This window comes from Prionailurus viverrinus, chromosome X (assembly GCF_022837055.1).
Source record: "Prionailurus viverrinus isolate Anna chromosome X, UM_Priviv_1.0, whole genome shotgun sequence".
In the NCBI taxonomy this organism is placed as follows: Eukaryota; Metazoa; Chordata; class Mammalia; order Carnivora; family Felidae; genus Prionailurus; species Prionailurus viverrinus.
Genome location: NC_062579.1, coordinates 116,047,484 through 116,182,262, shown reverse-complemented (window position 1 = coordinate 116,182,262; position 134,779 = coordinate 116,047,484). Strand labels below are relative to the sequence as shown.

At 54.8% G+C, this 134,779-nt stretch overlaps 6 protein-coding genes, 4 long non-coding RNA genes and 1 pseudogene across 17 annotated transcripts; all 11 read right to left on the bottom strand.

Annotated features, from left to right (window-relative positions):
• Positions 1 to 15,398: 15,398 nt before the first annotated feature.
• On the bottom strand, positions 15,399 to 16,759 carry LOC125157913 (melanoma-associated antigen 9-like). Of its 6 annotated transcripts, XM_047845007.1 has the most exons (3): positions 16,306 to 16,759; positions 15,779 to 16,083; positions 15,399 to 15,661 (listed from the first exon to the last, which is right to left on the bottom strand). In XM_047845007.1, the coding sequence occupies exons 1-2, from the start codon at positions 16,624 to 16,626 to the stop codon at positions 15,892 to 15,894; spliced, it is 513 nt and encodes a 170-aa protein (XP_047700963.1). In that variant the 5' UTR covers positions 16,627 to 16,759; the 3' UTR covers positions 15,399 to 15,661; positions 15,779 to 15,891. The 6 variants fall into 6 exon arrangements, with proteins under 6 accessions (XP_047700963.1, XP_047700958.1, XP_047700960.1 ...); XM_047845002.1 differs by having other exon boundaries at positions 15,399 to 15,635; positions 15,779 to 16,759; XM_047845004.1 differs by having other exon boundaries at positions 15,399 to 15,632; positions 15,779 to 16,759.
• A 19,172-nt stretch (positions 16,760 to 35,931) lies between these two features.
• Positions 35,932 to 37,368, bottom strand: LOC125157885 (melanoma-associated antigen 9-like; the record flags this gene model as incomplete). The annotated part of the gene is made up of 2 exons (XM_047844968.1): positions 35,932 to 36,193; positions 36,311 to 37,368. A coding segment is annotated over one exon (945 nt), but the record flags the coding sequence as incomplete, so codon positions are not given.
• A 238-nt stretch (positions 37,369 to 37,606) lies between these two features.
• Positions 37,607 to 38,908, bottom strand: LOC125157459 (uncharacterized). The gene is made up of 3 exons (XR_007148976.1): positions 38,846 to 38,908; positions 37,896 to 37,998; positions 37,607 to 37,737 (listed from the first exon to the last, which is right to left on the bottom strand). It is a non-coding gene; the product is annotated as an uncharacterized LOC125157459 (long non-coding RNA).
• Positions 38,909 to 56,445: 17,537 nt separating this feature from the next.
• LOC125156865 (melanoma-associated antigen 9-like) lies at positions 56,446 to 57,883 on the bottom strand (the record flags this gene model as incomplete). The annotated part of the gene is made up of 2 exons (XM_047843066.1): positions 56,446 to 56,708; positions 56,826 to 57,883. A coding segment is annotated over one exon (945 nt), but the record flags the coding sequence as incomplete, so codon positions are not given.
• A 236-nt stretch (positions 57,884 to 58,119) lies between these two features.
• On the bottom strand, positions 58,120 to 59,419 carry LOC125157505 (uncharacterized). The gene is made up of 3 exons (XR_007148987.1): positions 59,361 to 59,419; positions 58,411 to 58,513; positions 58,120 to 58,252 (listed from the first exon to the last, which is right to left on the bottom strand). It is a non-coding gene; the product is annotated as an uncharacterized LOC125157505 (long non-coding RNA).
• A 17,545-nt stretch (positions 59,420 to 76,964) lies between these two features.
• Positions 76,965 to 78,325, bottom strand: LOC125157908 (melanoma-associated antigen 9-like). 3 transcript variants are annotated; one of them, XM_047844996.1, is made up of 3 exons: positions 77,872 to 78,325; positions 77,345 to 77,649; positions 76,965 to 77,201 (listed from the first exon to the last, which is right to left on the bottom strand). In XM_047844996.1, the coding sequence occupies exons 1-2, from the start codon at positions 78,190 to 78,192 to the stop codon at positions 77,458 to 77,460; spliced, it is 513 nt and encodes a 170-aa protein (XP_047700952.1). In that variant the 5' UTR covers positions 78,193 to 78,325; the 3' UTR covers positions 76,965 to 77,201; positions 77,345 to 77,457. The 3 variants fall into 3 exon arrangements, with proteins under 3 accessions (XP_047700952.1, XP_047700951.1, XP_047700950.1); XM_047844995.1 differs by having other exon boundaries at positions 76,965 to 77,227; positions 77,345 to 78,325; XM_047844994.1 differs by having other exon boundaries at positions 76,965 to 77,198; positions 77,345 to 78,325.
• Positions 78,326 to 95,621: 17,296 nt separating this feature from the next.
• Positions 95,622 to 96,338, bottom strand: LOC125157087 (melanoma-associated antigen 9-like; annotated as a pseudogene).
• Positions 96,339 to 97,488: 1,150 nt separating this feature from the next.
• Positions 97,489 to 98,925, bottom strand: LOC125157883 (melanoma-associated antigen 9-like; the record flags this gene model as incomplete). Its single annotated transcript, XM_047844965.1, has 2 exons — positions 97,489 to 97,750; positions 97,868 to 98,925. A coding segment is annotated over one exon (945 nt), but the record flags the coding sequence as incomplete, so codon positions are not given.
• Positions 98,926 to 99,161: 236 nt separating this feature from the next.
• On the bottom strand, positions 99,162 to 100,466 carry LOC125157462 (uncharacterized). The gene is made up of 3 exons (XR_007148978.1): positions 100,404 to 100,466; positions 99,453 to 99,555; positions 99,162 to 99,294 (listed from the first exon to the last, which is right to left on the bottom strand). It is a non-coding gene; the product is annotated as an uncharacterized LOC125157462 (long non-coding RNA).
• A 17,544-nt stretch (positions 100,467 to 118,010) lies between these two features.
• On the bottom strand, positions 118,011 to 119,448 carry LOC125157889 (melanoma-associated antigen 9-like; the record flags this gene model as incomplete). The annotated part of the gene is made up of 2 exons (XM_047844972.1): positions 118,011 to 118,273; positions 118,391 to 119,448. A coding segment is annotated over one exon (945 nt), but the record flags the coding sequence as incomplete, so codon positions are not given.
• A 236-nt stretch (positions 119,449 to 119,684) lies between these two features.
• On the bottom strand, positions 119,685 to 120,975 carry LOC125157499 (uncharacterized). The gene is made up of 3 exons (XR_007148985.1): positions 120,926 to 120,975; positions 119,976 to 120,078; positions 119,685 to 119,817 (listed from the first exon to the last, which is right to left on the bottom strand). It is a non-coding gene; the product is annotated as an uncharacterized LOC125157499 (long non-coding RNA).
• Between the last annotated feature and the right edge of the window lie 13,804 nt (positions 120,976 to 134,779).

Below are 134,779 nucleotides of genomic sequence, written 5' to 3'. Positions count from 1 at the left end.
GCTCAGATAGGACCGAACAAACAGTCTTGTTTTCTTACCATCTAGATCAAGTTGTCCCCAGAGTAGGGTCTTATTTGGTAGCCCCCCCCCCTTTTTTTTCCCTGCCCTCCCACTCTGTCTACTTTGGTCTCTTCCAACGGTTCCTGCTTGTTACTTGGTCCTGCTCAGATAGGGACCAACAAAGAGTCCTATTTTCTTTCCCCCAGGTCAAGTGGTCATCAGAGTAGGGAGTCGGTTGGTGCCCCCCCCCCCTTTTATTCCTATTGCCCACCCCACACTTCCTGCTTCGGTCTTTTCAACCTGTTCCTGCTGGTTAATTGGTCCTGCTCAGATAGGCCCCAACTACGAGTCCTATTTTTATTCCACTAGGTCAAGTTGACCTCAGAGTAGGATTTCAGGTGGTAGCCTCCCCTTTTATTCCTGCCTCCCCCTTCCTGCTTTGGTCTCTTCCAACTGTTCCTATAGGTTAGTTTGTCCTGCTTGTGTATGTCTCCACAAAGAATCCTATTTTCCTGCCCCTAGGACAAGTTGTCCTCACAGTTGTGTTTAATTTGGCACCCCCCTTTTGTACCTGCTGACCACGCCCCACACACACACACTTCCTGGTTTGGTCTCTTTCAACTGCTCCTGCTGATTAGTTGGTCTTGTTCAGTAAGGCCCAACAAAAAGTCCTGTTTTCTTGGCCCCAGGTCAAGTTGTCCTCAGAGTTGGGTTTAAGTTTGTAGCCCCCCTTTTAGTGCTCCCCCCCCCACTTCTCACTTTGGTCTCTTTCATCTCTTCCTGCTGGTTAGTTGGCCCTGCTCAGATAGGCTGCACCATGATTCCTGTTTTCTTTCCCCCCAGGTCAAGTTGTCTCCAGAGTAGGGTCTTAGTTGGTAGCCCCCTTTTATTCCCGATCCACCCAGTTCCTGCTTTGGTATCTTCCAAGTGTTCCTGCTGGTTAATTGTTCCTTCTCAAGTAGGCTGCAAGAAACAGTCCTAATTTCATGCCCCTAGGTCACATTGTTCTCAGCATCTGGTTTAATTTGGTAGTCCCCTTTATATTCCTGCCACTCCTCCAAACACACTTCCTGGTTTGGTCTCTTCCAACTGTTCCTGCTGGTTAGTTGGTCCAGCTCACATAGGCACGAACCAAGAGTCCTGTTTTCTTGCCCCCGAGGTCACGTTGTCCTCAGAGTAGGGTGTGTGTTGGTTGCCTCCCTTTTTTCCTGCCCCCCCCCCCCACTTCCAGCTTTGGTCCATTCCAACTGGTCTATTGGTTACTTGGTCCTGCTCACATGGGCCACAAAAGGGAGTCCTGTTTTCTTGCCCCCAGGCCAAGTCGTCCTCAGATTAGGGTCTCAGTTGGTAGCCCCCGTTTATACCTGCCCCGGCAAACTTCTCGCTTTGGTCTCTTCAAGTACTCCTGGTGGCTAGTTGGTCCTGGTCAGATAGGCCCCAACAAAGAGCCCTGTTTACTTGCCCCAGTTCAAGTTGTCCTCAGAGTAGGGTCTTCGTTGGTAGCCCCCCTTTTACTCATGCCTCCCACACTTCCTGCTTTGGTGCCTTCCAGCTCTTCCTGCTGATTAGGTAGTACCGCTCAGATAGGCCAGAAGGAAGAACCCTGGTTTCTTGCACCCCAGGTCACGTTGTCCATAGAGTAGGATCTCAGTTGGTGTCCACTTTTATTCCTGCCTCCCCATTTCCTGCTTTGATCTCATCCAACTGTTCCTGCTCGTTAGTTGGTCCGACTCAGATAGGCCCCAATAAGAGTCATGTTTTCTTGCCTCGTGTGTCAAGTTGTCCACAGGGTAGCATCTCAATTTGTAGCCCCCCATTTGTTCCTGCACCCCCCCCACCTTCCTGGTTTGGTCCTTCCAGATTTTACTGCTGGTTGGTTGGTTCTGCTCAGATAGGCCACAACAAAAAGTCCTACTTTCTTGCCACCAAGTCAACTTGTCCTCAGAGTAGGATTTCAGTTTGTAGTCCCCCTTTTATTCCCTCCCCACCCCACTTCCTGCTTTGGTCTCTTCCAACTGTTCCTGCTGGTTAGTTCGTCCTTATCAGATAGGTCCCAACAAAGAGCCCTGTTTTCTTGCCCCCTAGATCAAGTTGCCCTCAGAGTATGGTCTCAGATACTAGCCCCCCCTTTTATTCCTGCCCCCCACACTTCCTGCATTAGTCTCTTCCAACTGTTCCTGCTGGTTAGACATCAATCTCAGATAGGCCCCCCCAAAATGTCCTGTTTTATGGTCCCCAGAGTCAAGCTGTCCTCAGAGTACGGTCTCAGTTGGGAGCACCATTTTTATTGCTGCCCCCCCCGACACTTCCCGCTTTGGACTGTTCCAACCCTTCCTGCTGGTATAGTTGGTACTGCTCAGATAGGCCCCATCAAGGAAACATATTTTCTGCCTCCTATGTAAAGTTGTTTCCAGAGTAGGGTCTTAGTTGGTAGCACCCCTTTTATAGCTCCCCCCCCCCCAAGACCACTTCTCAATTTGGTCTCTTGCAACTGTTCCTTTATCCTGCTCAGTTAGGCCCCAACAAAGAGTCCTATTTTCATGCCCCTAGGTCAAGCTGTCCTCAAAGTAGGGTTTAATTGGTAGCCCCCTTTTTATTCCTGCCACCACCACCCCCAACACACAGTTCCTGCTTTGTTCTCTTCCAACTCTTACTACTGGTTAGTCGGTACTGCTCAGATAGGCCCCAAAATAATCGTGTTTCCTTGCCCCCAGGTCAAGTTGTTCTCAGAGTTGGGTATAAGGTGGTAGCCCCCGCTTTTATTCCTGTACCTCACACACTTCCCTTCTTGGCCTCTTCCAACTTCTCCTGTTAGTTAGTTGGTCCTGCTCAGATAGGCCCCAACAAAAAGTCCTGTTTTCTTACCCCCAGACTAACTTGCCCTCAGAGTACTGTCTCCATTGGTAGCCCCCTTTTTATTCCTGTCCCACAACGCTTCTTGCTCTGGTCTCTTCCAACTGTTCCTGCTGGTGAGTGCGTCTTCTCAGATAGCCCCGGAGAAAGAGTCCCGTTTCTTGCCCCCAAGGTCACGATGTCCTCAGAGTAGGGTCTGACTTGGTTGCCCCTGTTTTATGTCTGAACCCCCACACTTCTCGCTTTGGTCTCTTCCAACTCTTCCTGCTGATTAGTTGATCCTGCTCAGAGAGGCCCAGACCAAGTTTCCTGTTTTGTTGCCCCCCCCCGGGTCAAGTTGTCCTCAGAGTAGGGTCTCAGTTGGTTGCCACCATTTTATTTCTTCCCCCCCAATTCCAAGTTTGGCCTCTTCCAACTGTTCTTGTGGGTTAGTTGGTCCTGCTCAGATAGGTCCCCCAAGAGTCCTGATTTAGTGCCCCTAGGTCAAGTTGTCCTCAGAGTAGGATCTGAGTTGGTAGACCCCCTTTGATTCCTGCTCCCCCCCCACACACACACACTTCCCACATCGGTGTGCTCCAACTGTACCCGCTGGTTGGTTGGTCCTGCTCAGATAGGCCCCACCAAGAGTCCTGTTTTCTTGATCCCTAATTCCAATTGTCCCCAGGGTAGTGTCTCAGTTTGAAGCCCCCCTTTTATTCCCTCCCCCACCACTTCCCGCTTTGATCCCTACCAACTACTCCTGCTGCTTAGTTGGTACTTCTCAGATAGGCCCCAGTAAAGAGTCCTATTTTCCTGCTCCAGGTCACATTGTCCTCAGAGTAGGGTCTCGGTCCGTAGGCCCCTTTGAAGCCAACACCCCTCTTTGGTCTCTTCCAAATTCTCCTGCTGGTTAGTTGGTCCTGGTCAGATAGGCCCTAACAAAGAGTCCTGTTCTCTTGTTCCAGGTTGTCCTCAGAGTAGGGTGTAAATTGGTAGCCCCACTTTTATTGCTGTCCCCCCCACATGTCCCACTTTGGTCTGCTCCAACTGTTCCTGCTGGTTTGTCGGTCCTGCTTAGATAGTCCTCCACAAAGAGTCCTGTTCTTGCCCTCGAGGTCAAGTTTTCCCCAGAGTAGGGTCTCAGTTGGTAGCCTCCCGTTTCATTCCTTCCTCCCCACACATTCTGCTTGGGTCTCTAACAACTGTTCCTGCTGGTTAGCTGGTCCTGCTTAGATAGGCCCCGCAAAAGAGTCCTGTTTACTTGCCCCCAAGGTCATGTTGTCCTCAGAGTAGTGTGTCAGTTGGGAGCCCTCCTTTTATTAATGCCCCTCCCAACTGCCACTTCCCACTTTGGTCTGTTCCAAGTGTTCCTGGCGGTGAGTTGTTCCCTTTCAGATAGGTCCCAACAAAGAGTCCTATTTTCTTGTCCCCAGGTCAAGGTGTCCTTAGAGTTGGATTTAAGTTGGTAGCCCCCCTTTTATTCCTGCACCCCACACACTTCCCTCCTTGGTCTCTTCCAACCTCTTCTGTTGGTTAGTTTGTCCTACTCAGGTAGGGCCCAACAAAGTGTCCCATTTTGTTGCCCCCTAGAAAATGTTGTCCCCAGAGTAGGGTCTCATTTGTAGCGTCCTTTTCATTCCTGCCCCCCTCCAATTCCTATCTCTTCCAACTGTTCCTGCTGGTTAGTTGGTCTTGCTCAGATAGGCCCAAAGAATAAGTCATGTTTTCTTGCCCCCAGGTAAATTGTCCTCAGAGTTGGGTTTAAGTTCGTAGCCCACCTTGTTTCCTGCGCCCCACACGCTTCCCTCCTTGGTCTCGTCCAACCGCTCCTGTTGGGAAGTTTGTCCTGCTCATATAGGGCCCAACAAAGATTCCTATTTTCTCTCCCCTAGGTCATGTTGTCCCCAGAGTTGGTTCTCATTTGTAGCCTCCCTTTTTATTCCTGCTCCTCCCATTCCTGCTTTGTTCTCTTCCAACACTTCCTGCTGTTTAGTTGGTCCTGCTCAGATAGGCCCCAAGAATAAGTCATGTTTTCTTGCCCCAAAGTAAGTTGTCCTCAGAGTTGGGTTTAAGATGGTAGCACCCCTTTTATTCCTGCACCACACACAATTCCCTCCTTGGTTTCTTCCAAAATTCTCCTTGTGGTTACTTGGTCCTGCTCAGATATGCCCAAAGAAAGAGTCTTGTTTTCTTGCCCCCTAGGTCAGGTTGTCCCCAGAGTAGGGTCTTAGTTTGTCGCCCCCTCCCTTTATTCCGCCCCCCCACCCCCACACACTTCCTGCTTTGGTCTCTTCCAACTGTTCCGGGTGGATAGTTTGTCCTGCTTAGATAGGCCCCAACAAAAAGTGCTGTTTTCCTGCCCTCAAATCAAGTTGTCCTCAGAGTATGATTTCAGATGGTAGTCCCCCTTTTACTACTGCCACCCCCCGACACACACTTCCTGATTTGGTGTCTTTCAACTGTTCTACTCGTTAGATGTTCCTTCTCAGGCCCCAACAATACTCCTGTTTTCTTGCCCCGAGTTCAAGTTGTCCTCAGAGTTGAGTTTCAGTTTGTATCCCCCCCCCCCATTATTCCTGTTTCCCACATACTTCCCTCTTTGGTCTCTTTCAACTGTTCCTGCTGGTTAGTTGGTCTTGCTCAGAGAGGCCCCACCAAGATTCCTGTTTTGTTTTGTTTTGTTTTGTTTTGTTTTGTTTTGCTCCCTAGGTCAAGTTGTCCCCAGGGTAGGGTCTCAGATGGTAGCCTCCCCTTTTATTCCTGCCCGCCCACACTTTCTGGTTTGGTCTCTTCCAACTGTTCCTGCTGGTTACTTGTTCTACCTAGATAGGCCTCAACAAAAATCCTATGTTCCTGCGGCCTAGATCAAGTTGTCGCCAGAGGAGGGTCCTAGTTGGTAGCCTCCTCTTTGATTTCTGCCCCCCACCCACACACACACTTTCTGCTTGGGTCTCTTCCAAATGTTCCTGCTTGTTAGTTGGTCTTGCTCAGATAGGCCCCAACAAAAAATCCTGTTTTTTTGTGCCCAGGACAAGTTGTCCTCTGAGTTGGGGCTCAGTTGGTAGTACCCCTTTTATTCCTGTCCCCCACATACTTTCTGCTTTGGTCTCTTCCATCTGTTCCTGCTGGTTACTTGGTCCTGCTTATATAGCGCTCAACAAAGAGTCCTGTTCTCTTGCCTCCAGGTCAAGTTGTCCTCAGACTAGGGTTTCAGTTGGTACCCCCCTTTTATTCCTGCTTCTCCCCCCCCCACACACACACACACTTCCTGCTTCCGACTCTTCCTACTGTTCCTCCTGGTTAGTTGGTCCTGCTCAGATAGGCCCCAACAAAGAGTCATTTTCTTGCCACCAGGTCAAATTCTCCAGAGTCGGGTTTCAACTGTTAGCCCCACTTTTTTCCCTGACCCCAACGCTCTTCCAGGTTTGGTCTCTTCCAAGTGTTACGGCAAGTTAGTTGGTCCTGCTCACATAGGTCCCACCAAGAGTATTGTTTGTTTTATTGCTCCCTAGGTCAAGTTGTCCCCAGAGTAGGGTCTCAGTTGTTAGCCCCCTGTTATTCCTGCCCCCACCCAATTCCCACTTTGGTCTCTTCCAACAGTTCCTGCTGCTTAGTTGGTCCTGCTCAGATAGGCCCCAAATAGAGTCCTATTTTCTTGTCCCCTAAGTCAAGTTGTCCTCAGAGTAAGGTCTCAGATGATAGCCCCCCTTTTATTTCTGCCTCCTCCCACTTTCTGCTTTGGTCTCTTACAACTATTCCTGATGGTTAGTTGGTCCTACTCAGATGGGCCCCAAGAAAGAGTCCTCTTTTCTTGCCCCCGAGGCCCAGTTTCCCTCAGAGTAGGGTTTCCTTTGGGTGCCCCAGTTTTATTCCTGCTCCACCCGACACTTCCCTAGGTGGTCTCTTCAACTGCTCAGGCTGGTTAGTTGATCCTGCTAAGATAGGCCCCAGGAAAGAGCCCTGTTTTCTTGCCCCCTAGGTCACATTGTCTTCAGAGAAGCATATCAGTAGGTAGCCCCCTTTTTATTCCTACCCCCTCCGCACACTTTCTGCTTAGCTATCTAACACCTGTTCCTACTGGTGAGTTGGTCCTCCTCAGATAGTCCCTACAAAGTGTCCTATTTTCTTGCCCCCAAGTCAAGTTGTCCTCGGAGTAGGGTTTCAGTTGGTAGGCCCTCTTTTATTCCCTCTCCCACACTTCCCGCTTCCGTCCCTTCCAACTATTCCTGCTGCTTAGTTGGTCCTGCGCAGATACGCCCAACAAAGAGTCCTAATTACTTGCCCCCTAGGTCAAATTGTCCCCAGAGTAAGGTCTTAGTTGTTGGCGTCCCCTTTTATTCCTGCACCCCCTACTTCCTGCTTTGGTCTCTTCCAACAGTTCCTGCTGCTTACTTGGTCCTGCTCAGGTAGACCCCAATAAAGACTCCTATTTTCTTGCCCCCTGGTCAATTTGTCCTCAAAGTAGGGTTTCAGTTGGCAGCCCCACTTTTATTCCTGCTGCCTCACCCACACAATGCCTGCTTTGGTCCCCTCCAACTGTTCCCTCTAGGTAGTTGGTCCTACTCAGAACCCCCCCCCCCCCAAATTCCTGTTTCCTTGCCCCCAGGGCATGTTTTCCTCAGAGGTGTGTTTCCGTTGGTAGTCCCCCTTTTGTTCCTGCCCCCACACACTTCCCCCTTTGGTCTCTTCCAACTACTTTGGTAACTTGGTCCTGCTCAGATAGGCCCCAACAAAGAGTCCTGTTTTCTTGGCCCCAGGTTACATGGTCCTCAGAGTAGGGCCTTAGTTGGTAGCCCCACTTTAATGCTGCCACCCCGCTTCAAGCTCTTGTCTTCTGCAACTGTTCCTGCTGATTAGTTGGGCCTTGTTAGATAGGCTGCAGCAAAGAGTCCGGTTTCCTTGCCCCCTAGGCCAAGTTGTCCTCAGAGTAGGGTCTCAGTTTGTAAGCCCCCTTTTATTCCTACCCCCTCTGCACACATTCTGCTTAGCTGTCTAACAACTGTTCCTACTGGTGAGCTGGTCCTCCTCAGATAGTCCCAACAAAGAGTCCCATTTTCTTACCCCCATGTCAAGTTGTCTTCAGAGTAGCGTTTCAGTTTATAGCCCCCCTTTTATTCTCTCTCCCCCACTTCCTGCTTTGGTCTCTTCCACCTATTCCTGCTGCTTAGTTGGTCTTGCACAGATAGGGCTCAACAAAGAGTCCTCTTTACTTGCCCCCTAGGTCAAGTTGTCCCCAGAGTAAGGTCTTAGTTGTTAGCCCCCCACCCCCTTTATTCCTGGGCCAACAGTTCTTGCTGGTTAGTTGGTCCTACTCAGGTAGGCCGCAACAATCAGTCCTATTTTCATGTCCTTATGTCATGTTGTCCTCAAAGTAGGGTTTCTGTCGGTAGCCCCCTTTTTATTCCTGCCACCCCCTTACCCACACTTCCTCATGTCTTCTCTCGTAATGGTTCCTGCTGGTGAGTTGGTCCTGCTCGTGTAGGCCCGAAACAAGAGTCCTGTTTTCTTGCCCCCTAGGTCAATTTGTCCTCAGAGTAGGGTCTCAGTTGGTTGCCTCCCTTTTTCTCCCGCATCCCCACATCCTGCTTTGGTCTCTCACAACTGCTGCTATTGGTTCATTGGTCCTGCTAAGATAGGCCCCAACAAAGGGTCCTGTTTTCATGCCCCCAGATCAAGTTATCCTCAGAGCAGGGTCTCAGTTGGTAGGCCCTCTTTTATACCTGCCCTCCCCACTTCCTGGTCTCTTCCAACTGCTCCTGCCGGTTAGTTGTTCCTGGTCAGATAAGCCCCAACAAAGAGTTCTGTTTTCTTGCTCCAGGTCAAATGGTCCTCAGAGTAGGGTCTCAGTTGGTAGCCCCACTTTTATTGATGCCTCCCCTCACTTCCAGCTTTGATCTGCTCCAAAGGTTCCTGCTGGTCGGTTGGTCCTGTTCAGATAGACTCCAACAAAGAGTCTTGTTTTCTTGCCCCCATGTCAGTTTGTCCTCAGAGTAGGGTTTCAGCTGGTAGCCCCTTTTTATTCCTGCACCCCCTCACACACTTCCAGCTTTGGTCTCTTCCAACTGTTCCTGCTGGTTAGTTGGTCCTGCTCAGATAGGCCCAAAAAAGAGTCCTGGTTTTTTTTTCCCACTAGGTCAAGTTGATCTCACAGTAGGTCCTCAGTTGGTAGACCCCCTTTGATTGCCTCCACCAAACACCTGCCGCATTGGTCTGTTCCAACTGTATCTGCTGGTTAGTTGGTTCTTCTCAGACGGGCCGCAACAAAGAGTCCATTTCTCATGACCCCTAGATGAAGTTATCCTCAGAGTATGGTCTCTGTTGGTTGTACCCCTTCTATTCCTGCCACCCCCCTCTGCCTGCTTTGGTATGTTCCAAATGTATCTGCTGGTTAGTTGGTTGTCTTCAGATAGGCCCCAAGAAAATGTCCTATTTTCTTGCCCTCTAGGTCAAGTTTTCTGCAGAGTAGGGTCTCAGTTTGTAGCTTCCCCATTTATTCCGCCCCCCCCCCACCACTTCCTCCTTTGGTTTAATCCAATTTTTCCTGCTGGTTGGTTACTCCTGCTCAGATAGGCCCCCCAAAAGAGTCCTGTTTTCTTCTTGCCCCAGGTCAAGTTCTCCTCCGAGTAGGGTTTCAGTTTGTGGCCCCCCTATTGTTTTCTCCCCCCACGCTTCCCGCTTTGGTCTCTTCCAGCTGGTCCTGCTGGTTAGTTGGTCCTGCTCAGGTAGGTCCCAACTAAGAGCCCTGTTTCTTGCCCCCAATGTCAACTTGTCTGAAGAACAGGTTCTCAGTTGGCAGCCTCCCTTTTTTCCTGCCCCCCAATCCTGCTTTGGTCTCTTCCAGCTGTTCCTGTTAGTTAGTTGGTCCTACTCAGATAGGCCGGCACCAATAGTCCTGTTTTCTTGTCCCCTATGTCGAGTTGTCTTCAGAGTAGGGTCTCAGTCGGTGGCCCTCCTTTTATTCCTACCCTTCTGCACATGTTCTACTTGGCTGTCTAACGACTGTTCCTACCGGTGAGCTGGGCCTCCTCAGATAGTCCCAACAAAGAGTCCTGTTTTCTTGGCCCCAGATTACATGGCCCTCAGAGTAAGGCCTTAGTTGGTAGCCCCACCTTAACGCTGCCACCCTGCTTCAAGCTTCTGTCTTCTCCAACTGTTCCTGCTGATTAGTTGGGCCTTGTTAGATAGGCCGCAGCAAAGAGTCCTGTTTCCTTGCCCCCTAGGTCTAGTTGTCCTCAGAGTATGCTCTCAGTTGGTAGCCTCCCCTTTTATTCCTAACCCTTCTGCACACGTTCTGCTTGGCTGTCTAACAACTGTTCCTACTGGTGAGCTGGCCCTCCTCAGATAGTCCCAACAAAGAGTCCTGTTTTCTTGATCAAGATCGGTTCTTCCAGATCAAGATGTCCTCAGAGTAGCGTTTCAGTTTGTAGCCCCCCCTTTTATTCTCTCTCCCCCACTTCCCACTTTGATCTCTTCCAACTATTCCTGCTGGTTACTTGGTCTTGCTCAGATAGGGCCCAACAAAGAGTCCTCTTTACTTGCCCCCTAGGTCAAGTTGTCCCCAGAGTAAGGTCTTAGTTGTTAGCCCCCTTTTATTCCTGTACCCCCTACTTCCTGCTTTGGTCTCTTCCAACAGTTCCTGCTGCTTAGTTGGTCCTGCTCAGATAGGCCCCAAAGAAGAGTCCTGTTTTCTTACTCCCTAGGTCAAGTTGTCCTCAGAGTAGGGTCTCAGTTGGTAGCCCTGCTTTTATTCCCGCACCCCCCCCCCCACATTTCCTGCATTGTTCTCTTCCAAATGTTCCTACTGCTTAGGTGGTCCTGCTCACATAGGCCCCAACTTAGAGTCCTGATTTCTTGTCCCATAGGTCAAGTTGTCCTCAGAGTCGGGTCTCAGTTTTTAGCCCCCCTGTTATAACTGCCCCACCCCCACATCCCGCTTGCTCTCTTCCAACTGTTCCTGCTGGTTAGCTGGTCCTGCTTAGATAGGCCCCAGCCAAGAGTCCTGTTTTCTTGCCCCAGGACAAGTTGTCCTCAGAGTAAGTTCTCAGTTGGTAGTCCCCCTTTTATTCCTGCCCCTCCCTCACTTCTCGCTTTGGTCTCTTCCAACTGCTCCTGTTGGTTAGTTGTTCCTGGTCAGGTAGGCCCCCAACATAGAGTCCTGTTTTCTTGCCTCCTGAGTCAAGTTGTCCTCAGAGTCGGGTCTCAGTTGGTTGCTCCCCTTTTATTCCCACCCCCCACACACTTCCCTATTTGGTCTCTTCTAACTGTTCCTTCTAGTTAGTTGGTCCTGCTCACCTATGTCCCAACACAGAGTCCAGTTTTCTTGCCCCCTAGGTTAAGTTGCCCTCAGAGTAGGGTCTCAGTTGGTAGCCCCCCCCCCAACTTCTGCCCACCCCCCGCACTTCCTGCATTGGTCTCGTCCAATTGTTCCTGCTGATGAGTACATCCTGCTCAGATAGGCCCCAACACAGAGTCCTGGTTTTTTGCCCCCAAGTCAAGTTGTCCTCAGAGTAGAGTTGCAGGCAGTAGCCCTGCCTTTATTCCTGCACATCCCAACTTCCCGCTTATGTCTGCTCCAGATGTCCCTGCTGGTTCCTTGCTCTGCTTAGGCCCCAACGAAAAGTCCTATTTTCTTGCCGCCTAGATGAAGCTGTCCCCAAGGTAGGGTCTCAGTTGGTAGCCCCCCCTTTATACTCGCAGCCTCACCCCACACATTTTGCTTTGGTATTTTCCAAGTATTCCTGCTTGTTAGTTGGTTCTGCTCAGATAAGCCCCAACAAAAAGTCCTATATTCTTGCTCTCTGGTCAAGGAGTCCTCAGAGTAGGGTTTCAGGGGGTACCCGTCTTTTATTCCTGCCTCCTCACTTCCCACTTTGGTCTCTTCCAAATGTCCCTGCCGGTTAATTGTTCCTGCTCAGATAGGGCGAACAAAGAGTTATGTTTTCATGCCCCCTCGGTCAAGTTATCCTCAGAGTAGTGTCTGAGTTTGTACCCTCCTTTTATTCTTGTCCTCCCCCAATTCCCACTTTGATGTCTTCCAACAGTTCCTTCTGGTTAATTGGACCTGCTCTGATAGGCCCCGACAAAGACTGATTTTCTTCCCCCAGGTCAATTTGTCCTCAGAGTTGGTTTTCAGTTTGTAGCCCCACTTTCATTCCTGCCACCCCCCAACACACACACACACACACACACACACACACACACTTCCTGCTTTGGTCTCCTCCAAATGTTCCTGATGAGTTGGTTCTGCTCAGATAGGCACCACCAAGAGTCCTGTTTTCCTGCCCCCTATGTCTAATTGTCCTCAGAGTAGTGTCTCACTTGGTAGCACCCCTTTTATTCCTGCCCCTCCCCACTTCCCGCTTTGGTCTCTTGCAACTGTTCCCGCTGGTTAGTTGGTCCTACTCAGATAGGCCCCAGCAAAGAGTCCTGTTGACTTGCCCCCAGGTCAAGTTGTCCTCAGAGTAGGGTCTCAGTTGGTAGGCCCCCTTTATTGCTTCCACTTGCTGCTTTGGTCTCTTCCATCTGTTCCTTTTGGTTGGATGGTCCGGCTCAGATAGGCCCCAAGAAAGAGTCCTATTTTCATGCCCCAGGTCAAGGTGTCTTCAAAGTAGGGTTTCAGCTTTTAGTCCCCCTTTGTTCCCTTCCCCACTCTTCCCGCTGTGGTCTCCTCCAACTGTTCCTGCTTCTTAGTTGGTCCTGCTCAGATAGACACGCACCAGTAGTCCTGGTTTCTTGCCACCGGGTCAAATTATGTTCAGGATAGGGTCTCAGATGGTTGCCTTCCCTTTTATTCGTTTCCCCCACTTCCTGCATTGGTCTCTTCAAAATGTTAATGCTGGTTAGTTGCTCCGGCACAGATAGGCCCCAACAAAGAGTCCTTTTTTCTTGCCCCCACGTAAAGTTCTACTCAGAGAATGGTTTCAGGTGGTTGCCCCCTTTTATTCCTGCTGCCCCCCTCACAGTTTCTGCTTTGGTCTCTTCCTACTGGTCCTGCTGATTAGGTGTTCCTGCTCAGAGAGGCCCCAACAAAGAGTCCTGTTCTCTTGCCCTCAGTTCAAGTTGCCCTCAGAGTAGTTTCTCAGTTGGTAGCCCCCCGTTTATTCCTACCGCCAACAAAGTTCCGCCTCGGTCTCTTCCACGTGCTCCTGCCGGTTAGTTGGTCCTCTTCAAATAGGCCACAACAATGAGTCCTTTTATCTTTCCCCCAGGTCAAGTTGTCCTCAGAGTAGGGTTCCAGTTGGTAGCCCCCGTTTTATTCCAGCCACCCCTCCCCAGCACACACTCCCATCTTTGGTCTCCACCAAATATTCCTGCTGGTTAGTTGGCCCTGTGCATTTAAGCCCGAGAAAAGAGTCCTGTTTTCTTGTCCTCTAAATCAAGTGGTCCTCAGAGTAGGATCCCAGTTGGTAGCCCCTCCCCCCCACTTTCTGCTTTGGTCTTTTCCAACTGTTCCATCTGGTTAGTTGGTCCTGCTCAGATAAGCCCCAAAAGAAAGTCCTGTTTTCTTGCCCCCAAGTCACGTTGTTCTCAGAGTTCGTTTTCAGTTGTTAGCTCCCCTTTTATTCATGGTGGCCACACACTTCCCACTTTGGTCTCTTCCAACTGATCCCGCTGGTTAGTTGGTGCTGCTCACGTAATGCCCTGATAACGCGTCCTGATTTCTTGCCCCTAGGTCACGTTGTCATCAGAGTAGGTCTCAGTTGGTAGCCCACACGTTCCACACCCCCTCCTCAGGGGCACAGTTGTTCTCCAGGAGGACCACCCCCAAGACCAGCACCAGGAGGCTGGCCGTGGGCATGCCCTGCCTACTGCTTAGCATCCCATCACATATCAGGCCAAGGATGGTGACCAGGAAGAAGGAGTGGTCTCTGGCGTCCGCTTCCTTCACGTCAACACCAAAGACCAGCTGCAGATACTCGCAGGCTTGGTGGAAGATCACGGAGACGTGGTCCTGGTCATCTTGGCCGACCGCCACCAGCATCTCCGCCTGCGTGGTCGGTCGGCTGCCGAGTGGGATACTTGAGGAGCAGGAATGCCACCAGGTCAGCCAGCCTCATGCCGAATGCATCTGGGAGCGAGGGCTGGGCTCCTTCTGGGGCCCCTCTGGTGCTGGACCCCTCCTCATCGGGGCTGCTGGGGTCCTCATCGGACTGGCTCCACGGAGCACCTGCCATGTCAGCGGGGGAGGGGCAGGCATTCGGAAGGCTCAGACTGACTCTGTTGAGGGGCCCAGGCTCCCTCTGTCCTCCTTCTGCATCCTCGCCAAGAATGGCCACAGGGCCCAGGCCCTGCCCTCTGCCCACTTGAGGTGTCCCAGCCGCCTCCCCCCGCCCACACACACACACACACACACACACCCCGTGTCTGTGAGACTCCACTGTGGAAGTCTGGCCCGACTCATCCACCCAGATGCCCATCCTGCCCATGGCCCTTCACAGAAGGACGCGGGTGCCCGAACTCTGGCAGGTTCCTTCTCTGTGTCCTAGGGACCTGAGTCCTTCGGTCCTCCCCCCATGTCCCCTCTTGGACCCACCACCCGGCCTGTGCCCCTGCCCTTTCTTACCTGGGATCCTGTCCCTCACCCCAAGGTCCTCAGCTCCCTCAAACCACCGAGGTACGGTTGAGTGGACACAGCCTGCGGCCGCCCTCTCCAGAAACCCCGGCCTCAGCGGGGCCTGAGCGCCTCTACCCAGGGTGGGTGGGTGTAGTAGGCCCTACCGCTCTCCCTCAGGTCCAGACACCAGCTCCAGGATGAGCCTGGGCCCGTCCCTCTGGGTCCCCGAGTCTACCACCCTTAGCCCCGCTGGGAGAAGGGCTCCGCCTGACCACCCTGCCGGGGTCTCTCGGGCTGCCGGCTGGACTGACCTGGATTCCGGGATGGGGGGCCGGCCGTGCTCCCTCACATGTCGACGTGCACGCCTTGCTGCCCGGCCGGGCCCCTTCTCTCTGCCGGCCCGAACCAGGCATCCCAGACTGAGGCTCCCACCTCTGTCACCATCCTTTCCGGGATCCTCACCTTGACTCTGACCGGCTCGGGCCGTGCCCCCGCCCTCTGCACAGCTGAGTCTGTGCGCCTCAGACCCAGGCTCTCACTCCCCGCCTTCCTGGAGACAGAGGCAGGGAGCACACCGCAGCCACTGTCCCCTCCCCGCTACATTGTGATCAGCTGCCCAGAAGGCATCGCACTGAACAGAGATCCCAGGCCAGCCTGGCTCGGGCAGGGCATCTCCACTGCAGGGCTCCCCCCCTGGAGCCCCACCGCCTCAGCCTTCTTTCATTTCTTCTGTTCCTCTTAGGGGACCTTTCCCTGCCTTCCCATGGGGACCGCAGCTGCTAGATAGTCACCTATGGGTGGGACGTGTCCTGCCTCTCCTAGTGTCCTCACTGCCAACACAGGGCCCTTCCGAGCGTGAGCAGAGCTCAGCGAATGTCCGGCCACAAATGTCCCAGTGAGCTGGGGACCTCTGCTCAGATCGAGTGTCTCCTCCTTTCTTGGAGACCCAAGCAAAGGCAGGCACACATCTCTGTGTCCCTTGTCCAGAATGACAGATGACAAGGGACAAGAAGCAAGAACGAACATCTTTTATTTCTCCATGTCCTGAAACCATCCGTTTACTGCCAGGGTCTTCACGTTTGCAAGACATCCCTGTCTGTGCCCAGCCCAGGCACCGCGATTCCCTTCTGGATCCCGAACGAGGACGGAAGGGTTCCCAGCTCGTTGCACCAAACGGCACAACTCTGACTCTTGAACACCTGTGGCGTGGGTGCCGCTCCCACACTGAGCCCGAAGCTCACGAAACCTTCTATGACAAGGAACAACATCTGAAAACTTCCTCGAGGAAACAAAGATCGATTTCCGAGGCCACGTAGACAGAGAACAAGAACCCACCCAAACGTGCGCTTGGCCCCGCTTTCCCCCAAGCCGCCCTGGCCCTCCACTACTCACAACGCCCAGCGCCCGCTCTGCTCGCACTCACAGGGGAGAAGTGGCCTGGCTGCGTGTCCCGCAGGAGAAGCTGCTCGACCCCAGGTGGGAACGGGCCCGGCTGCCCCTCGGGCTCAGGCCCGCTCTTCCTCATGGCTCACAGCGTCTTCGGACAGACACGGAGACCCGGGCTGCCTGCTGTTGACCGCCAGGATGTGCTGCAGCACTTGCACGCCGCTGGTTTCTGCGTGGGCCCTGGGACCCCACAGGAACTCGTAGCGTGCGGGCTCGCTGCCGGGCACCTGCCGGTACTCCAGGTACCCTTCCTGCACCCAGACTTCGGTCAGCAGCTCCCTGGGCTCCCCATAGAATACGTGCTCCCTGCCGGCATACACCCCCATGACCCCCAGCGCTTCCCACACCGCCTCCTCAGGGGCACGGTCGTCCTCCAGGAGGATCACCCATAGGACCAGCACCAGGAGGCTGGTCTTGGGCATGCCGTCCCTACCACTCGGCGTCCCATCGCAGCTGAGGCCCAGGATGCTGACCAGGACGTAGGAGCGCTCGCGGGGGTCCACTTCCTTCACGTCGACTCCAAAGACCAGCTGCAGATACTCGCAGGCTCGGCGGAAGATCACGGGGAAGCGGTCCTGGTCATCTTGGCTAACCGCCGCCAGCATCTCCGCCCGTGTGGTCGGCTGCTTGGTGCGATACTTGAGGAGCAGAAGCAGCACCAGGCCGGCCACCTTCACGCAGAGCGCATCTGGGAGCGAGGCCTGGGCCCCTGCCGGGGCCCCCCAGGTGCTCGACCCCTCCTCATCGGGGCTGCTGGAGCCCTGGTGGGACTGGCTCCCCGAAGCGCCTGCCATGGCACTGGGGGAGGGGCAGGAGCTCCGAGGGCTCTGGGGAGGAATCGGGGACCCGGCAGCAGCAGACCCCTCCTCCAGGGGGACCAGAATGAGGACAGAGCAGGAGGAGGACAGGGAGGAAGGAGAGGAGGAGGAGGAGGAGGAGGGAGATGGGTATCCCCCCTCCTCCTCCTCCTCTGCTTTCTCCTCCTCCAACTCCTCCTCTTCCTCCGACTCCACCTCCTCCACCTCCAACTCCAACTCCTCCTCTTCCAACTCCTCTTCCTCCGACTCCACCTCCTCCACCTCAACCTCCACCTCCAAATCCACTTCTTCCACCTCCTCCTCCTCCGCCTTCTCCTCCTTCAACTCCACCTCCTCCACCTCGTCCTCCTCCTCCAAATCCACCTCGTCCTCCTCCTCCAAATCCACCTCCTCCACCTCCTCCACCTCCTCCTTCTTCAATTCCACCTCCTCCTTCTTCAACTCCACCTCCTCCACCTCCCTGTCCTCAGGCTCTGGCAGCGGTGCATCCCATGGCAGCGGGACCTCTCTTGGCTCCTCCTTCAGCTTGCAGAACACACTGCTCTCACCCAGGGGCATGATGGTCGCCAGACCCTGAAGACAGAAGAGGGGTGGCTCCTCAGGGGGAGGCCCAGCCCACCCAGACCCCGAGCTCCCAGGCCTGAGAGCGGGGCCGCGTGGGGGTTGGGGGCCGAGGGGTCCCCTCTGGGGTGGGATGGGCGAGCCCCCGGCCCCACGCGCGGGGCACGCACCTCGCCTGGACAACCGACTGGCACGCGGCCGCGCCTCCTCTGCTCTGTGACCTCAGGACTCCTGCCTCAGACCAAGGCCTCAACTGCAGAGCTCGCAGAGCCCCTGGAAGAGGGAGGGAGGGGGGGAGGGAGGGGGCGCCTCAGGGTCTCAGGGTGGGTGCAGACCGCGAGCATCGTCCCGGGCCCCCACCCCCCCACTGCGGCCAGGAGATTCTGGCCAGGACTCTGGGCGGCCCCGCCCCGGGAGCCCCCACCCCCCCACCCCCCATCCAGCCTGGGCCTGCCCCTTCTGGGCCTCCGCTGACAGCCAGAGCGGACCCGAGCGGCAGGGCAGGCCTGGGCCCTAGGCAGGTGTCCTGGGCTGCGAGGCAGCGCCTCCTCTCTCCCCTGCACCCCGGCCAGGGCCCGGGATCCTGCCTCGGCTGACCGGGGTCCAGCCCCGCACACCAAGGCCCTCCCCTCGCCCAGACCCACCGCGGGGGCGGCTTTCCGAGGGCGGCCCCGGGGCTGGGGTCCAAGGGGGCCTCCGGCCGTCCTCCCGCAGGGCTCTCCCGGGGAGCCCCGGGCCCGCTGCCTCCCACCACAACCCTCACGGCCCGGCGAGGTCCGGGCCAAGGCGGCTGGCGGCGCACGAGGCGACCAAGTCCGGGGAGGCCCGGGGCCGATGGCGGGGGGCTCACGTGGCTTCCTTGGGGGTCCCTCAGCCCTATCCTCTCGTCCCCATCCGGACTCCCTGGGCGGCCTGGGCCTCGGGCTCTGCCGCCTGACGCCGGCTCCTCGCGCGCAACCAGCTCTCAGTCGGGCTGGGACCCAGAGCCCGAGTCCGCCCACGCCTCACGCCCTGGTCACAGTCGTCGTGGTCGCGCCGCCCTGCGGCCTCCACCGCCGCCCCCACCGCCAGACTCATTCCCCTCTGGGTCCCGGCCCCCTCGCTCCTCCCTCTGGGCCTCACCTCGAAGCCCACGAGGCTCTGCGCCCTTCCCGCGCCTGACGGGATTCGAGGCGCGGCCGGAAGACGCCGACGCCGACGCGACGCCGACGCCGAGGCCCAGGCCCCCTCGCCCCGCCCCGCCCCGCCAGTCTCTTGAGACCCGGATGCGGAAGTCCAGACACCCCGCGGGGCCTCATTCCCACTAGGGGCTTCCCTCGGCTGCCGCTAGGGGTCGCCTTCCGGGCCGGGGCCTGCGTTCTGGGGGCCAGAGTCCCTCCCTCGGTGTTCCCTCCGAGGCCTCCTGCACCCCGGGGACGGCCTGTGTGCGTGGCCACTGACGATGGGAACTCGTGCCCCTCAGACCGCGGTCTGAAGGTCTCTGGGACGCACCGCCCAGGCTCAGTGACGGGGCGCCGGCCACCTCTGGCCGCCCGATGCAGGGGCTCCCCGGGCCTGCGGCACGGACTGACTTCGTAGCTCTGGGCTGGGGTGGACCTGGTCTCCTGACAGCACCTGGGCCCTCCTCCCCTCTGCCCACCGGAGCGGCTGCTCCCAACAGACAGCGGGTCCTCGGTTCTCCCCAGCTCACCCATCCGACCCCCACTCCCCCGTCCAGGTGATCCGAGACCCGGATGCCCAAGTCCAGCCTCGCCCAGTGTCCCCATCCCTCCCGGGGGCCTGCGCGGACTGACTCTCTTGTGGGGTCCAGGTTCCTTTGCCTGCAGGTCCCTCTGTTCCTCATTAGGAATCGCCCCGGGACACGGGCCCTGCCCTCTGCCCACCTGAGGTGTCCCAGCCACCCCCCGCCCCCTGCGCCTCCTCCGGTGTCTCTGAGACCCGGCTGCGGAAGTCTGGCCCGACTCTCCTCCGCGAGTCCCCATGCCTCCCAAGGGCCCTTCTCAGAAGGCCTGAAGTCTTGAACTTTGGGGCGTCCCCTCTGTCCTGGGGGCCCGAGTCCCTCAGTCCTCCGTCTGACCCCCACCTGGACACCGTGGCCCCGTCCTGTGTCCCTGCCGTTTCCTGACCTAGGATCCTGTCCCTCACCCCAAGGTCCTCAGCTTCCTCAGATCCCCGAGGCACAGTTGAGTGGACGGGGCCTGCGGCCACCCTCTACACGTACCCCGGCACCCGCGGCCCAGGCTGATCTCCTCTCCCCGGGGCGGGATGGGCCCTGCGGATCTCCATGAAGTCCCCACACCTGCTGCAGAAGAGCCTGGGCCCGTCCCCCCTATTATTCCTGCCGCCCCGCCACACACACTTCCGACTTTTCTCTCTTCCAACTGTTCCTGCTGGTTACTTGGTCCTGCTCAGATAGGCCTGAACAAAGCCTCCTGTTTTCTTGCTCCTAGAACAAGTTGTCCTCAGAGGAGTGTCTCAGTTGGTAGCCCCCCTTCTATTCCTCCCCCCTCTCTTCTTGCTTTGGTCTCTTCTAGCTGTTCTTGCTGGTTGGTTGGTTCTGCTCCGACAGGGCCCCAACAAAGTGTTCTATTTTCTTGACCCCATGTCATGTTGTCCTCAGAGTACTGTTGCAGTTGGTAGCCCCCCCCCCCGTTTATTCCTGCCACACCCCCACACACACATTTCTTGCTTTGGTCTCTTCCAACTGTAATCACTGGTTTGTTGGTCATGCTCAGATATGTCCCAGCAAAGAGTCCTGTTGCCTTGTCCCCAACACAAGTTGTCCTCAGAGTAGGGACTCAGTTGGCAGCCCCCCTATTACTCCTGCTCCCTCCCACTTACCGGTTTGGTCTCTTCCAACGATTCCTGATGTGTAGTTGGTCCTGCTCAACAAGCCCCAATAAAGAGTCCTGTTTTCTTGCCCCCTGGGTCAAGTAGTGTTCCGAGTAGGGTCTCAGTTACTAGCCCCCTTTCATTCCTGCTCACCACACTTCCTGCTTTGGTCTCTTCCAACTCTTCCTGCTGGTTAGATGGTCCTACTCAGATTGGCTCCAAATAAGAGTCTTAATTTACTTGCCCGCTTTGTCCAGTTGTTCTCAGAGTATGGTCTCAGCTGGTAGCCCCCCTTTTATTCCTGCCCCCCAATTCCTGCTTTGGCCCCTTCCAACTGTTCCCACTGGTTAGTTGGTCCTACTCAGATTGGCCCCCAAAGGGTCCTATTATCTTGCCGCCAGGTTAAGTTGTCCTCAGAATTGGGTCCCATTTGGCAGGCCCCCTCTTATCCCCCCGCCCCCATTTCCGTTTGGTTCTCTTCCAAAGGCTCCTGCTGGTTATTTGCTCCTGCTCAGATAGGACCGAACAAACAGTCTTGTTTTCTTACCATCTAGATCAAGTTGTCCCCAGAGTAGGGTCTTACTTGGTACCCCCCCCCCCTTTTTTTTCCCTGCCCTCCCACTCTGTCTACTTTGGTCTCTTCCAACGGTTCCTGCTTGTTACTTGCTCCTGCTCAGATAGGGACCAACAAAGAGTCCTATTTTCTTTCCCCCAGGTCAAGTGGTCATCAGAGTAGGGAGTCGGTTGGTGCCCCCCCCCTTTTATTCCTATTGCCCACCCCACACTTCCTGCTTCGGTCTTTTCAACCTGTTCCTGCTGGTTAATTGGTCCTGCTCAGATAGGCCCCAACTACGAGTCCTATTTTTATTCCACTAGGTCAAGTTGACCTCAGAGTAGGATTTCAGGTGGTAGCCTCCCCTTTTATTCCTGCCTCCCCCTTCCTGCTTTGGTCTCTTCCAACTGTTCCTATAGGTTAGTTTGTCCTGCTTGTGTATGTCTCCACAAAGAATCCTATTTTCCTGCCCCGAGGACAAGTTGTCCTCACAGTTGTGTTTAATTTGGCACCCCCCTTTTGTACCTGCTGACCACGCCCCACACACACACACTTCCTGGTTTGGTCTCTTTCAACTGCTCCTGCTGATTAGTTGGTCTTGTTCAGTAAGGCCCAACAAAAAGTCCTGTTTTCTTGGCCCCAGGTCAAGTTGTCCTCAGAGTTGGGTTTAAGTTTGTAGCCCCCCTTTTAGTGCTCCCCCCCCCTACACTTCTCACTTTGGTCTCTTTCATCTCTTCCTGCTGGTTAGTTGGCCCTGCTCAGATAGGCTGCACCATGATTCCTGTTTTCTTTCCCCCCAGGTCAAGTTGTCTCCAGAGTAGGGTCTTAGTTGGTAGCCCCCTTTTATTCCCGATCCACCCAGTTCCTGCTTTGGTATCTTCCAAGTGTTCCTGCTGGTTAATTGTTCCTTCTCAAGTAGGCTGCAAGAAACAGTCCTAATTTCATGCCCCTAGGTCACATTGTTCTCAGCATCTGGTTTAATTTGGTAGTCCCCTTTATATTCCTGCCACTCCTCCAAACACACTTCCTGGTTTGGTCTCTTCCAACTGTTCCTGCTGGTTAGTTGGTCCAGCTCACATAGGCACGAACCAAGAGTCCTGTTTTCTTGCCCCCGAGGTCACGTTGTCCTCAGAGTAGGGTGTGTGTTGGTTGCCTCCCTTTTTTCCTGCCCCCCCCCACTTCCAGCTTTGGTCCATTCCAACTGGTCTATTGGTTACTTGGTCCTGCTCACATGGGCCACAAAAGGGAGTCCTGTTTTCTTGCCCCCAGGCCAAGTCGTCCTCAGATTAGGGTCTCAGTTGGTAGCCCCCGTTTATACCTGCCCCGGCAAACTTCTCGCTTTGGTCTCTTCAAGTACTCCTGGTGGCTAGTTGGTCCTGGTCAGATAGGCCCCAACAAAGAGCCCTGTTTACTTGCCCCAGTTCAAGTTGTCCTCAGAGTAGGGTCTTCGTTGGTAGCCCCCCTTTTACTCATGCCTCCCACACTTCCTGCTTTGGTGTCTTCCAGCTCTTCCTGCTGATTAGGTAGTACCGCTCAGATAGGCCAGAAGGAAGAACCCTGGTTTCTTGCACCCCAGGTCACGTTGTCCATAGAGTAGGATCTCAGTTGGTGTCCACTTTTATTCCTGCCTCCCCATTTCCTGCTTTGATCTCATCCAACTGTTCCTGCTCGTTAGTTGGTCCGACTCAGATAGGCCCCAATAAGAGTCATGTTTTCTTGCCTCGTGTGTCAAGTTGTCCACAGGGTAGCATCTCAATTTGTAGCCCCCCATTTGTTCCTGCCCCCCCCCCACCTTCCTGGTTTGGTCCTTCCAGATTTTACTGCTGGTTGGTTGGTTCTGCTCAGATAGGCCACAACAAAAAGTCCTACTTTCTTGCCACCAAGTCAACTTGTCCTCAGAGTAGGATTTCAGTTTGTAGTCCCCCTTTTATTCCCTCCCCACCCCACTTCCTGCTTTGGTCTCTTCCAACTGTTCCTGCTGGTTAGTTCGTCCTTATCAGATAGGTCTCAACAAAGAGCCCTGTTTTCTTGCCCCCTAGATCAAGTTGCCCTCAGAGTATGGTCTCAGTTACTAGCCCCCCCTTTTATTCCTGCCCCCCACACTTCCTGCATTAGTCTCTTCCAACTGTTCCTGCTGGTTAGACATCAATCTCAGATAGGCCCCCCCAAAATGTCCTGTTTTATGGTCCCCAGAGTCAAGATGTCCTCAGAGTACGGTCTCAGTTGGGAGCACCATTTTTATTGCTGCCCCCCCGACTCTTCCCGCTTTGGACTGTTCCAACCCTTCCTGCTGGTATAGTTGGTACTGCTCAGATAGGCCCCATCAAGGAAACATATTTTCTGCCTCCTACGTAAAGTTGTTTCCAGAGTAGGGTCTTAGTTGGTAGCACCCCTTTTATAGCTCCCCCCCCCAAGACCACTTCTCAATTTGGTCTCTTGCAACTGTTCCTTTATCCTGCTCAGTTAGGCCCCAACAAAGAGTCCTATTTTCATGCCCCTAGGTCAAGCTGTCCTCAAAGTAGGGTTTAATTGGTAGCCCCCTTTTTATTCCTGCCACCACCACCCCCAACACACAGTTCCTGCTTTGTTCTCTTCCAACTCTTACTACTGGTTAGTCGGTACTGCTCAGATAGGCCCCAAAATAATCGTGTTTCCTTGCCCCCAGGTCAAGTTGTTCTCAGAGTTGGGTATAAGGTGGTAGCCCCCGCTTTTATTCCTGTACCTCACACACTTCCCTTCTTGGCCTCTTCCAACTTCTCCTGTTAGTTAGTTGGTCCTGCTCAGATAGGCCCCAACAAAAAGTCCTGTTTTCTTACCCCCAGACTAACTTGCCCTCAGAGTACTGTCTCCATTGGTAGCCCCCTTTTTATTCCTGTCCCACAATGCTTCTTGCTCTGGTCTCTTCCAACTGTTCCTGCTGGTGAGTGCGTCTTCTCAGATAGCCCCGGAGAAAGAGTCCTGTTTCTTGCCCCCAAGGTCACGATGTCCTCAGAGTAGGGTCTGACTTGGTTGCCCCTGTTTTATGTCTGAACCCCCACACTTCTCGCTTTGGTCTCTTCCAACTCTTCCTGCTGATTAGTTGATCCTGCTCAGAGAGGCCCAGACCAAGTTTCCTGTTTTGTTGCCCCCCCCCGGGTCAAGTTGTCCTCAGAGTAGGGTCTCAGTTGGTTGCCACCATTTTATTTCTTCCCCCCCAATTCCAAGTTTGGCCTCTTCCAACTGTTCTTGTGGGTTAGTTGGTCCTGCTCAGATAGGTCCCCCAAGAGTCCTGATTTAGTGCCCCTAGGTCAAGTTGTCCTCAGAGTAGGATCTGAGTTGGTAGACCCCCTTTGATTCCTGCTCCCCCCCCACACACACTTCCCACATCGGTGTGCTCCAACTGTACCCGCTGGTTGGTTGGTCCTGCTCAGATAGGCCCCACCAAGAGTCCTGTTTTCTTGATCCCTAATTCCAATTGTCCCCAGGGTAGTGTCTCAGTTTGAAGCCCCCCTTTTATTCCCTCCCCCACCACTTCCCGCTTTGATCCCTACCAACTACTCCTGCTGCTTAGTTGGTACTTCTCAGATAGGCCCCAGTAAAGAGTCCTATTTTCCTGCTCCAGGTCACATTGTCCTCAGAGTAGGGTCTCGGTCCGTAGGCCCCTTTGAAGCCAACACCCCTCTTTGGTCTCTTCCAAATTCTCCTGCTGGTTAGTTGGTCCTGGTCAGATAGGCCCTAACAAAGAGTCCTGTTCTCTTGTTCCAGGTTGTCCTCAGAGTAGGGTGTAAATTGGTAGCCCCACTTTTATTGCTGTCCCCCCCACATGTCCCACTTTGGTCTGCTCCAACTGTTCCTGCTGGTTTGTCGGTCCTGCTTAGATAGTCCTCCACAAAGAGTCCTGTTCTTGCCCTCGAGGTCAAGTTTTCCCCAGAGTAGGGTCTCAGTTGGTAGCCTCCCGTTTCATTCCTTCCTCCCCACACATTCTGCTTGGGTCTCTAACAACTGTTCCTGCTGGTTAGCTGGTCCTGCTTAGATAGGCCCCGCAAAAGAGTCCTGTTTACTTGCCCCCAAGGTCATGTTGTCCTCAGAGTAGTGTGTCAGTTGGGAGCCCTCCTTTTATTAATGCCCCTCCCAACTGCCACTTCCCACTTTGGTCTGTTCCAAGTGTTCCTGGCGGTGAGTTGTTCCCTTTCAGATAGGTCCCAACAAAGAGTCCTATTTTCTTGTCCCCAGGTCAAGGTGTCCTTAGAGTTGGATTTAAGTTGGTAGCCCCCCTTTTATTCCTGCACCCCACACACTTCCCTCCTTGGTCTCTTCCAACCTCTTCTGTTGGTTAGTTTGTCCTACTCAGGTAGGGCCCAACAAAGTGTCCCATTTTGTTGCCCCCTAGAAAATGTTGTCCCCAGAGTAGGGTCTCATTTGTAGCGTCCTTTTCATTCCTGCCCCCCTCCAATTCCTATCTCTTCCAACTGTTCCTGCTGGTTAGTTGGTCTTGCTCAGATAGGCCCAAAGAATAAGTCATGTTTTCTTGCCCCCAGGTAAATTGTCCTCAGAGTTGGGTTTAAGTTCGTAGCCCACCTTGTTTCCTGCGCCCCACACGCTTCCCTCCTTGGTCTCGTCCAACCGCTCCTGTTGGGAAGTTTGTCCTGCTCATATAGGGCCCAACAAAGATTCCTATTTTCTCTCCCCTAGGTCATGTTGTCCCCAGAGTTGGTTCTCATTTGTAGCCTCCCTTTTTATTCCTGCTCCTCCCATTCCTGCTTTGTTCTCTTCCAACACTTCCTGCTGTTTAGTTGGTCCTGCTCAGATAGGCCCCAAGAATAAGTCATGTTTTCTTGCCCCAAAGTAAGTTGTCCTCAGAGTTGGGTTTAAGATGGTAGCACCCCTTTTATTCCTGCACCACACACAATTCCCTCCTTGGTTTCTTCCAAAATTCTCCTTGTGGTTACTTGGTCCTGCTCAGATATGCCCAAAGAAAGAGTCTTGTTTTCTTGCCCCCTAGGTCAGGTTGTCCCCAGAGTAGGGTCTTAGTTTGTCGCCCCCTCCCTTTATTCCGCCCCCCCACCCCCACACACTTCCTGCTTTGGTCTCTTCCAACTGTTCCGGGTGGATAGTTTGTCCTGCTTAGATAGGCCCCAACAAAAAGTGCTGTTTTCCTGCCCTCAAATCAAGTTGTCCTCAGAGTATGATTTCAGATGGTAGTCCCCCTTTTACTACTGCCACCCCCCGACACACACTTCCTGATTTGGTGTCTTTCAACTGTTCTACTCGTTAGATGTTCCTTCTCAGGCCCCAACAATACTCCTGTTTTCTTGCCCCGAGTTCAAGTTGTCCTCAGAGTTGAGTTTCAGTTTGTATCCCCCCCTCCCCCATTATTCCTGTTTCCCACATACTTCCCTCTTTGGTCTCTTTCAACTGTTCCTGCTGGTTAGTTGGTCTTGCTCAGAGAGGCCCCACCAAGATTCCTGTTTTGTTTTGTTTTGTTTTGTTTTGCTCCCTAGGTCAAGTTGTCCCCAGGGTAGGGTCTCAGATGGTAGCCTCCCCTTTTATTCCTGCCCGCCCACACTTTCTGGTTTGGTCTCTTCCAACTGTTCCTGCTGGTTACTTGTTCTACCTAGATAGGCCTCAACAAAAATCCTATGTTCCTGCGGCCTAGATCAAGTTGTCGCCAGAGGAGGGTCCTAGTTGGTAGCCTCCTCTTTGATTTCTGCCCCCCACCCACACACACACTTTCTGCTTGGGTCTCTTCCAAATGTTCCTGCTTGTTAGTTGGTCTTGCTCAGATAGGCCCCAACAAAAAATCCTGTTTTTTTGCGCCCAGGACAAGTTGTCCTCTGAGTTGGGGCTCAGTTGGTAGTACCCCTTTTATTCCTGTCCCCCACATACTTTCTGCTTTGGTCTCTTCCATCTGTTCCTGCTGGTTACTTGGTCCTGCTTATATAGCGCTCAACAAAGAGTCCTGTTCTCTTGCCTCCAGGTCAAGTTGTCCTCAGACTAGGGTTTCAGTTGGTACCCCCTTTTATTCCTGCTTCTCCCCCCCCCCACCACACACACTTCCTGCTTCCGACTCTTCCTACTGTTCCTCCTGGTTAGTTGGTCCTGCTCAGATAGGCCCCAACAAAGAGTCATTTTCTTGCCACCAGGTCAAATTCTCCAGAGTCGGGTTTCAACTGTTAGCCCCACTTTTTTCCCTGACCCCAACGCTCTTCCAGGTTTGGTCTCTTCCAAGTGTTACGGCAAGTTAGTTGGTCCTGCTCACATAGGTCCCACCAAGAGTATTGTTTGTTTTATTGCTCCCTAGGTCAAGTTGTCCCCAGAGTAGGGTCTCAGTTGTTAGCCCCCCGTTATTCCTGCCCCCACCCAATTCCCACTTTGGTCTCTTCCAACAGTTCCTGCTGCTTAGTTGGTCCTGCTCAGATAGGCCCCAAATAGAGTCCTATTTTCTTGTCCCCTAAGTCAAGTTGTCCTCAGAGTAGGGTCTCAGATGATAGCCCCCCTTTTATTTCTGCCTCCTCCCACTTTCTGCTTTGGTCTCTTACAACTATTCCTGATGGTTAGTTGGTCCTACTCAGATGGGCCCCAAGAAAGAGTCCTCTTTTCTTGCCCCCGAGGCCCAGTTTCCCTCAGAGTAGGGTTTCCTTTGGGTGCCCCAGTTTTATTCCTGCTCCACCCGACACTTCCCTAGGTGGTCTCTTCAACTGCTCAGGCTGGTTAGTTGATCCTGCTAAGATAGGCCCCAGGAAAGAGCCCTGTTTTCTTGCCCCCTAGGTCACATTGTCTTCAGAGAAGCATATCAGTAGGTAGCCCCCTTTTTATTCCTACCCCCTTCGCACACTTTCTGCTTAGCTATCTAACACCTGTTCCTACTGGTGAGTTGGTCCTCCTCAGATAGTCCCTACAAAGTGTCCTATTTTCTTGCCCCCAAGTCAAGTTGTCCTCGGAGTAGGGTTTCAGTTGGTAGGCCCTCTTTTATTCCCTCTCCCACACTTCCTGCTTCCGTCCCTTCCAACTATTCCTGCTGCTTAGTTGGTCCTGCGCAGATACGCCCAACAAAGAGTCCTAATTACTTGCCCCCTAGGTCAAATTGTCCCCAGAGTAAGGTCTTAGTTGTTGGCGTCCCCTTTTATTCCTGCACCCCCTACTTCCTGCTTTGGTCTCTTCCAACAGTTCCTGCTGCTTACTTGGTCCTGCTCAGGTAGACCCCAATAAAGACTCCTATTTTCTTGCCCCCTGGTCAATTTGTCCTCAAAGTAGGGTTTCAGTTGGCAGCCCCACTTTTATTCCTGCTGCCTCACCCACACAATGCCTGCTTTGGTCCCCTCCAACTGTTCCCTCTAGGTAGTTGGTCCTACTCAGAACCCCCCCCCCCAAATTCCTGTTTCCTTGCCCCCAGGGCATGTTTTCCTCAGAGGTGTGTTTCCGTTGGTAGTCCCCCTTTTGTTCCTGCCCCCACACACTTCCCCCTTTGGTCTCTTCCAACTACTTTGGTAACTTGGTCCTGCTCAGATAGGCCCCAACAAAGAGTCCTGTTTTCTTGGCCCCAGGTTACATGGTCCTCAGAGTAGGGCCTTAGTTGGTAGCCCCACTTTAATGCTGCCACCCCGCTTCAAGCTCTTGTCTTCTGCAACTGTTCCTGCTGATTAGTTGGGCCTTGTTAGATAGGCTGCAGCAAAGAGTCCGGTTTCCTTGCCCCCTAGGCCAAGTTGTCCTCAGAGTAGGGTCTCAGTTTGTAAGCCCCCTTTTATTCCTACCCCCTCTGCACACTTTCTGCTTAGCTGTCTAACAACTGTTCCTACTGGTGAGCTGGTCCTCCTCAGATAGTCCCAACAAAGAGTCCCATTTTCTTACCCCCATGTCAAGTTGTCTTCAGAGTAGCGTTTCAGTTTATAGCCCCCCTTTTATTCTCTCTCCCCCACTTCCTGCTTTGGTCTCTTCCACCTATTCCTGCTGCTTAGTTGGTCTTGCACAGATAGGGCCCAACAAAGAGTCCTCTTTACTTGCCCCCTAGGTCAAGTTGTCCCCAGAGTAAGGTCTTAGTTGTTAGCCCCCCACCCCCTTTATTCCTGGGCCAACAGTTCTTGCTGGTTAGTTGGTCCTACTCAGGTAGGCCGCAACAATCAGTCCTATTTTCATGTCCTTATGTCATGTTGTCCTCAAAGTAGGGTTTCTGTCGGTAGCCCCCTTTTTATTCCTGCCACCCCCTTACCCACACTTCCTCATGTCTTCTCTCGTAATGGTTCCTGCTGGTGAGTTGGTCCTGCTCGTGTAGGCCCGAAACAAGAGTCCTGTTTTCTTGCCCCCTAGGTCAATTTGTCCTCAGAGTAGGGTCTCAGTTGGTTGCCTCCCTTTTTCTCCCGCATCCCCACATCCTGCTTTGGTCTCTCACAACTGCTGCTATTGGTTCATTGGTCCTGCTAAGATAGGCCCCAACAAAGGGTCCTGTTTTCATGCCCCCAGATCAAGTTATCCTCAGAGCAGGGTCTCAGTTGGTAGGCCCTCTTTTATACCTGCCCTCCCCACTTCCTGGTCTCTTCCAACTGCTCCTGCCGGTTAGTTGTTCCTGGTCAGATAAGCCCCAACAAAGAGTTCTGTTTTCTTGCTCCAGGTCAAATGGTCCTCAGAGTAGGGTCTCAGTTGGTAGCCCCACTTTTATTGATGCCTCCCCTCACTTCCAGCTTTGATCTGCTCCAAAGGTTCCTGCTGGTCAGTTGGTCCTGTTCAGATAGACTCCAACAAAGAGTCTTGTTTTCTTGCCCCCATGTCAGTTTGTCCTCAGAGTAGGGTTTCAGCTGGTAGCCCCTTTTTATTCCTGCACCCCCTCACACACTTCCAGCTTTGGTCTCTTCCAACTGTTCCTGCTGGTTAGTTGGTCCTGCTCAGATAGGCCCAAAAAAGAGTCCTGGTTTTTTTTTCCCACTAGGTCAAGTTGATCTCACAGTAGGTCCTCAGTTGGTAGACCCCCTTTGATTGCCTCCACCAAACACCTGCCGCATTGGTCTGTTCCAACTGTATCTGCTGGTTAGTTGGTTCTTCTCAGACGGGCCGCAACAAAGAGTCCATTTCTCATGACCCCTAGATGAAGTTATCCTCAGAGTATGGTCTCTGTTGGTTGTACCCCTTCTATTCCTGCCACCCCCCTCTGCCTGCTTTGGTATGTTCCAACTGTATCTGCTGGTTAGTTGGTTGTCTTCAGATAGGCCCCAAGAAAATGTCCTATTTTCTTGCCCTCTAGGTCAAGTTTTCTGCAGAGTAGGGTCTCAGTTTGTAGCTTCCCCATTTATTCCGCCCCCCCCCCCCACCACTTCCTCCTTTGGTTTAATCCAATTTTTCCTGCTGGTTGGTTACTCCTGCTCAGATAGGCCCCCCAAAAGAGTCCTGTTTTCTTCTTGCCCCAGGTCAAGTTCTCCTCCGAGTAGGGTTTCAGTTTGTGGCCCCCCTATTGTTTTCTCCCCCCCACGCTTCCCGCTTTGGTCTCTTCCAGCTGGTCCTGCTGGTTAGTTGGTCCTGCTCAGGTAGGTCCCAACTAAGAGCCCTGTTTCTTGCCCCCAATGTCAACTTGTCTGAAGAACAGGTTCTCAGTTGGCAGCCTCCCTTTTTTCCTGCCCCCCAATCCTGCTTTGGTCTCTTCCAGCTGTTCCTGTTAGTTAGTTGGTCCTACTCAGATAGGCCGGCACCAATAGTCCTGTTTTCTTGTCCCCTATGTCGAGTTGTCTTCAGAGTAGGGTCTCAGTCGGTGGCCCTCCTTTTATTCCTACCCTTCTGCACATGTTCTACTTGGCTGTCTAACGACTGTTCCTACCGGTGAGCTGGGCCTCCTCAGATAGTCCCAACAAAGAGTCCTGTTTTCTTGGCCCCAGATTACATGGTCCTCAGAGTAAGGCCTTAGTTGGTAGCCCCACCTTAACGCTGCCACCCTGCTTCAAGCTTCTGTCTTCTCCAACTGTTCCTGCTGATTAGTTGGGCCTTGTTAGATAGGCCACAGCAAAGAGTCCTGTTTCCTTGCCCCCTAGGTCTAGTTGTCCTCAGAGTATGGTCTCAGTTGGTAGCCTCCCCTTTTATTCCTAACCCTTCTGCACACGTTCTGCTTGGCTGTCTAACAACTGTTCCTACTGGTGAGCTGGCCCTCCTCAGATAGTCCCAACAAAGAGTCCTGTTTTCTTGATCAAGATCGGTTCTTCCAGATCAAGATGTCCTCAGAGTAGCGTTTCAGTTTGTAGCCCCCCCTTTTATTCTCTCTCCCCCACTTCCCACTTTGATCTCTTCCAACTATTCCTGCTGGTTACTTGGTCTTGCTCAGATAGGGCCCAACAAAGAGTCCTCTTTACTTGCCCCCTAGGTCAAGTTGTCCCCAGAGTAAGGTCTTAGTTGTTAGCCCCCTTTTATTCCTGTACCCCCTACTTCCTGCTTTGGTCTCTTCCAACAGTTCCTGCTGCTTAGTTGGTCCTGCTCAGATAGGCCCCAAAGAAGAGTCCTGTTTTCTTACTCCCTAGGTCAAGTTGTCCTCAGAGTAGGGTCTCAGTTGGTAGCCCTGCTTTTATTCCCGCACCCCCCCCCCCACATTTCCTGCATTGTTCTCTTCCAAATGTTCCTACTGCTTAGGTGGTCCTGCTCACATAGGCCCCAACTTAGAGTCCTGATTTCTTGTCCCATAGGTCAAGTTGTCCTCAGAGTCGGGTCTCAGTTTTTAGCCCCCCTGTTATAACTGCCCCACCCCCACATCCCGCTTGCTCTCTTCCAACTGTTCCTGCTGGTTAGCTGGTCCTGCTTAGATAGGCCCCAGCCAAGAGTCCTGTTTTCTTGCCCCAGGACAAGTTGTCCTCAGAGTAAGTTCTCAGTTGGTAGTCCCCCTTTTATTCCTGCCCCTCCCTCACTTCTCGCTTTGGTCTCTTCCAACTGCTCCTGTTGGTTAGTTGTTCCTGGTCAGGTAGGCCCCCAACATAGAGTCCTGTTTTCTTGCCTCCTGAGTCAAGTTGTCCTCAGAGTCGGGTCTCAGTTGGTTGCTCCCCTTTTATTCCCACCCCCCACACACTTCCCTATTTGGTCTCTTCTAACTGTTCCTTCTAGTTAGTTGGTCCTGCTCACCTATGTCCCAACACAGAGTCCAGTTTTCTTGCCCCCTAGGTTAAGTTGCCCTCAGAGTAGGGTCTCAGTTGGTAGCCGCCCCCCAACTTCTGCCCACCCCCCGCACTTCCTGCATTGGTCTCGTCCAATTGTTCCTGCTGATGAGTACATCCTGCTCAGATAGGCCCCAACACAGAGTCCTGGTTTTTTGCCCCCAAGTCAAGTTGTCCTCAGAGTAGAGTTGCAGGCAGTAGCCCTGCCTTTATTCCTGCACATCCCAACTTCCCGCTTATGTCTGCTCCAGATGTCCCTGCTGGTTCCTTGCTCTGCTTAGGCCCCAACGAAAAGTCCTATTTTCTTGCCGCCTAGATGAAGCTGTCCCCAAGGTAGGGTCTCAGTTGGTAGCCCCCCCTTTATACTCGCAGCCTCACCCCACACATTTTGCTTTGGTCTTTTCCAAGTATTCCTGCTTGTTAGTTGGTTCTGCTCAGATAGGCCCCAACAAAAAGTCCTATATTCTTGCTCTCTGGTCAAGGAGTCCTCAGAGTAGGGTTTCAGGGGGTACCCGTCTTTTATTCCTGCCTCCTCACTTCCCACTTTGGTCTCTTCCAAATGTCCCTGCCGGTTAATTGTTCCTGCTCAGATAGGGCGAACAAAGAGTTATGTTTTCATGCCCCCTCGGTCAAGTTATCCTCAGAGTAGTGTCTGAGTTTGTACCCTCCTTTTATTCTTGTCCTCCCCCAATTCCCACTTTGATGTCTTCCAACAGTTCCTTCTGGTTAATTGGACCTGCTCTGATAGGCCCCGACAAAGACTGATTTTCTTCCCCCAGGTCAATTTGTCCTCAGAGTTGGTTTTCAGTTTGTAGCCCCACTTTCATTCCTGCCACCCCCCAACACACACACACACACACACACACACACACACACACACTTCCTGCTTTGGTCTCCTCCAAATGTTCCTGATGAGTTGGTTCTGCTCAGATAGGCACCACCAAGAGTCCTGTTTTCCTGCCCCCTATGTCTAATTGTCCTCAGAGTAGTGTTTCACTTGGTAGCACCCCTTTTATTCCTGCCCCTCCCCACTTCCCGCTTTGGTCTCTTGCAACTGTTCCCGCTGGTTAGTTGGTCCTACTCAGATAGGCCCCAGCAAAGAGTCCTGTTGACTTGCCCCCAGGTCAAATTGTCCTGAGAGTAGGGTCTCAGTTGGTAGGCCCCCTTTATTGCTTCCACTTGCTGCTTTGGTCTCTTCCATCTGTTCCTTTTGGTTGGATGGTCCGGCTCAGATAGGCCCCAAGAAAGAGTCCTATTTTCATGCCCCAGGTCAAGGTGTCTTCAAAGTAGGGTTTCAGCTTTTAGTCCCCCTTTGTTCCCTTCCCCACTCTTCCCGCTGTGGTCTCCTCCAACTGTTCCTGCTTCTTAGTTGGTCCTGCTCAGATAGACACACACCAGTAGTCCTGGTTTCTTGCCACCGGGTCAAATTATGTTCAGGATAGGGTCTCAGATGGTTGCCTTCCCTTTTATTCGTTTCCCCCACTTCCTGCATTGGTCTCTTCAAAATGTTAATGCTGGTTAGTTGCTCCGGCACAGATAGGCCCCAACAAAGAGTCCTTTTTTCTTGCCCCCACGTAAAGTTCTACTCAGAGAATGGTTTCAGGTGGTTGCCCCCTTTTATTCCTGCTGCCCCCCTCACAGTTTCTGCTTTGGTCTCTTCCTACTGGTCCTGCTGATTAGGTGTTCCTGCTCAGAGAGGCCCCAACAAAGAGTCCTGTTCTCTTGCCCCCAGTTCAAGTTGCCCTCAGAGTAGTTTCTCAGTTGGCAGCCCCCCGTTTATTCCTACCGCCAACAAAGTTCCGCCTCGGTCACTTCCACGTGCTCCTGCCGGTTAGTTGGTCCTCTTCAAATAGGCCACAACAATGAGTCCTTTTATCTTTCCCCCAGGTCAAGTTGTCCTCAGAGTAGGGTTCCAGTTGGTAGCCCCCGTTTTATTCCAGCCACCCCTCCCCAGCACACACTCCCATCTTTGGTCTCCACCAAATATTCCTGCTGGTTAGTTGGCCCTGTGCATTTAGGCCCGAGAAAAGAGTCCTGTTTTCTTGTCCTCTAAATCAAGTGGTCCTCAGAGTAGGATCCCAGTTGGTAGCCCCTCCCCCCCACTTTCTGCTTTGGTCTTTTCCAACTGTTCCATCTGGTTAGTTGGTCCTGCTCAGATAAGCCCCAAAAGAAAGTCCTGTTTTCTTGCCCCCAAGTCACGTTGTTCTCAGAGTTGGTTTTCAGTTGTTAGCTCCCCTTTTATTCATGGTGGCCACACACTTCCCACTTTGGTCTCTTCCAACTGATCCCGCTGGTTAGTTGGTGCTGCTCACGTAATGCCCTGATGACACATCCTGATTTCTTGCCCCTAGGTCACATTGTCATCAGAGTAGGCCTCAGTTGGTAGCCCGCACGTTCCACACCCCCTCCTCAGGGGCACAGTTGTTCTCCAGGAGGACCACCCCCAAGACCAGCACCAGGAGGCTGGCCGTGGGCATGCCCTGCCTACTGCTTAGCATCCCATCACATATCAGGCCAAGGATGGTGACCAGGAAGAAGGAGTGGTCTCTGGCGTCCGCTTCCTTCACGTCAACACCAAAGACCAGCTGCAGATACTCGCAGGCTTGGTGGAAGATCACGGAGACGTGGTCCTGGTCATCTTGGCCGACCGCCACCAGCATCTCCGCCTGTGTGGTCGGTCGGCTGCTGAGTGGGATACTTGAGGAGCAGGAATGCCACCAGGTCAGCCAGCCTCATGCCGAATGCATCTGGGAGCGAGGGCTGGGCTCCTTCTGGGGCCCCTCTGGTGCTGGACCCCTCCTCATCGGGGCTGCTGGGGTCCTCATCGGACTGGCTCCACGGAGCACCTGCCATGTCAGCGGGGGAGGGGCAGGCATTCGGAAGGCTCAGACTGACTCTGTTGAGGGGCCCAGGCTCCCTCTGTCCTCCTTCTGCATCCTCGCCAAGAATGGCCACAGGGCCCAGGCCCTGCCCTCTGCCCACTTGAGGTGTCCCAGCCGCCTCCCCCCGCCCACACACACACACACACACACCCCGTGTCTGTGAGACTCCACTGTGGAAGTCTGGCCCGACTCATCCACCCAGATGCCCATCCTGCCCATGGCCCTTCACAGAAGGACGCGGGTGCCCGAACTCTGGCAGGTTCCTTCTCTGTGTCCTAGGGACCTGAGTCCTTCGGTCCTCCCCCCATGTCCCTTCTTGGACCCACCACCCGGCCTGTGCCCCTGCCCTTTCTTACCTGGGATCCTGTCCCTCACCCCAAGGTCCTCAGCTCCCTCAAACCCCCGAGGTACGGTTGAGTGGACACAGCCTGCGGCCGCCCTCTCCAGAAACCCCGGCCTCAGCGGGGCCTGAGCGCCTCTACCCAGGGTGGGTGGGTGTAGTAGGCCCTACCGCTCTCCCTCAGGTCCAGACACCAGCTCCAGGATGAGCCTGGGCCCGTCCCTCTGGGTCCCCGAGTCTACCACCCTTAGCCCCGCTGGGAGAAGGGCTCCGCCTGACCACCCTGCCGGGGTCTCTCGGGCTGCCGGCTGGACTGACCTGGATTCCGGGATGGGGGGCCGGCCGTGCTCCCTCACATGTCGACGTGCACGCCTTGCTGCCCGGCCGGGCCCCTTCTCTCTGCCGGCCCGAACCAGGCATCCCAGACTGAGGCTCCCACCTCTGTCACCATCCTTTCCGGGATCCTCACCTTGACTCTGACCGGCTCGGGCCGTGCCCCCGCCCTCTGCACAGCTGAGTCTGTGCGCCTCAGACCCAGGCTCTCACTCCCCGCCTTCCTGGAGACAGAGGCAGGGAGCACACCGCAGCCACTGTCCCCTCCCCGCTACATTGTGATCAGCTGCCCAGAAGGCATCGCACTGAACAGAGATCCCAGGCCAGCCTGGCTCGGGCAGGGCATCTCCACTGCAGGGCTCCCCCCCTGGAGCCCCACCGCCTGAGCCTTCTTTCATTTCTTCTGTTCCTCTTAGGGGACCTTTCCCTGCCTTCCCATGGGGACCGCAGCTGCTAGATAGTCACCTATGGGTGGGACGTGTCCTGCCTCTCCTAGTGTCCTCACTGCCAACACAGGGCCCTTCTGAGCGTGAGCAGAGCTCAGCGAATGTCCGGCCACAAATGTCCCAGTGAGCTGGGGACCTCTGCTCAGATCGAGTGTCTCCTCCTTTCTTGGAGACCCAAGCAAAGGCAGGCACACATCTCTATGTCCCTTGTCCAGAATGACAGATGACAAGGGACAAGAAGCAAGAACGAACATCTTTTATTTCTCCATGTCCTGAAACCATCCGTTTACTGCCAGGGTCTTCACGTTTGCAAGACATCCCTGTCTGTGCCCAGCCCAGGCACCGCGATTCCCTTCTGGATCCCGAACGAGGACGGAAGGGTTCCCAGCTCGTTGCACCAAACGGCACAACTCTGACTCTTGAACACCTGTGGCGTGGGTGCCGCTCCCACACTGAGCCCGAAGCTCACGAAACCTTCTATGACAAGGAACGACATCTGAAAACTTCCTCGAGGAAACAAAGATCGATTTCCGAGGCCACGTAGACAGAGAACAAGAACCCACCCAAACGTGCGCTTGGCCCCGCTTTCCCCCAAGCCGCCCTGGCCCTCCACTACTCACAACGCCCAGCGCCCGCTCTGCTCGCACTCGCAGGGGAGAAGTGGCCTGGCTGCGTGTCCCGCAGGAGAAGCTGCTCGACCCCAGGTGGGAACGGGCCCGGCTGCCCCTCGGGCTCAGGCCCGCTCTTCCTCATGGCTCACAGCGTCTTCGGACAGACACGGAGACCCGGGCTGCCTGCTGTTGACCGCCAGGATGTGCTGCAGCACTTGCACGCCGCTGGTTTCTGCGTGGGCCCTGGGACCCCACAGGAACTCGTAGCGTGCGGGCTCGCTGCCGGGCACCTGCCGGTACTCCAGGTACCCTTCCTGCACCCAGACTTCGGTCAGCAGCTCCCTGGGCTCCCCATAGAATACGTGCTCCCTGCCGGCATACACCCCCATGACCCCCAGCGCTTCCCACACCGCCTCCTCAGGGGCACGGTCGTCCTCCAGGAGGATCACCCATAGGACCAGCACCAGGAGGCTGGTCTTGGGCATGCCGTCCCTACCACTCGGCGTCCCATCGCAGCTGAGGCCCAGGATGCTGACCAGGACGTAGGAGCGCTCGCGGGGGTCCACTTCCTTCACGTCGACTCCAAAGACCAGCTGCAGATACTCGCAGGCTCGGCGGAAGATCACGGGGAAGCGGTCCTGGTCATCTTGGCTAACCGCCGCCAGCATCTCCGCCCGTGTGGTCGGCTGCTTGGTGCGATACTTGAGGAGCAGAAGCAGCACCAGGCCGGCCACCTTCACGCAGAGCGCATCTGGGAGCGAGGCCTGGGCCCCTGCCGGGGCCCCCCAGGTGCTCGACCCCTCCTCATCGGGGCTGCTGGAGCCCTGGTGGGACTGGCTCCCCGAAGCGCCTGCCATGGCACTGGGGGAGGGGCAGGAGCTCCGAGGGCTCTGGGGAGGAATCGGGGACCCGGCAGCAGCAGACCCCTCCTCCAGGGGGACCAGAATGAGGACAGAGCAGGAGGAGGACAAGGAGGAAGGAGAGGAGGAGGAGGAGGAGGAGGGAGATGGGTATCCCCCCTCCTCCTCCTCTGCTTTCTCCTCCTCCAACTCCTCCTCTTCCTCCGACTCCACCTCCTCCACCTCCAACTCCAACTCCACCTCCAACTCCAACTCCTCCTCTTCCAACTCCTCTTCCTCCGACTCCACCTCCTCCACCTCAACCTCCACCTCCTCCACCTCAACCTCCACCTCCAAATCCACTTCTTCCACCTCCTCCTCCTCCGCCTTCTCCTCCTTCAACTCCACCTCCTCCACCTCCTCCTCCTCCTCCTCCTTCTTCAACTCCACCTCCTCCTTCTTCAACTCCAACTCCTCCACCTCCCTGTCCTCAGGCTCTGGCAGCGGTGCATCCCATGGCAGCGGGACCTCTCTTGGCTCCTCCTTCAGCTTGCAGAACACACTGCTCTCACCCAGGGGCATGATGGTCGCCAGACCCTGAAGACAGAAGAGGGGTGGCTCCTCAGGGGGAGGCCCAGCCCACCCAGACCCCGAGCTCCCAGGCCTGAGAGCGGGGCCGCGTGGGGGTTGGGGGCCGAGGGGTCCCCTCTGGGGTGGGATGGGCGAGCCCCCGGCCCCACGCGCGGGGCACGCACCTCGCCTGGACAACCGACTGGCACGCGGCCGCGCCTCCTCTGCTCTGTGACCTCAGGACTCCTGCCTCAGACCAAGGCCTCAACTGCAGAGCTCGCAGAGCCCCTGGAAGAGGGAGGGAGGGGGGGAGGGAGGGGGCGCCTCAGGGTCTCAGGGTGGGTGCAGACCGCGAGCATCGTCCCGGGCCCCCACCCCCCACTGCGGCCAGGAGATTCTGGCCAGGACTCTGGGCGGCCCCGCCCCGGGAGCCCCCACCCCCCCACCCCCCATCCAGCCTGGGCCTGCCCCTTCTGGACCTCCGCTGACAGCCAGAGCGGACCCGAGCGGCAGGGCAGGCCTGGGCCCTACGCAGGTGTCCTGGGCTGCGAGGCAGCGCCTCCTCTCTCCCCTGCACCCCGGCCAGGGCCCGGGATCCTGCCTCGGCTGACCGGGGTCCAGCCCCGCACACCAAGGCCCTCCCCTCGCCCAGACCCACCGCGGGGGCGGCTTTCCGAGGGCGGCCCCGGGGCTGGGGTCCAAGGGGCCTCCGGCCGTCCTCCCGCAGGGCTCTCCCGGGGAGCCCCGGGCCCGCTGCCTCCCACCACAACCCTCACGGCCCGGCGAGGTCCGGGCCAAGGCGGCTGGCGGCGCACGAGGCGACCAAGTCCGGGGAGGCCCGGGGCCGATGGCGGGGGGCTCACGTGGCTTCCTTGGGGGTCCCTCAGCCCTATCCTCTCGTCCCCATCCGGACTCCCTGGGCGGCCTGGGCCTCGGGCTCTGCCGCCTGACGCCGGCTCCTCGCGCGCAACCAGCTCTCAGTCGGGCTGGGACCCAGAGCCCGAGTCCGCCCACGCCTCACGCCCTGGTCACAGTCGTCGTGGTCGCGCCGCCCTGCGGCCTCCACCGCCGCCCCCACCGCCGGACTCATTCCCCTCTGGGTCCCGGCCCCCTCGCTCCTCCCTCTGGGCCTCACCTCGAAGCCCACGAGGCTCTGCGCCCTTCCCGCGCCTGACTGGATTCGAGGCGCGGCCGGAAGACGCCGACGCCGACGCGACGCCGACGCCGAGGCCCAGGCCCCCTCGCCCCGCCCCGCCCCGCCAGTCTCTTGAGACCCGGATGCGGAAGTCCAGACACCCCGCGGGGCCTCATTCCCACTAGGGGCTTCCCTCGGCTGCCGCTAGGGGTCGCCTTCCGGGCCGGGGCCTGCGTTCTGGGGGCCAGAGTCCCTCCCTCGGTGTTCCCTCCGAGGCCTCCTGCACCCCGGGGACGGCCTGTGTGCGTGGCCGCTGACGATGGGAACTCGTGCCCCTCAGACCGCGGTCTGAAGGTCTCTGGGACGCACCGCCCAGGCTCAGTGACGGGGCGCCGGCCACCTCTGGCCGCCCGATGCAGGGGCTCCCCGGGCCTGCGGCACGGACTGACTTCGTAGCTCTGGGCTGGGGTGGACCTGGTCTCCTGACAGCACCTGGGCCCTCCTCCCCTCTGCCCACCGGAGCGGCTGCTCCCAACAGACAGCGGGTCCTCGGTTCTCCCCAGCTCACCCATCCGACCCCCACTCCCCCGTCCAGGTGATCCGAGACCCGGATGCCCAAGTCCAGCCTCGCCCAGTGTCCCCATCCCTCCCGGGGGCCTGCGCGGACTGACTCTCTTGTGGGGTCCAGGCTCCTTTGCCTGCAGGTCCCTCTGTTCCTCATTAGGAATCGCCCCGGGACACGGCCCCTGCCCTCTGCCCACCTGAGGTGTCCCAGCCACCCCCCGCCCCCTGCGCCTCCTCCGGTGTCTCTGAGACCCGGCTGCGGAAGTCTGGCCCGACTCTCCTCCGCGAGTCCCCATGCCTCCCAAGGGCCCTTCTCAGAAGGCCTGAAGTCTTGAACTTTGGGGCGTCCCCTCTGTCCTGGGGGCCCGAGTCCCTCAGTCCTCCCTCTGACCCCCACCTGGACACCGTGGCCCCGTCCTGTGTCCCTGCCGTTTCCTGACCTAGGATCCTGTCCCTCACCCCAAGGTCCTCAGCTTCCTCAGATCCCCGAGGCACAGTTGAGTGGACGGGGCCTGCGGCCACCCTCTACACGTACCCCGGCACCCGCGGCCCAGGCTGATCTCCTCTCCCCGGGGCGGGATGGGCCCTGCGGATCTCCATGAAGTCCCCACACCTGCTGCAGAAGAGCCTGGGCCCGTCCCCCCCTATTATTCCTGCCGCCCCGCCACACACACTTCCGACTTTTCTCTCTTCCAACTGTTCCTGCTGGTTACTTGGTCCTGCTCAGATAGGCCTGAACAAAGCCTCCTGTTTTCTTGCTCCTAGAACAAGTTGTCCTCAGAGGAGTGTCTCAGTTGGTAGCCCCCCTTCTATTCCTCCCCCCTCTCTTCTTGCTTTGGTCTCTTCTAGCTGTTCTTGCTGGTTGGTTGGTTCTGCTCCGACAGGGCCCCAACAAAGTGTTCTATTTTCTTGACCCCATGTCATGTTGTCCTCAGAGTACTGTTGCAGTTGGTAGCCCCCCCCCCCCCCGTTTATTCCTGCCACACCCCCACACACACATTTCTTGCTTTGGTCTCTTCCAACTGTAATCACTGGTTTGTTGGTCATGCTCAGATATGTCCCAGCAAAGAGTCCTGTTGCCTTGTCCCCAACACAAGTTGTCCTCAGAGTAGGGACTCAGTTGGCAGCCCCCCTATTACTCCTGCTCCCTCCCACTTACCGGTTTGGTCTCTTCCAACGATTCCTGATGTGTAGTTGGTCCTGCTCAACAAGCCCCAATAAAGAGTCCTGTTTTCTTGCCCCCTGGGTCAAGTAGTGTTCCGAGTAGGGTCTCAGTTACTAGCCCCCTTTCATTCCTGCTCACCACACTTCCTGCTTTGGTCTCTTCCAACTCTTCCTGCTGGTTAGATGGTCCTACTCAGATTGGCTCCAAATAAAAGTCTTAATTTACTTGCCCGCTTTGTCCAGTTGTTCTCAGAGTATGGTCTCAGCTGGTAGCCCCCCTTTTATTCCTGCCCCCCAATTCCTGCTTTGGCCCCTTCCAACTGTTCCCACTGGTTAGTTGGTCCTACTCAGATTGGCCCCCAAAGGGTCCTATTATCTTGCCGCCAGGTTAAGTTGTCCTCAGAATTGGGTCCCATTTGGCAGGCCCCCTCTTATCCCCCCGCCCCCATTTCCGTTTGGTTCTCTTCCAAAGGCTCCTGCTGGTTATTTGCTCCTGCTCAGATAGGACCGAACAAACAGTCTTGTTTTCTTACCATCTAGATCAAGTTGTCCCCAGAGTAGGGTCTTACTTGGTACCCCCCCCCCTTTTTTTTCCCTGCCCTCCCACTCTGTCTACTTTGGTCTCTTCCAACGGTTCCTGCTTGTTACTTGCTCCTGCTCAGATAGGGACCAACAAAGAGTCCTATTTTCTTTCCCCCAGGTCAAGTGGTCATCAGAGTAGGGAGTCGGTTGGTGCCCCCCCCCTTTTATTCCTATTGCCCACCCCACACTTCCTGCTTCGGTCTTTTCAACCTGTTCCTGCTGGTTAATTGGTCCTGCTCAGATAGGCCCCAACTACGAGTCCTATTTTTATTCCACTAGGTCAAGTTGACCTCAGAGTAGGATTTCAGGTGGTAGCCTCCCCTTTTATTCCTGCCTCCCCCTTCCTGCTTTGGTCTCTTCCAACTGTTCCTATAGGTTAGTTTGTCCTGCTTGTGTATGTCTCCACAAAGAATCCTATTTTCCTGCCCCTAGGACAAGTTGTCCTCACAGTTGTGTTTAATTTGGCACCCCCCTTTTGTACCTGCTGACCACGCCCCACACACACACACTTCCTGGTTTGGTCTCTTTCAACTGCTCCTGCTGATTAGTTGGTCTTGTTCAGTAAGGCCCAACAAAAAGTCCTGTTTTCTTGGCCCCAGGTCAAGTTGTCCTCAGAGTTGGGTTTAAGTTTGTAGCCCCCCTTTTAGTGCTCCCCCCCCCTACACTTCTCACTTTGGTCTCTTTCATCTCTTCCTGCTGGTTAGTTGGCCCTGCTCAGATAGGCTGCACCATGATTCCTGTTTTCTTTCCCCCCAGGTCAAGTTGTCTCCAGAGTAGGGTCTTAGTTGGTAGCCCCCTTTTATTCCCGATCCACCCAGTTCCTGCTTTGGTATCTTCCAAGTGTTCCTGCTGGTTAATTGTTCCTTCTCAAGTAGGCTGCAAGAAACAGTCCTAATTTCATGCCCCTAGGTCACATTGTTCTCAGCATCTGGTTTAATTTGGTAGTCCCCTTTATATTCCTGCCACTCCTCCAAACACACTTCCTGGTTTGGTCTCTTCCAACTGTTCCTGCTGGTTAGTTGGTCCAGCTCACATAGGCACGAACCAAGAGTCCTGTTTTCTTGCCCCCGAGGTCACGTTGTCCTCAGAGTAGGGTGTGTGTTGGTTGCCTCCCTTTTTTCCTGCCCCCCCCCCACTTCCAGCTTTGGTCCATTCCAACTGGTCTATTGGTTACTTGGTCCTGCTCACATGGGCCACAAAAGGGAGTCCTGTTTTCTTGCCCCCAGGCCAAGTCGTCCTCAGATTAGGGTCTCAGTTGGTAGCCCCCGTTTATACCTGCCCCGGCAAACTTCTCGCTTTGGTCTCTTCAAGTACTCCTGGTGGCTAGTTGGTCCTGGTCAGATAGGCCCCAACAAAGAGCCCTGTTTACTTGCCCCAGTTCAAGTTGTCCTCAGAGTAGGGTCTTCGTTGGTAGCCCCCCTTTTACTCATGCCTCCCACACTTCCTGCTTTGGTGTCTTCCAGCTCTTCCTGCTGATTAGGTAGTACCGCTCAGATAGGCCAGAAGGAAGAACCCTGGTTTCTTGCACCCCAGGTCACGTTGTCCATAGAGTAGGATCTCAGTTGGTGTCCACTTTTATTCCTGCCTCCCCATTTCCTGCTTTGATCTCATCCAACTGTTCCTGCTCGTTAGTTGGTCCGACTCAGATAGGCCCCAATAAGAGTCATGTTTTCTTGCCTCGTGTGTCAAGTTGTCCACAGGGTAGCATCTCAATTTGTAGCCCCCCATTTGTTCCTGCACCCCCCCCACCTTCCTGGTTTGGTCCTTCCAGATTTTACTGCTGGTTGGTTGGTTCTGCTCAGATAGGCCACAACAAAAAGTCCTACTTTCTTGCCACCAAGTCAACTTGTCCTCAGAGTAGGATTTCAGTTTGTAGTCCCCCTTTTATTCCCTCCCCACCCCACTTCCTGCTTTGGTCTCTTCCAACTGTTCCTGCTGGTTAGTTCGTCCTTATCAGATAGGTCCCAACAAAGAGCCCTGTTTTCTTGCCCCCTAGATCAAGTTGCCCTCAGAGTATGGTCTCAGATACTAGCCCCCCCTTTTATTCCTGCCCCCCACACTTCCTGCATTAGTCTCTTCCAACTTTTCCTGCTGGTTAGACATCAATCTCAGATAGGCCCCCCCAAAATGTCCTGTTTTATGGTCCCCAGAGTCAAGATGTCCTCAGAGTACGGTCTCAGTTGGGAGCACCATTTTTATTGCTGCCCCCCCGACACTTCCCGCTTTGGACTGTTCCAACCCTTCCTGCTGGTATAGTTGGTACTGCTCAGATAGGCCCCATCAAGGAAACATATTTTCTGCCTCCTATGTAAAGTTGTTTCCAGAGTAGGGTCTTAGTTGGTAGCACCCCTTTTATAGCTCCCCCCCCCCAAGACCACTTCTCAATTTGGTCTCTTGCAACTGTTCCTTTATCCTGCTCAGTTAGGCCCCAACAAAGAGTCCTATTTTCATGCCCCTAGGTCAAGCTGTCCTCAAAGTAGGGTTTAATTGGTAGCCCCCTTTTTATTCCTGCCACCACCACCCCCAACACACAGTTCCTGCTTTGTTCTCTTCCAACTCTTACTACTGGTTAGTCGGTACTGCTCAGATAGGCCCCAAAATAATCGTGTTTCCTTGCCCCCAGGTCAAGTTGTTCTCAGAGTTGGGTATAAGGTGGTAGCCCCCGCTTTTATTCCTGTACCTCACACACTTCCCTTCTTGGCCTCTTCCAACTTCTCCTGTTAGTTAGTTGGTCCTGCTCAGATAGGCCCCAACAAAAAGTCCTGTTTTCTTACCCCCAGACTAACTTGCCCTCAGAGTACTGTCTCCATTGGTAGCCCCCTTTTTATTCCTGTCCCACAACGCTTCTTGCTCTGGTCTCTTCCAACTGTTCCTGCTGGTGAGTGCGTCTTCTCAGATAGCCCCGGAGAAAGAGTCCCGTTTCTTGCCCCCAAGGTCACGATGTCCTCAGAGTAGGGTCTGACTTGGTTGCCCCTGTTTTATGTCTGAACCCCCACACTTCTCGCTTTGGTCTCTTCCAACTCTTCCTGCTGATTAGTTGATCCTGCTCAGAGAGGCCCAGACCAAGTTTCCTGTTTTGTTGCCCCCCCCGGGTCAAGTTGTCCTCAGAGTAGGGTCTCAGTTGGTTGCCACCATTTTATTTCTTCCCCCCCAATTCCAAGTTTGGCCTCTTCCAACTGTTCTTGTGGGTTAGTTGGTCCTGCTCAGATAGGTCCCCCAAGAGTCCTGATTTAGTGCCCCTAGGTCAAGTTGTCCTCAGAGTAGGATCTGAGTTGGTAGACCCCCTTTGATTCCTGCTCCCCCCCCCACACACACTTCCCACATCGGTGTGCTCCAACTGTACCCGCTGGTTGGTTGGTCCTGCTCAGATAGGCCCCACCAAGAGTCCTGTTTTCTTGATCCCTAATTCCAATTGTCCCCAGGGTAGTGTCTCAGTTTGAAGCCCCCCTTTTATTCCCTCCCCCACCACTTCCCGCTTTGATCCCTACCAACTACTCCTGCTGCTTAGTTGGTACTTCTCAGATAGGCCCCAGTAAAGAGTCCTATTTTCCTGCTCCAGGTCACATTGTCCTCAGAGTAGGGTCTCGGTCCGTAGGCCCCTTTGAAGCCAACACCCCTCTTTGGTCTCTTCCAAATTCTCCTGCTGGTTAGTTGGTCCTGGTCAGATAGGCCCTAACAAAGAGTCCTGTTCTCTTGTTCCAGGTTGTCCTCAGAGTAGGGTGTAAATTGGTAGCCCCACTTTTATTGCTGTCCCCCCCACATGTCCCACTTTGGTCTGCTCCAACTGTTCCTGCTGGTTTGTCGGTCCTGCTTAGATAGTCCTCCACAAAGAGTCCTGTTCTTGCCCTCGAGGTCAAGTTTTCCCCAGAGTAGGGTCTCAGTTGGTAGCCTCCCGTTTCATTCCTTCCTCCCCACACATTCTGCTTGGGTCTCTAACAACTGTTCCTGCTGGTTAGCTGGTCCTGCTTAGATAGGCCCCGCAAAAGAGTCCTGTTTACTTGCCCCCAAGGTCATGTTGTCCTCAGAGTAGTGTGTCAGTTGGGAGCCCTCCTTTTATTAATGCCCCTCCCAACTGCCACTTCCCACTTTGGTCTGTTCCAAGTGTTCCTGGCGGTGAGTTGTTCCCTTTCAGATAGGTCCCAACAAAGAGTCCTATTTTCTTGTCCCCAGGTCAAGGTGTCCTTAGAGTTGGATTTAAGTTGGTAGCCCCCCTTTTATTCCTGCACCCCACACACTTCCCTCCTTGGTCTCTTCCAACCTCTTCTGTTGGTTAGTTTGTCCTACTCAGGTAGGGCCCAACAAAGTGTCCCATTTTGTTGCCCCCTAGAAAATGTTGTCCCCAGAGTAGGGTCTCATTTGTAGCGTCCTTTTCATTCCTGCCCCCCTCCAATTCCTATCTCTTCCAACTGTTCCTGCTGGTTAGTTGGTCTTGCTCAGATAGGCCCAAAGAATAAGTCATGTTTTCTTGCCCCCAGGTAAATTGTCCTCAGAGTTGGGTTTAAGTTCGTAGCCCACCTTGTTTCCTGCGCCCCACACGCTTCCCTCCTTGGTCTCGTCCAACCGCTCCTGTTGGGAAGTTTGTCCTGCTCATATAGGGCCCAACAAAGATTCCTATTTTCTCTCCCCTAGGTCATGTTGTCCCCAGAGTTGGTTCTCATTTGTAGCCTCCCTTTTTATTCCTGCTCCTCCCATTCCTGCTTTGTTCTCTTCCAACACTTCCTGCTGTTTAGTTGGTCCTGCTCAGATAGGCCCCAAGAATAAGTCATGTTTTCTTGCCCCAAAGTAAGTTGTCCTCAGAGTTGGGTTTAAGATGGTAGCACCCCTTTTATTCCTGCACCACACACAATTCCCTCCTTGGTTTCTTCCAAAATTCTCCTTGTGGTTACTTGGTCCTGCTCAGATACGCCCAAAGAAAGAGTCTTGTTTTCTTGCCCCCTAGGTCAGGTTGTCCCCAGAGTAGGGTCTTAGTTTGTCGCCCCCTCCCTTTATTCCGCCCCCCCACCCCCACACACTTCCTGCTTTGGTCTCTTCCAACTGTTCCGGGTGGATAGTTTGTCCTGCTTAGATAGGCCCCAACAAAAAGTGCTGTTTTCCTGCCCTCAAATCAAGTTGTCCTCAGAGTATGATTTCAGATGGTAGTCCCCCTTTTACTACTGCCACCCCCCGACACACACTTCCTGATTTGGTGTCTTTCAACTGTTCTACTCGTTAGATGTTCCTTCTCAGGCCCCAACAATACTCCTGTTTTCTTGCCCCGAGTTCAAGTTGTCCTCAGAGTTGAGTTTCAGTTTGTATCCCCCCCCCCATTATTCCTGTTTCCCACATACTTCCCTCTTTGGTCTCTTTCAACTGTTCCTGCTGGTTAGTTGGTCTTGCTCAGAGAGGCCCCGCCAAGATTCCTGTTTTGTTTTGTTTTGTTTTGTTTTGTTTTGTTTTGCTCCCTAGGTCAAGTTGTCCCCAGGGTAGGGTCTCAGATGGTAGCCTCCCCTTTTATTCCTGCCCGCCCACACTTTCTGGTTTGGTCTCTTCCAACTGTTCCTGCTGGTTACTTGTTCTACCTAGATAGGCCTCAACAAAAATCCTATGTTCCTGCGGCCTAGATCAAGTTGTCGCCAGAGGAGGGTCCTAGTTGGTAGCCTCCTCTTTGATTTCTGCCCCCCACCCACACACACACTTTCTGCTTGGGTCTCTTCCAAATGTTCCTGCTTGTTAGTTGGTCTTGCTCAGATAGGCCCCAACAAAAAATCCTGTTTTTTTGCGCCCAGGACAAGTTGTCCTCTGAGTTGGGGCTCAGTTGGTAGTACCCCTTTTATTCCTGTCCCCCACATACTTTCTGCTTTGGTCTCTTCCATCTGTTCCTGCTGGTTACTTGGTCCTGCTTATATAGCGCTCAACAAAGAGTCCTGTTCTCTTGCCTCCAGGTCAAGTTGTCCTCAGACTAGGGTTTCAGTTGGTACCCCCTTTTATTCCTGCTTCTCCCCCCCCCCACACACACACTTCCTGCTTCCGACTCTTCCTACTGTTCCTCCTGGTTAGTTGGTCCTGCTCAGATAGGCCCCAACAAAGAGTCATTTTCTTGCCACCAGGTCAAATTCTCCAGAGTCGGGTTTCAACTGTTAGCCCCACTTTTTTCCCTGACCCCAACGCTCTTCCAGGTTTGGTCTCTTCCAAGTGTTATGGCAAGTTAGTTGGTCCTGCTCACATAGGTCCCACCAAGAGTATTGTTTGTTTTATTGCTCCCTAGGTCAAGTTGTCCCCAGAGTAGGGTCTCAGTTGTTAGCCCCCCGTTATTCCTGCCCCCACCCAATTCCCACTTTGGTCTCTTCCAACAGTTCCTGCTGCTTAGTTGGTCCTGCTCAGATAGGCCCCAAATAGAGTCCTATTTTCTTGTCCCCTAAGTCAAGTTGTCCTCAGAGTAGGGTCTCAGATGATAGCCCCCCTTTTATTTCTGCCTCCTCCCACTTTCTGCTTTGGTCTCTTACAACTATTCCTGATGGTTAGTTGGTCCTACTCAGATGGGCCCCAAGAAAGAGTCCTCTTTTCTTGCCCCCGAGGCCCAGTTTCCCTCAGAGTAGGGTTTCCTTTGGGTGCCCCAGTTTTATTCCTGCTCCACCCGACACTTCCCTAGGTGGTCTCTTCAACTGCTCAGGCTGGTTAGTTGATCCTGCTAAGATAGGCCCCAGGAAAGAGCCCTGTTTTCTTGCCCCCTAGGTCACATTGTCTTCAGAGAAGCATATCAGTAGGTAGCCCCCTTTTTATTCCTACCCCCTTCGCACACTTTCTGCTTAGCTATCTAACACCTGTTCCTACTGGTGAGTTGGTCCTCCTCAGATAGTCCCTACAAAGTGTCCTATTTTCTTGCCCCCAAGTCAAGTTGTCCTCGGAGTAGGGTTTCAGTTGGTAGGCCCTCTTTTATTCCCTCTCCCACACTTCCTGCTTCCGTCCCTTCCAACTATTCCTGCTGCTTAGTTGGTCCTGCGCAGATACGCCCAACAAAGAGTCCTAATTACTTGCCCCCTAGGTCAAATTGTCCCCAGAGTAAGGTCTTAGTTGTTGGCGTCCCCTTTTATTCCTGCACCCCCTACTTCCTGCTTTGGTCTCTTCCAACAGTTCCTGCTGCTTACTTGGTCCTGCTCAGGTAGACCCCAATAAAGACTCCTATTTTCTTGCCCCCTGGTCAATTTGTCCTCAAAGTAGGGTTTCAGTTGGCAGCCCCACTTTTATTCCTGCTGCCTCACCCACACAATGCCTGCTTTGGTCCCCTCCAACTGTTCCCTCTAGGTAGTTGGTCCTACTCAGAACCCCCCCCCCCAAATTCCTGTTTCCTTGCCCCCAGGGCATGTTTTCCTCAGAGGTGTGTTTCCGTTGGTAGTCCCCCTTTTGTTCCTGCCCCCACACACTTCCCCCTTTGGTCTCTTCCAACTACTTTGGTAACTTGGTCCTGCTCAGATAGGCCCCAACAAAGAGTCCTGTTTTCTTGGCCCCAGGTTACATGGTCCTCAGAGTAGGGCCTTAGTTGGTAGCCCCACTTTAATGCTGCCACCCCGCTTCAAGCTCTTGTCTTCTGCAACTGTTCCTGCTGATTAGTTGGGCCTTGTTAGATAGGCTGCAGCAAAGAGTCCGGTTTCCTTGCCCCCTAGGCCAAGTTGTCCTCAGAGTAGGGTCTCAGTTTGTAAGCCCCCTTTTATTCCTACCCCCTCTGCACACTTTCTGCTTAGCTGTCTAACAACTGTTCCTACTGGTGAGCTGGTCCTCCTCAGATAGTCCCAACAAAGAGTCCCATTTTCTTACCCCCATGTCAAGTTGTCTTCAGAGTAGCGTTTCAGTTTATAGCCCCCCTTTTATTCTCTCTCCCCCACTTCCTGCTTTGGTCTCTTCCACCTATTCCTGCTGCTTAGTTGGTCTTGCACAGATAGGGCCCAACAAAGAGTCCTCTTTACTTGCCCCCTAGGTCAAGTTGTCCCCAGAGTAAGGTCTTAGTTGTTAGCCCCCCACCCCCTTTATTCCTGGGCCAACAGTTCTTGCTGGTTAGTTGGTCCTACTCAGGTAGGCCGCAACAATCAGTCCTATTTTCATGTCCTTATGTCATGTTGTCCTCAAAGTAGGGTTTCTGTCGGTAGCCCCCTTTTTATTCCTGCCACCCCCTTACCCACACTTCCTCATGTCTTCTCTCGTAATGGTTCCTGCTGGTGAGTTGGTCCTGCTCGTGTAGGCCCGAAACAAGAGTCCTGTTTTCTTGCCCCCTAGGTCAATTTGTCCTCAGAGTAGGGTCTCAGTTGGTTGCCTCCCTTTTTCTCCCGCATCCCCACATCCTGCTTTGGTCTCTCACAACTGCTGCTATTGGTTCATTGGTCCTGCTAAGATAGGCCCCAACAAAGGGTCCTGTTTTCATGCCCCCAGATCAAGTTATCCTCAGAGCAGGGTCTCAGTTGGTAGGCCCTCTTTTATACCTGCCCTCCCCACTTCCTGGTCTCTTCCAACTGCTCCTGCCGGTTAGTTGTTCCTGGTCAGATAAGCCCCAACAAAGAGTTCTGTTTTCTTGCTCCAGGTCAAATGGTCCTCAGAGTAGGGTCTCAGTTGGTAGCCCCACTTTTATTGATGCCTCCCCTCACTTCCAGCTTTGATCTGCTCCAAAGGTTCCTGCTGGTCAGTTGGTCCTGTTCAGATAGACTCCAACAAAGAGTCTTGTTTTCTTGCCCCCATGTCAGTTTGTCCTCAGAGTAGGGTTTCAGCTGGTAGCCCCTTTTTATTCCTGCACCCCCTCACACACTTCCAGCTTTGGTCTCTTCCAACTGTTCCTGCTGGTTAGTTGGTCCTGCTCAGATAGGCCCAAAAAAGAGTCCTGGTTTTTTTTTCCCACTAGGTCAAGTTGATCTCACAGTAGGTCCTCAGTTGGTAGACCCCCTTTGATTGCCTCCACCAAACACCTGCCGCATTGGTCTGTTCCAACTGTATCTGCTGGTTAGTTGGTTCTTCTCAGACGGGCCGCAACAAAGAGTCCATTTCTCATGACCCCTAGATGAAGTTATCCTCAGAGTATGGTCTCTGTTGGTTGTACCCCTTCTATTCCTGCCACCCCCCTCTGCCTGCTTTGGTATGTTCCAACTGTATCTGCTGGTTAGTTGGTTGTCTTCAGATAGGCCCCAAGAAAATGTCCTATTTTCTTGCCCTCTAGGTCAAGTTTTCTGCAGAGTAGGGTCTCAGTTTGTAGCTTCCCCATTTATTCCGCCCCCCCCCCACCACCACTTCCTCCTTTGGTTTAATCCAATTTTTCCTGCTGGTTGGTTACTCCTGCTCAGATAGGCCCCCCAAAAGAGTCCTGTTTTCTTCTTGCCCCAGGTCAAGTTCTCCTCCGAGTAGGGTTTCAGTTTGTGGCCCCCCTATTGTTTTCTCCCCCCACGCTTCCCGCTTTGGTCTCTTCCAGCTGGTCCTGCTGGTTAGTTGGTCCTGCTCAGGTAGGTCCCAACTAAGAGCCCTGTTTCTTGCCCCCAATGCCAACTTGTCTGAAGAACAGGTTCTCAGTTGGCAGCCTCCCTTTTTTCCTGCCCCCCAATCCTGCTTTGGTCTCTTCCAGCTGTTCCTGTTAGTTAGTTGGTCCTACTCAGATAGGCCGGCACCAATAGTCCTGTTTTCTTGTCCCCTATGTCGAGTTGTCTTCAGAGTAGGGTCTCAGTCGGTGGCCCCCCTTTTATTCCTACCCTTCTGCACATGTTCTACTTGGCTGTCTAACGACTGTTCCTACCGGTGAGCTGGGCCTCCTCAGATAGTCCCAACAAAGAGTCCTGTTTTCTTGGCCCCAGATTACATGGTCCTCAGAGTAAGGCCTTAGTTGGTAGCCCCACCTTAACGCTGCCACCCTGCTTCAAGCTTCTGTCTTCTCCAACTGTTCCTGCTGATTAGTTGGGCCTTGTTAGATAGGCCGCAGCAAAGAGTCCTGTTTCCTTGCCCCCTAGGTCTAGTTGTCCTCAGAGTATGGTCTCAGTTGGTAGCCTCCCCTTTTATTCCTAACCCTTCTGCACACGTTCTGCTTGGCTGTCTAACAACTGTTCCTACTGGTGAGCTGGCCCTCCTCAGATAGTCCCAACAAAGAGTCCTGTTTTCTTGATCAAGATCGGTTCTTCCAGATCAAGATGTCCTCAGAGTAGCGTTTCAGTTTGTAGCCCCCCCTTTTATTCTCTCTCCCCCACTTCCCACTTTGATCTCTTCCAACTATTCCTGCTGGTTACTTGGTCTTGCTCAGATAGGGCCCAACAAAGAGTCCTCTTTACTTGCCCCCTAGGTCAAGTTGTCCCCAGAGTAAGGTCTTAGTTGTTAGCCCCCTTTTATTCCTGTACCCCCTACTTCCTGCTTTGGTCTCTTCCAACAGTTCCTGCTGCTTAGTTGGTCCTGCTCAGATAGGCCCCAAAGAAGAGTCCTGTTTTCTTACTCCCTAGGTCAAGTTGTCCTCAGAGTAGGGTCTCAGTTGGTAGCCCTGCTTTTATTCCCGCACCCCCCCCCACATTTCCTGCATTGTTCTCTTCCAAATGTTCCTACTGCTTAGGTGGTCCTGCTCACATAGGCCCCAACTTAGAGTCCTGATTTCTTGTCCCATAGGTCAAGTTGTCCTCAGAGTCGGGTCTCAGTTTTTAGCCCCCCTGTTATAACTGCCCCACCCCCACATCCCGCTTGCTCTCTTCCAACTGTTCCTGCTGGTTAGCTGGTCCTGCTTAGATAGGCCCCAGCCAAGAGTCCTGTTTTCTTGCCCCAGGACAAGTTGTCCTCAGAGTAAGTTCTCAGTTGGTAGTCCCCCTTTTATTCCTGCCCCTCCCTCACTTCTCGCTTTGGTCTCTTCCAACTGCTCCTGTTGGTTAGTTGTTCCTGGTCAGGTAGGCCCCCAACATAGAGTCCTGTTTTCTTGCCTCCTGAGTCAAGTTGTCCTCAGAGTCGGGTCTCAGTTGGTTGCTCCCCTTTTATTCCCACCCCACACACACTTCCCTATTTGGTCTCTTCTAACTGTTCCTTCTAGTTAGTTGGTCCTGCTCACCTATGTCCCAACACAGAGTCCAGTTTTCTTGCCCCCTAGGTTAAGTTGCCCTCAGAGTAGGGTCTCAGTTGGTAGCCCCCCCCCAACTTCTGCCCACCCCCCGCACTTCCTGCATTGGTCTCGTCCAATTGTTCCTGCTGATGAGTACATCCTGCTCAGATAGGCCCCAACACAGAGTCCTGGTTTTTTGCCCCCAAGTCAAGTTGTCCTCAGAGTAGAGTTGCAGGCAGTAGCCCTGCCTTTATTCCTGCACATCCCAACTTCCCGCTTATGTCTGCTCCAGATGTCCCTGCTGGTTCCTTGCTCTGCTTAGGCCCCAACGAAAAGTCCTATTTTCTTGCCGCCTAGATGAAGCTGTCCCCAAGGTAGGGTCTCAGTTGGTAGCCCCCCCTTTATACTCGCAGCCTCACCCCACACATTTTGCTTTGGTCTTTTCCAAGTATTCCTGCTTGTTAGTTGGTTCTGCTCAGATAAGCCCCAACAAAAAGTCCTATATTCTTGCTCTCTGGTCAAGGAGTCCTCAGAGTAGGGTTTCAGGGGGTACCCGTCTTTTATTCCTGCCTCCTCACTTCCCACTTTGGTCTCTTCCAAATGTCCCTGCCGGTTAATTGTTCCTGCTCAGATAGGGCGAACAAAGAGTTATGTTTTCATGCCCCCTCGGTCAAGTTATCCTCAGAGTAGTGTCTGAGTTTGTACCCTCCTTTTATTCTTGTCCTCCCCCAATTCCCACTTTGATGTCTTCCAACAGTTCCTTCTGGTTAATTGGACCTGCTCTGATAGGCCCCGACAAAGACTGATTTTCTTCCCCCAGGTCAATTTGTCCTCAGAGTTGGTTTTCAGTTTGTAGCCCCACTTTCATTCCTGCCACCCCCCAACACACACACACACACACACACACACACACACTTCCTGCTTTGGTCTCCTCCAAATGTTCCTGATGAGTTGGTTCTGCTCAGATAGGCACCACCAAGAGTCCTGTTTTCCTGCCCCCTATGTCTAATTGTCCTCAGAGTAGTGTTTCACTTGGTAGCACCCCTTTTATTCCTGCCCCTCCCCACTTCCCGCTTTGGTCTCTTGCAACTGTTCCCGCTGGTTAGTTGGTCCTACTCAGATAGGCCCCAGCAAAGAGTCCTGTTGACTTGCCCCCAGGTCAAATTGTCCTGAGAGTAGGGTCTCAGTTGGTAGGCCCCCTTTATTGCTTCCACTTGCTGCTTTGGTCTCTTCCATCTGTTCCTTTTGGTTGGATGGTCCGGCTCAGATAGGCCCCAAGAAAGAGTCCTATTTTCATGCCCCAGGTCAAGGTGTCTTCAAAGTAGGGTTTCAGCTTTTAGTCCCCCTTTGTTCCCTTCCCCACTCTTCCCGCTGTGGTCTCCTCCAACTGTTCCTGCTTCTTAGTTGGTCCTGCTCAGATAGACACACACCAGTAGTCCTGGTTTCTTGCCACCGGGTCAAATTATGTTCAGGATAGGGTCTCAGATGGTTGCCTTCCCTTTTATTCGTTTCCCCCACTTCCTGCATTGGTCTCTTCGAAATGTTAATGCTGGTTAGTTGCTCCGGCACAGATAGGCCCCAACAAAGAGTCCTTTTTTCTTGCCCCCAGGTAAAGTTCTACTCAGAGAATGGTTTCAGGTGGTTGCCCCCTTTTATTCCTGCTGCCCCCCTCACAGTTTCTGCTTTGGTCTCTTCCTACTGGTCCTGCTGATTAGGTGTTCCTGCTCAGAGAGGCCCCAACAAAGAGTCCTGTTCTCTTGCCCCCAGTTCAAGTTGCCCTCAGAGTAGTTTCTCAGTTGGCAGCCCCCCGTTTATTCCTACCGCCAACAAAGTTCCGCCTCGGTCTCTTCCACGTGCTCCTGCCGGTTAGTTGGTCCTCTTCAAATAGGCCACAACAATGAGTCCTTTTATCTTTCCCCCAGGTCAAGTTGTCCTCAGAGTAGGGTTCCAGTTGGTAGCCCCCGTTTTATTCCAGCCACCCCTCCCCAGCACACACTCCCATCTTTGGTCTCCACCAAATATTCCTGCTGGTTAGTTGGCCCTGTGCATTTAGGCCCGAGAAAAGAGTCCTGTTTTCTTGTCCTCTAAATCAAGTGGTCCTCAGAGTAGGATCCCAGTTGGTAGCCCCTCCCCCCCACTTTCTGCTTTGGTCTTTTCCAACTGTTCCATCTGGTTAGTTGGTCCTGCTCAGATAAGCCCCAAAAGAAAGTCCTGTTTTCTTGCCCCCAAGTCACGTTGTTCTCAGAGTTGGTTTTCAGTTGTTAGCTCCCCTTTTATTCATGGTGGCCACACACTTCCCACTTTGGTCTCTTCCAACTGATCCCGCTGGTTAGTTGGTGCTGCTCACGTAATGCCCTGATGACACATCCTGATTTCTTGCCCCTAGGTCACATTGTCATCAGAGTAGGCCTCAGTTGGTAGCCCGCACGTTCCACACCCCCTCCTCAGGGGCACAGTTGTTCTCCAGGAGGACCACCCCCAAGACCAGCACCAGGAGGCTGGCCGTGGGCATGCCCTGCCTACTGCTTAGCATCCCATCACATATCAGGCCAAGGATGGTGACCAGGAAGAAGGAGTGGTCTCTGGCGTCCGCTTCCTTCACGTCAACACCAAAGACCAGCTGCAGATACTCGCAGGCTTGGTGGAAGATCACGGAGACGTGGTCCTGGTCATCTTGGCCGACCGCCACCAGCATCTCCGCCTGTGTGGTCGGTCGGCTGCTGAGTGGGATACTTGAGGAGCAGGAATGCCACCAGGTCAGCCAGCCTCATGCCGAATGCATCTGGGAGCGAGGGCTGGGCTCCTTCTGGGGCCCCTCTGGTGCTGGACCCCTCCTCATCGGGGCTGCTGGGGTCCTCATCGGACTGGCTCCACGGAGCACCTGCCATGTCAGCGGGGGAGGGGCAGGCATTCGGAAGGCTCAGACTGACTCTGTTGAGGGGCCCAGGCTCCCTCTGTCCTCCTTCTGCATCCTCGCCAAGAATGGCCACAGGGCCCAGGCCCTGCCCTCTGCCCACTTGAGGTGTCCCAGCCGCCTCCCCCCGCCCACACACACACACACACACACCCCGTGTCTGTGAGACTCCACTGTGGAAGTCTGGCCCGACTCATCCACCCAGATGCCCATCCTGCCCATGGCCCTTCACAGAAGGACGCGGGTGCCCGAACTCTGGCAGGTTCCTTCTCTGTGTCCTAGGGACCTGAGTCCTTCGGTCCTCCCCCCATGTCCCTTCTTGGACCCACCACCCGGCCTGTGCCCCTGCCCTTTCTTACCTGGGATCCTGTCCCTCACCCCAAGGTCCTCAGCTCCCTCAAACCACCGAGGTACGGTTGAGTGGACACAGCCTGCGGCCGCCCTCTCCAGAAACCCCGGCCTCAGCGGGGCCTGAGCGCCTCTACCCAGGGTGGGTGGGTGTAGTAGGCCCTACCGCTCTCCCTCAGGTCCAGACACCAGCTCCAGGATGAGCCTGGGCCCGTCCCTCTGGGTCCCCGAGTCTACCACCCTTAGCCCCGCTGGGAGAAGGGCTCCGCCTGACCACCCTGCCGGGGTCTCTCGGGCTGCCGGCTGGACTGACCTGGATTCCGGGATGGGGGGCCGGCCGTGCTCCCTCACATGTCGACGTGCACGCCTTGCTGCCCGGCCGGGCCCCTTCTCTCTGCCGGCCCGAACCAGGCATCCCAGACTGAGGCTCCCACCTCTGTCACCATCCTTTCCGGGATCCTCACCTTGACTCTGACCGGCTCGGGCCGTGCCCCCGCCCTCTGCACAGCTGAGTCTGTGCGCCTCAGACCCAGGCTCTCACTCCCCGCCTTCCTGGAGACAGAGGCAGGGAGCACACCGCAGCCACTGTCCCCTCCCCGCTACATTGTGATCAGCTGCCCAGAAGGCATCGCACTGAACAGAGATCCCAGGCCAGCCTGGCTCGGGCAGGGCATCTCCACTGCAGGGCTCCCCCCCTGGAGCCCCACCGCCTCAGCCTTCTTTCATTTCTTCTGTTCCTCTTAGGGGACCTTTCCCTGCCTTCCCATGGGGACCGCAGCTGCTAGATAGTCACCTATGGGTGGGACGTGTCCTGCCTCTCCTAGTGTCCTCACTGCCAACACAGGGCCCTTCTGAGCGTGAGCAGAGCTCAGCGAATGTCCGGCCACAAATGTCCCAGTGAGCTGGGGACCTCTGCTCAGATCGAGTGTCTCCTCCTTTCTTGGAGACCCAAGCAAAGGCAGGCACACATCTCTGTGTCCCTTGTCCAGAATGACAGATGACAAGGGACAAGAAGCAAGAACGAACATCTTTTATTTCTCCATGTCCTGAAACCATCCGTTTACTGCCAGGGTCTTCACGTTTGCAAGACATCCCTGTCTGTGCCCAGCCCAGGCACCGCGATTCCCTTCTGGATCCCGAACGAGGACGGAAGGGTTCCCAGCTCGTTGCACCAAACGGCACAACTCTGACTCTTGAACACCTGTGGCGTGGGTGCCGCTCCCACACTGAGCCCGAAGCTCACGAAACCTTCTATGACAAGGAACGACATCTGAAAACTTCCTCGAGGAAACAAAGATCGATTTCCGAGGCCATGTAGACAGAGAACAAGAACCCACCCAAACGTGCGCTTGGCCCCGCTTTCCCCCAAGCCGCCCTGGCCCTCCACTACTCACAACGCCCAGCGCCCGCTCTGCTCGCACTCGCAGGGGAGAAGTGGCCTGGCTGCGTGTCCCGCAGGAGAAGCTGCTCGACCCCAGGTGGGAACGGGCCCGGCTGCCCCTCGGGCTCAGGCCCGCTCTTCCTCATGGCTCACAGCGTCTTTGGACAGACACGGAGACCCGGGCTGCCTGCTGTTGACCGCCAGGATGTGCTGCAGCACTTGCACGCCGCTGGTTTCTGCGTGGGCCCTGGGACCCCACAGGAACTCGTAGCGTGCGGGCTCGCTGCCGGGCACCTGCCGGTACTCCAGGTACCCTTCCTGCACCCAGACTTCGGTCAGCAGCTCCCTGGGCTCCCCATAGAATACGTGCTCCCTGCCGGCATACACCCCCATGACCCCCAGCGCTTCCCACACCGCCTCCTCAGGGGCACGGTCGTCCTCCAGGAGGATCACCCATAGGACCAGCACCAGGAGGCTGGTCTTGGGCATGCCGTCCCTACCACTCGGCGTCCCATCGCAGCTGAGGCCCAGGATGCTGACCAGGACGTAGGAGCGCTCGCTGGGGTCCACTTCCTTCACGTCGACTCCAAAGACCAGCTGCAGATACTCGCAGGCTCGGCGGAAGATCACGGGGAAGCGGTCCTGGTCATCTTGGCTAACCGCCGCCAGCATCTCCGCCCGTGTGGTCGGCTGCTTGGTGCGATACTTGAGGAGCAGAAGCAGCACCAGGCCGGCCACCTTCACGCAGAGCGCATCTGGGAGCGAGGCCTGGGCCCCTGCCGGGGCCCCCCAGGTGCTCGACCCCTCCTCATCGGGGCTGCTGGAGCCCTGGTGGGACTGGCTCCCCGAAGCGCCTGCCATGGCACTGGGGGAGGGGCAGGAGCTCCGAGGGCTCTGGGGAGGAATCGGGGACCCGGCAGCAGCAGACCCCTCCTCCAGGGGGACCAGAATGAGGACAGAGCAGGAGGAGGACAAGGAGGAAGGAGAGGAGGAGGAGGAGGAGGAGGGAGATGGGTATCCCCCCTCCTCCTCCTCTGCTTTCTCCTCCTCCAACTCCTCCTCTTCCTCCGACTCCACCTCCTCCACCTCCAACTCCAACTCCACCTCCAACTCCAACTCCTCCTCTTCCAACTCCTCTTCCTCCGACTCCACCTCCTCCACCTCAACCTCCACCTCCTCCACCTCAACCTCCACCTCCAAATCCACTTCTTCCACCTCCTCCTCCTCCGCCTTCTCCTCCTTCAACTCCACCTCCTCCACCTCCTCCTCCTCCTCCTCCTTCTTCAACTCCACCTCCTCCTTCTTCAACTCCAACTCCTCCACCTCCCTGTCCTCAGGCTCTGGCAGCGGTGCATCCCATGGCAGTGGGACCTCTCTTGGCTCCTCCTTCAGCTTGCAGAACACACTGCTCTCACCCAGGGGCATGATGGTCGCCAGACCCTGAAGACAGAAGAGGGGTGGCTCCTCAGGGGGAGGCCCAGCCCACCCAGACCCCGAGCTCCCAGGCCTGAGAGCGGGGCTGCGTGGGGGTTGGGGGCCGAGGGGTCCCCTCTGGGGTGGGATGGGCGAGCCCCCGGCCCCACGCGCGGGGCACGCACCTCGCCTGGACAACCGACTGGCACGCGGCCGCGCCTCCTCTGCTCTGTGACCTCAGGACTCCTGCCTCAGACCAAGGCCTCAACTGCAGAGCTCGCAGAGCCCCTGGAAGAGGGAGGGAGGGGGGGAGGGAGGGGGCGCCTCAGGGTCTCAGGGTGGGTGCAGACCGCGAGCATCGTCCCGGGCCCCCACCCCCCACTGCGGCCAGGAGATTCTGGCCAGGACTCTGGGCGGCCCCGCCCCGGGAGCCCCCACACCCCCACCCCCCATCCAGCCTGGGCCTGCCCCTTCTGGACCTCCGCTGACAGCCAGAGCGGACCCGAGCGGCAGGGCAGGCCTGGGCCCTAGGCAGGTGTCCTGGGCTGCGAGGCAGCGCCTCCTCTCTCCCCTGCACCCCGGCCAGGGCCCGGGATCCTGCCTCGGCTGACCGGGGTCCAGCCCCGCACACCAAGGCCCTCCCCTCGCCCAGACCCACCGCGGGGGCGGCTTTCCGAGGGCGGCCCCGGGGCTGGGGTCCAAGGGGCCTCCGGCCGTCCTCCCGCAGGGCTCTCCCGGGGAGCCCCGGGCCCGCTGCCTCCCACCACAACCCTCACGGCCCGGCGAGGTCCGGGCCAAGGCGGCTGGCGTCGTACGAGGCGACCAAGTCCGGGGAGGCCCGGGGCCGATGGCGGGGGGCTCACGTGGCTTCCTTGGGGGTCCCTCAGCCCTATCCTCTCGTCCCCATCCGGACTCCCTGGGCGGCCTGGGCCTCGGGCTCTGCCGCCTGACGCCGGCTCCTCGCGCGCAACCAGCTCTCAGTCGGGCTGGGACCCAGAGCCCGAGTCCGCCCACGCCTCACGCCCTGGTCACAGTCGTCGTGGTCGCGCCGCCCTGCGGCCTCCACCGCCGCCCCCACCGCCGGACTCATTCCCCTCTGGGTCCCGGCCCCCTCGCTCCTCCCTCTGGGCCTCACCTCGAAGCCCACGAGGCTCTGCGCCCTTCCCGCGCCTGACTGGATTCGAGGCGCGGCTGGAAGACGCCGACGCCGACGCGACGCCGACGCCGAGGCCCAGGCCCCCTCGCCCCGCCCCGCCCCGCCAGTCTCTTGAGACCCGGATGCGGAAGTCCAGACACCCCGCGGGGCCTCATTCCCACTAGGGGCTTCCCTCGGCTGCCGCTAGGGGTCGCCTTCCGGGCCGGGGCCTGCGTTCTGGGGGCCAGAGTCCCTCCCTCGGTGTTCCCTCCGAGGCCTCCTGCACCCCGGGGACGGCCTGTGTGCGTGGCCGCTGACGATGGGAACTCGTGCCCCTCAGACCGCGGTCTGAAGGTCTCTGGGACGCACCGCCCAGGCTCAGTGACGGGGCGCCGGCCACCTCTGGCCGCCCGATGCAGGGGCTCCCCGGGCCTGCGGCACGGACTGACTTCGTAGCTCTGGGCTGGGGTGGACCTGGTCTCCTGACAGCACCTGGGCCCTCCTCCCCTCTGCCCACCGGAGCGGCTGCTCCCAACAGACAGCGGGTCCTCGGTTCTCCCCAGCTCACCCATCCGACCCCCACTCCCCCGTCCAGGTGATCCGAGACCCGGATGCCCAAGTCCAGCCTCGCCCAGTGTCCCCATCCCTCCCGGGGGCCTGCGCGGACTGACTCTCTTGTGGGGTCCAGGTTCCTTTGCCTGCAGGTCCCTCTGTTCCTCATTAGGAATCGCCCCGGGACACGGCCCCTGCCCTCTGCCCACCTGAGGTGTCCCAGCCACCCCCCGCCCCCTGCGCCTCCTCCGGTGTCTCTGAGACCCGGCTGCGGAAGTCTGGCCCGACTCTCCTCCGCGAGTCCCCATGCCTCCCAAGGGCCCTTCTCAGAAGGCCTGAAGTCTTGAACTTTGGGGCGTCCCCTCTGTCCTGGGGGCCCGAGTCCCTCAGTCCTCCGTCTGACCCCCACCTGGACACCGTGGCCCCGTCCTGTGTCCCTGCCGTTTCCTGACCTAGGATCCTGTCCCTCACCCCAAGGTCCTCAGCTTCCTCAGATCCCCGAGGCACAGTTGAGTGGACGGGGCCTGCGGCCACCCTCTACACGTACCCCGGCACCCGCGGCCCAGGCTGATCTCCTCTCCCCGGGGCGGGATGGGCCCTGCGGATCTCCATGAAGTCCCCACACCTGCTGCAGAAGAGCCTGGGCCCTTCCCCCCTATTATTCCTGCCGCCCCGCCACACACACTTCCGACTTTTCTCTCTTCCAACTGTTCCTGCTGGTTACTTGGTCCTGCTCAGATAGGCCTGAACAAAGCCTCCTGTTTTCTTGCTCCTAGAACAAGTTGTCCTCAGAGGAGTGTCTCAGTTGGTAGCCCCCCTTCTATTCCTCCCCCCTCTCTTCTTGCTTTGGTCTCTTCTAGCTGTTCTTGCTGGTTGGTTGGTTCTGCTCCGACAGGGCCCCAACAAAGTGTTCTATTTTCTTGACCCCATGTCATGTTGTCCTCAGAGTACTGTTGCAGTTGGTAGCCCCCCCCCCCCGTTTATTCCTGCCACACCCCCACACACACATTTCTTGCTTTGGTCTCTTCCAACTGTAATCACTGGTTTGTTGGTCATGCTCAGATATGTCCCAGCAAAGAGTCCTGTTGCCTTGTCCCCAACACAAGTTGTCCTCAGAGTAGGGACTCAGTTGGCAGCCCCCCTATTACTCCTGCTCCCTCCCACTTACCGGTTTGGTCTCTTCCAACGATTCCTGATGTGTAGTTGGTCCTGCTCAACAGGCCCCAATAAAGAGTCCTGTTTTCTTGCCCCCTGGGTCAAGTAGTGTTCTGAGTAGGGTCTCAGTTACTAGCCCCCTTTCATTCCTGCTCACCACACTTCCTGCTTTGGTCTCTTCCAACTCTTCCTGCTGGTTAGATGGTCCTACTCAGATTGGCTCCAAATAAGAGTCTTAATTTACTTGCCCGCTTTGTCCAGTTGTTCTCAGAGTATGGTCTCAGCTGGTAGCCCCCCTTTTATTCCTGCCCCCCAATTCCTGCTTTGGCCCCTTCCAACTGTTCCCACTGGTTAGTTGGTCCTACTCAGATTGGCCCCCAAAGAGTCCTATTATCTTGCCGCCAGGTTAAGTTGTCCTCAGAATTGGGTCCCATTTGGCAGGCCCCCTCTTATCCCCCCGCCCCCATTTCCGTTTGGTTCTCTTCCAAAGGCTCCTGCTGGTTATTTGCTCCTGCTCAGATAGGACCGAACAAACAGTCTTGTTTTCTTACCATCTAGATCAAGTTGTCCCCAGAGTAGGGTCTTATTTGGTAGCCCCCCCCCCCGTTTTTTTCCCTGCCCTCCCACTCTGTCTACTTTGGTCTCTTCCAACGGTTCCTGCTTGTTACTTGGTCCTGCTCAGATAGGGACCAACAAAGAGTCCTATTTTCTTTCCCCCAGGTCAAGTGGTCATCAGAGTAGGGAGTCGGTTGGTGCCCCCCCCCCCTTTTATTCCTATTGCCCACCCCACACTTCCTGCTTCGGTCTTTTCAACCTGTTCCTGCTGGTTAATTGGTCCTGCTCAGATAGGCCCCAACTACGAGTCCTATTTTTATTCCACTAGGTCAAGTTGACCTCAGAGTAGGATTTCAGGTGGTAGCCTCCCCTTTTATTCCTGCCTCCCCCTTCCTGCTTTGGTCTCTTCCAACTGTTCCTATAGGTTAGTTTGTCCTGCTTGTGTATGTCTCCACAAAGAATCCTATTTTCCTGCCCCTAGGACAAGTTGTCCTCACAGTTGTGTTTAATTTGGCACCCCCCTTTTGTACCTGCTGACCACGCCCCACACACACACACTTCCTGGTTTGGTCTCTTTCAACTGCTCCTGCTGATTAGTTGGTCTTGTTCAGTAAGGCCCAACAAAAAGTCCTGTTTTCTTGGCCCCAGGTCAAGTTGTCCTCAGAGTTGGGTTTAAGTTTGTAGCCCCCCTTTTAGTGCTCCCCCCCCCCCACTTCTCACTTTGGTCTCTTTCATCTCTTCCTGCTGGTTAGTTGGCCCTGCTCAGATAGGCTGCACCATGATTCCTGTTTTCTTTCCCCCCAGGTCAAGTTGTCTCCAGAGTAGGGTCTTAGTTGGTAGCCCCCTTTTATTCCCGATCCACCCAGTTCCTGCTTTGGTATCTTCCAAGTGTTCCTGCTGGTTAGTTGTTCCTTCTCAAGTAGGCTGCAAGAAACAGTCCTAATTTCATGCCCCTAGGTCACATTGTTCTCAGCATCTGGTTTAATTTGGTAGTCCCCTTTATATTCCTGCCACTCCTCCAAACACACTTCCTGGTTTGGTCTCTTCCAACTGTTCCTGCTGGTTAGTTGGTCCAGCTCACATAGGCACGAACCAAGAGTCCTGTTTTCTTGCCCCCGAGGTCACGTTGTCCTCAGAGTAGGGTGTGTGTTGGTTGCCTCCCTTTTTTCCTGCCCCCCCCCCCCACTTCCAGCTTTGGTCCATTCCAACTGGTCTATTGGTTACTTGGTCCTGCTCACATGGGCCACAAAAGGGAGTCCTGTTTTCTTGCCCCCAGGCCAAGTCGTCCTCAGATTAGGGTCTCAGTTGGTAGCCCCCGTTTATACCTGCCCCGGCAAACTTCTCGCTTTGGTCTCTTCAAGTACTCCTGGTGGCTAGTTGGTCCTGGTCAGATAGGCCCCAACAAAGAGCCCTGTTTACTTGCCCCAGTTCAAGTTGTCCTCAGAGTAGGGTCTTCGTTGGTAGCCCCCCTTTTACTCATGCCTCCCACACTTCCTGCTTTGGTGTCTTCCAGCTCTTCCTGCTGATTAGGTAGTACCGCTCAGATAGGCCAGAAGGAAGAACCCTGGTTTCTTGCACCCCAGGTCACGTTGTCCATAGAGTAGGATCTCAGTTGGTGTCCACTTTTATTCCTGCCTCCCCATTTCCTGCTTTGATCTCATCCAACTGTTCCTGCTCGTTAGTTGGTCCGACTCAGATAGGCCCCAATAAGAGTCATGTTTTCTTGCCTCGTGTGTCAAGTTGTCCACAGGGTAGCATCTCAATTTGTAGCCCCCCATTTGTTCCTGCACCCCCCCCACCTTCCTGGTTTGGTCCTTCCAGATTTTACTGCTGGTTGGTTGGTTCTGCTCAGATAGGCCACAACAAAAAGTCCTACTTTCTTGCCACCAAGTCAACTTGTCCTCAGAGTAGGATTTCAGTTTGTAGTCCCCCTTTTATTCCCTCCCCACCCCACTTCCTGCTTTGGTCTCTTCCAACTGTTCCTGCTGGTTAGTTCGTCCTTATCAGATAGGTCCCAACAAAGAGCCCTGTTTTCTTGCCCCCTAGATCAAGTTGCCCTCAGAGTATGGTCTCAGATACTAGCCCCCCCTTTTATTCCTGCCCCCCACACTTCCTGCATTAGTCTCTTCCAACTGTTCCTGCTGGTTAGACATCAATCTCAGATAGGCCCCCCCAAAATGTCCTGTTTTATGGTCCCCAGAGTCAAGCTGTCCTCAGAGTACGGTCTCAGTTGGGAGCACCATTTTTATTGCTGCCCCCCCCGACACTTCCCGCTTTGGACTGTTCCAACCCTTCCTGCTGGTATAGTTGGTACTGCTCAGATAGGCCCCATCAAGGAAACATATTTTCTGCCTCCTATGTAAAGTTGTTTCCAGAGTAGGGTCTTAGTTGGTAGCACCCCTTTTATAGCTCCCCCCCCCCCAAGACCACTTCTCAATTTGGTCTCTTGCAACTGTTCCTTTATCCTGCTCAGTTAGGCCCCAACAAAGAGTCCTATTTTCATGCCCCTAGGTCAAGCTGTCCTCAAAGTAGGGTTTAATTGGTAGCCCCCTTTTTATTCCTGCCACCACCACCCCCAACACACAGTTCCTGCTTTGTTCTCTTCCAACTCTTACTACTGGTTAGTCGGTACTGCTCAGATAGGCCCCAAAATAATCGTGTTTCCTTGCCCCCAGGTCAAGTTGTTCTCAGAGTTGGGTATAAGGTGGTAGCCCCCGCTTTTATTCCTGTACCTCACACACTTCCCTTCTTGGCCTCTTCCAACTTCTCCTGTTAGTTAGTTGGTCCTGCTCAGATAGGCCCCAACAAAAAGTCCTGTTTTCTTACCCCCAGACTAACTTGCCCTCAGAGTACTGTCTCCATTGGTAGCCCCCTTTTTATTCCTGTCCCACAACGCTTCTTGCTCTGGTCTCTTCCAACTGTTCCTGCTGGTGAGTGCGTCTTCTCAGATAGCCCCGGAGAAAGAGTCCCGTTTCTTGCCCCCAAGGTCACGATGTCCTCAGAGTAGGGTCTGACTTGGTTGCCCCTGTTTTATGTCTGAACCCCCACACTTCTCGCTTTGGTCTCTTCCAACTCTTCCTGCTGATTAGTTGATCCTGCTCAGAGAGGCCCAGACCAAGTTTCCTGTTTTGTTGCCCCCCCCCGGGTCAAGTTGTCCTCAGAGTAGGGTCTCAGTTGGTTGCCACCATTTTATTTCTTCCCCCCCAATTCCAAGTTTGGCCTCTTCCAACTGTTCTTGTGGGTTAGTTGGTCCTGCTCAGATAGGTCCCCCAAGAGTCCTGATTTAGTGCCCCTAGGTCAAGTTGTCCTCAGAGTAGGATCTGAGTTGGTAGACCCCCTTTGATTCCTGCTCCCCCCCCACACACACACACTTCCCACATCGGTGTGCTCCAACTGTACCCGCTGGTTGGTTGGTCCTGCTCAGATAGGCCCCACCAAGAGTCCTGTTTTCTTGATCCCTAATTCCAATTGTCCCCAGGGTAGTGTCTCAGTTTGAAGCCCCCCTTTTATTCCCTCCCCCACCACTTCCCGCTTTGATCCCTACCAACTACTCCTGCTGCTTAGTTGGTACTTCTCAGATAGGCCCCAGTAAAGAGTCCTATTTTCCTGCTCCAGGTCACATTGTCCTCAGAGTAGGGTCTCGGTCCGTAGGCCCCTTTGAAGCCAACACCCCTCTTTGGTCTCTTCCAAATTCTCCTGCTGGTTAGTTGGTCCTGGTCAGATAGGCCCTAACAAAGAGTCCTGTTCTCTTGTTCCAGGTTGTCCTCAGAGTAGGGTGTAAATTGGTAGCCCCACTTTTATTGCTGTCCCCCCCACATGTCCCACTTTGGTCTGCTCCAACTGTTCCTGCTGGTTTGTCGGTCCTGCTTAGATAGTCCTCCACAAAGAGTCCTGTTCTTGCCCTCGAGGTCAAGTTTTCCCCAGAGTAGGGTCTCAGTTGGTAGCCTCCCGTTTCATTCCTTCCTCCCCACACATTCTGCTTGGGTCTCTAACAACTGTTCCTGCTGGTTAGCTGGTCCTGCTTAGATAGGCCCCGCAAAAGAGTCCTGTTTACTTGCCCCCAAGGTCATGTTGTCCTCAGAGTAGTGTGTCAGTTGGGAGCCCTCCTTTTATTAATGCCCCTCCCAACTGCCACTTCCCACTTTGGTCTGTTCCAAGTGTTCCTGGCGGTGAGTTGTTCCCTTTCAGATAGGTCCCAACAAAGAGTCCTATTTTCTTGTCCCCAGGTCAAGGTGTCCTTAGAGTTGGATTTAAGTTGGTAGCCCCCCTTTTATTCCTGCACCCCACACACTTCCCTCCTTGGTCTCTTCCAACCTCTTCTGTTGGTTAGTTTGTCCTACTCAGGTAGGGCCCAACAAAGTGTCCCATTTTGTTGCCCCCTAGAAAATGTTGTCCCCAGAGTAGGGTCTCATTTGTAGCGTCCTTTTCATTCCTGCCCCCCTCCAATTCCTATCTCTTCCAACTGTTCCTGCTGGTTAGTTGGTCTTGCTCAGATAGGCCCAAAGAATAAGTCATGTTTTCTTGCCCCCAGGTAAATTGTCCTCAGAGTTGGGTTTAAGTTCGTAGCCCACCTTGTTTCCTGCGCCCCACACGCTTCCCTCCTTGGTCTCGTCCAACCGCTCCTGTTGGGAAGTTTGTCCTGCTCATATAGGGCCCAACAAAGATTCCTATTTTCTCTCCCCTAGGTCATGTTGTCCCCAGAGTTGGTTCTCATTTGTAGCCTCCCTTTTTATTCCTGCTCCTCCCATTCCTGCTTTGTTCTCTTCCAACACTTCCTGCTGTTTAGTTGGTCCTGCTCAGATAGGCCCCAAGAATAAGTCATGTTTTCTTGCCCCAAAGTAAGTTGTCCTCAGAGTTGGGTTTAAGATGGTAGCACCCCTTTTATTCCTGCACCACACACAATTCCCTCCTTGGTTTCTTCCAAAATTCTCCTTGTGGTTACTTGGTCCTGCTCAGATACGCCCAAAGAAAGAGTCTTGTTTTCTTGCCCCCTAGGTCAGGTTGTCCCCAGAGTAGGGTCTTAGTTTGTCGCCCCCTCCCTTTATTCCGCCCCCCCACCCCCACACACTTCCTGCTTTGGTCTCTTCCAACTGTTCCGGGTGGATAGTTTGTCCTGCTTAGATAGGCCCCAACAAAAAGTGCTGTTTTCCTGCCCTCAAATCAAGTTGTCCTCAGAGTATGATTTCAGATGGTAGTCCCCCTTTTACTACTGCCACCCCCCGACACACACTTCCTGATTTGGTGTCTTTCAACTGTTCTACTCGTTAGATGTTCCTTCTCAGGCCCCAACAACACTCCTGTTTTCTTGCCCCGAGTTCAAGTTGTCCTCAGAGTTGAGTTTCAGTTTGTATCCCCCCCCCCCCATTATTCCTGTTTCCCACATACTTCCCTCTTTGGTCTCTTTCAACTGTTCCTGCTGGTTAGTTGGTCTTGCTCAGAGAGGCCCCACCAAGATTCCTGTTTTGTTTTGTTTTGTTTTGTTTTATTTTGCTCCCTAGGTCAAGTTGTCCCCAGGGTAGGGTCTCAGATGGTAGCCTCCCCTTTTATTCCTGCCCGCCCACACTTTCTGGTTTGGTCTCTTCCAACTGTTCCTGCTGGTTACTTGTTCTACCTAGATAGGCCTCAACAAAAATCCTATGTTCCTGCGGCCTAGATCAAGTTGTCGCCAGAGGAGGGTCCTAGTTGGTAGCCTCCTCTTTGATTTCTGCCCCCCACCCACACACACACTTTCTGCTTGGGTCTCTTCCAAATGTTCCTGCTTGTTAGTTGGTCTTGCTCAGATAGGCCCCAACAAAAAATCCTGTTTTTTTGCGCCCAGGACAAGTTGTCCTCTGAGTTGGGGCTCAGTTGGTAGTACCCCTTTTATTCCTGTCCCCCACATACTTTCTGCTTTGGTCTCTTCCATCTGTTCCTGCTGGTTACTTGGTCCTGCTTATATAGCGCTCAACAAAGAGTCCTGTTCTCTTGCCTCCAGGTCAAGTTGTCCTCAGACTAGGGTTTCAGTTGGTACCCCCTTTTATTCCTGCTTCTCCCCCCCCCCCACACACACTTCCTGCTTCCGACTCTTCCTACTGTTCCTCCTGGTTAGTTGGTCCTGCTCAGATAGGCCCCAACAAAGAGTCATTTTCTTGCCACCAGGTCAAATTCTCCAGAGTCGGGTTTCAACTGTTAGCCCCACTTTTTTCCCTGACCCCAACGCTCTTCCAGGTTTGGTCTCTTCCAAGTGTTACGGCAAGTTAGTTGGTCCTGCTCACATAGGTCCCACCAAGAGTATTGTTTGTTTTATTGCTCCCTAGGTCAAGTTGTCCCCAGAGTAGGGTCTCAGTTGTTAGCCCCCCGTTATTCCTGCCCCCACCCAATTCCCACTTTGGTCTCTTCCAACAGTTCCTGCTGCTTAGTTGGTCCTGCTCAGATAGGCCCCAAATAGAGTCCTATTTTCTTGTCCCCTAAGTCAAGTTGTCCTCAGAGTAGGGTCTCAGATGATAGCCCCCCTTTTATTTCTGCCTCCTCCCACTTTCTGCTTTGGTCTCTTACAACTATTCCTGATGGTTAGTTGGTCCTACTCAGATGGGCCCCAAGAAAGAGTCCTCTTTTCTTGCCCCCGAGGCCCAGTTTCCCTCAGAGTAGGGTTTCCTTTGGGTGCCCCAGTTTTATTCCTGCTCCACCCGACACTTCCCTAGGTGGTCTCTTCAACTGCTCAGGCTGGTTAGTTGATCCTGCTAAGATAGGCCCCAGGAAAGAGCCCTGTTTTCTTGCCCCCTAGGTCACATTGTCTTCAGAGAAGCATATCAGTAGGTAGCCCCCTTTTTATTCCTACCCCCTCCGCACACTTTCTGCTTAGCTATCTAACACCTGTTCCTACTGGTGAGTTGGTCCTCCTCAGATAGTCCCTACAAAGTGTCCTATTTTCTTGCCCCCAAGTCAAGTTGTCCTCGGAGTAGGGTTTCAGTTGGTAGGCCCTCTTTTATTCCCTCTCCCACACTTCCCGCTTCCGTCCCTTCCAACTATTCCTGCTGCTTAGTTGGTCCTGCGCAGATACGCCCAACAAAGAGTCCTAATTACTTGCCCCCTAGGTCAAATTGTCCCCAGAGTAAGGTCTTAGTTGTTGGCGTCCCCTTTTATTCCTGCACCCCCTACTTCCTGCTTTGGTCTCTTCCAACAGTTCCTGCTGCTTACTTGGTCCTGCTCAGGTAGACCCCAATAAAGACTCCTATTTTCTTGCCCCCTGGTCAATTTGTCCTCAAAGTAGGGTTTCAGTTGGCAGCCCCACTTTTATTCCTGCTGCCTCACCCACACAATGCCTGCTTTGGTCCCCTCCAACTGTTCCCTCTAGGTAGTTGGTCCTACTCAGAACCCCCCCCCCCAAATTCCTGTTTCCTTGCCCCCAGGGCATGTTTTCCTCAGAGGTGTGTTTCCGTTGGTAGTCCCCCTTTTGTTCCTGCCCCCACACACTTCCCCCTTTGGTCTCTTCCAACTACTTTGGTAACTTGGTCCTGCTCAGATAGGCCCCAACAAAGAGTCCTGTTTTCTTGGCCCCAGGTTACATGGTCCTCAGAGTAGGGCCTTAGTTGGTAGCCCCACTTTAATGCTGCCACCCCGCTTCAAGCTCTTGTCTTCTGCAACTGTTCCTGCTGATTAGTTGGGCCTTGTTAGATAGGCTGCAGCAAAGAGTCCGGTTTCCTTGCCCCCTAGGCCAAGTTGTCCTCAGAGTAGGGTCTCAGTTTGTAAGCCCCCTTTTATTCCTACCCCCTCTGCACACATTCTGCTTAGCTGTCTAACAACTGTTCCTACTGGTGAGCTGGTCCTCCTCAGATAGTCCCAACAAAGAGTCCCATTTTCTTACCCCCATGTCAAGTTGTCTTCAGAGTAGCGTTTCAGTTTATAGCCCCCCTTTTATTCTCTCTCCCCCACTTCCTGCTTTGGTCTCTTCCACCTATTCCTGCTGCTTAGTTGGTCTTGCACAGATAGGGCTCAACAAAGAGTCCTCTTTACTTGCCCCCTAGGTCAAGTTGTCCCCAGAGTAAGGTCTTAGTTGTTAGCCCCCCACCCCCTTTATTCCTGGGCCAACAGTTCTTGCTGGTTAGTTGGTCCTACTCAGGTAGGCCGCAACAATCAGTCCTATTTTCATGTCCTTATGTCATGTTGTCCTCAAAGTAGGGTTTCTGTCGGTAGCCCCCTTTTTATTCCTGCCACCCCCTTACCCACACTTCCTCATGTATTCTCTCGTAATGGTTCCTGCTGGTGAGTTGGTCCTGCTCGTGTAGGCCCGAAACAAGAGTCCTGTTTTCTTGCCCCCTAGGTCAATTTGTCCTCAGAGTAGGGTCTCAGTTGGTTGCCTCCCTTTTTCTCCCGCATCCCCACATCCTGCTTTGGTCTCTCACAACTGCTGCTATTGGTTCATTGGTCCTGCTAAGATAGGCCCCAACAAAGGGTCCTGTTTTCATGCCCCCAGATCAAGTTATCCTCAGAGCAGGGTCTCAGTTGGTAGGCCCTCTTTTATACCTGCCCTCCCCACTTCCTGGTCTCTTCCAACTGCTCCTGCCGGTTAGTTGTTCCTGGTCAGATAAGCCCCAACAAAGAGTTCTGTTTTCTTGCTCCAGGTCAAATGGTCCTCAGAGTAGGGTCTCAGTTGGTAGCCCCACTTTTATTGATGCCTCCCCTCACTTCCAGCTTTGATCTGCTCCAAAGGTTCCTGCTGGTCGGTTGGTCCTGTTCAGATAGACTCCAACAAAGAGTCTTGTTTTCTTGCCCCCATGTCAGTTTGTCCTCAGAGTAGGGTTTCAGCTGGTAGCCCCTTTTTATTCCTGCACCCCCTCACACACTTCCAGCTTTGGTCTCTTCCAACTGTTCCTGCTGGTTAGTTGGTCCTGCTCAGATAGGCCCAAAAAAGAGTCCTGGTTTTTTTTTCCCACTAGGTCAAGTTGATCTCACAGTAGGTCCTCAGTTGGTAGACCCCCTTTGATTGCCTCCACCAAACACCTGCCGCATTGGTCTGTTCCAACTGTATCTGCTGGTTAGTTGGTTCTTCTCAGACGGGCCGCAACAAAGAGTCCATTTCTCATGACCCCTAGATGAAGTTATCCTCAGAGTATGGTCTCTGTTGGTTGTACCCCTTCTATTCCTGCCACCCCCCTCTGCCTGCTTTGGTATGTTCCAAATGTATCTGCTGGTTAGTTGGTTGTCTTCAGATAGGCCCCAAGAAAATGTCCTATTTTCTTGCCCTCTAGGTCAAGTTTTCTGCAGAGTAGGGTCTCAGTTTGTAGCTTCCCCATTTATTCCGCCCCCCCCCCACCACTTCCTCCTTTGGTTTAATCCAATTTTTCCTGCTGGTTGGTTACTCCTGCTCAGATAGGCCCCCCAAAAGAGTCCTGTTTTCTTCTTGCCCCAGGTCAAGTTCTCCTCCGAGTAGGGTTTCAGTTTGTGGCCCCCCTATTGTTTTCTCCCCCCACGCTTCCCGCTTTGGTCTCTTCCAGCTGGTCCTGCTGGTTAGTTGGTCCTGCTCAGGTAGGTCCCAACTAAGAGCCCTGTTTCTTGCCCCCAATGTCAACTTGTCTGAAGAACAGGTTCTCAGTTGGCAGCCTCCCTTTTTTCCTGCCCCCCAATCCTGCTTTGGTCTCTTCCAGCTGTTCCTGTTAGTTAGTTGGTCCTACTCAGATAGGCCGGCACCAATAGTCCTGTTTTCTTGTCCCCTATGTCGAGTTGTCTTCAGAGTAGGGTCTCAGTCGGTGGCCCTCCTTTTATTCCTACCCTTCTGCACATGTTCTACTTGGCTGTCTAACGACTGTTCCTACCGGTGAGCTGGGCCTCCTCAGATAGTCCCAACAAAGAGTCCTGTTTTCTTGGCCCCAGATTACATGGTCCTCAGAGTAAGGCCTTAGTTGGTAGCCCCACCTTAACGCTGCCACCCTGCTTCAAGCTTCTGTCTTCTCCAACTGTTCCTGCTGATTAGTTGGGCCTTGTTAGATAGGCCGCAGCAAAGAGTCCTGTTTCCTTGCCCCCTAGGTCTAGTTGTCCTCAGAGTATGCTCTCAGTTGGTAGCCTCCCCTTTTATTCCTAACCCTTCTGCACACGTTCTGCTTGGCTGTCTAACAACTGTTCCTACTGGTGAGCTGGCCCTCCTCAGATAGTCCCAACAAAGAGTCCTGTTTTCTTGATCAAGATCGGTTCTTCCAGATCAAGATGTCCTCAGAGTAGCGTTTCAGTTTGTAGCCCCCCCTTTTATTCTCTCTCCCCCACTTCCCACTTTGATCTCTTCCAACTATTCCTGCTGGTTACTTGGTCTTGCTCAGATAGGGCCCAACAAAGAGTCCTCTTTACTTGCCCCCTAGGTCAAGTTGTCCCCAGAGTAAGGTCTTAGTTGTTAGCCCCCTTTTATTCCTGTACCCCCTACTTCCTGCTTTGGTCTCTTCCAACAGTTCCTGCTGCTTAGTTGGTCCTGCTCAGATAGGCCCCAAAGAAGAGTCCTGTTTTCTTACTCCCTAGGTCAAGTTGTCCTCAGAGTAGGGTCTCAGTTGGTAGCCCTGCTTTTATTCCCGCACCCCCCCCCCACATTTCCTGCATTGTTCTCTTCCAAATGTTCCTACTGCTTAGGTGGTCCTGCTCACATAGGCCCCAACTTAGAGTCCTGATTTCTTGTCCCATAGGTCAAGTTGTCCTCAGAGTCGGGTCTCAGTTTTTAGCCCCCCTGTTATAACTGCCCCACCCCCACATCCCGCTTGCTCTCTTCCAACTGTTCCTGCTGGTTAGCTGGTCCTGCTTAGATAGGCCCCAGCCAAGAGTCCTGTTTTCTTGCCCCAGGACAAGTTGTCCTCAGAGTAAGTTCTCAGTTGGTAGTCCCCCTTTTATTCCTGCCCCTCCCTCACTTCTCGCTTTGGTCTCTTCCAACTGCTCCTGTTGGTTAGTTGTTCCTGGTCAGGTAGGCCCCCAACATAGAGTCCTGTTTTCTTGCCTCCTGAGTCAAGTTGTCCTCAGAGTCGGGTCTCAGTTGGTTGCTCCCCTTTTATTCCAGCCCCACACACACTTCCCTATTTGGTCTCTTCTAACTGTTCCTTCTAGTTAGTTGGTCCTGCTCACCTATGTCCCAACACAGAGTCCAGTTTTCTTGCCCCCTAGGTTAAGTTGCCCTCAGAGTAGGGTCTCAGTTGGTAGCCCCCCCCCAACTTCTGCCCACCCCCCGCACTTCCTGCATTGGTCTCGTCCAATTGTTCCTGCTGATGAGTACATCCTGCTCAGATAGGCCCCAACACAGAGTCCTGGTTTTTTGCCCCCAAGTCAAGTTGTCCTCAGAGTAGAGTTGCAGGCAGTAGCCCTGCCTTTATTCCTGCACATCCCAACTTCCCGCTTATGTCTGCTCCAGATGTCCCTGCTGGTTCCTTGCTCTGCTTAGGCCCCAACGAAAAGTCCTATTTTCTTGCCGCCTAGATGAAGCTGTCCCCAAGGTAGGGTCTCAGTTGGTAGCCCCCCCTTTATACTCGCAGCCTCACCCCACACATTTTGCTTTGGTATTTTCCAAGTATTCCTGCTTGTTAGTTGGTTCTGCTCAGATAAGCCCCAACAAAAAGTCCTATATTCTTGCTCTCTGGTCAAGGAGTCCTCAGAGTAGGGTTTCAGGGGGTACCCGTCTTTTATTCCTGCCTCCTCACTTCCCACTTTGGTCTCTTCCAAATGTCCCTGCCGGTTAATTGTTCCTGCTCAGATAGGGCGAACAAAGAGTTATGTTTTCATGCCCCCTCGGTCAAGTTATCCTCAGAGTAGTGTCTGAGTTTGTACCCTCCTTTTATTCTTGTCCTCCCCCAATTCCCACTTTGATGTCTTCCAACAGTTCCTTCTGGTTAATTGGACCTGCTCTGATAGGCCCCGACAAAGACTGATTTTCTTCCCCCAGGTCAATTTGTCCTCAGAGTTGGTTTTCAGTTTGTAGCCCCACTTTCATTCCTGCCACCCCCCAACACACACACACACACACACACACACACACACACTTCCTGCTTTGGTCTCCTCCAAATGTTCCTGATGAGTTGGTTCTGCTCAGATAGGCACCACCAAGAGTCCTGTTTTCCTGCCCCCTATGTCTAATTGTCCTCAGAGTAGTGTCTCACTTGGTAGCACCCCTTTTATTCCTGCCCCTCCCCACTTCCCGCTTTGGTCTCTTGCAACTGTTCCCGCTGGTTAGTTGGTCCTACTCAGATAGGCCCCAGCAAAGAGTCCTGTTGACTTGCCCCCAGGTCAAGTTGTCCTCAGAGTAGGGTCTCAGTTGGTAGGCCCCCTTTATTGCTTCCACTTGCTGCTTTGGTCTCTTCCATCTGTTCCTTTTGGTTGGATGGTCCGGCTCAGATAGGCCCCAAGAAAGAGTCCTATTTTCATGCCCCAGGTCAAGGTGTCTTCAAAGTAGGGTTTCAGCTTTTAGTCCCCCTTTGTTCCCTTCCCCACTCTTCCCGCTGTGGTCTCCTCCAACTGTTCCTGCTTCTTAGTTGGTCCTGCTCAGATAGACACGCACCAGTAGTCCTGGTTTCTTGCCACCGGGTCAAATTATGTTCAGGATAGGGTCTCAGATGGTTGCCTTCCCTTTTATTCGTTTCCCCCACTTCCTGCATTGGTCTCTTCAAAATGTTAATGCTGGTTAGTTGCTCCGGCACAGATAGGCCCCAACAAAGAGTCCTTTTTTCTTGCCCCCACGTAAAGTTCTACTCAGAGAATGGTTTCAGGTGGTTGCCCCCTTTTATTCCTGCTGCCCCCCTCACAGTTTCTGCTTTGGTCTCTTCCTACTGGTCCTGCTGATTAGGTGTTCCTGCTCAGAGAGGCCCCAACAAAGAGTCCTGTTCTCTTGCCCTCAGTTCAAGTTGCCCTCAGAGTAGTTTCTCAGTTGGTAGCCCCCCGTTTATTCCTACCGCCAACAAAGTTCCGCCTCGGTCTCTTCCACGTGCTCCTGCCGGTTAGTTGGTCCTCTTCAAATAGGCCACAACAATGAGTCCTTTTATCTTTCCCCCAGGTCAAGTTGTCCTCAGAGTAGGGTTCCAGTTGGTAGCCCCCGTTTTATTCCAGCCACCCCTCCCCAGCACACACTCCCATCTTTGGTCTCCACCAAATATTCCTGCTGGTTAGTTGGCCCTGTGCATTTAAGCCCGAGAAAAGAGTCCTGTTTTCTTGTCCTCTAAATCAAGTGGTCCTCAGAGTAGGATCCCAGTTGGTAGCCCCTCCCCCCCACTTTCTGCTTTGGTCTTTTCCAACTGTTCCATCTGGTTAGTTGGTCCTGCTCAGATAAGCCCCAAAAGAAAGTCCTGTTTTCTTGCCCCCAAGTCACGTTGTTCTCAGAGTTCGTTTTCAGTTGTTAGCTCCCCTTTTATTCATGGTGGCCACACACTTCCCACTTTGGTCTCTTCCAACTGATCCCGCTGGTTAGTTGGTGCTGCTCACGTAATGCCCTGATAACGCGTCCTGATTTCTTGCCCCTAGGTCACGTTGTCATCAGAGTAGGTCTCAGTTGGTAGCCCACACGTTCCACACCCCCTCCTCAGGGGCACAGTTGTTCTCCAGGAGGACCACCCCCAAGACCAGCACCAGGAGGCTGGCCGTGGGCATGCCCTGCCTACTGCTTAGCATCCCATCACATATCAGGCCAAGGATGGTGACCAGGAAGAAGGAGTGGTCTCTGGCGTCCGCTTCCTTCACGTCAACACCAAAGACCAGCTGCAGATACTCGCAGGCTTGGTGGAAGATCACGGAGACGTGGTCCTGGTCATCTTGGCCGACCGCCACCAGCATCTCCGCCTGCGTGGTCGGTCGGCTGCCGAGTGGGATACTTGAGGAGCAGGAATGCCACCAGGTCAGCCAGCCTCATGCCGAATGCATCTGGGAGCGAGGGCTGGGCTCCTTCTGGGGCCCCTCTGGTGCTGGACCCCTCCTCATCGGGGCTGCTGGGGTCCTCATCGGACTGGCTCCACGGAGCACCTGCCATGTCAGCGGGGGAGGGGCAGGCATTCGGAAGGCTCAGACTGACTCTGTTGAGGGGCCCAGGCTCCCTCTGTCCTCCTTCTGCATCCTCGCCAAGAATGGCCACAGGGCCCAGGCCCTGCCCTCTGCCCACTTGAGGTGTCCCAGCCGCCTCCCCCCGCCCACACACACACACACACACACCCCGTGTCTGTGAGACTCCACTGTGGAAGTCTGGCCCGACTCATCCACCCAGATGCCCATCCTGCCCATGGCCCTTCACAGAAGGACGCGGGTGCCCGAACTCTGGCAGGTTCCTTCTCTGTGTCCTAGGGACCTGAGTCCTTCGGTCCTCCCCCCATGTCCCCTCTTGGACCCACCACCCGGCCTGTGCCCCTGCCCTTTCTTACCTGGGATCCTGTCCCTCACCCCAAGGTCCTCAGCTCCCTCAAACCACCGAGGTACGGTTGAGTGGACACAGCCTGCGGCCGCCCTCTCCAGAAACCCCGGCCTCAGCGGGGCCTGAGCGCCTCTACCCAGGGTGGGTGGGTGTAGTAGGCCCTACCGCTCTCCCTCAGGTCCAGACACCAGCTCCAGGATGAGCCTGGGCCCGTCCCTCTGGGTCCCCGAGTCTACCACCCTTAGCCCCGCTGGGAGAAGGGCTCCGCCTGACCACCCTGCCGGGGTCTCTCGGGCTGCCGGCTGGACTGACCTGGATTCCGGGATGGGGGGCCGGCCGTGCTCCCTCACATGTCGACGTGCACGCCTTGCTGCCCGGCCGGGCCCCTTCTCTCTGCCGGCCCGAACCAGGCATCCCAGACTGAGGCTCCCACCTCTGTCACCATCCTTTCCGGGATCCTCACCTTGACTCTGACCGGCTCGGGCCGTGCCCCCGCCCTCTGCACAGCTGAGTCTGTGCGCCTCAGACCCAGGCTCTCACTCCCCGCCTTCCTGGAGACAGAGGCAGGGAGCACACCGCAGCCACTGTCCCCTCCCCGCTACATTGTGATCAGCTGCCCAGAAGGCATCGCACTGAACAGAGATCCCAGGCCAGCCTGGCTCGGGCAGGGCATCTCCACTGCAGGGCTCCCCCCCTGGAGCCCCACCGCCTCAGCCTTCTTTCATTTCTTCTGTTCCTCTTAGGGGACCTTTCCCTGCCTTCCCATGGGGACCGCAGCTGCTAGATAGTCACCTATGGGTGGGACGTGTCCTGCCTCTCCTAGTGTCCTCACTGCCAACACAGGGCCCTTCCGAGCGTGAGCAGAGCTCAGCGAATGTCCGGCCACAAATGTCCCAGTGAGCTGGGGACCTCTGCTCAGATCGAGTGTCTCCTCCTTTCTTGGAGACCCAAGCAAAGGCAGGCACACATCTCTGTGTCCCTTGTCCAGAATGACAGATGACAAGGGACAAGAAGCAAGAACGAACATCTTTTATTTCTCCATGTCCTGAAACCATCCGTTTACTGCCAGGGTCTTCACGTTTGCAAGACATCCCTGTCTGTGCCCAGCCCAGGCACCGCGATTCCCTTCTGGATCCCGAACGAGGACGGAAGGGTTCCCAGCTCGTTGCACCAAACGGCACAACTCTGACTCTTGAACACCTGTGGCGTGGGTGCCGCTCCCACACTGAGCCCGAAGCTCACGAAACCTTCTATGACAAGGAACAACATCTGAAAACTTCCTCGAGGAAACAAAGATCGATTTCCGAGGCCACGTAGACAGAGAACAAGAACCCACCCAAACGTGCGCTTGGCCCCGCTTTCCCCCAAGCCGCCCTGGCCCTCCACTACTCACAACGCCCAGCGCCCGCTCTGCTCGCACTCGCAGGGGAGAAGTGGCCTGGCTGCGTGTCCCGCAGGAGAAGCTGCTCGACCCCAGGTGGGAACGGGCCCGGCTGCCCCTCGGGCTCAGGCCCGCTCTTCCTCATGGCTCACAGCGTCTTCGGACAGACACGGAGACCCGGGCTGCCTGCTGTTGACCGCCAGGATGTGCTGCAGCACTTGCACGCCGCTGGTTTCTGCGTGGGCCCTGGGACCCCACAGGAACTCGTAGCGTGCGGGCTCGCTGCCGGGCACCTGCCGGTACTCCAGGTACCCTTCCTGCACCCAGACTTCGGTCAGCAGCTCCCTGGGCTCCCCATAGAATACGTGCTCCCTGCCGGCATACACCCCCATGACCCCCAGCGCTTCCCACACCGCCTCCTCAGGGGCACGGTCGTCCTCCAGGAGGATCACCCATAGGACCAGCACCAGGAGGCTGGTCTTGGGCATGCCGTCCCTACCACTCGGCGTCCCATCGCAGCTGAGGCCCAGGATGCTGACCAGGACGTAGGAGCGCTCGCGGGGGTCCACTTCCTTCACGTCGACTCCAAAGACCAGCTGCAGATACTCGCAGGCTCGGCGGAAGATCACGGGGAAGCGGTCCTGGTCATCTTGGCTAACCGCCGCCAGCATCTCCGCCCGTGTGGTCGGCTGCTTGGTGCGATACTTGAGGAGCAGAAGCAGCACCAGGCCGGCCACCTTCACGCAGAGCGCATCTGGGAGCGAGGCCTGGGCCCCTGCCGGGGCCCCCCAGGTGCTCGACCCCTCCTCATCGGGGCTGCTGGAGCCCTGGTGGGACTGGCTCCCCGAAGCGCCTGCCATGGCACTGGGGGAGGGGCAGGAGCTCCGAGGGCTCTGGGGAGGAATCGGGGACCCGGCAGCAGCAGACCCCTCCTCCAGGGGGACCAGAATGAGGACAGAGCAGGAGGAGGACAGGGAGGAAGGAGAGGAGGAGGAGGAGGAGGAGGGAGATGGGTATCCCCCCTCCTCCTCCTCCTCTGCTTTCTCCTCCTCCAACTCCTCCTCTTCCTCCGACTCCACCTCCTCCACCTCCAACTCCAACTCCTCCTCTTCCAACTCCTCTTCCTCCGACTCCACCTCCTCCACCTCAACCTCCACCTCCAAATCCACTTCTTCCACCTCCTCCTCCTCCGCCTTCTCCTCCTTCAACTCCACCTCCTCCACCTCGTCCTCCTCCTCCAAATCCACCTCGTCCTCCTCCTCCAAATCCACCTCCTCCACCTCCTCCACCTCCTCCTTCTTCAATTCCACCTCCTCCTTCTTCAACTCCACCTCCTCCACCTCCCTGTCCTCAGGCTCTGGCAGCGGTGCATCCCATGGCAGCGGGACCTCTCTTGGCTCCTCCTTCAGCTTGCAGAACACACTGCTCTCACCCAGGGGCATGATGGTCGCCAGACCCTGAAGACAGAAGAGGGGTGGCTCCTCAGGGGGAGGCCCAGCCCACCCAGACCCCGAGCTCCCAGGCCTGAGAGCGGGGCCGCGTGGGGGTTGGGGGCCGAGGGGTCCCCTCTGGGGTGGGATGGGCGAGCCCCCGGCCCCACGCGCGGGGCACGCACCTCGCCTGGACAACCGACTGGCACGCGGCCGCGCCTCCTCTGCTCTGTGACCTCAGGACTCCTGCCTCAGACCAAGGCCTCAACTGCAGAGCTCGCAGAGCCCCTGGAAGAGGGAGGGAGGGGGGGAGGGAGGGGGCGCCTCAGGGTCTCAGGGTGGGTGCAGACCGCGAGCATCGTCCCGGGCCCCCACCCCCCCACTGCGGCCAGGAGATTCTGGCCAGGACTCTGGGCGGCCCCGCCCCGGGAGCCCCCACCCCCCCACCCCCCATCCAGCCTGGGCCTGCCCCTTCTGGGCCTCCGCTGACAGCCAGAGCGGACCCGAGCGGCAGGGCAGGCCTGGGCCCTAGGCAGGTGTCCTGGGCTGCGAGGCAGCGCCTCCTCTCTCCCCTGCACCCCGGCCAGGGCCCGGGATCCTGCCTCGGCTGACCGGGGTCCAGCCCCGCACACCAAGGCCCTCCCCTCGCCCAGACCCACCGCGGGGGCGGCTTTCCGAGGGCGGCCCCGGGGCTGGGGTCCAAGGGGGCCTCCGGCCGTCCTCCCGCAGGGCTCTCCCGGGGAGCCCCGGGCCCGCTGCCTCCCACCACAACCCTCACGGCCCGGCGAGGTCCGGGCCAAGGCGGCTGGCGGCGCACGAGGCGACCAAGTCCGGGGAGGCCCGGGGCCGATGGCGGGGGGCTCACGTGGCTTCCTTGGGGGTCCCTCAGCCCTATCCTCTCGTCCCCATCCGGACTCCCTGGGCGGCCTGGGCCTCGGGCTCTGCCGCCTGACGCCGGCTCCTCGCGCGCAACCAGCTCTCAGTCGGGCTGGGACCCAGAGCCCGAGTCCGCCCACGCCTCACGCCCTGGTCACAGTCGTCGTGGTCGCGCCGCCCTGCGGCCTCCACCGCCGCCCCCACCGCCAGACTCATTCCCCTCTGGGTCCCGGCCCCCTCGCTCCTCCCTCTGGGCCTCACCTCGAAGCCCACGAGGCTCTGCGCCCTTCCCGCGCCTGACGGGATTCGAGGCGCGGCCGGAAGACGCCGACGCCGACGCGACGCCGACGCCGAGGCCCAGGCCCCCTCGCCCCGCCCCGCCCCGCCAGTCTCTTGAGACCCGGATGCGGAAGTCCAGACACCCCGCGGGGCCTCATTCCCACTAGGGGCTTCCCTCGGCTGCCGCTAGGGGTCGCCTTCCGGGCCGGGGCCTGCGTTCTGGGGGCCAGAGTCCCTCCCTCGGTGTTCCCTCCGAGGCCTCCTGCACCCCGGGGACGGCCTGTGTGCGTGGCCACTGACGATGGGAACTCGTGCCCCTCAGACCGCGGTCTGAAGGTCTCTGGGACGCACCGCCCAGGCTCAGTGACGGGGCGCCGGCCACCTCTGGCCGCCCGATGCAGGGGCTCCCCGGGCCTGCGGCACGGACTGACTTCGTAGCTCTGGGCTGGGGTGGACCTGGTCTCCTGACAGCACCTGGGCCCTCCTCCCCTCTGCCCACCAGAGCGGCTGCTCCCAACAGACAGCGGGTCCTCGGTTCTCCCCAGCTCACCCATCCGACCCCCACTCCCCCGTCCAGGTGATCCGAGACCCGGATGCCCAAGTCCAGCCTCGCCCAGTGTCCCCATCCCTCCCGGGGGCCTGCGCGGACTGACTCTCTTGTGGGGTCCAGGTTCCTTTGCCTGCAGGTCCCTCTGTTCCTCATTAGGAATCGCCCCGGGACACGGGCCCTGCCCTCTGCCCACCTGAGGTGTCCCAGCCACCCCCCGCCCCCTGCGCCTCCTCCGGTGTCTCTGAGACCCGGCTGCGGAAGTCTGGCCCGACTCTCCTCCGCGAGTCCCCATGCCTCCCAAGGGCCCTTCTCAGAAGGCCTGAAGTCTTGAACTTTGGGGCGTCCCCTCTGTCCTGGGGGCCCGAGTCCCTCAGTCCTCCCTCTGACCCCCACCTGGACACCGTGGCCCCGTCCTGTGTCCCTGCCGTTTCCTGACCTAGGATCCTGTCCCTCACCCCAAGGTCCTCAGCTTCCTCAGATCCCCGAGGCACAGTTGAGTGGACGGGGCCTGCGGCCACCCTCTACACGTACCCCGGCACCCGTGGCCCAGGCTGATCTCCTCTCCCCGGGGCGGGATGGGCCCTGCGGATCTCCATGAAGTCCCCACACCTGCTGCAGAAGAGCCTGGGCCCGTCCCCCCTATTATTCCTGCCGCCCCGCCACACACACTTCCGACTTTTCTCTCTTCCAACTGTTCCTGCTGGTTACTTGGTCCTGCTCAGATAGGCCTGAACAAAGCCTCCTGTTTTCTTGCTCCTAGAACAAGTTGTCCTCAGAGGAGTGTCTCAGTTGGTAGCCCCCCTTCTATTCCTCCCCCCTCTCTTCTTGCTTTGGTCTCTTCTAGCTGTTCTTGCTGGTTGGTTGGTTCTGCTCCGACAGGGCCCCAACAAAGTGTTCTATTTTCTTGACCCCATGTCATGTTGTCCTCAGAGTACTGTTGCAGTTGGTAGCCCCCCCCCCACGTTTATTCCTGCCACACCCCCACACACACATTTCTTGCTTTGGTCTCTTCCAACTGTAATCACTGGTTTGTTGGTCATGCTCAGATATGTCCCAGCAAAGAGTCCTGTTGCCTTGTCCCCAACACAAGTTGTCCTCAGAGTAGGGACTCAGTTGGCAGCCCCCCTATTACTCCTGCTCCCTCCCACTTACCGGTTTGGTCTCTTCCAACGATTCCTGATGTGTAGTTGGTCCTGCTCAACAAGCCCCAATAAAGAGTCCTGTTTTCTTGCCCCCTGGGTCAAGTAGTGTTCCGAGTAGGGTCTCAGTTACTAGCCCCCTTTCATTCCTGCTCACCACACTTCCTGCTTTGGTCTCTTCCAACTCTTCCTGCTGGTTAGATGGTCCTACTCAGATTGGCTCCAAATAAGAGTCTTAATTTACTTGCCCGCTTTGTCCAGTTGTTCTCAGAGTATGGTCTCAGCTGGTAGCCCCCCTTTTATTCCTGCCCCCCAATTCCTGCTTTGGCCCCTTCCAACTGTTCCCACTGGTTAGTTGGTCCTACTCAGATTGGCCCCCAAAGGGTCCTATTATCTTGCCGCCAGGTTAAGTTGTCCTCAGAATTGGGTCCCATTTGGCAGGCCCCCTCTTATCCCCCCGCCCCCATTTCCGTTTGGTTCTCTTCCAAAGGCTCCTGCTGGTTATTTGCTCCTGCTCAGATAGGACCGAACAAACAGTCTTGTTTTCTTACCATCTAGATCAAGTTGTCCCCAGAGTAGGGTCTTACTTGGTACCCCCCCCCCCTTTTTTTTCCCTGCCCTCCCACTCTGTCTACTTTGGTCTCTTCCAACGGTTCCTGCTTGTTACTTGGTCCTGCTCAGATAGGGACCAACAAAGAGTCCTATTTTCTTTCCCCCAGGTCAAGTGGTCATCAGAGTAGGGAGTCGGTTGGTGCCCCCCCCCTTTTATTCCTATTGCCCACCCCACACTTCCTGCTTCGGTCTTTTCAACCTGTTCCTGCTGGTTAATTGGTCCTGCTCAGATAGGCCCCAACTACGAGTCCTATTTTTATTCCACTAGGTCAAGTTGACCTCAGAGTAGGATTTCAGGTGGTAGCCTCCCCTTTTATTCCTGCCTCCCCCTTCCTGCTTTGGTCTCTTCCAACTGTTCCTATAGGTTAGTTTGTCCTGCTTGTGTATGTCTCCACAAAGAATCCTATTTTCCTGCCCCGAGGACAAGTTGTCCTCACAGTTGTGTTTAATTTGGCACCCCCCTTTTGTACCTGCTGACCACGCCCCACACACACACACTTCCTGGTTTGGTCTCTTTCAACTGCTCCTGCTGATTAGTTGGTCTTGTTCAGTAAGGCCCAACAAAAAGTCCTGTTTTCTTGGCCCCAGGTCAAGTTGTCCTCAGAGTTGGGTTTAAGTTTGTAGCCCCCCTTTTAGTGCTCCCCCCCCTACACTTCTCACTTTGGTCTCTTTCATCTCTTCCTGCTGGTTAGTTGGCCCTGCTCAGATAGGCTGCACCATGATTCCTGTTTTCTTTCCCCCCAGGTCAAGTTGTCTCCAGAGTAGGGTCTTAGTTGGTAGCCCCCTTTTATTCCCGATCCACCCAGTTCCTGCTTTGGTATCTTCCAAGTGTTCCTGCTGGTTAATTGTTCCTTCTCAAGTAGGCTGCAAGAAACAGTCCTAATTTCATGCCCCTAGGTCACATTGTTCTCAGCATCTGGTTTAATTTGGTAGTCCCCTTTATATTCCTGCCACTCCTCCAAACACACTTCCTGGTTTGGTCTCTTCCAACTGTTCCTGCTGGTTAGTTGGTCCAGCTCACATAGGCACGAACCAAGAGTCCTGTTTTCTTGCCCCCGAGGTCACGTTGTCCTCAGAGTAGGGTGTGTGTTGGTTGCCTCCCTTTTTTCCTGCCCCCCCCCACTTCCAGCTTTGGTCCATTCCAACTGGTCTATTGGTTACTTGGTCCTGCTCACATGGGCCACAAAAGGGAGTCCTGTTTTCTTGCCCCCAGGCCAAGTCGTCCTCAGATTAGGGTCTCAGTTGGTAGCCCCCGTTTATACCTGCCCCGGCAAACTTCTCGCTTTGGTCTCTTCAAGTACTCCTGGTGGCTAGTTGGTCCTGGTCAGATAGGCCCCAACAAAGAGCCCTGTTTACTTGCCCCAGTTCAAGTTGTCCTCAGAGTAGGGTCTTCGTTGGTAGCCCCCCTTTTACTCATGCCTCCCACACTTCCTGCTTTGGTGTCTTCCAGCTCTTCCTGCTGATTAGGTAGTACCGCTCAGATAGGCCAGAAGGAAGAACCCTGGTTTCTTGCACCCCAGGTCACGTTGTCCATAGAGTAGGATCTCAGTTGGTGTCCACTTTTATTCCTGCCTCCCCATTTCCTGCTTTGATCTCATCCAACTGTTCCTGCTCGTTAGTTGGTCCGACTCAGATAGGCCCCAATAAGAGTCATGTTTTCTTGCCTCGTGTGTCAAGTTGTCCACAGGGTAGCATCTCAATTTGTAGCCCCCCATTTGTTCCTGCCCCCCCCCACCTTCCTGGTTTGGTCCTTCCAGATTTTACTGCTGGTTGGTTGGTTCTGCTCAGATAGGCCACAACAAAAAGTCCTACTTTCTTGCCACCAAGTCAACTTGTCCTCAGAGTAGGATTTCAGTTTGTAGTCCCCCTTTTATTCCCTCCCCACCCCACTTCCTGCTTTGGTCTCTTCCAACTGTTCCTGCTGGTTAGTTCGTCCTTATCAGATAGGTCCCAACAAAGAGCCCTGTTTTCTTGCCCCCTAGATCAAGTTGCCCTCAGAGTATGGTCTCAGTTACTAGCCCCCCCTTTTATTCCTGCCCCCCACACTTCCTGCATTAGTCTCTTCCAACTGTTCCTGCTGGTTAGACATCAATCTCAGATAGGCCCCCCCAAAATGTCCTGTTTTATGGTCCCCAGAGTCAAGATGTCCTCAGAGTACGGTCTCAGTTGGGAGCACCATTTTTATTGCTGCCCCCCCGACTCTTCCCGCTTTGGACTGTTCCAACCCTTCCTGCTGGTATAGTTGGTACTGCTCAGATAGGCCCCATCAAGGAAACATATTTTCTGCCTCCTACGTAAAGTTGTTTCCAGAGTAGGGTCTTAGTTGGTAGCACCCCTTTTATAGCTCCCCCCCCCAAGACCACTTCTCAATTTGGTCTCTTGCAACTGTTCCTTTATCCTGCTCAGTTAGGCCCCAACAAAGAGTCCTATTTTCATGCCCCTAGGTCAAGCTGTCCTCAAAGTAGGGTTTAATTGGTAGCCCCCTTTTTATTCCTGCCACCACCACCCCCAACACACAGTTCCTGCTTTGTTCTCTTCCAACTCTTACTACTGGTTAGTCGGTACTGCTCAGATAGGCCCCAAAATAATCGTGTTTCCTTGCCCCCAGGTCAAGTTGTTCTCAGAGTTGGGTATAAGGTGGTAGCCCCCGCTTTTATTCCTGTACCTCACACACTTCCCTTCTTGGCCTCTTCCAACTTCTCCTGTTAGTTAGTTGGTCCTGCTCAGATAGGCCCCAACAAAAAGTCCTGTTTTCTTACCCCCAGACTAACTTGCCCTCAGAGTACTGTCTCCATTGGTAGCCCCCTTTTTATTCCTGTCCCACAATGCTTCTTGCTCTGGTCTCTTCCAACTGTTCCTGCTGGTGAGTGCGTCTTCTCAGATAGCCCCGGAGAAAGAGTCCTGTTTCTTGCCCCCAAGGTCACGATGTCCTCAGAGTAGGGTCTGACTTGGTTGCCCCTGTTTTATGTCTGAACCCCCACACTTCTCGCTTTGGTCTCTTCCAACTCTTCCTGCTGATTAGTTGATCCTGCTCAGAGAGGCCCAGACCAAGTTTCCTGTTTTGTTGCCCCCCCCCGGGTCAAGTTGTCCTCAGAGTAGGGTCTCAGTTGGTTGCCACCATTTTATTTCTTCCCCCCCAATTCCAAGTTTGGCCTCTTCCAACTGTTCTTGTGGGTTAGTTGGTCCTGCTCAGATAGGTCCCCCAAGAGTCCTGATTTAGTGCCCCTAGGTCAAGTTGTCCTCAGAGTAGGATCTGAGTTGGTAGACCCCCTTTGATTCCTGCTCCCCCCCCACACACACTTCCCACATCGGTGTGCTCCAACTGTACCCGCTGGTTGGTTGGTCCTGCTCAGATAGGCCCCACCAAGAGTCCTGTTTTCTTGATCCCTAATTCCAATTGTCCCCAGGGTAGTGTCTCAGTTTGAAGCCCCCCTTTTATTCCCTCCCCCACCACTTCCCGCTTTGATCCCTACCAACTACTCCTGCTGCTTAGTTGGTACTTCTCAGATAGGCCCCAGTAAAGAGTCCTATTTTCCTGCTCCAGGTCACATTGTCCTCAGAGTAGGGTCTCGGTCCGTAGGCCCCTTTGAAGCCAACACCCCTCTTTGGTCTCTTCCAAATTCTCCTGCTGGTTAGTTGGTCCTGGTCAGATAGGCCCTAACAAAGAGTCCTGTTCTCTTGTTCCAGGTTGTCCTCAGAGTAGGGTGTAAATTGGTAGCCCCACTTTTATTGCTGTCCCCCCCACATGTCCCACTTTGGTCTGCTCCAACTGTTCCTGCTGGTTTGTCGGTCCTGCTTAGATAGTCCTCCACAAAGAGTCCTGTTCTTGCCCTCGAGGTCAAGTTTTCCCCAGAGTAGGGTCTCAGTTGGTAGCCTCCCGTTTCATTCCTTCCTCCCCACACATTCTGCTTGGGTCTCTAACAACTGTTCCTGCTGGTTAGCTGGTCCTGCTTAGATAGGCCCCGCAAAAGAGTCCTGTTTACTTGCCCCCAAGGTCATGTTGTCCTCAGAGTAGTGTGTCAGTTGGGAGCCCTCCTTTTATTAATGCCCCTCCCAACTGCCACTTCCCACTTTGGTCTGTTCCAAGTGTTCCTGGCGGTGAGTTGTTCCCTTTCAGATAGGTCCCAACAAAGAGTCCTATTTTCTTGTCCCCAGGTCAAGGTGTCCTTAGAGTTGGATTTAAGTTGGTAGCCCCCCTTTTATTCCTGCACCCCACACACTTCCCTCCTTGGTCTCTTCCAACCTCTTCTGTTGGTTAGTTTGTCCTACTCAGGTAGGGCCCAACAAAGTGTCCCATTTTGTTGCCCCCTAGAAAATGTTGTCCCCAGAGTAGGGTCTCATTTGTAGCGTCCTTTTCATTCCTGCCCCCCTCCAATTCCTATCTCTTCCAACTGTTCCTGCTGGTTAGTTGGTCTTGCTCAGATAGGCCCAAAGAATAAGTCATGTTTTCTTGCCCCCAGGTAAATTGTCCTCAGAGTTGGGTTTAAGTTCGTAGCCCACCTTGTTTCCTGCGCCCCACACGCTTCCCTCCTTGGTCTCGTCCAACCGCTCCTGTTGGGAAGTTTGTCCTGCTCATATAGGGCCCAACAAAGATTCCTATTTTCTCTCCCCTAGGTCATGTTGTCCCCAGAGTTGGTTCTCATTTGTAGCCTCCCTTTTTATTCCTGCTCCTCCCATTCCTGCTTTGTTCTCTTCCAACACTTCCTGCTGTTTAGTTGGTCCTGCTCAGATAGGCCCCAAGAATAAGTCATGTTTTCTTGCCCCAAAGTAAGTTGTCCTCAGAGTTGGGTTTAAGATGGTAGCACCCCTTTTATTCCTGCACCACACACAATTCCCTCCTTGGTTTCTTCCAAAATTCTCCTTGTGGTTACTTGGTCCTGCTCAGATATGCCCAAAGAAAGAGTCTTGTTTTCTTGCCCCCTAGGTCAGGTTGTCCCCAGAGTAGGGTCTTAGTTTGTCGCCCCCTCCCTTTATTCCGCCCCCCCACCCCCACACACTTCCTGCTTTGGTCTCTTCCAACTGTTCCGGGTGGATAGTTTGTCCTGCTTAGATAGGCCCCAACAAAAAGTGCTGTTTTCCTGCCCTCAAATCAAGTTGTCCTCAGAGTATGATTTCAGATGGTAGTCCCCCTTTTACTACTGCCACCCCCCGACACACACTTCCTGATTTGGTGTCTTTCAACTGTTCTACTCGTTAGATGTTCCTTCTCAGGCCCCAACAATACTCCTGTTTTCTTGCCCCGAGTTCAAGTTGTCCTCAGAGTTGAGTTTCAGTTTGTATCCCCCCCCCCCCCATTATTCCTGTTTCCCACATACTTCCCTCTTTGGTCTCTTTCAACTGTTCCTGCTGGTTAGTTGGTCTTGCTCAGAGAGGCCCCACCAAGATTCCTGTTTTGTTTTGTTTTGTTTTGTTTTGCTCCCTAGGTCAAGTTGTCCCCAGGGTAGGGTCTCAGATGGTAGCCTCCCCTTTTATTCCTGCCCGCCCACACTTTCTGGTTTGGTCTCTTCCAACTGTTCCTGCTGGTTACTTGTTCTACCTAGATAGGCCTCAACAAAAATCCTATGTTCCTGCGGCCTAGATCAAGTTGTCGCCAGAGGAGGGTCCTAGTTGGTAGCCTCCTCTTTGATTTCTGCCCCCCACCCACACACACACTTTCTGCTTGGGTCTCTTCCAAATGTTCCTGCTTGTTAGTTGGTCTTGCTCAGATAGGCCCCAACAAAAAATCCTGTTTTTTTGCGCCCAGGACAAGTTGTCCTCTGAGTTGGGGCTCAGTTGGTAGTACCCCTTTTATTCCTGTCCCCCACATACTTTCTGCTTTGGTCTCTTCCATCTGTTCCTGCTGGTTACTTGGTCCTGCTTATATAGCGCTCAACAAAGAGTCCTGTTCTCTTGCCTCCAGGTCAAGTTGTCCTCAGACTAGGGTTTCAGTTGGTACCCCCTTTTATTCCTGCTTCTCCCCCCCCCCCCCACACACACTTCCTGCTTCCGACTCTTCCTACTGTTCCTCCTGGTTAGTTGGTCCTGCTCAGATAGGCCCCAACAAAGAGTCATTTTCTTGCCACCAGGTCAAATTCTCCAGAGTCGGGTTTCAACTGTTAGCCCCACTTTTTTCCCTGACCCCAACGCTCTTCCAGGTTTGGTCTCTTCCAAGTGTTACGGCAAGTTAGTTGGTCCTGCTCACATAGGTCCCACCAAGAGTATTGTTTGTTTTATTGCTCCCTAGGTCAAGTTGTCCCCAGAGTAGGGTCTCAGTTGTTAGCCCCCCGTTATTCCTGCCCCCACCCAATTCCCACTTTGGTCTCTTCCAACAGTTCCTGCTGCTTAGTTGGTCCTGCTCAGATAGGCCCCAAATAGAGTCCTATTTTCTTGTCCCCTAAGTCAAGTTGTCCTCAGAGTAGGGTCTCAGATGATAGCCCCCCTTTTATTTCTGCCTCCTCCCACTTTCTGCTTTGGTCTCTTACAACTATTCCTGATGGTTAGTTGGTCCTACTCAGATGGGCCCCAAGAAAGAGTCCTCTTTTCTTGCCCCCGAGGCCCAGTTTCCCTCAGAGTAGGGTTTCCTTTGGGTGCCCCAGTTTTATTCCTGCTCCACCCGACACTTCCCTAGGTGGTCTCTTCAACTGCTCAGGCTGGTTAGTTGATCCTGCTAAGATAGGCCCCAGGAAAGAGCCCTGTTTTCTTGCCCCCTAGGTCACATTGTCTTCAGAGAAGCATATCAGTAGGTAGCCCCCTTTTTATTCCTACCCCCTTCGCACACTTTCTGCTTAGCTATCTAACACCTGTTCCTACTGGTGAGTTGGTCCTCCTCAGATAGTCCCTACAAAGTGTCCTATTTTCTTGCCCCCAAGTCAAGTTGTCCTCGGAGTAGGGTTTCAGTTGGTAGGCCCTCTTTTATTCCCTCTCCCACACTTCCTGCTTCCGTCCCTTCCAACTATTCCTGCTGCTTAGTTGGTCCTGCGCAGATACGCCCAACAAAGAGTCCTAATTACTTGCCCCCTAGGTCAAATTGTCCCCAGAGTAAGGTCTTAGTTGTTGGCGTCCCCTTTTATTCCTGCACCCCCTACTTCCTGCTTTGGTCTCTTCCAACAGTTCCTGCTGCTTACTTGGTCCTGCTCAGGTAGACCCCAATAAAGACTCCTATTTTCTTGCCCCCTGGTCAATTTGTCCTCAAAGTAGGGTTTCAGTTGGCAGCCCCACTTTTATTCCTGCTGCCTCACCCACACAATGCCTGCTTTGGTCCCCTCCAACTGTTCCCTCTAGGTAGTTGGTCCTACTCAGAACCCCCCCCCCCCAAATTCCTGTTTCCTTGCCCCCAGGGCATGTTTTCCTCAGAGGTGTGTTTCCGTTGGTAGTCCCCCTTTTGTTCCTGCCCCCACACACTTCCCCCTTTGGTCTCTTCCAACTACTTTGGTAACTTGGTCCTGCTCAGATAGGCCCCAACAAAGAGTCCTGTTTTCTTGGCCCCAGGTTACATGGTCCTCAGAGTAGGGCCTTAGTTGGTAGCCCCACTTTAATGCTGCCACCCCGCTTCAAGCTCTTGTCTTCTGCAACTGTTCCTGCTGATTAGTTGGGCCTTGTTAGATAGGCTGCAGCAAAGAGTCCGGTTTCCTTGCCCCCTAGGCCAAGTTGTCCTCAGAGTAGGGTCTCAGTTTGTAAGCCCCCTTTTATTCCTACCCCCTCTGCACACTTTCTGCTTAGCTGTCTAACAACTGTTCCTACTGGTGAGCTGGTCCTCCTCAGATAGTCCCAACAAAGAGTCCCATTTTCTTACCCCCATGTCAAGTTGTCTTCAGAGTAGCGTTTCAGTTTATAGCCCCCCTTTTATTCTCTCTCCCCCACTTCCTGCTTTGGTCTCTTCCACCTATTCCTGCTGCTTAGTTGGTCTTGCACAGATAGGGCCCAACAAAGAGTCCTCTTTACTTGCCCCCTAGGTCAAGTTGTCCCCAGAGTAAGGTCTTAGTTGTTAGCCCCCCACCCCCTTTATTCCTGGGCCAACAGTTCTTGCTGGTTAGTTGGTCCTACTCAGGTAGGCCGCAACAATCAGTCCTATTTTCATGTCCTTATGTCATGTTGTCCTCAAAGTAGGGTTTCTGTCGGTAGCCCCCTTTTTATTCCTGCCACCCCCTTACCCACACTTCCTCATGTCTTCTCTCGTAATGGTTCCTGCTGGTGAGTTGGTCCTGCTCGTGTAGGCCCGAAACAAGAGTCCTGTTTTCTTGCCCCCTAGGTCAATTTGTCCTCAGAGTAGGGTCTCAGTTGGTTGCCTCCCTTTTTCTCCCGCATCCCCACATCCTGCTTTGGTCTCTCACAACTGCTGCTATTGGTTCATTGGTCCTGCTAAGATAGGCCCCAACAAAGGGTCCTGTTTTCATGCCCCCAGATCAAGTTATCCTCAGAGCAGGGTCTCAGTTGGTAGGCCCTCTTTTATACCTGCCCTCCCCACTTCCTGGTCTCTTCCAACTGCTCCTGCCGGTTAGTTGTTCCTGGTCAGATAAGCCCCAACAAAGAGTTCTGTTTTCTTGCTCCAGGTCAAATGGTCCTCAGAGTAGGGTCTCAGTTGGTAGCCCCACTTTTATTGATGCCTCCCCTCACTTCCAGCTTTGATCTGCTCCAAAGGTTCCTGCTGGTCAGTTGGTCCTGTTCAGATAGACTCCAACAAAGAGTCTTGTTTTCTTGCCCCCATGTCAGTTTGTCCTCAGAGTAGGGTTTCAGCTGGTAGCCCCTTTTTATTCCTGCACCCCCTCACACACTTCCAGCTTTGGTCTCTTCCAACTGTTCCTGCTGGTTAGTTGGTCCTGCTCAGATAGGCCCAAAAAAGAGTCCTGGTTTTTTTTTCCCACTAGGTCAAGTTGATCTCACAGTAGGTCCTCAGTTGGTAGACCCCCTTTGATTGCCTCCACCAAACACCTGCCGCATTGGTCTGTTCCAACTGTATCTGCTGGTTAGTTGGTTCTTCTCAGACGGGCCGCAACAAAGAGTCCATTTCTCATGACCCCTAGATGAAGTTATCCTCAGAGTATGGTCTCTGTTGGTTGTACCCCTTCTATTCCTGCCACCCCCCTCTGCCTGCTTTGGTATGTTCCAACTGTATCTGCTGGTTAGTTGGTTGTCTTCAGATAGGCCCCAAGAAAATGTCCTATTTTCTTGCCCTCTAGGTCAAGTTTTCTGCAGAGTAGGGTCTCAGTTTGTAGCTTCCCCATTTATTCCGCCCCCCCCCCCACCACTTCCTCCTTTGGTTTAATCCAATTTTTCCTGCTGGTTGGTTACTCCTGCTCAGATAGGCCCCCCAAAAGAGTCCTGTTTTCTTCTTGCCCCAGGTCAAGTTCTCCTCCGAGTAGGGTTTCAGTTTGTGGCCCCCCTATTGTTTTCTCCCCCCCACGCTTCCCGCTTTGGTCTCTTCCAGCTGGTCCTGCTGGTTAGTTGGTCCTGCTCAGGTAGGTCCCAACTAAGAGCCCTGTTTCTTGCCCCCAATGTCAACTTGTCTGAAGAACAGGTTCTCAGTTGGCAGCCTCCCTTTTTTCCTGCCCCCCAATCCTGCTTTGGTCTCTTCCAGCTGTTCCTGTTAGTTAGTTGGTCCTACTCAGATAGGCCGGCACCAATAGTCCTGTTTTCTTGTCCCCTATGTCGAGTTGTCTTCAGAGTAGGGTCTCAGTCGGTGGCCCTCCTTTTATTCCTACCCTTCTGCACATGTTCTACTTGGCTGTCTAACGACTGTTCCTACCGGTGAGCTGGGCCTCCTCAGATAGTCCCAACAAAGAGTCCTGTTTTCTTGGCCCCAGATTACATGGTCCTCAGAGTAAGGCCTTAGTTGGTAGCCCCACCTTAACGCTGCCACCCTGCTTCAAGCTTCTGTCTTCTCCAACTGTTCCTGCTGATTAGTTGGGCCTTGTTAGATAGGCCACAGCAAAGAGTCCTGTTTCCTTGCCCCCTAGGTCTAGTTGTCCTCAGAGTATGGTCTCAGTTGGTAGCCTCCCCTTTTATTCCTAACCCTTCTGCACACGTTCTGCTTGGCTGTCTAACAACTGTTCCTACTGGTGAGCTGGCCCTCCTCAGATAGTCCCAACAAAGAGTCCTGTTTTCTTGATCAAGATCGGTTCTTCCAGATCAAGATGTCCTCAGAGTAGCGTTTCAGTTTGTAGCCCCCCCTTTTATTCTCTCTCCCCCACTTCCCACTTTGATCTCTTCCAACTATTCCTGCTGGTTACTTGGTCTTGCTCAGATAGGGCCCAACAAAGAGTCCTCTTTACTTGCCCCCTAGGTCAAGTTGTCCCCAGAGTAAGGTCTTAGTTGTTAGCCCCCTTTTATTCCTGTACCCCCTACTTCCTGCTTTGGTCTCTTCCAACAGTTCCTGCTGCTTAGTTGGTCCTGCTCAGATAGGCCCCAAAGAAGAGTCCTGTTTTCTTACTCCCTAGGTCAAGTTGTCCTCAGAGTAGGGTCTCAGTTGGTAGCCCTGCTTTTATTCCCGCACCCCCCCCCCCACATTTCCTGCATTGTTCTCTTCCAAATGTTCCTACTGCTTAGGTGGTCCTGCTCACATAGGCCCCAACTTAGAGTCCTGATTTCTTGTCCCATAGGTCAAGTTGTCCTCAGAGTCGGGTCTCAGTTTTTAGCCCCCCTGTTATAACTGCCCCACCCCCACATCCCGCTTGCTCTCTTCCAACTGTTCCTGCTGGTTAGCTGGTCCTGCTTAGATAGGCCCCAGCCAAGAGTCCTGTTTTCTTGCCCCAGGACAAGTTGTCCTCAGAGTAAGTTCTCAGTTGGTAGTCCCCCTTTTATTCCTGCCCCTCCCTCACTTCTCGCTTTGGTCTCTTCCAACTGCTCCTGTTGGTTAGTTGTTCCTGGTCAGGTAGGCCCCCAACATAGAGTCCTGTTTTCTTGCCTCCTGAGTCAAGTTGTCCTCAGAGTCGGGTCTCAGTTGGTTGCTCCCCTTTTATTCCCACCCCCCACACACTTCCCTATTTGGTCTCTTCTAACTGTTCCTTCTAGTTAGTTGGTCCTGCTCACCTATGTCCCAACACAGAGTCCAGTTTTCTTGCCCCCTAGGTTAAGTTGCCCTCAGAGTAGGGTCTCAGTTGGTAGCCGCCCCCCAACTTCTGCCCACCCCCCGCACTTCCTGCATTGGTCTCGTCCAATTGTTCCTGCTGATGAGTACATCCTGCTCAGATAGGCCCCAACACAGAGTCCTGGTTTTTTGCCCCCAAGTCAAGTTGTCCTCAGAGTAGAGTTGCAGGCAGTAGCCCTGCCTTTATTCCTGCACATCCCAACTTCCCGCTTATGTCTGCTCCAGATGTCCCTGCTGGTTCCTTGCTCTGCTTAGGCCCCAACGAAAAGTCCTATTTTCTTGCCGCCTAGATGAAGCTGTCCCCAAGGTAGGGTCTCAGTTGGTAGCCCCCCCTTTATACTCGCAGCCTCACCCCACACATTTTGCTTTGGTCTTTTCCAAGTATTCCTGCTTGTTAGTTGGTTCTGCTCAGATAGGCCCCAACAAAAAGTCCTATATTCTTGCTCTCTGGTCAAGGAGTCCTCAGAGTAGGGTTTCAGGGGGTACCCGTCTTTTATTCCTGCCTCCTCACTTCCCACTTTGGTCTCTTCCAAATGTCCCTGCCGGTTAATTGTTCCTGCTCAGATAGGGCGAACAAAGAGTTATGTTTTCATGCCCCCTCGGTCAAGTTATCCTCAGAGTAGTGTCTGAGTTTGTACCCTCCTTTTATTCTTGTCCTCCCCCAATTCCCACTTTGATGTCTTCCAACAGTTCCTTCTGGTTAATTGGACCTGCTCTGATAGGCCCCGACAAAGACTGATTTTCTTCCCCCAGGTCAATTTGTCCTCAGAGTTGGTTTTCAGTTTGTAGCCCCACTTTCATTCCTGCCACCCCCCAACACACACACACACACACACACACACACACTTCCTGCTTTGGTCTCCTCCAAATGTTCCTGATGAGTTGGTTCTGCTCAGATAGGCACCACCAAGAGTCCTGTTTTCCTGCCCCCTATGTCTAATTGTCCTCAGAGTAGTGTTTCACTTGGTAGCACCCCTTTTATTCCTGCCCCTCCCCACTTCCCGCTTTGGTCTCTTGCAACTGTTCCCGCTGGTTAGTTGGTCCTACTCAGATAGGCCCCAGCAAAGAGTCCTGTTGACTTGCCCCCAGGTCAAATTGTCCTGAGAGTAGGGTCTCAGTTGGTAGGCCCCCTTTATTGCTTCCACTTGCTGCTTTGGTCTCTTCCATCTGTTCCTTTTGGTTGGATGGTCCGGCTCAGATAGGCCCCAAGAAAGAGTCCTATTTTCATGCCCCAGGTCAAGGTGTCTTCAAAGTAGGGTTTCAGCTTTTAGTCCCCCTTTGTTCCCTTCCCCACTCTTCCCGCTGTGGTCTCCTCCAACTGTTCCTGCTTCTTAGTTGGTCCTGCTCAGATAGACACACACCAGTAGTCCTGGTTTCTTGCCACCGGGTCAAATTATGTTCAGGATAGGGTCTCAGATGGTTGCCTTCCCTTTTATTCGTTTCCCCCACTTCCTGCATTGGTCTCTTCAAAATGTTAATGCTGGTTAGTTGCTCCGGCACAGATAGGCCCCAACAAAGAGTCCTTTTTTCTTGCCCCCACGTAAAGTTCTACTCAGAGAATGGTTTCAGGTGGTTGCCCCCTTTTATTCCTGCTGCCCCCCTCACAGTTTCTGCTTTGGTCTCTTCCTACTGGTCCTGCTGATTAGGTGTTCCTGCTCAGAGAGGCCCCAACAAAGAGTCCTGTTCTCTTGCCCCCAGTTCAAGTTGCCCTCAGAGTAGTTTCTCAGTTGGCAGCCCCCCGTTTATTCCTACCGCCAACAAAGTTCCGCCTCGGTCACTTCCACGTGCTCCTGCCGGTTAGTTGGTCCTCTTCAAATAGGCCACAACAATGAGTCCTTTTATCTTTCCCCCAGGTCAAGTTGTCCTCAGAGTAGGGTTCCAGTTGGTAGCCCCCGTTTTATTCCAGCCACCCCTCCCCAGCACACACTCCCATCTTTGGTCTCCACCAAATATTCCTGCTGGTTAGTTGGCCCTGTGCATTTAGGCCCGAGAAAAGAGTCCTGTTTTCTTGTCCTCTAAATCAAGTGGTCCTCAGAGTAGGATCCCAGTTGGTAGCCCCTCCCCCCCACTTTCTGCTTTGGTCTTTTCCAACTGTTCCATCTGGTTAGTTGGTCCTGCTCAGATAAGCCCCAAAAGAAAGTCCTGTTTTCTTGCCCCCAAGTCACGTTGTTCTCAGAGTTGGTTTTCAGTTGTTAGCTCCCCTTTTATTCATGGTGGCCACACACTTCCCACTTTGGTCTCTTCCAACTGATCCCGCTGGTTAGTTGGTGCTGCTCACGTAATGCCCTGATGACACATCCTGATTTCTTGCCCCTAGGTCACATTGTCATCAGAGTAGGCCTCAGTTGGTAGCCCGCACGTTCCACACCCCCTCCTCAGGGGCACAGTTGTTCTCCAGGAGGACCACCCCCAAGACCAGCACCAGGAGGCTGGCCGTGGGCATGCCCTGCCTACTGCTTAGCATCCCATCACATATCAGGCCAAGGATGGTGACCAGGAAGAAGGAGTGGTCTCTGGCGTCCGCTTCCTTCACGTCAACACCAAAGACCAGCTGCAGATACTCGCAGGCTTGGTGGAAGATCACGGAGACGTGGTCCTGGTCATCTTGGCCGACCGCCACCAGCATCTCCGCCTGTGTGGTCGGTCGGCTGCTGAGTGGGATACTTGAGGAGCAGGAATGCCACCAGGTCAGCCAGCCTCATGCCGAATGCATCTGGGAGCGAGGGCTGGGCTCCTTCTGGGGCCCCTCTGGTGCTGGACCCCTCCTCATCGGGGCTGCTGGGGTCCTCATTGGACTGGCTCCACGGAGCACCTGCCATGTCAGCGGGGGAGGGGCAGGCATTCGGAAGGCTCAGACTGACTCTGTTGAGGGGCCCAGGCTCCCTCTGTCCTCCTTCTGCATCCTCGCCAAGAATGGCCACAGGGCCCAGGCCCTGCCCTCTGCCCACTTGAGGTGTCCCAGCCGCCTCCCCCCGCCCACACACACACACACACACACCCCGTGTCTGTGAGACTCCACTGTGGAAGTCTGGCCCGACTCATCCACCCAGATGCCCATCCTGCCCATGGCCCTTCACAGAAGGACGCGGGTGCCCGAACTCTGGCAGGTTCCTTCTCTGTGTCCTAGGGACCTGAGTCCTTCGGTCCTCCCCCCATGTCCCTTCTTGGACCCACCACCCGGCCTGTGCCCCTGCCCTTTCTTACCTGGGATCCTGTCCCTCACCCCAAGGTCCTCAGCTCCCTCAAACCCCCGAGGTACGGTTGAGTGGACACAGCCTGCGGCCGCCCTCTCCAGAAACCCCGGCCTCAGCGGGGCCTGAGCGCCTCTACCCAGGGTGGGTGGGTGTAGTAGGCCCTACCGCTCTCCCTCAGGTCCAGACACCAGCTCCAGGATGAGCCTGGGCCCGTCCCTCTGGGTCCCCGAGTCTACCACCCTTAGCCCCGCTGGGAGAAGGGCTCCGCCTGACCACCCTGCCGGGGTCTCTCGGGCTGCCGGCTGGACTGACCTGGATTCCGGGATGGGGGGCCGGCCGTGCTCCCTCACATGTCGACGTGCACGCCTTGCTGCCCGGCCGGGCCCCTTCTCTCTGCCGGCCCGAACCAGGCATCCCAGACTGAGGCTCCCACCTCTGTCACCATCCTTTCCGGGATCCTCACCTTGACTCTGACCGGCTCGGGCCGTGCCCCCGCCCTCTGCACAGCTGAGTCTGTGCGCCTCAGACCCAGGCTCTCACTCCCCGCCTTCCTGGAGACAGAGGCAGGGAGCACACCGCAGCCACTGTCCCCTCCCCGCTACATTGTGATCAGCTGCCCAGAAGGCATCGCACTGAACAGAGATCCCAGGCCAGCCTGGCTCGGGCAGGGCATCTCCACTGCAGGGCTCCCCCCCTGGAGCCCCACCGCCTCAGCCTTCTTTCATTTCTTCTGTTCCTCTTAGGGGACCTTTCCCTGCCTTCCCATGGGGACCGCAGCTGCTAGATAGTCACCTATGGGTGGGACGTGTCCTGCCTCTCCTAGTGTCCTCACTGCCAACACAGGGCCCTTCCGAGCGTGAGCAGAGCTCAGCGAATGTCCGGCCACAAATGTCCCAGTGAGCTGGGGACCTCTGCTCAGATCGAGTGTCTCCTCCTTTCTTGGAGACCCAAGCAAAGGCAGGCACACATCTCTATGTCCCTTGTCCAGAATGACAGATGACAAGGGACAAGAAGCAAGAACGAACATCTTTTATTTCTCCATGTCCTGAAACCATCCGTTTACTGCCAGGGTCTTCACGTTTGCAAGACATCCCTGTCTGTGCCCAGCCCAGGCACCGCGATTCCCTTCTGGATCCCGAACGAGGACGGAAGGGTTCCCAGCTCGTTGCACCAAACGGCACAACTCTGACTCTTGAACACCTGTGGCGTGGGTGCCGCTCCCACACTGAGCCCGAAGCTCACGAAACCTTCTATGACAAGGAACGACATCTGAAAACTTCCTCGAGGAAACAAAGATCGATTTCCGAGGCCACGTAGACAGAGAACAAGAACCCACCCAAACGTGCGCTTGGCCCCGCTTTCCCCCAAGCCGCCCTGGCCCTCCACTACTCACAACGCCCAGCGCCCGCTCTGCTCGCACTCGCAGGGGAGAAGTGGCCTGGCTGCGTGTCCCGCAGGAGAAGCTGCTCGACCCCAGGTGGGAACGGGCCCGGCTGCCCCTCGGGCTCAGGCCCGCTCTTCCTCATGGCTCACAGCGTCTTCGGACAGACACGGAGACCCGGGCTGCCTGCTGTTGACCGCCAGGATGTGCTGCAGCACTTGCACGCCGCTGGTTTCTGCGTGGGCCCTGGGACCCCACAGGAACTCGTAGCGTGCGGGCTCGCTGCCGGGCACCTGCCGGTACTCCAGGTACCCTTCCTGCACCCAGACTTCGGTCAGCAGCTCCCTGGGCTCCCCATAGAATACGTGCTCCCTGCCGGCATACACCCCCATGACCCCCAGCGCTTCCCACACCGCCTCCTCAGGGGCACGGTCGTCCTCCAGGAGGATCACCCATAGGACCAGCACCAGGAGGCTGGTCTTGGGCATGCCGTCCCTACCACTCGGCGTCCCATCGCAGCTGAGGCCCAGGATGCTGACCAGGACGTAGGAGCGCTCGCGGGGGTCCACTTCCTTCACGTCGACTCCAAAGACCAGCTGCAGATACTCGCAGGCTCGGCGGAAGATCACGGGGAAGCGGTCCTGGTCATCTTGGCTAACCGCCGCCAGCATCTCCGCCCGTGTGGTCGGCTGCTTGGTGCGATACTTGAGGAGCAGAAGCAGCACCAGGCCGGCCACCTTCACGCAGAGCGCATCTGGGAGCGAGGCCTGGGCCCCTGCCGGGGCCCCCCAGGTGCTCGACCCCTCCTCATCGGGGCTGCTGGAGCCCTGGTGGGACTGGCTCCCCGAAGCGCCTGCCATGGCACTGGGGGAGGGGCAGGAGCTCCGAGGGCTCTGGGGAGGAATCGGGGACCCGGCAGCAGCAGACCCCTCCTCCAGGGGGACCAGAATGAGGACAGAGCAGGAGGAGGACAAGGAGGAAGGAGAGGAGGAGGAGGAGGAGGAGGGAGATGGGTATCCCCCCTCCTCCTCCTCTGCTTTCTCCTCCTCCAACTCCTCCTCTTCCTCCGACTCCACCTCCTCCACCTCCAACTCCAACTCCACCTCCAACTCCAACTCCTCCTCTTCCAACTCCTCTTCCTCCGACTCCACCTCCTCCACCTCAACCTCCACCTCCTCCACCTCAACCTCCACCTCCAAATCCACTTCTTCCACCTCCTCCTCCTCCGCCTTCTCCTCCTTCAACTCCACCTCCTCCACCTCCTCCTCCTCCTCCTCCTTCTTCAACTCCACCTCCTCCTTCTTCAACTCCAACTCCTCCACCTCCCTGTCCTCAGGCTCTGGCAGCGGTGCATCCCATGGCAGTGGGACCTCTCTTGGCTCCTCCTTCAGCTTGCAGAACACACTGCTCTCACCCAGGGGCATGATGGTCGCCAGACCCTGAAGACAGAAGAGGGGTGGCTCCTCAGGGGGAGGCCCAGCCCACCCAGACCCCGAGCTCCCAGGCCTGAGAGCGGGGCCGCGTGGGGGTTGGGGGCCGAGGGGTCCCCTCTGGGGTGGGATGGGCGAGCCCCCGGCCCCACGCGCGGGGCACGCACCTCGCCTGGACAACCGACTGGCACGCGGCCGCGCCTCCTCTGCTCTGTGACCTCAGGACTCCTGCCTCAGACCAAGGCCTCAACTGCAGAGCTCGCAGAGCCCCTGGAAGAGGGAGGGAGGGGGGGAGGGAGGGGGCGCCTCAGGGTCTCAGGGTGGGTGCAGACCGCGAGCATCGTCCCGGGCCCCCACCCCCCCACTGCGGCCAGGAGATTCTGGCCAGGACTCTGGGCGGCCCCGCCCCGGGAGCCCCCACCCCCCCACCCCCCATCCAGCCTGGGCCTGCCCCTTCTGGGCCTCCACTGACAGCCAGAGCGGACCCGAGCGGCAGGGCAGGCCTGGGCCCTAGGCAGGTGTCCTGGGCTGCGAGGCAGCGCCTCCTCTCTCCCCTGCACCCCGGCCAGGGCCCGGGATCCTGCCTCGGCTGACCGGGGTCCAGCCCCGCACACCAAGGCCCTCCCCTCGCCCAGACCCACCGCGGGGGCGGCTTTCCGAGGGCGGCCCCGGGGCTGGGGTCCAAGGGGCCTCCGGCCGTCCTCCCGCAGGGCTCTCCCGGGGAGCCCCGGGCCCGCTGCCTCCCACCACAACCCTCACGGCCCGGCGAGGTCCGGGCCAAGGCGGCTGGCGGCGCACGAGGCGACCAAGTCCGGGGAGGCCCGGGGCCGATGGCGGGGGGCTCACGTGGCTTCCTTGGGGGTCCCTCAGCCCTATCCTCTCGTCCCCATCCGGACTCCCTGGGCGGCCTGGGCCTCGGGCTCTGCCGCCTGACGCCGGCTCCTCGCGCGCAACCAGCTCTCAGTCGGGCTGGGACCCAGAGCCCGAGTCCGCCCACGCCTCACGCCCTGGTCACAGTCGTCGTGGTCGCGCCGCCCTGCGGCCTCCACCGCCGCCCCCACCGCCGGACTCATTCCCCTCTGGGTCCCGGCCCCCTCGCTCCTCCCTCTGGGCCTCACCTCGAAGCCCACGAGGCTCTGCGCCCTTCCCGCGCCTGACTGGATTCGAGGCGCGGCCGGAAGACGCCGACGCCGACGCGACGCCGACGCCGAGGCCCAGGCCCCCTCGCCCCGCCCCGCCCCGCCAGTCTCTTGAGACCCGGATGCGGAAGTCCAGACACCCCGCGGGGCCTCATTCCCACTAGGGGCTTCCCTCGGCTGCCGCTAGGGGTCGCCTTCCGGGCCGGGGCCTGCGTTCTGGGGGCCAGAGTCCCTCCCTCGGTGTTCCCTCCGAGGCCTCCTGCACCCCGGGGACGGCCTGTGTGCGTGGCCGCTGACGATGGGAACTCGTGCCCCTCAGACCGCGGTCTGAAGGTCTCTGGGACGCACCGCCCAGGCTCAGTGACGGGGCGCCGGCCACCTCTGGCCGCCCGATGCAGGGGCTCCCCGGGCCTGCGGCACGGACTGACTTCGTAGCTCTGGGCTGGGGTGGACCTGGTCTCCTGACAGCACCTGGGCCCTCCTCCCCTCTGCCCACCGGAGCGGCTGCTCCCAACAGACAGCGGGTCCTCGGTTCTCCCCAGCTCACCCATCCGACCCCCACTCCCCCGTCCAGGTGATCCGAGACCCGGATGCCCAAGTCCAGCCTCGCCCAGTGTCCCCATCCCTCCCGGGGGCCTGCGCGGACTGACTCTCTTGTGGGGTCCAGGCTCCTTTGCCTGCAGGTCCCTCTGTTCCTCATTAGGAATCGCCCCGGGACACGGCCCCTGCCCTCTGCCCACCTGAGGTGTCCCAGCCACCCCCCGCCCCCTGCGCCTCCTCCGGTGTCTCTGAGACCCGGCTGCGGAAGTCTGGCCCGACTCTCCTCCGCGAGTCCCCATGCCTCCCAAGGGCCCTTCTCAGAAGGCCTGAAGTCTTGAACTTTGGGGCGTCCCCTCTGTCCTGGGGGCCCGAGTCCCTCAGTCCTCCCTCTGACCCCCACCTGGACACCGTGGCCCCGTCCTGTGTCCCTGCCGTTTCCTGACCTAGGATCCTGTCCCTCACCCCAAGGTCCTCAGCTTCCTCAGATCCCCGAGGCACAGTTGAGTGGACGGGGCCTGCGGCCACCCTCTACACGTACCCCGGCACCCGCGGCCCAGGCTGATCTCCTCTCCCCGGGGCGGGATGGGCCCTGCGGATCTCCATGAAGTCCCCACACCTGCTGCAGAAGAGCCTGGGCCCGTCCCCCCCTATTATTCCTGCCGCCCCGCCACACACACTTCCGACTTTTCTCTCTTCCAACTGTTCCTGCTGGTTACTTGGTCCTGCTCAGATAGGCCTGAACAAAGCCTCCTGTTTTCTTGCTCCTAGAACAAGTTGTCCTCAGAGGAGTGTCTCAGTTGGTAGCCCCCCTTCCATTCCTCCCCCCTCTCTTCTTGCTTTGGTCTCTTCTAGCTGTTCTTGCTGGTTGGTTGGTTCTGCTCCGACAGGGCCCCAACAAAGTGTTCTATTTTCTTGACCCCATGTCATGTTGTCCTCAGAGTACTGTTGCAGTTGGTAGCCCCCCCCCCCCCGTTTATTCCTGCCACACCCCCACACACACATTTCTTGCTTTGGTCTCTTCCAACTGTAATCACTGGTTTGTTGGTCATGCTCAGATATGTCCCAGCAAAGAGTCCTGTTGCCTTGTCCCCAACACAAGTTGTCCTCAGAGTAGGGACTCAGTTGGCAGCCCCCCTATTACTCCTGCTCCCTCCCACTTACCGGTTTGGTCTCTTCCAACGATTCCTGATGTGTAGTTGGTCCTGCTCAACAAGCCCCAATAAAGAGTCCTGTTTTCTTGCCCCCTGGGTCAAGTAGTGTTCCGAGTAGGGTCTCAGTTACTAGCCCCCTTTCATTCCTGCTCACCACACTTCCTGCTTTGGTCTCTTCCAACTCTTCCTGCTGGTTAGATGGTCCTACTCAGATTGGCTCCAAATAAAAGTCTTAATTTACTTGCCCGCTTTGTCCAGTTGTTCTCAGAGTATGGTCTCAGCTGGTAGCCCCCCTTTTATTCCTGCCCCCCAATTCCTGCTTTGGCCCCTTCCAACTGTTCCCACTGGTTAGTTGGTCCTACTCAGATTGGCCCCCAAAGGGTCCTATTATCTTGCCGCCAGGTTAAGTTGTCCTCAGAATTGGGTCCCATTTGGCAGGCCCCCTCTTATCCCCCCGCCCCCATTTCCGTTTGGTTCTCTTCCAAAGGCTCCTGCTGGTTATTTGCTCCTGCTCAGATAGGACCGAACAAACAGTCTTGTTTTCTTACCATCTAGATCAAGTTGTCCCCAGAGTAGGGTCTTACTTGGTACCCCCCCCCCCTTTTTTTTCCCTGCCCTCCCACTCTGTCTACTTTGGTCTCTTCCAACGGTTCCTGCTTGTTACTTGCTCCTGCTCAGATAGGGACCAACAAAGAGTCCTATTTTCTTTCCCCCAGGTCAAGTGGTCATCAGAGTAGGGAGTCGGTTGGTGCCCCCCCCCTTTTATTCCTATTGCCCACCCCACACTTCCTGCTTCGGTCTTTTCAACCTGTTCCTGCTGGTTAATTGGTCCTGCTCAGATAGGCCCCAACTACGAGTCCTATTTTTATTCCACTAGGTCAAGTTGACCTCAGAGTAGGATTTCAGGTGGTAGCCTCCCCTTTTATTCCTGCCTCCCCCTTCCTGCTTTGGTCTCTTCCAACTGTTCCTATAGGTTAGTTTGTCCTGCTTGTGTATGTCTCCACAAAGAATCCTATTTTCCTGCCCCTAGGACAAGTTGTCCTCACAGTTGTGTTTAATTTGGCACCCCCCTTTTGTACCTGCTGACCACGCCCCACACACACACACTTCCTGGTTTGGTCTCTTTCAACTGCTCCTGCTGATTAGTTGGTCTTGTTCAGTAAGGCCCAACAAAAAGTCCTGTTTTCTTGGCCCCAGGTCAAGTTGTCCTCAGAGTTGGGTTTAAGTTTGTAGCCCCCCTTTTAGTGCTCCCCCCCCCTACACTTCTCACTTTGGTCTCTTTCATCTCTTCCTGCTGGTTAGTTGGCCCTGCTCAGATAGGCTGCACCATGATTCCTGTTTTCTTTCCCCCCAGGTCAAGTTGTCTCCAGAGTAGGGTCTTAGTTGGTAGCCCCCTTTTATTCCCGATCCACCCAGTTCCTGCTTTGGTATCTTCCAAGTGTTCCTGCTGGTTAATTGTTCCTTCTCAAGTAGGCTGCAAGAAACAGTCCTAATTTCATGCCCCTAGGTCACATTGTTCTCAGCATCTGGTTTAATTTGGTAGTCCCCTTTATATTCCTGCCACTCCTCCAAACACACTTCCTGGTTTGGTCTCTTCCAACTGTTCCTGCTGGTTAGTTGGTCCAGCTCACATAGGCACGAACCAAGAGTCCTGTTTTCTTGCCCCCGAGGTCACGTTGTCCTCAGAGTAGGGTGTGTGTTGGTTGCCTCCCTTTTTTCCTGCCCCCCCCCCACTTCCAGCTTTGGTCCATTCCAACTGGTCTATTGGTTACTTGGTCCTGCTCACATGGGCCACAAAAGGGAGTCCTGTTTTCTTGCCCCCAGGCCAAGTCGTCCTCAGATTAGGGTCTCAGTTGGTAGCCCCCGTTTATACCTGCCCCGGCAAACTTCTCGCTTTGGTCTCTTCAAGTACTCCTGGTGGCTAGTTGGTCCTGGTCAGATAGGCCCCAACAAAGAGCCCTGTTTACTTGCCCCAGTTCAAGTTGTCCTCAGAGTAGGGTCTTCGTTGGTAGCCCCCCTTTTACTCATGCCTCCCACACTTCCTGCTTTGGTGTCTTCCAGCTCTTCCTGCTGATTAGGTAGTACCGCTCAGATAGGCCAGAAGGAAGAACCCTGGTTTCTTGCACCCCAGGTCACGTTGTCCATAGAGTAGGATCTCAGTTGGTGTCCACTTTTATTCCTGCCTCCCCATTTCCTGCTTTGATCTCATCCAACTGTTCCTGCTCGTTAGTTGGTCCGACTCAGATAGGCCCCAATAAGAGTCATGTTTTCTTGCCTCGTGTGTCAAGTTGTCCACAGGGTAGCATCTCAATTTGTAGCCCCCCATTTGTTCCTGCCCCCCCCCACCTTCCTGGTTTGGTCCTTCCAGATTTTACTGCTGGTTGGTTGGTTCTGCTCAGATAGGCCACAACAAAAAGTCCTACTTTCTTGCCACCAAGTCAACTTGTCCTCAGAGTAGGATTTCAGTTTGTAGTCCCCCTTTTATTCCCTCCCCACCCCACTTCCTGCTTTGGTCTCTTCCAACTGTTCCTGCTGGTTAGTTCGTCCTTATCAGATAGGTCCCAACAAAGAGCCCTGTTTTCTTGCCCCCTAGATCAAGTTGCCCTCAGAGTATGGTCTCAGATACTAGCCCCCCCTTTTATTCCTGCCCCCCACACTTCCTGCATTAGTCTCTTCCAACTGTTCCTGCTGGTTAGACATCAATCTCAGATAGGCCCCCCCAAAATGTCCTGTTTTATGGTCCCCAGAGTCAAGATGTCCTCAGAGTACGGTCTCAGTTGGGAGCACCATTTTTATTGCTGCCCCCCCGACACTTCCCGCTTTGGACTGTTCCAACCCTTCCTGCTGGTATAGTTGGTACTGCTCAGATAGGCCCCATCAAGGAAACATATTTTCTGCCTCCTATGTAAAGTTGTTTCCAGAGTAGGGTCTTAGTTGGTAGCACCCCTTTTATAGCTCCCCCCCCCCCAAGACCACTTCTCAATTTGGTCTCTTGCAACTGTTCCTTTATCCTGCTCAGTTAGGCCCCAACAAAGAGTCCTATTTTCATGCCCCTAGGTCAAGCTGTCCTCAAAGTAGGGTTTAATTGGTAGCCCCCTTTTTATTCCTGCCACCACCACCCCCAACACACAGTTCCTGCTTTGTTCTCTTCCAACTCTTACTACTGGTTAGTCGGTACTGCTCAGATAGGCCCCAAAATAATCGTGTTTCCTTGCCCCCAGGTCAAGTTGTTCTCAGAGTTGGGTATAAGGTGGTAGCCCCCGCTTTTATTCCTGTACCTCACACACTTCCCTTCTTGGCCTCTTCCAACTTCTCCTGTTAGTTAGTTGGTCCTGCTCAGATAGGCCCCAACAAAAAGTCCTGTTTTCTTACCCCCAGACTAACTTGCCCTCAGAGTACTGTCTCCATTGGTAGCCCCCTTTTTATTCCTGTCCCACAACGCTTCTTGCTCTGGTCTCTTCCAACTGTTCCTGCTGGTGAGTGCGTCTTCTCAGATAGCCCCGGAGAAAGAGTCCCGTTTCTTGCCCCCAAGGTCACGATGTCCTCAGAGTAGGGTCTGACTTGGTTGCCCCTGTTTTATGTCTGAACCCCCACACTTCTCGCTTTGGTCTCTTCCAACTCTTCCTGCTGATTAGTTGATCCTGCTCAGAGAGGCCCAGACCAAGTTTCCTGTTTTGTTGCCCCCCCCGGGTCAAGTTGTCCTCAGAGTAGGGTCTCAGTTGGTTGCCACCATTTTATTTCTTCCCCCCCAATTCCAAGTTTGGCCTCTTCCAACTGTTCTTGTGGGTTAGTTGGTCCTGCTCAGATAGGTCCCCCAAGAGTCCTGATTTAGTGCCCCTAGGTCAAGTTGTCCTCAGAGTAGGATCTGAGTAGGTAGACCCCCTTTGATTCCTGCTCCCCCCCCCACACACACTTCCCACATCGGTGTGCTCCAACTGTACCCGCTGGTTGGTTGGTCCTGCTCAGATAGGCCCCACCAAGAGTCCTGTTTTCTTGATCCCTAATTCCAATTGTCCCCAGGGTAGTGTCTCAGTTTGAAGCCCCCCTTTTATTCCCTCCCCCACCACTTCCCGCTTTGATCCCTACCAACTACTCCTGCTGCTTAGTTGGTACTTCTCAGATAGGCCCCAGTAAAGAGTCCTATTTTCCTGCTCCAGGTCACATTGTCCTCAGAGTAGGGTCTCGGTCCGTAGGCCCCTTTGAAGCCAACACCCCTCTTTGGTCTCTTCCAAATTCTCCTGCTGGTTAGTTGGTCCTGGTCAGATAGGCCCTAACAAAGAGTCCTGTTCTCTTGTTCCAGGTTGTCCTCAGAGTAGGGTGTAAATTGGTAGCCCCACTTTTATTGCTGTCCCCCCCACATGTCCCACTTTGGTCTGCTCCAACTGTTCCTGCTGGTTTGTCGGTCCTGCTTAGATAGTCCTCCACAAAGAGTCCTGTTCTTGCCCTCGAGGTCAAGTTTTCCCCAGAGTAGGGTCTCAGTTGGTAGCCTCCCGTTTCATTCCTTCCTCCCCACACATTCTGCTTGGGTCTCTAACAACTGTTCCTGCTGGTTAGCTGGTCCTGCTTAGATAGGCCCCGCAAAAGAGTCCTGTTTACTTGCCCCCAAGGTCATGTTGTCCTCAGAGTAGTGTGTCAGTTGGGAGCCCTCCTTTTATTAATGCCCCTCCCAACTGCCACTTCCCACTTTGGTCTGTTCCAAGTGTTCCTGGCGGTGAGTTGTTCCCTTTCAGATAGGTCCCAACAAAGAGTCCTATTTTCTTGTCCCCAGGTCAAGGTGTCCTTAGAGTTGGATTTAAGTTGGTAGCCCCCCTTTTATTCCTGCACCCCACACACTTCCCTCCTTGGTCTCTTCCAACCTCTTCTGTTGGTTAGTTTGTCCTACTCAGGTAGGGCCCAACAAAGTGTCCCATTTTGTTGCCCCCTAGAAAATGTTGTCCCCAGAGTAGGGTCTCATTTGTAGCGTCCTTTTCATTCCTGCCCCCCTCCAATTCCTATCTCTTCCAACTGTTCCTGCTGGTTAGTTGGTCTTGCTCAGATAGGCCCAAAGAATAAGTCATGTTTTCTTGCCCCCAGGTAAATTGTCCTCAGAGTTGGGTTTAAGTTCGTAGCCCACCTTGTTTCCTGCGCCCCACACGCTTCCCTCCTTGGTCTCGTCCAACCGCTCCTGTTGGGAAGTTTGTCCTGCTCATATAGGGCCCAACAAAGATTCCTATTTTCTCTCCCCTAGGTCATGTTGTCCCCAGAGTTGGTTCTCATTTGTAGCCTCCCTTTTTATTCCTGCTCCTCCCATTCCTGCTTTGTTCTCTTCCAACACTTCCTGCTGTTTAGTTGGTCCTGCTCAGATAGGCCCCAAGAATAAGTCATGTTTTCTTGCCCCAAAGTAAGTTGTCCTCAGAGTTGGGTTTAAGATGGTAGCACCCCTTTTATTCCTGCACCACACACAATTCCCTCCTTGGTTTCTTCCAAAATTCTCCTTGTGGTTACTTGGTCCTGCTCAGATACGCCCAAAGAAAGAGTCTTGTTTTCTTGCCCCCTAGGTCAGGTTGTCCCCAGAGTAGGGTCTTAGTTTGTCGCCCCCTCCCTTTATTCCGCCCCCCCACCCCCACACACTTCCTGCTTTGGTCTCTTCCAACTGTTCCGGGTGGATAGTTTGTCCTGCTTAGATAGGCCCCAACAAAAAGTGCTGTTTTCCTGCCCTCAAATCAAGTTGTCCTCAGAGTATGATTTCAGATGGTAGTCCCCCTTTTACTACTGCCACCCCCCGACACACACTTCCTGATTTGGTGTCTTTCAACTGTTCTACTCGTTAGATGTTCCTTCTCAGGCCCCAACAATACTCCTGTTTTCTTGCCCCGAGTTCAAGTTGTCCTCAGAGTTGAGTTTCAGTTTGTATCCCCCCCCCCATTATTCCTGTTTCCCACATACTTCCCTCTTTGGTCTCTTTCAACTGTTCCTGCTGGTTAGTTGGTCTTGCTCAGAGAGGCCCCGCCAAGATTCCTGTTTTGTTTTGTTTTGTTTTGTTTTGTTTTGTTTTGCTCCCTAGGTCAAGTTGTCCCCAGGGTAGGGTCTCAGATGGTAGCCTCCCCTTTTATTCCTGCCCGCCCACACTTTCTGGTTTGGTCTCTTCCAACTGTTCCTGCTGGTTACTTGTTCTACCTAGATAGGCCTCAACAAAAATCCTATGTTCCTGCGGCCTAGATCAAGTTGTCGCCAGAGGAGGGTCCTAGTTGGTAGCCTCCTCTTTGATTTCTGCCCCCCACCCACACACACACTTTCTGCTTGGGTCTCTTCCAAATGTTCCTGCTTGTTAGTTGGTCTTGCTCAGATAGGCCCCAACAAAAAATCCTGTTTTTTTGCGCCCAGGACAAGTTGTCCTCTGAGTTGGGGCTCAGTTGGTAGTACCCCTTTTATTCCTGTCCCCCACATACTTTCTGCTTTGGTCTCTTCCATCTGTTCCTGCTGGTTACTTGGTCCTGCTTATATAGCGCTCAACAAAGAGTCCTGTTCTCTTGCCTCCAGGTCAAGTTGTCCTCAGACTAGGGTTTCAGTTGGTACCCCCTTTTATTCCTGCTTCTCCCCCCCCCCCACACACACACTTCCTGCTTCCGACTCTTCCTACTGTTCCTCCTGGTTAGTTGGTCCTGCTCAGATAGGCCCCAACAAAGAGTCATTTTCTTGCCACCAGGTCAAATTCTCCAGAGTCGGGTTTCAACTGTTAGCCCCACTTTTTTCCCTGACCCCAACGCTCTTCCAGGTTTGGTCTCTTCCAAGTGTTATGGCAAGTTAGTTGGTCCTGCTCACATAGGTCCCACCAAGAGTATTGTTTGTTTTATTGCTCCCTAGGTCAAGTTGTCCCCAGAGTAGGGTCTCAGTTGTTAGCCCCCCGTTATTCCTGCCCCCACCCAATTCCCACTTTGGTCTCTTCCAACAGTTCCTGCTGCTTAGTTGGTCCTGCTCAGATAGGCCCCAAATAGAGTCCTATTTTCTTGTCCCCTAAGTCAAGTTGTCCTCAGAGTAGGGTCTCAGATGATAGCCCCCCTTTTATTTCTGCCTCCTCCCACTTTCTGCTTTGGTCTCTTACAACTATTCCTGATGGTTAGTTGGTCCTACTCAGATGGGCCCCAAGAAAGAGTCCTCTTTTCTTGCCCCCGAGGCCCAGTTTCCCTCAGAGTAGGGTTTCCTTTGGGTGCCCCAGTTTTATTCCTGCTCCACCCGACACTTCCCTAGGTGGTCTCTTCAACTGCTCAGGCTGGTTAGTTGATCCTGCTAAGATAGGCCCCAGGAAAGAGCCCTGTTTTCTTGCCCCCTAGGTCACATTGTCTTCAGAGAAGCATATCAGTAGGTAGCCCCCTTTTTATTCCTACCCCCTTCGCACACTTTCTGCTTAGCTATCTAACACCTGTTCCTACTGGTGAGTTGGTCCTCCTCAGATAGTCCCTACAAAGTGTCCTATTTTCTTGCCCCCAAGTCAAGTTGTCCTCGGAGTAGGGTTTCAGTTGGTAGGCCCTCTTTTATTCCCTCTCCCACACTTCCCGCTTCCGTCCCTTCCAACTATTCCTGCTGCTTAGTTGGTCCTGCGCAGATACGCCCAACAAAGAGTCCTAATTACTTGCCCCCTAGGTCAAATTGTCCCCAGAGTAAGGTCTTAGTTGTTGGCGTCCCCTTTTATTCCTGCACCCCCTACTTCCTGCTTTGGTCTCTTCCAACAGTTCCTGCTGCTTACTTGGTCCTGCTCAGGTAGACCCCAATAAAGACTCCTATTTTCTTGCCCCCTGGTCAATTTGTCCTCAAAGTAGGGTTTCAGTTGGCAGCCCCACTTTTATTCCTGCTGCCTCACCCACACAATGCCTGCTTTGGTCCCCTCCAACTGTTCCCTCTAGGTAGTTGGTCCTACTCAGAACCCCCCCCCCCCAAATTCCTGTTTCCTTGCCCCCAGGGCATGTTTTCCTCAGAGGTGTGTTTCCGTTGGTAGTCCCCCTTTTGTTCCTGCCCCCACACACTTCCCCCTTTGGTCTCTTCCAACTACTTTGGTAACTTGGTCCTGCTCAGATAGGCCCCAACAAAGAGTCCTGTTTTCTTGGCCCCAGGTTACATGGTCCTCAGAGTAGGGCCTTAGTTGGTAGCCCCACTTTAATGCTGCCACCCCGCTTCAAGCTCTTGTCTTCTGCAACTGTTCCTGCTGATTAGTTGGGCCTTGTTAGATAGGCTGCAGCAAAGAGTCCGGTTTCCTTGCCCCCTAGGCCAAGTTGTCCTCAGAGTAGGGTCTCAGTTTGTAAGCCCCCTTTTATTCCTACCCCCTCTGCACACTTTCTGCTTAGCTGTCTAACAACTGTTCCTACTGGTGAGCTGGTCCTCCTCAGATAGTCCCAACAAAGAGTCCCATTTTCTTACCCCCATGTCAAGTTGTCTTCAGAGTAGCGTTTCAGTTTATAGCCCCCCTTTTATTCTCTCTCCCCCACTTCCTGCTTTGGTCTCTTCCACCTATTCCTGCTGCTTAGTTGGTCTTGCACAGATAGGGCCCAACAAAGAGTCCTCTTTACTTGCCCCCTAGGTCAAGTTGTCCCCAGAGTAAGGTCTTAGTTGTTAGCCCCCCACCCCCTTTATTCCTGGGCCAACAGTTCTTGCTGGTTAGTTGGTCCTACTCAGGTAGGCCGCAACAATCAGTCCTATTTTCATGTCCTTATGTCATGTTGTCCTCAAAGTAGGGTTTCTGTCGGTAGCCCCCTTTTTATTCCTGCCACCCCCTTACCCACACTTCCTCATGTCTTCTCTCGTAATGGTTCCTGCTGGTGAGTTGGTCCTGCTCGTGTAGGCCCGAAACAAGAGTCCTGTTTTCTTGCCCCCTAGGTCAATTTGTCCTCAGAGTAGGGTCTCAGTTGGTTGCCTCCCTTTTTCTCCCGCATCCCCACATCCTGCTTTGGTCTCTCACAACTGCTGCTATTGGTTCATTGGTCCTGCTAAGATAGGCCCCAACAAAGGGTCCTGTTTTCATGCCCCCAGATCAAGTTATCCTCAGAGCAGGGTCTCAGTTGGTAGGCCCTCTTTTATACCTGCCCTCCCCACTTCCTGGTCTCTTCCAACTGCTCCTGCCGGTTAGTTGTTCCTGGTCAGATAAGCCCCAACAAAGAGTTCTGTTTTCTTGCTCCAGGTCAAATGGTCCTCAGAGTAGGGTCTCAGTTGGTAGCCCCACTTTTATTGATGCCTCCCCTCACTTCCAGCTTTGATCTGCTCCAAAGGTTCCTGCTGGTCAGTTGGTCCTGTTCAGATAGACTCCAACAAAGAGTCTTGTTTTCTTGCCCCCATGTCAGTTTGTCCTCAGAGTAGGGTTTCAGCTGGTAGCCCCTTTTTATTCCTGCACCCCCTCACACACTTCCAGCTTTGGTCTCTTCCAACTGTTCCTGCTGGTTAGTTGGTCCTGCTCAGATAGGCCCAAAAAAGAGTCCTGGTTTTTTTTTCCCACTAGGTCAAGTTGATCTCACAGTAGGTCCTCAGTTGGTAGACCCCCTTTGATTGCCTCCACCAAACACCTGCCGCATTGGTCTGTTCCAACTGTATCTGCTGGTTAGTTGGTTCTTCTCAGACGGGCCGCAACAAAGAGTCCATTTCTCATGACCCCTAGATGAAGTTATCCTCAGAGTATGGTCTCTGTTGGTTGTACCCCTTCTATTCCTGCCACCCCCCTCTGCCTGCTTTGGTATGTTCCAACTGTATCTGCTGGTTAGTTGGTTGTCTTCAGATAGGCCCCAAGAAAATGTCCTATTTTCTTGCCCTCTAGGTCAAGTTTTCTGCAGAGTAGGGTCTCAGTTTGTAGCTTCCCCATTTATTCCGCCCCCCCCCCACCACCACTTCCTCCTTTGGTTTAATCCAATTTTTCCTGCTGGTTGGTTACTCCTGCTCAGATAGGCCCCCCAAAAGAGTCCTGTTTTCTTCTTGCCCCAGGTCAAGTTCTCCTCCGAGTAGGGTTTCAGTTTGTGGCCCCCCTATTGTTTTCTCCCCCCACGCTTCCCGCTTTGGTCTCTTCCAGCTGGTCCTGCTGGTTAGTTGGTCCTGCTCAGGTAGGTCCCAACTAAGAGCCCTGTTTCTTGCCCCCAATGCCAACTTGTCTGAAGAACAGGTTCTCAGTTGGCAGCCTCCCTTTTTTCCTGCCCCCCAATCCTGCTTTGGTCTCTTCCAGCTGTTCCTGTTAGTTAGTTGGTCCTACTCAGATAGGCCGGCACCAATAGTCCTGTTTTCTTGTCCCCTATGTCGAGTTGTCTTCAGAGTAGGGTCTCAGTCGGTGGCCCCCCTTTTATTCCTACCCTTCTGCACATGTTCTACTTGGCTGTCTAACGACTGTTCCTACCGGTGAGCTGGGCCTCCTCAGATAGTCCCAACAAAGAGTCCTGTTTTCTTGGCCCCAGATTACATGGTCCTCAGAGTAAGGCCTTAGTTGGTAGCCCCACCTTAACGCTGCCACCCTGCTTCAAGCTTCTGTCTTCTCCAACTGTTCCTGCTGATTAGTTGGGCCTTGTTAGATAGGCCGCAGCAAAGAGTCCTGTTTCCTTGCCCCCTAGGTCTAGTTGTCCTCAGAGTATGGTCTCAGTTGGTAGCCTCCCCTTTTATTCCTAACCCTTCTGCACACGTTCTGCTTGGCTGTCTAACAACTGTTCCTACTGGTGAGCTGGCCCTCCTCAGATAGTCCCAACAAAGAGTCCTGTTTTCTTGATCAAGATCGGTTCTTCCAGATCAAGATGTCCTCAGAGTAGCGTTTCAGTTTGTAGCCCCCCCTTTTATTCTCTCTCCCCCACTTCCCACTTTGATCTCTTCCAACTATTCCTGCTGGTTACTTGGTCTTGCTCAGATAGGGCCCAACAAAGAGTCCTCTTTACTTGCCCCCTAGGTCAAGTTGTCCCCAGAGTAAGGTCTTAGTTGTTAGCCCCCTTTTATTCCTGTACCCCCTACTTCCTGCTTTGGTCTCTTCCAACAGTTCCTGCTGCTTAGTTGGTCCTGCTCAGATAGGCCCCAAAGAAGAGTCCTGTTTTCTTACTCCCTAGGTCAAGTTGTCCTCAGAGTAGGGTCTCAGTTGGTAGCCCTGCTTTTATTCCCGCACCCCCCCCCCACATTTCCTGCATTGTTCTCTTCCAAATGTTCCTACTGCTTAGGTGGTCCTGCTCACATAGGCCCCAACTTAGAGTCCTGATTTCTTGTCCCATAGGTCAAGTTGTCCTCAGAGTCGGGTCTCAGTTTTTAGCCCCCCTGTTATAACTGCCCCACCCCCACATCCCGCTTGCTCTCTTCCAACTGTTCCTGCTGGTTAGCTGGTCCTGCTTAGATAGGCCCCAGCCAAGAGTCCTGTTTTCTTGCCCCAGGACAAGTTGTCCTCAGAGTAAGTTCTCAGTTGGTAGTCCCCCTTTTATTCCTGCCCCTCCCTCACTTCTCGCTTTGGTCTCTTCCAACTGCTCCTGTTGGTTAGTTGTTCCTGGTCAGGTAGGCCCCCAACATAGAGTCCTGTTTTCTTGCCTCCTGAGTCAAGTTGTCCTCAGAGTCGGGTCTCAGTTGGTTGCTCCCCTTTTATTCCCACCCCACACACACTTCCCTATTTGGTCTCTTCTAACTGTTCCTTCTAGTTAGTTGGTCCTGCTCACCTATGTCCCAACACAGAGTCCAGTTTTCTTGCCCCCTAGGTTAAGTTGCCCTCAGAGTAGGGTCTCAGTTGGTAGCCCCCCCCCAACTTCTGCCCACCCCCCGCACTTCCTGCATTGGTCTCGTCCAATTGTTCCTGCTGATGAGTACATCCTGCTCAGATAGGCCCCAACACAGAGTCCTGGTTTTTTGCCCCCAAGTCAAGTTGTCCTCAGAGTAGAGTTGCAGGCAGTAGCCCTGCCTTTATTCCTGCACATCCCAACTTCCCGCTTATGTCTGCTCCAGATGTCCCTGCTGGTTCCTTGCTCTGCTTAGGCCCCAACGAAAAGTCCTATTTTCTTGCCGCCTAGATGAAGCTGTCCCCAAGGTAGGGTCTCAGTTGGTAGCCCCCCCTTTATACTCGCAGCCTCACCCCACACATTTTGCTTTGGTCTTTTCCAAGTATTCCTGCTTGTTAGTTGGTTCTGCTCAGATAAGCCCCAACAAAAAGTCCTATATTCTTGCTCTCTGGTCAAGGAGTCCTCAGAGTAGGGTTTCAGGGGGTACCCGTCTTTTATTCCTGCCTCCTCACTTCCCACTTTGGTCTCTTCCAAATGTCCCTGCCGGTTAATTGTTCCTGCTCAGATAGGGCGAACAAAGAGTTATGTTTTCATGCCCCCTCGGTCAAGTTATCCTCAGAGTAGTGTCTGAGTTTGTACCCTCCTTTTATTCTTGTCCTCCCCCAATTCCCACTTTGATGTCTTCCAACAGTTCCTTCTGGTTAATTGGACCTGCTCTGATAGGCCCCGACAAAGACTGATTTTCTTCCCCCAGGTCAATTTGTCCTCAGAGTTGGTTTTCAGTTTGTAGCCCCACTTTCATTCCTGCCACCCCCCAACACACACACACACACACACACACACACACACACACTTCCTGCTTTGGTCTCCTCCAAATGTTCCTGATGAGTTGGTTCTGCTCAGATAGGCACCACCAAGAGTCCTGTTTTCCTGCCCCCTATGTCTAATTGTCCTCAGAGTAGTGTCTCACTTGGTAGCACCCCTTTTATTCCTGCCCCTCCCCACTTCCCGCTTTGGTCTCTTGCAACTGTTCCCGCTGGTTAGTTGGTCCTACTCAGATAGGCCCCAGCAAAGAGTCCTGTTGACTTGCCCCCAGGTCAAATTGTCCTGAGAGTAGGGTCTCAGTTGGTAGGCCCCCTTTATTGCTTCCACTTGCTGCTTTGGTCTCTTCCATCTGTTCCTTTTGGTTGGATGGTCCGGCTCAGATAGGCCCCAAGAAAGAGTCCTATTTTCATGCCCCAGGTCAAGGTGTCTTCAAAGTAGGGTTTCAGCTTTTAGTCCCCCTTTGTTCCCTTCCCCACTCTTCCCGCTGTGGTCTCCTCCAACTGTTCCTGCTTCTTAGTTGGTCCTGCTCAGATAGACACACACCAGTAGTCCTGGTTTCTTGCCACCGGGTCAAATTATGTTCAGGATAGGGTCTCAGATGGTTGCCTTCCCTTTTATTCGTTTCCCCCACTTCCTGCATTGGTCTCTTCGAAATGTTAATGCTGGTTAGTTGCTCCGGCACAGATAGGCCCCAACAAAGAGTCCTTTTTTCTTGCCCCCACGTAAAGTTCTACTCAGAGAATGGTTTCAGGTGGTTGCCCCCTTTTATTCCTGCTGCCCCCCTCACAGTTTCTGCTTTGGTCTCTTCCTACTGGTCCTGCTGATTAGGTGTTCCTGCTCAGAGAGGCCCCAACAAAGAGTCCTGTTCTCTTGCCCCCAGTTCAAGTTGCCCTCAGAGTAGTTTCTCAGTTGGCAGCCCCCCGTTTATTCCTACCGCCAACAAAGTTCCGCCTCGGTCTCTTCCACGTGCTCCTGCCGGTTAGTTGGTCCTCTTCAAATAGGCCACAACAATGAGTCCTTTTATCTTTCCCCCAGGTCAAGTTGTCCTCAGAGTAGGGTTCCAGTTGGTAGCCCCCGTTTTATTCCAGCCACCCCTCCCCAGCACACACTCCCATCTTTGGTCTCCACCAAATATTCCTGCTGGTTAGTTGGCCCTGTGCATTTAGGCCCGAGAAAAGAGTCCTGTTTTCTTGTCCTCTAAATCAAGTGGTCCTCAGAGTAGGATCCCAGTTGGTAGCCCCTCCCCCCCACTTTCTGCTTTGGTCTTTTCCAACTGTTCCATCTGGTTAGTTGGTCCTGCTCAGATAAGCCCCAAAAGAAAGTCCTGTTTTCTTGCCCCCAAGTCACGTTGTTCTCAGAGTTGGTTTTCAGTTGTTAGCTCCCCTTTTATTCATGGTGGCCACACACTTCCCACTTTGGTCTCTTCCAACTGATCCCGCTGGTTAGTTGGTGCTGCTCACGTAATGCCCTGATGACACATCCTGATTTCTTGCCCCTAGGTCACATTGTCATCAGAGTAGGCCTCAGTTGGTAGCCCGCACGTTCCACACCCCCTCCTCAGGGGCACAGTTGTTCTCCAGGAGGACCACCCCCAAGACCAGCACCAGGAGGCTGGCCGTGGGCATGCCCTGCCTACTGCTTAGCATCCCATCACATATCAGGCCAAGGATGGTGACCAGGAAGAAGGAGTGGTCTCTGGCGTCCGCTTCCTTCACGTCAACACCAAAGACCAGCTGCAGATACTCGCAGGCTTGGTGGAAGATCACGGAGACGTGGTCCTGGTCATCTTGGCCGACCGCCACCAGCATCTCCGCCTGTGTGGTCGGTCGGCTGCTGAGTGGGATACTTGAGGAGCAGGAATGCCACCAGGTCAGCCAGCCTCATGCCGAATGCATCTGGGAGCGAGGGCTGGGCTCCTTCTGGGGCCCCTCTGGTGCTGGACCCCTCCTCATCGGGGCTGCTGGGGTCCTCATCGGACTGGCTCCACGGAGCACCTGCCATGTCAGCGGGGGAGGGGCAGGCATTCGGAAGGCTCAGACTGACTCTGTTGAGGGGCCCAGGCTCCCTCTGTCCTCCTTCTGCATCCTCGCCAAGAATGGCCACAGGGCCCAGGCCCTGCCCTCTGCCCACTTGAGGTGTCCCAGCCGCCTCCCCCCGCCCACACACACACACACACACCCCCCGTGTCTGTGAGACTCCACTGTGGAAGTCTGGCCCGACTCATCCACCCAGATGCCCATCCTGCCCATGGCCCTTCACAGAAGGACGCGGGTGCCCGAACTCTGGCAGGTTCCTTCTCTGTGTCCTAGGGACCTGAGTCCTTCGGTCCTCCCCCCATGTCCCTTCTTGGACCCACCACCCGGCCTGTGCCCCTGCCCTTTCTTACCTGGGATCCTGTCCCTCACCCCAAGGTCCTCAGCTCCCTCAAACCACCGAGGTACGGTTGAGTGGACACAGCCTGCGGCCGCCCTCTCCAGAAACCCCGGCCTCAGCGGGGCCTGAGCGCCTCTACCCAGGGTGGGTGGGTGTAGTAGGCCCTACCGCTCTCCCTCAGGTCCAGACACCAGCTCCAGGATGAGCCTGGGCCCGTCCCTCTGGGTCCCCGAGTCTACCACCCTTAGCCCCGCTGGGAGAAGGGCTCCGCCTGACCACCCTGCCGGGGTCTCTCGGGCTGCCGGCTGGACTGACCTGGATTCCGGGATGGGGGGCCGGCCGTGCTCCCTCACATGTCGACGTGCACGCCTTGCTGCCCGGCCGGGCCCCTTCTCTCTGCCGGCCCGAACCAGGCATCCCAGACTGAGGCTCCCACCTCTGTCACCATCCTTTCCGGGATCCTCACCTTGACTCTGACCGGCTCGGGCCGTGCCCCCGCCCTCTGCACAGCTGAGTCTGTGCGCCTCAGACCCAGGCTCTCACTCCCCGCCTTCCTGGAGACAGAGGCAGGGAGCACACCGCAGCCACTGTCCCCTCCCCGCTACATTGTGATCAGCTGCCCAGAAGGCATCGCACTGAACAGAGATCCCAGGCCAGCCTGGCTCGGGCAGGGCATCTCCACTGCAGGGCTCCCCCCCTGGAGCCCCACCGCCTGAGCCTTCTTTCATTTCTTCTGTTCCTCTTAGGGGACCTTTCCCTGCCTTCCCATGGGGACCGCAGCTGCTAGATAGTCACCTATGGGTGGGACGTGTCCTGCCTCTCCTAGTGTCCTCACTGCCAACACAGGGCCCTTCTGAGCGTGAGCAGAGCTCAGCGAATGTCCGGCCACAAATGTCCCAGTGAGCTGGGGACCTCTGCTCAGATCGAGTGTCTCCTCCTTTCTTGGAGACCCAAGCAAAGGCAGGCACACATCTCTATGTCCCTTGTCCAGAATGACAGATGACAAGGGACAAGAAGCAAGAACGAACATCTTTTATTTCTCCATGTCCTGAAACCATCCGTTTACTGCCAGGGTCTTCACGTTTGCAAGACATCCCTGTCTGTGCCCAGCCCAGGCACCGCGATTCCCTTCTGGATCCCGAACGAGGACGGAAGGGTTCCCAGCTCGTTGCACCAAACGGCACAACTCTGACTCTTGAACACCTGTGGCGTGGGTGCCGCTCCCACACTGAGCCCGAAGCTCACGAAAACTTCTATGACAAGGAACGACATCTGAAAACTTCCTCGAGGAAACAAAGATCGATTTCCGAGGCCACGTAGACAGAGAACAAGAACCCACCCAAACGTGCGCTTGGCCCCGCTTTCCCCCAAGCCGCCCTGGCCCTCCACTACTCACAACGCCCAGCGCCCGCTCTGCTCGCACTCGCAGGGGAGAAGTGGCCTGGCTGCGTGTCCCGCAGGAGAAGCTGCTCGACCCCAGGTGGGAACGGGCCCGGCTGCCCCTCGGGCTCAGGCCCGCTCTTCCTCATGGCTCACAGCGTCTTCGGACAGACACGGAGACCCGGGCTGCCTGCTGTTGACCGCCAGGATGTGCTGCAGCACTTGCACGCCGCTGGTTTCTGCGTGGGCCCTGGGACCCCACAGGAACTCGTAGCGTGCGGGCTCGCTGCCGGGCACCTGCCGGTACTCCAGGTACCCTTCCTGCACCCAGACTTCGGTCAGCAGCTCCCTGGGCTCCCCATAGAATACGTGCTCCCTGCCGGCATACACCCCCATGACCCCCAGCGCTTCCCACACCGCCTCCTCAGGGGCACGGTCGTCCTCCAGGAGGATCACCCATAGGACCAGCACCAGGAGGCTGGTCTTGGGCATGCCGTCCCTACCACTCGGCGTCCCATCGCAGCTGAGGCCCAGGATGCTGACCAGGACGTAGGAGCGCTCGCGGGGGTCCACTTCCTTCACGTCGACTCCAAAGACCAGCTGCAGATACTCGCAGGCTCGGCGGAAGATCACGGGGAAGCGGTCCTGGTCATCTTGGCTAACCGCCGCCAGCATCTCCGCCCGTGTGGTCGGCTGCTTGGTGCGATACTTGAGGAGCAGAAGCAGCACCAGGCCGGCCACCTTCACGCAGAGCGCATCTGGGAGCGAGGCCTGGGCCCCTGCCGGGGCCCCCCAGGTGCTCGACCCCTCCTCATCGGGGCTGCTGGAGCCCTGGTGGGACTGGCTCCCCGAAGCGCCTGCCATGGCACTGGGGGAGGGGCAGGAGCTCCGAGGGCTCTGGGGAGGAATCGGGGACCCGGCAGCAGCAGACCCCTCCTCCAGGGGGACCAGAATGAGGACAGAGCAGGAGGAGGACAAGGAGGAAGGAGAGGAGGAGGAGGAGGAGGAGGGAGATGGGTATCCCCCCTCCTCCTCCTCTGCTTTCTCCTCCTCCAACTCCTCCTCTTCCTCCGACTCCACCTCCTCCACCTCCAACTCCAACTCCACCTCCAACTCCAACTCCTCCTCTTCCAACTCCTCTTCCTCCGACTCCACCTCCTCCACCTCAACCTCCACCTCCTCCACCTCAACCTCCACCTCCAAATCCACTTCTTCCACCTCCTCCTCCTCCGCCTTCTCCTCCTTCAACTCCACCTCCTCCACCTCCTCCTCCTCCTCCTCCTTCTTCAACTCCACCTCCTCCTTCTTCAACTCCAACTCCTCCACCTCCCTGTCCTCAGGCTCTGGCAGCGGTGCATCCCATGGCAGTGGGACCTCTCTTGGCTCCTCCTTCAGCTTGCAGAACACACTGCTCTCACCCAGGGGCATGATGGTCGCCAGACCCTGAAGACAGAAGAGGGGTGGCTCCTCAGGGGGAGGCCCAGCCCACCCAGACCCCGAGCTCCCAGGCCTGAGAGCGGGGCTGCGTGGGGGTTGGGGGCCGAGGGGTCCCCTCTGGGGTGGGATGGGCGAGCCCCCGGCCCCACGCGCGGGGCACGCACCTCGCCTGGACAACCGACTGGCACGCGGCCGCGCCTCCTCTGCTCTGTGACCTCAGGACTCCTGCCTCAGACCAAGGCCTCAACTGCAGAGCTCGCAGAGCCCCTGGAAGAGGGAGGGAGGGGGGGAGGGAGGGGGCGCCTCAGGGTCTCAGGGTGGGTGCAGACCGCGAGCATCGTCCCGGGCCCCCACCCCCCACTGCGGCCAGGAGATTCTGGCCAGGACTCTGGGCGGCCCCGCCCCGGGAGCCCCCACACCCCCACCCCCCATCCAGCCTGGGCCTGCCCCTTCTGGACCTCCGCTGACAGCCAGAGCGGACCCGAGCGGCAGGGCAGGCCTGGGCCCTAGGCAGGTGTCCTGGGCTGCGAGGCAGCGCCTCCTCTCTCCCCTGCACCCCGGCCAGGGCCCGGGATCCTGCCTCGGCTGACCGGGGTCCAGCCCCGCACACCAAGGCCCTCCCCTCGCCCAGACCCACCGCGGGGGCGGCTTTCCGAGGGCGGCCCCGGGGCTGGGGTCCAAGGGGCCTCCGGCCGTCCTCCCGCAGGGCTCTCCCGGGGAGCCCCGGGCCCGCTGCCTCCCACCACAACCCTCACGGCCCGGCGAGGTCCGGGCCAAGGCGGCTGGCGTCGCACGAGGCGACCAAGTCCGGGGAGGCCCGGGGCCGATGGCGGGGGGCTCACGTGGCTTCCTTGGGGGTCCCTCAGCCCTATCCTCTCGTCCCCATCCGGACTCCCTGGGCGGCCTGGGCCTCGGGCTCTGCCGCCTGACGCCGGCTCCTCGCGCGCAACCAGCTCTCAGTCGGGCTGGGACCCAGAGCCCGAGTCCGCCCACGCCTCACGCCCTGGTCACAGTCGTCGTGGTCGCGCCGCCCTGCGGCCTCCACCGCCGCCCCCACCGCCGGACTCATTCCCCTCTGGGTCCCGGCCCCCTCGCTCCTCCCTCTGGGCCTCACCTCGAAGCCCACGAGGCTCTGCGCCCTTCCCGCGCCTGACTGGATTCGAGGCGCGGCCGGAAGACGCCGACGCCGACGCGACGCCGACGCCGAGGCCCAGGCCCCCTCGCCCCGCCCCGCCCCGCCAGTCTCTTGAGACCCGGATGCGGAAGTCCAGACACCCCGCGGGGCCTCATTCCCACTAGGGGCTTCCCTCGGCTGCCGCTAGGGGTCGCCTTCCGGGCCGGGGCCTGCGTTCTGGGGGCCAGAGTCCCTCCCTCGGTGTTCCCTCCGAGGCCTCCTGCACCCCGGGGACGGCCTGTGTGCGTGGCCGCTGACGATGGGAACTCGTGCCCCTCAGACCGCGGTCTGAAGGTCTCTGGGACGCACCGCCCAGGCTCAGTGACGGGGCGCCGGCCACCTCTGGCCGCCCGATGCAGGGGCTCCCCGGGCCTGCGGCACGGACTGACTTCGTAGCTCTGGGCTGGGGTGGACCTGGTCTCCTGACAGCACCTGGGCCCTCCTCCCCTCTGCCCACCGGAGCGGCTGCTCCCAACAGACAGCGGGTCCTCGGTTCTCCCCAGCTCACCCATCCGACCCCCACTCCCCCGTCCAGGTGATCCGAGACCCGGATGCCCAAGTCCAGCCTCGCCCAGTGTCCCCATCCCTCCCGGGGGCCTGCGCGGACTGACTCTCTTGTGGGGTCCAGGTTCCTTTGCCTGCAGGTCCCTCTGTTCCTCATTAGGAATCGCCCCGGGACACGGGCCCTGCCCTCTGCCCACCTGAGGTGTCCCAGCCACCCCCCGCCCCCTGCGCCTCCTCCGGTGTCTCTGAGACCCGGCTGCAGAAGTCTGGCCCGACTCTCCTCCGCGAGTCCCCATGCCTCCCAAGGGCCCTTCTCAGAAGGCCTGAAGTCTTGAACTTTGGGGCGTCCCCTCTGTCCTGGGGGCCCGAGTCCCTCAGTCCTCCCTCTGACCCCCACCTGGACACCGTGGCCCCGTCCTGTGTCCCTGCCGTTTCCTGACCTAGGATCCTGTCCCTCACCCCAAGGTCCTCAGCTTCCTCAGATCCCCGGGGCACAGTTGAGTGGACGGGGCCTGCGGCCACCCTCTACACGTACCCCGGCACCCGCGGCCCAGGCTGATCTCCTCTCCCCGGGGCGGGATGGGCCCTGCGGATCTCCATGAAGTCCCCACACCTGCTGCAGAAGAGCCTGGGCCCGTCCCCCCTATTATTCCTGCCGCCCCGCCACACACACTTCCGACTTTTCTCTCTTCCAACTGTTCCTGCTGGTTACTTGGTCCTGCTCAGATAGGCCTGAACAAAGCCTCCTGTTTTCTTGCTCCTAGAACAAGTTGTCCTCAGAGGAGTGTCTCAGTTGGTAGCCCCCCTTCTATTCCTCCCCCCTCTCTTCTTGCTTTGGTCTCTTCTAGCTGTTCTTGCTGGTTGGTTGGTTCTGCTCCGACAGGGCCCCAACAAAGTGTTCTATTTTCTTGACCCCATGTCATGTTGTCCTCAGAGTACTGTTGCAGTTGGTAGCCCCCCCCCCCCCCGTTTATTCCTGCCACACCCCCACACACACATTTCTTGCTTTGGTCTCTTCCAACTGTAATCACTGGTTTGTTGGTCATGCTCAGATATGTCCCAGCAAAGAGTCCTGTTGCCTTGTCCCCAACACAAGTTGTCCTCAGAGTAGGGACTCAGTTGGCAGCCCCCCTATTACTCCTGCTCCCTCCCACTTACCGGTTTGGTCTCTTCCAACGATTCCTGATGTGTAGTTGGTCCTGCTCAACAAGCCCCAATAAAGAGTCCTGTTTTCTTGCCCCCTGGGTCAAGTAGTGTTCCGAGTAGGGTCTCAGTTACTAGCCCCCTTTCATTCCTGCTCACCACACTTCCTGCTTTGGTCTCTTCCAACTCTTCCTGCTGGTTAGATGGTCCTACTCAGATTGGCTCCAAATAAAAGTCTTAATTTACTTGCCCGCTTTGTCCAGTTGTTCTCAGAGTATGGTCTCAGCTGGTAGCCCCCCTTTTATTCCTGCCCCCCAATTCCTGCTTTGGCCCCTTCCAACTGTTCCCACTGGTTAGTTGGTCCTACTCAGATTGGCCCCCAAAGGGTCCTATTATCTTGCCGCCAGGTTAAGTTGTCCTCAGAATTGGGTCCCATTTGGCAGGCCCCCTCTTATCCCCCCGCCCCCATTTCCGTTTGGTTCTCTTCCAAAGGCTCCTGCTGGTTATTTGCTCCTGCTCAGATAGGACCGAACAAACAGTCTTGTTTTCTTACCATCTAGATCAAGTTGTCCCCAGAGTAGGGTCTTACTTGGTACCCCCCCCCCCTTTTTTTTCCCTGCCCTCCCACTCTGTCTACTTTGGTCTCTTCCAACGGTTCCTGCTTGTTACTTGCTCCTGCTCAGATAGGGACCAACAAAGAGTCCTATTTTCTTTCCCCCAGGTCAAGTGGTCATCAGAGTAGGGAGTCGGTTGGTGCCCCCCCCCTTTTATTCCTATTGCCCACCCCACACTTCCTGCTTCGGTCTTTTCAACCTGTTCCTGCTGGTTAATTGGTCCTGCTCAGATAGGCCCCAACTACGAGTCCTATTTTTATTCCACTAGGTCAAGTTGACCTCAGAGTAGGATTTCAGGTGGTAGCCTCCCCTTTTATTCCTGCCTCCCCCTTCCTGCTTTGGTCTCTTCCAACTGTTCCTATAGGTTAGTTTGTCCTGCTTGTGTATGTCTCCACAAAGAATCCTATTTTCCTGCCCCTAGGACAAGTTGTCCTCACAGTTGTGTTTAATTTGGCACCCCCCTTTTGTACCTGCTGACCACGCCCCACACACACACACTTCCTGGTTTGGTCTCTTTCAACTGCTCCTGCTGATTAGTTGGTCTTGTTCAGTAAGGCCCAACAAAAAGTCCTGTTTTCTTGGCCCCAGGTCAAGTTGTCCTCAGAGTTGGGTTTAAGTTTGTAGCCCCCCTTTTAGTGCTCCCCCCCCCTACACTTCTCACTTTGGTCTCTTTCATCTCTTCCTGCTGGTTAGTTGGCCCTGCTCAGATAGGCTGCACCATGATTCCTGTTTTCTTTCCCCCCAGGTCAAGTTGTCTCCAGAGTAGGGTCTTAGTTGGTAGCCCCCTTTTATTCCCGATCCACCCAGTTCCTGCTTTGGTATCTTCCAAGTGTTCCTGCTGGTTAATTGTTCCTTCTCAAGTAGGCTGCAAGAAACAGTCCTAATTTCATGCCCCTAGGTCACATTGTTCTCAGCATCTGGTTTAATTTGGTAGTCCCCTTTATATTCCTGCCACTCCTCCAAACACACTTCCTGGTTTGGTCTCTTCCAACTGTTCCTGCTGGTTAGTTGGTCCAGCTCACATAGGCACGAACCAAGAGTCCTGTTTTCTTGCCCCCGAGGTCACGTTGTCCTCAGAGTAGGGTGTGTGTTGGTTGCCTCCCTTTTTTCCTGCCCCCCCCCCACTTCCAGCTTTGGTCCATTCCAACTGGTCTATTGGTTACTTGGTCCTGCTCACATGGGCCACAAAAGGGAGTCCTGTTTTCTTGCCCCCAGGCCAAGTCGTCCTCAGATTAGGGTCTCAGTTGGTAGCCCCCGTTTATACCTGCCCCGGCAAACTTCTCGCTTTGGTCTCTTCAAGTACTCCTGGTGGCTAGTTGGTCCTGGTCAGATAGGCCCCAACAAAGAGCCCTGTTTACTTGCCCCAGTTCAAGTTGTCCTCAGAGTAGGGTCTTCGTTGGTAGCCCCCCTTTTACTCATGCCTCCCACACTTCCTGCTTTGGTGTCTTCCAGCTCTTCCTGCTGATTAGGTAGTACCGCTCAGATAGGCCAGAAGGAAGAACCCTGGTTTCTTGCACCCCAGGTCACGTTGTCCATAGAGTAGGATCTCAGTTGGTGTCCACTTTTATTCCTGCCTCCCCATTTCCTGCTTTGATCTCATCCAACTGTTCCTGCTCGTTAGTTGGTCCGACTCAGATAGGCCCCAATAAGAGTCATGTTTTCTTGCCTCGTGTGTCAAGTTGTCCACAGGGTAGCATCTCAATTTGTAGCCCCCCATTTGTTCCTGCCCCCCCCCACCTTCCTGGTTTGGTCCTTCCAGATTTTACTGCTGGTTGGTTGGTTCTGCTCAGATAGGCCACAACAAAAAGTCCTACTTTCTTGCCACCAAGTCAACTTGTCCTCAGAGTAGGATTTCAGTTTGTAGTCCCCCTTTTATTCCCTCCCCACCCCACTTCCTGCTTTGGTCTCTTCCAACTGTTCCTGCTGGTTAGTTCGTCCTTATCAGATAGGTCCCAACAAAGAGCCCTGTTTTCTTGCCCCCTAGATCAAGTTGCCCTCAGAGTATGGTCTCAGATACTAGCCCCCCCTTTTATTCCTGCCCCCCACACTTCCTGCATTAGTCTCTTCCAACTGTTCCTGCTGGTTAGACATCAATCTCAGATAGGCCCCCCCAAAATGTCCTGTTTTATGGTCCCCAGAGTCAAGATGTCCTCAGAGTACGGTCTCAGTTGGGAGCACCATTTTTATTGCTGCCCCCCCGACACTTCCCGCTTTGGACTGTTCCAACCCTTCCTGCTGGTATAGTTGGTACTGCTCAGATAGGCCCCATCAAGGAAACATATTTTCTGCCTCCTATGTAAAGTTGTTTCCAGAGTAGGGTCTTAGTTGGTAGCACCCCTTTTATAGCTCCCCCCCCCCAAGACCACTTCTCAATTTGGTCTCTTGCAACTGTTCCTTTATCCTGCTCAGTTAGGCCCCAACAAAGAGTCCTATTTTCATGCCCCTAGGTCAAGCTGTCCTCAAAGTAGGGTTTAATTGGTAGCCCCCTTTTTATTCCTGCCACCACCACCCCCAACACACAGTTCCTGCTTTGTTCTCTTCCAACTCTTACTACTGGTTAGTCGGTACTGCTCAGATAGGCCCCAAAATAATCGTGTTTCCTTGCCCCCAGGTCAAGTTGTTCTCAGAGTTGGGTATAAGGTGGTAGCCCCCGCTTTTATTCCTGTACCTCACACACTTCCCTTCTTGGCCTCTTCCAACTTCTCCTGTTAGTTAGTTGGTCCTGCTCAGATAGGCCCCAACAAAAAGTCCTGTTTTCTTACCCCCAGACTAACTTGCCCTCAGAGTACTGTCTCCATTGGTAGCCCCCTTTTTATTCCTGTCCCACAACGCTTCTTGCTCTGGTCTCTTCCAACTGTTCCTGCTGGTGAGTGCGTCTTCTCAGATAGCCCCGGAGAAAGAGTCCCGTTTCTTGCCCCCAAGGTCACGATGTCCTCAGAGTAGGGTCTGACTTGGTTGCCCCTGTTTTATGTCTGAACCCCCACACTTCTCGCTTTGGTCTCTTCCAACTCTTCCTGCTGATTAGTTGATCCTGCTCAGAGAGGCCCAGACCAAGTTTCCTGTTTTGTTGCCCCCCCCGGGTCAAGTTGTCCTCAGAGTAGGGTCTCAGTTGGTTGCCACCATTTTATTTCTTCCCCCCCAATTCCAAGTTTGGCCTCTTCCAACTGTTCTTGTGGGTTAGTTGGTCCTGCTCAGATAGGTCCCCCAAGAGTCCTGATTTAGTGCCCCTAGGTCAAGTTGTCCTCAGAGTAGGATCTGAGTTGGTAGACCCCCTTTGATTCCTGCTCCCCCCCCACACACACTTCCCACATCGGTGTGCTCCAACTGTACCCGCTGGTTGGTTGGTCCTGCTCAGATAGGCCCCACCAAGAGTCCTGTTTTCTTGATCCCTAATTCCAATTGTCCCCAGGGTAGTGTCTCAGTTTGAAGCCCCCCTTTTATTCCCTCCCCCACCACTTCCCGCTTTGATCCCTACCAACTACTCCTGCTGCTTAGTTGGTACTTCTCAGATAGGCCCCAGTAAAGAGTCCTATTTTCCTGCTCCAGGTCACATTGTCCTCAGAGTAGGGTCTCGGTCCGTAGGCCCCTTTGAAGCCAACACCCCTCTTTGGTCTCTTCCAAATTCTCCTGCTGGTTAGTTGGTCCTGGTCAGATAGGCCCTAACAAAGAGTCCTGTTCTCTTGTTCCAGGTTGTCCTCAGAGTAGGGTGTAAATTGGTAGCCCCACTTTTATTGCTGTCCCCCCCACATGTCCCACTTTGGTCTGCTCCAACTGTTCCTGCTGGTTTGTCGGTCCTGCTTAGATAGTCCTCCACAAAGAGTCCTGTTCTTGCCCTCGAGGTCAAGTTTTCCCCAGAGTAGGGTCTCAGTTGGTAGCCTCCCGTTTCATTCCTTCCTCCCCACACATTCTGCTTGGGTCTCTAACAACTGTTCCTGCTGGTTAGCTGGTCCTGCTTAGATAGGCCCCGCAAAAGAGTCCTGTTTACTTGCCCCCAAGGTCATGTTGTCCTCAGAGTAGTGTGTCAGTTGGGAGCCCTCCTTTTATTAATGCCCCTCCCAACTGCCACTTCCCACTTTGGTCTGTTCCAAGTGTTCCTGGCGGTGAGTTGTTCCCTTTCAGATAGGTCCCAACAAAGAGTCCTATTTTCTTGTCCCCAGGTCAAGGTGTCCTTAGAGTTGGATTTAAGTTGGTAGCCCCCCTTTTATTCCTGCACCCCACACACTTCCCTCCTTGGTCTCTTCCAACCTCTTCTGTTGGTTAGTTTGTCCTACTCAGGTAGGGCCCAACAAAGTGTCCCATTTTGTTGCCCCCTAGAAAATGTTGTCCCCAGAGTAGGGTCTCATTTGTAGCGTCCTTTTCATTCCTGCCCCCCTCCAATTCCTATCTCTTCCAACTGTTCCTGCTGGTTAGTTGGTCTTGCTCAGATAGGCCCAAAGAATAAGTCATGTTTTCTTGCCCCCAGGTAAATTGTCCTCAGAGTTGGGTTTAAGTTCGTAGCCCACCTTGTTTCCTGCGCCCCACACGCTTCCCTCCTTGGTCTCGTCCAACCGCTCCTGTTGGGAAGTTTGTCCTGCTCATATAGGGCCCAACAAAGATTCCTATTTTCTCTCCCCTAGGTCATGTTGTCCCCAGAGTTGGTTCTCATTTGTAGCCTCCCTTTTTATTCCTGCTCCTCCCATTCCTGCTTTGTTCTCTTCCAACACTTCCTGCTGTTTAGTTGGTCCTGCTCAGATAGGCCCCAAGAATAAGTCATGTTTTCTTGCCCCAAAGTAAGTTGTCCTCAGAGTTGGGTTTAAGATGGTAGCACCCCTTTTATTCCTGCACCACACACAATTCCCTCCTTGGTTTCTTCCAAAATTCTCCTTGTGGTTACTTGGTCCTGCTCAGATATGCCCAAAGAAAGAGTCTTGTTTTCTTGCCCCCTAGGTCAGGTTGTCCCCAGAGTAGGGTCTTAGTTTGTCGCCCCCTCCCTTTATTCCGCCCCCCCACCCCCACACACTTCCTGCTTTGGTCTCTTCCAACTGTTCCGGGTGGATAGTTTGTCCTGCTTAGATAGGCCCCAACAAAAAGTGCTGTTTTCCTGCCCTCAAATCAAGTTGTCCTCAGAGTATGATTTCAGATGGTAGTCCCCCTTTTACTACTGCCACCCCCCGACACACACTTCCTGATTTGGTGTCTTTCAACTGTTCTACTCGTTAGATGTTCCTTCTCAGGCCCCAACAATACTCCTGTTTTCTTGCCCCGAGTTCAAGTTGTCCTCAGAGTTGAGTTTCAGTTTGTATCCCCCCCCCCCCATTATTCCTGTTTCCCACATACTTCCCTCTTTGGTCTCTTTCAACTGTTCCTGCTGGTTAGTTGGTCTTGCTCAGAGAGGCCCCACCAAGATTCCTGTTTTGTTTTGTTTTGTTTTGTTTTGTTTTGCTCCCTAGGTCAAGTTGTCCCCAGGGTAGGGTCTCAGATGGTAGCCTCCCCTTTTATTCCTGCCCGCCCACACTTTCTGGTTTGGTCTCTTCCAACTGTTCCTGCTGGTTACTTGTTCTACCTAGATAGGCCTCAACAAAAATCCTATGTTCCTGCGGCCTAGATCAAGTTGTCGCCAGAGGAGGGTCCTAGTTGGTAGCCTCCTCTTTGATTTCTGCCCCCCACCCACACACACACTTTCTGCTTGGGTCTCTTCCAAATGTTCCTGCTTGTTAGTTGGTCTTGCTCAGATAGGCCCCAACAAAAAATCCTGTTTTTTTGCGCCCAGGACAAGTTGTCCTCTGAGTTGGGGCTCAGTTGGTAGTACCCCTTTTATTCCTGTCCCCCACATACTTTCTGCTTTGGTCTCTTCCATCTGTTCCTGCTGGTTACTTGGTCCTGCTTATATAGCGCTCAACAAAGAGTCCTGTTCTCTTGCCTCCAGGTCAAGTTGTCCTCAGACTAGGGTTTCAGTTGGTACCCCCTTTTATTCCTGCTTCTCCCCCCCCCCCCACACACACTTCCTGCTTCCGACTCTTCCTACTGTTCCTCCTGGTTAGTTGGTCCTGCTCAGATAGGCCCCAACAAAGAGTCATTTTCTTGCCACCAGGTCAAATTCTCCAGAGTCGGGTTTCAACTGTTAGCCCCACTTTTTTCCCTGACCCCAACGCTCTTCCAGGTTTGGTCTCTTCCAAGTGTTACGGCAAGTTAGTTGGTCCTGCTCACATAGGTCCCACCAAGAGTATTGTTTGTTTTATTGCTCCCTAGGTCAAGTTGTCCCCAGAGTAGGGTCTCAGTTGTTAGCCCCCCGTTATTCCTGCCCCCACCCAATTCCCACTTTGGTCTCTTCCAACAGTTCCTGCTGCTTAGTTGGTCCTGCTCAGATAGGCCCCAAATAGAGTCCTATTTTCTTGTCCCCTAAGTCAAGTTGTCCTCAGAGTAGGGTCTCAGATGATAGCCCCCCTTTTATTTCTGCCTCCTCCCACTTTCTGCTTTGGTCTCTTACAACTATTCCTGATGGTTAGTTGGTCCTACTCAGATGGGCCCCAAGAAAGAGTCCTCTTTTCTTGCCCCCGAGGCCCAGTTTCCCTCAGAGTAGGGTTTCCTTTGGGTGCCCCAGTTTTATTCCTGCTCCACCCGACACTTCCCTAGGTGGTCTCTTCAACTGCTCAGGCTGGTTAGTTGATCCTGCTAAGATAGGCCCCAGGAAAGAGCCCTGTTTTCTTGCCCCCTAGGTCAAATTGTCTTCAGAGAAGCATATCAGTAGGTAGCCCCCTTTTTATTCCTACCCCCTTCGCACACTTTCTGCTTAGCTATCTAACACCTGTTCCTACTGGTGAGTTGGTCCTCCTCAGATAGTCCCTACAAAGTGTCCTATTTTCTTGCCCCCAAGTCAAGTTGTCCTCGGAGTAGGGTTTCAGTTGGTAGGCCCTCTTTTATTCCCTCTCCCACACTTCCCGCTTCCGTCCCTTCCAACTATTCCTGCTGCTTAGTTGGTCCTGCGCAGATACGCCCAACAAAGAGTCCTAATTACTTGCCCCCTAGGTCAAATTGTCCCCAGAGTAAGGTCTTAGTTGTTGGCGTCCCCTTTTATTCCTGCACCCCCTACTTCCTGCTTTGGTCTCTTCCAACAGTTCCTGCTGCTTACTTGGTCCTGCTCAGGTAGACCCCAATAAAGACTCCTATTTTCTTGCCCCCTGGTCAATTTGTCCTCAAAGTAGGGTTTCAGTTGGCAGCCCCACTTTTATTCCTGCTGCCTCACCCACACAATGCCTGCTTTGGTCCCCTCCAACTGTTCCCTCTAGGTAGTTGGTCCTACTCAGAACCCCCCCCCCCAAATTCCTGTTTCCTTGCCCCCAGGGCATGTTTTCCTCAGAGGTGTGTTTCCGTTGGTAGTCCCCCTTTTGTTCCTGCCCCCACACACTTCCCCCTTTGGTCTCTTCCAACTACTTTGGTAACTTGGTCCTGCTCAGATAGGCCCCAACAAAGAGTCCTGTTTTCTTGGCCCCAGGTTACATGGTCCTCAGAGTAGGGCCTTAGTTGGTAGCCCCACTTTAATGCTGCCACCCCGCTTCAAGCTCTTGTCTTCTGCAACTGTTCCTGCTGATTAGTTGGGCCTTGTTAGATAGGCTGCAGCAAAGAGTCCGGTTTCCTTGCCCCCTAGGCCAAGTTGTCCTCAGAGGAGGGTCTCAGTTTGTAAGCCCCCTTTTATTCCTACCCCCTCTGCACACTTTCTGCTTAGCTGTCTAACAACTGTTCCTACTGGTGAGCTGGTCCTCCTCAGATAGTCCCAACAAAGAGTCCCATTTTCTTACCCCCATGTCAAGTTGTCTTCAGAGTAGCGTTTCAGTTTATAGCCCCCCTTTTATTCTCTCTCCCCCACTTCCTGCTTTGGTCTCTTCCACCTATTCCTGCTGCTTAGTTGGTCTTGCACAGATAGGGCCCAACAAAGAGTCCTCTTTACTTGCCCCCTAGGTCAAGTTGTCCCCAGAGTAAGGTCTTAGTTGTTAGCCCCCCACCCCCTTTATTCCTGGGCCAACAGTTCTTGCTGGTTAGTTGGTCCTACTCAGGTAGGCCGCAACAATCAGTCCTATTTTCATGTCCTTATGTCATGTTGTCCTCAAAGTAGGGTTTCTGTCGGTAGCCCCCTTTTTATTCCTGCCACCCCCTTACCCACACTTCCTCATGTCTTCTCTCGTAATGGTTCCTGCTGGTGAGTTGGTCCTGCTCGTGTAGGCCCGAAACAAGAGTCCTGTTTTCTTGCCCCCTAGGTCAATTTGTCCTCAGAGTAGGGTCTCAGTTGGTTGCCTCCCTTTTTCTCCCGCATCCCCACATCCTGCTTTGGTCTCTCACAACTGCTGCTATTGGTTCATTGGTCCTGCTAAGATAGGCCCCAACAAAGGGTCCTGTTTTCATGCCCCCAGATCAAGTTATCCTCAGAGCAGGGTCTCAGTTGGTAGGCCCTCTTTTATACCTGCCCTCCCCACTTCCTGGTCTCTTCCAACTGCTCCTGCCGGTTAGTTGTTCCTGGTCAGATAAGCCCCAACAAAGAGTTCTGTTTTCTTGCTCCAGGTCAAATGGTCCTCAGAGTAGGGTCTCAGTTGGTAGCCCCACTTTTATTGATGCCTCCCCTCACTTCCAGCTTTGATCTGCTCCAAAGGTTCCTGCTGGTCAGTTGGTCCTGTTCAGATAGACTCCAACAAAGAGTCTTGTTTTCTTGCCCCCATGTCAGTTTGTCCTCAGAGTAGGGTTTCAGCTGGTAGCCCCTTTTTATTCCTGCACCCCCTCACACACTTCCAGCTTTGGTCTCTTCCAACTGTTCCTGCTGGTTAGTTGGTCCTGCTCAGATAGGCCCAAAAAAGAGTCCTGGTTTTTTTTTCCCACTAGGTCAAGTTGATCTCACAGTAGGTCCTCAGTTGGTAGACCCCCTTTGATTGCTTCCACCAAACACCTGCCGCATTGGTCTGTTCCAACTGTATCTGCTGGTTAGTTGGTTCTTCTCAGACGGGCCGCAACAAAGAGTCCATTTCTCATGACCCCTAGATGAAGTTATCCTCAGAGTATGGTCTCTGTTGGTTGTACCCCTTCTATTCCTGCCACCCCCCTCTGCCTGCTTTGGTATGTTCCAACTGTATCTGCTGGTTAGTTGGTTGTCTTCAGATAGGCCCCAAGAAAATGTCCTATTTTCTTGCCCTCTAGGTCAAGTTTTCTGCAGAGTAGGGTCTCAGTTTGTAGCTTCCCCATTTATTCCGCCCCCCCCCACCACCACTTCCTCCTTTGGTTTAATCCAATTTTTCCTGCTGGTTGGTTACTCCTGCTCAGATAGGCCCCCCAAAAGAGTCCTGTTTTCTTCTTGCCCCAGGTCAAGTTCTCCTCCGAGTAGGGTTTCAGTTTGTGGCCCCCCTATTGTTTTCTCCCCCCACGCTTCCCGCTTTGGTCTCTTCCAGCTGGTCCTGCTGGTTAGTTGGTCCTGCTCAGGTAGGTCCCAACTAAGAGCCCTGTTTCTTGCCCCCAATGTCAACTTGTCTGAAGAACAGGTTCTCAGTTGGCAGCCTCCCTTTTTTCCTGCCCCCCAATCCTGCTTTGGTCTCTTCCAGCTGTTCCTGTTAGTTAGTTGGTCCTACTCAGATAGGCCGGCACCAATAGTCCTGTTTTCTTGTCCCCTATGTCGAGTTGTCTTCAGAGTAGGGTCTCAGTCGGTGGCCCTCCTTTTATTCCTACCCTTCTGCACATGTTCTACTTGGCTGTCTAACGACTGTTCCTACCGGTGAGCTGGGCCTCCTCAGATAGTCCCAACAAAGAGTCCTGTTTTCTTGGCCCCAGATTACATGGTCCTCAGAGTAAGGCCTTAGTTGGTAGCCCCACCTTAACGCTGCCACCCTGCTTCAAGCTTCTGTCTTCTCCAACTGTTCCTGCTGATTAGTTGGGCCTTGTTAGATAGGCCGCAGCAAAGAGTCCTGTTTCCTTGCCCCCTAGGTCTAGTTGTCCTCAGAGTATGCTCTCAGTTGGTAGCCTCCCCTTTTATTCCTAACCCTTCTGCACACGTTCTGCTTGGCTGTCTAACAACTGTTCCTACTGGTGAGCTGGCCCTCCTCAGATAGTCCCAACAAAGAGTCCTGTTTTCTTGATCAAGATCGGTTCTTCCAGATCAAGATGTCCTCAGAGTAGCGTTTCAGTTTGTAGCCCCCCCTTTTATTCTCTCTCCCCCACTTCCCACTTTGATCTCTTCCAACTATTCCTGCTGGTTACTTGGTCTTGCTCAGATAGGGCCCAACAAAGAGTCCTCTTTACTTGCCCCCTAGGTCAAGTTGTCCCCAGAGTAAGGTCTTAGTTGTTAGCCCCCTTTTATTCCTGTACCCCCTACTTCCTGCTTTGGTCTCTTCCAACAGTTCCTGCTGCTTAGTTGGTCCTGCTCAGATAGGCCCCAAAGAAGAGTCCTGTTTTCTTACTCCCTAGGTCAAGTTGTCCTCAGAGTAGGGTCTCAGTTGGTAGCCCTGCTTTTATTCCCGCACCCCCCCCCCCACATTTCCTGCATTGTTCTCTTCCAAATGTTCCTACTGCTTAGGTGGTCCTGCTCACATAGGCCCCAACTTAGAGTCCTGATTTCTTGTCCCATAGGTCAAGTTGTCCTCAGAGTCGGGTCTCAGTTTTTAGCCCCCCTGTTATAACTGCCCCACCCCCACATCCCGCTTGCTCTCTTCCAACTGTTCCTGCTGGTTAGCTGGTCCTGCTTAGATAGGCCCCAGCCAAGAGTCCTGTTTTCTTGCCCCAGGACAAGTTGTCCTCAGAGTAAGTTCTCAGTTGGTAGTCCCCCTTTTATTCCTGCCCCTCCCTCACTTCTCGCTTTGGTCTCTTCCAACTGCTCCTGTTGGTTAGTTGTTCCTGGTCAGGTAGGCCCCCAACATAGAGTCCTGTTTTCTTGCCTCCTGAGTCAAGTTGTCCTCAGAGTCGGGTCTCAGTTGGTTGCTCCCCTTTTATTCCCACCCCCCACACACTTCCCTATTTGGTCTCTTCTAACTGTTCCTTCTAGTTAGTTGGTCCTGCTCACCTATGTCCCAACACAGAGTCCAGTTTTCTTGCCCCCTAGGTTAAGTTGCCCTCAGAGTAGGGTCTCAGTTGGTAGCCGCCCCCCAACTTCTGCCCACCCCCCGCACTTCCTGCATTGGTCTCGTCCAATTGTTCCTGCTGATGAGTACATCCTGCTCAGATAGGCCCCAACACAGAGTCCTGGTTTTTTGCCCCCAAGTCAAGTTGTCCTCAGAGTAGAGTTGCAGGCAGTAGCCCTGCCTTTATTCCTGCACATCCCAACTTCCCGCTTATGTCTGCTCCAGATGTCCCTGCTGGTTCCTTGCTCTGCTTAGGCCCCAACGAAAAGTCCTATTTTCTTGCCGCCTAGATGAAGCTGTCCCCAAGGTAGGGTCTCAGTTGGTAGCCCCCCCTTTATACTCGCAGCCTCACCCCACACATTTTGCTTTGGTCTTTTCCAAGTATTCCTGCTTGTTAGTTGGTTCTGCTCAGATAGGCCCCAACAAAAAGTCCTATATTCTTGCTCTCTGGTCAAGGAGTCCTCAGA

Bases quoted from the DNA above. Each gene is read 5' to 3' on its own strand.
- LOC125157913 (XM_047845002.1), bottom strand. From the start codon at position 16,626: ATGGCAGGCGCTTCGGGGAGCCAGTCCCACCAGGGCTCCAGCAGCCCC.
- LOC125157908 (XM_047844995.1), bottom strand. From the start codon at position 78,192: ATGGCAGGCGCTTCGGGGAGCCAGTCCCACCAGGGCTCCAGCAGCCCC.